We start from the raw sequence: 144,179 nt of genomic DNA on the forward strand, positions 1-144,179 counted from the left end.
GAGCCCCCGCTGAAGACCCCGAAGAATGGTTGGAGAAGCTGGAGCGCGTCCGCATCTTCAACAGGTGGGACGACGAAGAAACTTTCCGGCATGTCTTCTTTTACTTAAAAGATGCTGCTCGAACTTGGTTCGAGAACCATGACAGCTCTTTGACCGATGATTCAAAAGGGAGTTCCTTAAGACCTTCACTACCGTGGTGAGAAAAGAGCGAGCTGCGCTTTTGCTTGAAACTCGAACGCAGCACCCCAACGAAGGGGTCGTGATCTTCGTTGAGGTGATGAAGCGAATTTTTCGCCGTGCGGACCCCGAAATGTCCGAAGAAAAGAAGCTCGGATTTCTAATGCGAGAAGTGAAGCAAGAGCTTTTTGCTTGTCCAGTCCGTAACCCGCCGAAGACGGCGGCTGAATTGGCGTCTGAGGCGGCCGCGATGGAGAAGACGCTAGAAATTCGAACGAGGCAGTACGACCACCCTGTCAACGCGCTGTTCTCGGTGACCATTGGTGCCGCAACTGTAAGCTCCGATACATTACGCGAGACCATCCGAGCAGTGGTCAAGGAGGCGCTTCAGAAGCTTTTTCCAACGACGCCGCAACCTCAGTGGCTTCCCTGACTGACGTCATCCGAGAAGAGCTTCAACAGGTGCTGGGGACTTCTATGCCTTCAGAAGCACCCCGTCAGCCCCGAGCGATGACCTACTACGCAGCTCGTCGTCAACCCTACCCTGCTCCAACCTGTCGCCAAGAGGCCGAGCCATACCGCCGTCCAATGCCACCCGCCCGACGACCTGTAGAACAATACCAGACGCCAAGGAAGACCGACGTGTGGCGAACGCCCGATAATCGCCCGCTGTGCTACCACTGTGGAGAGGCCGACCACATCTACCGTCGCTGTTCGTAAAAGAGGCTTGGTTTGGGAAGGTTCTCCATCGACGGCCCACGCCCCCGATACGGCCAGCGCCCTGCTGAGGGGAGGTTCCCGTTTGAACCCATTCCCATTTCACCCTTCCCGCTTGTTCCCTCCCGTTTCAACCCGGCGCAAAACGACCTTCCCGTTTCGCCCTTTCCCACTTGGCCCGCTCCCGTTTGAACCCGTTCCCATTTCAACTTTCCCGTTTGTTCCTTCCCATTTCAAACCGGGGCGAAAGAACCTTGCCGTTTCGTATTTTCCTATTTATTTAGCCCGTTCCCGGAATAACGTACCCAGTTTATGAAATGTTATAAAAAACATTTTCATATTATTTTTCATTTATTTCTGTTTGTCGCTGCGATAGCATGCTCAGTACATCCAGAGTCCTTGACTGCTTCTCAAACCTGGGCTTCACTTTTTGAATCTACAGACGACGAAATTTGGTTACAAATAAAGTCATACCAATTAACAGTTTTTTAAATTAACAAAGCCTAACAAACAAATTAACAAATAACAAATTAATAAACAAATATTTTAAATTAACAAACAAGTCTTTTAAATTAACAAACCAAAAAATGATAAAACCAAAAAGTCCAGAAAAGCGCCGCGGAAGCACAAATAAAAAATCGCAAAAACACCCTCACTTTGAAAGAAATCGTATTTGGCGGACTAACACATTTAATCGTTATATTAGCGCAAGTGTAGATCAATATCGAAAAGAAACAGATGAAAACTATAAAAGATAAAAAGGTGTATAAAAATAAAGTAACCCTATGTAGCTGGATACATATGCCACATCTGGCTATAAAAAATCAGTCATGAGAAGCGGCAAAAATTATAAACTTAGCTTTGCGTTTTATTGATTCTGTTTATCCCCGTCACTCTAGTGTACTCAATTTGCATAATAGAGCAAACCTTCAGAAACTTAAACAGCGCAGGGTCGTCTCTCGCCTACATTTTCTTTACTACAGAAACTTAAAATTGTCGCGGGAATACTACCTCCAAGGGCCTTTCAGACGTTCAGCCAGAAGACATCATAGTAAGACTTAGGCAGCCAATCAGCTGAATTAGTATTCGAAAGTTCTCTTCGGTTCCTCGTGCAACTTCTTACTGGAATACGTTAACTGAACGAACAGTGAACTCGGTATCGTTAGAAGAATTTTCCCCACGTATTGTAAATATGTGTTCTGGTTGAATCGTCGTATTTTAAAATTGGAATACATTACGAATGCATATTCTTGTTCGGACCCCTTTGCGTCTTTTGCATATTTATGTCTTTTACTTATTTGTGTGGGGCGTTTTTAAACTACGCCAACCAATACTGATGTGCTTTTATGTTCACTCCTGCATGAGCCCGACCAGGCCGTAAAGCATCAGTAAATAAAAATATCTGCCCATTACTCACGTAGGAAAGGCATTTGTAGCCAATTATCAGATTTCTGCACATCTTTTTGCCTTTTTTTAAAGTCTCTCCTACGGACATCTTTGATCTATAGATCTCTCGAACCCGAAGACAAAGCTACGCTCCAAACAATGAGCATAAGAGCGGCTGATAAATAAAGTTCAGCCGCACGTACGAACACCAACTGCAGAAAAATCCAATGCGTGCATTCCTCAAGATATTGGGTATGTTTATAGTACACTTTCGCCGCTACAAATTTTGTGTCAAGAGTGCAGTATCGACCTAAGGCATTCGGAAACTTTTATCGGCCGCCGCTACAAATTTTGTGTCAAGAGGGCAGTATCGACCTAAGGCATTCCGAAACTTTTATCGGCCGGAAATACCGGTCGATTCCGAAAAATTTGGTGCATAGAAGTTTTTAGTGCATGACCCGTTGCTTGTAAGCACATTTTGGGGAACAGTTTCGAAGACGGTAACGCATATTTTCAGAAATTCAAATGGTTTGCAACAATGCGGGTTCAAATGAGAAGGGCGCTTTGGGAGCGGGTTGTAACGGGAAGGGCGTTTTGGGAACGGGCTGAAACAGGAAGCGCCCAAACGGGATGGTCGTTTCGGGAACGAGCGCACACGGGACGGGTCGAGCGGGAAGGGCGTTTCGGGAATGGGTTCAAACGGGAAGGGGTCAAACGGGAATGGGTTCTTTCGGGCTACACCCCTGCTGAGATCGAAGAATACCTCTCCAACAGCAACCGAGGACCAGCCCGCTTCAACCGTTCACCGTCGCCCTACCCGTATCAGTCACGGAACTGCCGCAGCACTGCTGACTTCTCACGTGGAAGGTCCCCCAGCCCACGCGAGGGAATCTAAAAGCAGCAACTTCTGGAGGTAAAGTTGCACGACCGCGGAAAAATGAAAACCCTCCAACGACGCAGCGACTCGCTGAATACCATGATTCACGACATGCCCTCAGCCCGATGACCCAATCTAACACTGACGTGACTCCAGAACACGACGACAGCAAAACGGCGCGACGCGTACCCGACATGACCGAACCTGCCGCTGAGAATAGGACGAAGATTACGACGCGTAGTGCCCGACCTTCAAGACGTACAAGCCGAGATACGACGCATTGACGCATCCGAAACTCGAGGAAAGCGGCGTCCGACGTTTAGCTGTCCATCGACGGCTTTGATGTAGTCGCCCTCTAGACACGGGAGCCGACTGCTCAGTAATGAGCGGACCATTTACGTCTAAGCTGAAGAAAGTTATGACCAGACGGGACGGTCCGCACATTCGCACAGCAGGAGGCCACCTCGTGACGCCAAGTGGAATGTGCACATCGCGCGTCACCATAAACGGCACAACGTACTCTGCGGCGTTCGTCATTTTGCCTAACTGCTCCCGTGACGTAATTCTCGGAATGAACTTTTAAATGCAGAGCATTTCTTTAACTCACAAGCAGCGTCCGCCGTCCGTCCGCAACAGCTCAGCGCGCAGGTGCGCCCTCTCCCCCACTCCTCCTCTCCCGCATCACGCTACCCTCCTCGCTCTCAACAACAGGTCCGCACCCCTCCCCCTACACTATATAAAAAATAATACTTACCGGCGCCTGGTTTCGATCTCACGACCCTGCGGGCGGAACGCAAGGTACATGGTGCTCTACCCACTGCGCCACAAAGCCGACACCGAATGAAAGGCTACGAACGCGCCTTATATCCTTGACTCATTCAAACTACGTCAAGAAGCTGCTGATACAACGCATTCACTACCTGTGGGCGGAACGCGAGGCACATGGTGCTCTTCCCACTGCGCCACAAAACCGACACAGAATCAAAGGCTACGAACGCGCCTTATATCCTTGACTCATTCAAACTACGTCAAGAAGCTGCTGATACAACGCATTCACTACCACCAACTCCCCAAACACTAAACGTTAACGCAATACACCCATATATGCGACGCATTTACTCGAGTCCCCCTCGCGGGGAGATGGGCCTTTTTTGACGGACAACGGAGCAATAATTGGTCTACAGACCAAGTCGATAACATTTGCCTCCGATCACTCCACGACGCCGCAGCAGAACCCCGAACACCGTGCTACTGCAAGGATCGCCGACGATCACGTCACCCCGCCACCCCGCGCAAGCTTAATGATCACCGTCTACTATGAAGGTGCTGCTCGTGAAGTCGACGCTATCAAATCAAATCAAATCAAATCAAGTCAAGTTTTATTTTTCAACATTGGTACAGTGGACAATGTTTACAGTCACTCTGGCAAGAAGCTGTAGAGACAGCTTGACGGGGCCAGAGTGGCGGTGCAGCTGCGGCAACTTTGGAGAGTGATCGAGAGTGGAGAGTGGAGAGTGATCGAAGGTTGCTTCTCGACCGCGGTATGTCTGTCGCAAGAGGCATTTCGCGGTTTAAGCAACGCAAATCCCACGTTTTGGTCACCAATTTCACCGAGGAGTGCCAGCATTTAAACAAGGGCGCTGCAATCGCGTTCCTCGAAGAAACGCAATAAGCAAGTGACGTCATCGCATTCGCTGACTTTGAACATGCACCCAAAGATACCTTCAAGCTTCCGCATCCCTTCGACGTGAATCCGGCGCTACCGCAAGAAGAAAGGAATAAGTTATCGGCTTTGCTGCGTCGCTATAGTGAGTGTTTTTCGTCGAATTCAAAATTACGTCCGACACCTCTGGCGAAGCACCGGATAATAACCGAAGATGGAGCCCGACCTACCCGACAGTCACCGTACCGTATCTCTCTACACGAGTGCGAAGCGATCCGGAGTCAAGGCTACGACATGCTCATCGACGACATTATACAGCCACCGAAGAGTCAGTGGGCTGCGCGGGTCGTACTTGTGAAGAAAAAAGACGGCACTGTAAGGTTCTTCGTTGACTACTGGCGACTCAACAAAATCACCAAAAAGGACGTGTACCCCCTGCCACGAAACGACTATGCCCTCGACCACCTCTGCCATGCGAAGTACTTCTCATCGATGTATCTGAAGACCGGCTACTGGAAAATTGAAGTGGACGAGAGAGACCGGGAGAAGACTGCATTTATAACCCCGGACGGCCTATATGAGCTCAAGGTGATGCCGTTTGGGGTGTGCACGGTGCCAGCAACGTTTCAAAGAGTCATGGACACTGTGCTAGCCGGCCTGAAGTGAAGTGGCCTGCAAGAGTTCGACGTTACAATCGTCTACAAATCCGGCAGGAAACACTCCGACGCCGACTGCCTGTCTCGCGCCCCCGTCGACCCGCCACCACAACACTCCGATGAAGATAGCGCGTTCTTCGGAGTCGTTACGGAGAGCGACCTAGCCGCCCAGCAGCGTGCCGATCCCGACTTGCGCGTCATGATCGACTACCTCGAAGCACGCAATGTCGCCGTTCCTAGGGCGTTCAAGCGGGTTACTAGCATTCAGCCTCAAAAACTCAGTCCTGGTGAAGAAGAATTTCAGCCCCGGAGCGAGAACGCATTATCTACTTGTCATCCCCGCAGAGCTCCGTGACGAAATTTTGAAAGCGTGTCACGACGACCCGTCTTCCGTACATCTCGACACAGATCGCGCTATAGCAAAAATCAAGGCGAAGTACTTCCTAAGGCGAAGTACCCCGCCTTACATCCGACTTCACCCACTACGTTCGGAGTTGCCGTGACTGCAAGCGACGAAAAACGCCGACAATACCCGCCAGCTTTCTGCAACCGATCGCCGTCCCGTCGAGGCCCTTTCAACAGATTGGAATGGACCTTCTAGGACCGTTCCCTACGTCACAATCACAAAACAATTGGGTTGTTGTAGCGACAGACTACATGATGCGCTACGCAGAGACCGCCGCTCTTCCGAGGGGGACTGCACAAGAAGTCGCAAAGTTCTTCGTAAACCAAGTTGTGATGCGACATGGACCCCCTGAAGTCCTAATCACGGACCGCGGAACGGCCTTCACTGCGGAGCTTATGCAAGGAATCTTACGATACAGCAACACGGATCACCGAAGAACAACGGCGTACCACCCCCAAACGAACGGACTAACAGAACGTCTGAACAAGACGATCGCAGATATGCTGTCAATGTACGTCGACGTTGAACGTAAGACTTGGGACGAACTCCTACCGTATGTCACGTTTGCGTACAACACGGCTATCCAGGAAACTACGCAAATGACGCCGTTCGAGCTGGTCTACGGAAGACTGCCGACTACGATGCTTGACGCCATGCTTCCACATGTAGAAGACGACGACCTCAACCCCGACGCCTAAGGATACCTTCAGCGTGCGGAGGAGGCCCGCCAGCTCGCTCGACTTCGTACAACGGACCAGCAGCTGGTGTATGCCGGGCGCTACAACCTCCGACGCCGAGACGTCGAGTAACACCCAGGGGACCGTGTTTGGGTTTGGACTCCCATCTGACGACGCGGACTCAGTGAGAAACTGCTGCGAAGGTATTTCGGACCCTACCAGATTCTACGACGTGTCGGCCAACTTACTTACGAGGTGATCCCCGAGGGTGATTCCGGAACATCACAACGACGCACGCTGCCCGAAGTCGTCCACGTGGTTCGCTTGAAACCTTACAATGCAAGATGACTTGTTAGGACTGTCTTTTATTTTAGCCTCGGGTCGATGCACTATTAGAGGGGGGGGTAATGCCGCGAACCATGTATGGGTTTGTTTATTTATTGTTTGTTTTTACCGCCGTGTTATCTGCGTTCCAAGCAAAGCGCGTCTTCCATTCTTTATTTTTATGGAGCACGGGCTATCACGTTCAGATAAGAAGACTGTTTCGCCCTAACGTCGCTAGCTCAGAATAATCTTCTGTGATGTACGATGTTCTGGATGTGAATCGACGGTTCCAGAAACACTCGCGCCGAAAGATAAAAGCCTGCAGAGCAGACGCCGCGGCATTCGATTCGACGATACTCACCTGCGCAAGTCACTTTGTTGACCGCTGCTTCGCCGCCTCTGTATTCTTTTGAGTTGTTAGGGGAGCACAAGGTCGCTCCAATAAACTTGTTTCTCCTTCAAGACAACTGCGTCGTCCTTCGCTTCGTGGATGACACCGGCTGTATTCGCCGCTGATATTTTGCAGATGATGTATGTGTGTTGACACCAATCTATCTTCGAAGTTATCTCGCCTTCGAAATGTTGTGTCAGTACCCCATTAACCTAGCCTAATCTAACCCAACCGGACCCAACCTCATCTAACCTGACCTAACCTAGCCTCCCCTAACACCAAGGGGGTAAAGCGAGCTCTTGAGACCGTACAAATCGTGGGTGCTGATACGCTGAGATGATACAATTCCCAAGGTTGCCAGAGCTATTGTATTCCGCCTTCTATAAAGTTGTTCAGTAACTATTTAACTAAAACAAAGAACTGAAGCAAAATAGTTACATATAATTGCCTCAGTAATTAATACTACCTCTTCAAAAAGCTTTCAGTGCAATTAAGGTGTAATTAGCGACCAAAGAGTAAATGTGTAGTTCAGCTTCAGTTTCGATTTCCTTTTAAAGGGACGGACAACCGATTTTTGTCGCGTATATTTTCTCTAACTAATATACAAGCCAGCGTTTTATGTAGCCCGGTAACCACAAGAAATTTATCAACAAACTGGCAGAAATAATTTTAATTTGGCTGCAAACGTTTTGTAATTGGAAGGTTGGCGGTTCGTAGTGTCGAAACTTGACACTACAATGTGTTCTGGTCACGTGACCTGCAAAACTAGCGCGTAGTGCAACTGCTGAAACGTTTATTCAATTCTCGAAAACCTTTTAACAGAATTATTTGTATAAGTTTAAATTGTATATGTATTTTTAAACATTATTTTGAAAATATTTAAGGCACTCCTGTAATTTCCTCGTTGAGGAATTACAGGAATGGAATTGAACATCCCGGCCATTTCAGGAGTAGAAATGGGCAAATTTTATCATTCACCGGAGTTGCAAGAGAAGTGTAACCGCGAAATGTTTTAACGCCCCGGAATGAAATTTGAATGGAATGGGGCCCATTCCGCACGACTGGACTGTGCGTGTGCATTTGCGTGCGTGTGTGCGCGTGTGTAGGCGTGTGGGTGTTTGATGATACCAAATGTGGCCACATTTGATGATACCAAAAAAAAAAACGGCTGACGGGCAGGCTAAAGTTGCCCTCCCGCAAAAGCCCAATAAGGATGCTGTAAGGTCTACTTATGAGATCAGCGGCCAGGCGCCCGGGCTGCGCGTGAGAACCCGCCACTCTCTCTGGCGGCTCAGCACTGCGGACTCTACGCCGCAGCCGTCGCCGCGCACAGGAGACGGATTGTCTGGTCTACCGAATACCACGAGGATAATCCCCCATTGTGAAAGCAGACGGCGCCGCCGGATTCCGAGTATCGTCGACGTGACACGCGGAGGTGGTGGGATTACCGGCGTCGAAGCGCGCGCCGTGCGAGACACCATTGTTAACGCGCCCCGGCCGGCACAGTGCACTGTCGCCGCCCTTCGCTCTCACCCCGCGGGGTCGCGCGCACCTGCTCGTCCGCGAGCGTGCCGTTGACCCAAAGATGGCGGCGCCTAATTGAATATTCCGTAGCGCGCTGAGTGACAGCTGTCTACGTGAATTTGGGCACTCCCTTACGCGTGTACGAACGCTACAGGGGCGTTCCCGAGAGAGTCAGATCTCGAGGTGTTATAAGGCCGAACTTGGCCGTTAGATAATCGTTCTTGTCTGAGCGCTGAGCTGGGCAGTTCCCGGCGGGACAAGGAGTCTCGACCGTTAAATCTGGGTTGGGATTTGTGAGCCCCCTAGGCTAGAGGTTGAGATCGCGTCGGAAGTTTAGGGTACAGCGCCGTACCGGGAAACTAAACGGATCTTGCGGCGAGACAGAGTCTCGGCCGTGGCTTCTCGAGCGGTTTGTGTACGCTCCGAGAATAGGAGAGTTAGACGAAGTTGGGGAGCTCGAGTTATTTGTGCGCACTCGGAGCTAGCGTCTAGCTGAAGTTTGAAGTTTTTCCTTTGACTACTCATGTACCCAGTTATCCTACTGTAAATAGCTGTATATAAACCTTCGTTTCACTCAATAAACCCCAACGCCTCGAGTTCGCCAATTCGACCGCCATCTCCAAGAACTTCAACACCATCGCCCTGCCAGCCTCCTGCCAAATGAACCGGAGCCCAGGCGATTGGGTTCCTGATCGACACCGGACTTCTGGGAAACGAACCACAACCATCTTTACTGATGCATTATTCGGATACAAGGTGCAGCCCGTCGCTGGGCGGCGATGGAATTGGCGCTCAAGGCGGCACCACGGCGATTACGTAGAGCCAGTGTTGCATTTTTCTCAAGAAAGCAACTGCCGCCCATGAAACTGCGGGCCTAGTGCCACAAACAAAATTAAACCTAATTATATTAGTGAAGTAAAATAAATTAATAAATATGAACTTGCGTTCCCAAAGAGTAATTCTTTCACACTCACACACGTAAGCAGCCTGAAGTGTCCCTGCGAACCTTTTATTTTCCATTCGTTAGTGTTATAATCGTTGGCCTCACACGGAAAACATTTTGCAGTGGATTGACAGGTACAGCTAATTTGTCCAAGTCAGTATCTGCAAAAAAAAAAACACATTATGAATTTTTTTATATACCAACTAGACACGGAAGCGAAGAAACAAAAACGCAACACTAAAACAGTAAAACAAGGTTTCTTTTTCTCTCTCCGAAACGGTTTGAACCCATTTGAACGAAATGCTGCTCGGGCGGAATCGAACTCGAAAGGCGTGAACGCAAACCCAAATCGATCCCGAAAAAATTCAGGTGCGGCACCCTACTTATGGAGTTAAACATCAATGTATGCACGTAGCAGATGGCCGTTCAGATAAAAACGGGAATATTTGGCAGACGATTATTGGATGTTTTAGAGCGAACATCCAACCCGGCGGCGTGATTATGAAAGGAAAGATTTACGATAGTGCAGCAGGGCACATATATTTGTCAGCTTAGAATTTCGATTATTTGTGCACACCTTGTTGCACTTTTTGTCGCGCGGAGCTCTCCTTAAATACTTTGGGGGTGACGTCGATGGGGCCAATTGTCCAACTTTATTTCGTGCGTATTGGCCTCGAGCATAGAGTTTCATACTAATGAAACTAGAGGGGACACTGGCGCTGCAATTGTTCAACCCCCATGGAGCTGATTGTGTGACGTAGACTCGTGATTTTCGAACTTGGCTTAACTTGAGGCTTGACGATTGTTATATGTACTAGGCTTCGTACTTTTCCGCTCCGTCAGTTTCGGTTTCGGCGTCGAAAGCGTCGGTGGGTCATTCCGGGGCAAAAGTGCTGTTGGCGTTCGATTCCAGCGGCTGCAGTGCGCAAATACTGCACGGCTGGAATGAATGGATACGGGAAGGACTCCGCGCCGAGTAGTGCGTTCCATCCTAGTCACGTTCATGACTACGCTTGCGATTATAACACGAGCACACTAGCGCCGAAGACAAATAAAAATCTTTTATCAGCAATAAGTTTGTGTGCACAGCCTGTGATTTTTTTTTTTAATGTTGCGGGAGTGTCCACCAGCGGGTGGGTCGGCACCTTATCATGGGAGAAAGCGGCGAAACCAGTGAGGGTAGGACGCTTGCATAGGACGATCCCGCCAGTGCAATCGTCGTCTGCTAGGCTGTTCCCGCAAGCACAACACAGCCGACACAGTCCCTTTCCGTTGCTAATCAGCTGCGTGGATTCACGGCGTAACCAAGGCTCACGCGCAATCGCTGTGACCGCCCGTAAACAATGGACGCATATGGGGTGAAAGTTATCGGCGATAGCAACGTTGTCGTTGTCACAAAGGTGAGAAAATGCATGTAAACACTGCATGTGCTTACAATTTAGGCTAATTAAAAGCTCGAGAATAACTAGGCATGCCGCTCCTCTCTTTCTTTTTCTTCTTTTACACCCAGGTCCGGCATTCACAGTCGTTCCGTGAAAAGTTGCTGACGGCTTGACTGTTGCAAAAGCCGGACGGCGATGTCGTCTACGCGCACTGCACTTGCATGGCTGGATGTGGAGAAGTCTGCTCTCATGTTGGGGCAGCGTTGCTTTACTTGGAGGCCGTCGTGACCCGTAGAGACAATCGCTCCTGCACGGACGGGGAAAATGCGTGGCTGCCACCTCACCTAGTCAGTTTAGACTGCCGCACGATAGCCGAGATGGATATCGCATCATCGGCGATGAAAAAACGTCGCCTCGACGGTCACCCCCGGGCCTCGGCAAAAAAAAGGACTTCCCTGCAATGTTCACGGCCAACAACCGATGAAATGGCAGCCTTCCATTTAAGTCTAAGCAAGTCTGGCAGTCGGCCTGCACTTCTATCTTTGACCCCAAATTTTAGTGATGCATATATTCCTTTGGGCACTAGATTCCCACAGGCAGCTCTGACCAACCTGCAAAAGGATAGCTGCCCAGACTCCTGGGAGGAAGTTGTCGAGAGCTGCCGCGCGACGTTCAATGAACTCTCGATTGATCCAGAGGTAAAAGTTTTTTTTTCAGCTGTGAGAATTACCTGAGTATTTGCAAGCTGGCATAATTAACTGTCTTGGTCTCAAATGCAAATTTTGATTTCAATCTTCATTTATTCTTGCAGGTGTGCACCCTCATCAAAGCGCAAACAAAGTCGCAAGCTGCATCAGAGAAGTGGCACCGCTTCCGCACTGGTCGGGGGACAGCGTCGAATGCAGGAGCCATATGTGCAACCTCACTGAACAAGCCTTCCAAGAGCCTGCTTAAACGCATCTGCTACCCAGACAAGATTCACACACTGGCAATGGACTGGGGGAAGAAGAAAGAAGCATCTGCTAGGGTGGCGTACGTTGAAGCGACTGCTAGCCATCATGTAAAGTTTCAGTGCCAGCTATCGGGCTTACACATAAGATCCGATTACCCCTTTGTGGCAGCGACACCAGATGGCATAATTAGCTGCGAGTGCTGTGGGGATGGCCTGTTAGAAGTTAAGTGTCCATTCTCGGTCAAGCACGACACAATAGCCGAATTCGACTCGAATAAGCAGTCGTGCCTTGTCGTTCAGGGGGAGGATGCTCGACTCAGCAGGAAGCAACACTACCACTACCAGGTGCAAATGCAGATGATGATCTGCAAAAAAAACATACTGTGATTTAGTAGTATGGACTGAAAAAGACTTGTCTGTAGAAATATTTTTTTTTGACGAGGAATTCTGCAACAACATGATGGAGAAGTGCACAGCTTACTTCAAGAGTGTCCTGCTTCCAGAGCTGTGCTTTAAATACTGGAGCAATGTTTTGGAGCCGGCAGATGTGCCTTGTGTAAGCATCAGTGATGAACAAGATGAGAGGTACTGTTACTGTGATGGGCCGGAACATGGAGACATGGTGTAGTGCGATGGAAAGCAGTGCACGCGCAAGTGGTTTCATTTCAAATGTGCTAACCTTAAGCGGGCACCAAAAGCACGCAAATGGTTCTGTGAAGAGTGCAAGCAGCCAGGCACTAAATAAAAATTAAGGCTCTGCCCTTCTGGTGTAGTGCTTGAGCTTGGATATGCTTTCTTGTAGCTACGTATGTACCAAGTTCACCTTTACGCAGCTTGTTACCACTTGCAAATAAAGTTGCAACGTTTCCTGGCAATTTTTTCCTCGACTAATTCAGCCTTCATGGCAAGGAGAACGTCGTGCACATTGTAGTTCCAAAACTTAATTCGACAATTAACGTTCCTACAGTCGTGTTGGGTTACAAAAAACATGCCTTTTCTTGCTTTAGTGTTGCTATCAGATGTTGCAAGGCTAAATACAAAACCACCAGTAGAAATTCAAAACACTGCTCCCCCTATTTTTGTTGAAGTTTGGTGTCTTTAAGGCCTTAGGTTTGCTGTTGGAGAAAAAAAAACACCACCAATGCAGACTAATCCCCCTGCCCCCTTCCTTGTTCGTAGTGAAGCTTGGTGTATTTAGGCATTAGCAGTCAGAACCATAAAAGTTTCACCATGGTGTTTTAGTAAAAGCAACTGCAACATTTCCATTTTACGCCAACAGCGTTGAAAATTTTATTTACAGACAGGATAGGTCAGTCAAGAGACGTACAAGTTTGTTAACGTGACACAGACATACAGTCAGTCAAAGGGGACAACAGAGTCGCACATATTCGTTAGTGCAGCACAGACAAATACAATCCTGTCAAGCGTTGTAACCTCCCTTCCTTCGACCTCCTTCGCTTCTAAGAGATCGAGAGGGACTGTGCTCTTCAGCATGGTGTATTTATTTATCACCAAGCCGATTACCCGCTCAACATGGATTCTGACGTTGGCAAGCCTTCGCGTAGCCTCGACATCGAATGCAGATAGTTGAGGCTTCCCTCTCGTAAAAGCGGGGAGCTCCAACTTAGCACGACACATGCCAACAGCATCTGCTACGGTGAAGCCACGATCGGCTAACACAGAATCCCCAGGCAGCAGATTGTCGAGGATGCCACAGGACTCGGTGAGTAGTTTGTCGCTAGTGCGACCTCCCCAACCTCTGGATATAAATGTGATGCTACCCTGCGGGGCAACACCAATGAGGAACTTTGCAGTATTATGGTGCTTATATGCAGACCACGTTAATGAGCGCTCCTCCATTGACGTCGGCCTCTCTGTAAAAAATTTCAAAACAGTCTATGATGACTGCAACTTTTTTCCCGAAGCTCTCCCGGAAAGCCATGGGCATGGTTTTTTGAAGCTCCTCCCTCTCTGGCCACTTCACGAGATGGTATAACCTCGCGTAGGCTGCGTCGAGCCATTTTTCCGTTATTCTTGATGCTGTTGATTGTGATATGCCATACCTAAAAGAAAAACGCGCTACACAGTTACGTAACCTAATTTTCCTGCAAGATGTCTAGGATGGTCTTTATCCATGCAATAACAGGAATTCTAGGCAACATGCGTGCTATCAAATGCCTAAAAAAACATTTACACTTGGCAATAAAGTTGTAGGATTCTTGGTCTACCAAGCTGACAAAATAACTTACAACCTTTAATGCATGGGCCCATACAAGAGTGAGCCAAGTGCATTTCACAGAAGTGTTTAGATAGGGTTGCAACGGATATTGCAGAACACTGCAAGTAGCTAATGAAAAATAATGTGCATGCCACAAATGTTACCTGTACGCAAGGTCTTTCAAGTTCCGGTTAAAGGAGCCATGAAGAGAAAACACAAGTTTGGTTCATTCAAAAGATTGTCTCGTTAGAATCATACTGACACCACTTTTAACGTAAACTTCGCTCAAATAAGCTACATAATTAGGAAAAACGGGAATGGTCATGCGACCCACCAGCTCATTTCCCGCAACAGAACCTATGATATCACATGAGCTAAGCTCTGCGATTGGCGGAGGCTGGCAGAAGCAGACGCAAATTAGGTAGAGCTTACAAACTAGACGAACGAGCGATTTGCGCTTAAATTTAGGGCACTTTCTTTACAAAGCAATCAGAATGATGGGACAAACAGTAGAAGTTACGAAAGCACATGTAAACATGCGTTCTGCTGTTCGTACTGCGCACAGCATGCTTGGTTTAGCTGCACATCACTAGGGGGTTGGGGTTGTCTCAGACGACACTGGCCGATTGACGCAAGCAACGGTGTCTTACGTGACCCCATTTGTCGAGCGAGCACTGTTTCAGGGAACGAATATTTTCTCCCAGAACAAAAACAAGCCAGGTTTAAATGCGGGCAAAAAAAACCAAACGCTTGCCACGGTATGGTGTCGCCATCTAGGTTACGGAACGTAAAGAAACGCGGGAACAAACCAACACCGCTGTACAGGGTGGAGACAACCTTTGAACGGTCCCGTGCCGCCGCTATGGTCCCTAGAAATATGTGCTAGTCTGCCGTCCGCCGGCCGCGAAGGGGGCTCCTCCGTGATGCATGCAGCGGCGGCGCTGCAGTCAATCGGAGCGCGGTGGCCGGCCGGCGCGATGGGCAGCGGCGGACGGCGCTCTGCCGTGCCGCTGGTGCCTTCGTAGTTCTGCCCTATTTCTGGGCGGGTTCAGCCCATTTTAACTGCCCCTTTTCGAACCCTATCCGTTTCTGTCGACGAACCAGATTATCCAAATAAGTTGGTTCTTATCAGTACGAAGAGTTTTAACCGAAGCGTGGAGTGACAGAAGTACGTTTTCGCGTATTATGAAGGATCGAGCCTTGTGAAAACCGCGGAATCGTGTCGCTACGCTATTTCTTTTTCGACACATACTCGGGAGCTTCGGGAACACTGCCGGCACGGCATCGTTTTCCAGCTTAGAAACATCATGCGGGACTTCAGCTAGCAAACAACCGTTCCCCCCCCCCCCCCCCCCCCCCAAGTTGTTAACTGATGGATTAGTCAGCGCGTGAAAATGTGTGTGTGGTGTGTCGGCGCTCCGCTTTTATGTATGGCTCTTTGGAACCGTCTTCTTTTTTTGCAAGTTTCCCAAGATGTTGTCCCCTGTACTTAAGCGCACGTCTTCGCGGCCCCCTCAGTTACGTCCAGTCAACTGGGAATCTGTTAAATGTAAATGCCGAATAAAAAAAACAAGACGTGTGCACATGCATACGAAGTTTCATCACCTTCAGTCATCAGACACAGTGATTTCTCCATAACTCGAACTCGGATATCTCGAAATATCGGTTAAGTCGAAACCTTTTTTTGCCGTGCGTATACCTGCCCTAGGCGACATTTTCCACCCTTTGTCTCGAAACGTCTTTTCGGGGATCACGGATATCTCGAAATGTTGACAAAGAGGACGCAATGCAACATCCGCTGCAGGCAGCTGATAAGCCCTCGGTTAAAGCTTAGCTCCCATTACGCGCCGAAAACCGTCGCGAACTGCAAATTTGCGCGGGGTACGTACGCACTGCGCACGGCCGATGTCCCGTTAGCGGAGTGCTGTCCGACGTCTACATTGTTGATATACCTGGGGAAGACGCATCTGATCATCTGGACGATGACGTGTCTCAAGAAGTGTCAAAAACGGCAGGAACAACAACAACAAAAAAAAAGCCGCCCGCATCTTCCCACGGGGGGAACTCGAGTAAATGCGTCGCATCTACTCGAGTCAAGCAAAGCGTCACGTCAAGCGAAAGCCAAGCAAAGACGCCCTTGACTGAATTCCGAACGCGCGCTCCGCCGCTTATATACGTTGAGGGGACTGCGTAAGCGGGTCCCAGTCGACGACGTTGGCGTACTTGTAAAGCGGCGTGGACTCTAGGCATTTGAGCTAAACGCGGATGTTGCTTCGCCGGAGAACGGCACACCGGTTATATGCGCAGCGCGCCCGACGGAGAGGGAACCGCGGAAGAGAGAGTACTGCACATGCGCCGGCCCCAGCGCGTCTGCCGCGGCTATGACGCAACGTGCCGCAGCTATGACAAAACACAATCCAACACAATCCACTTTAATCCAATCCAATCCAATCCAATCCAAATCCAATCTAATCCAAGCCAAGCCAAGCCAAGCCAAGCCAATCCAATCCAAATCCAATCTAATCCAAGCCAAGCCAAGCCAATCCAATCCAAGCCAATCCAATCGAATCCAATCCAATGCCTTTCGCGAGAGAGTGTTCGAATCCAATCCAATGTCCCTCGCGAGAGAGTGTTCGCTATCGCCTCGACTCGACGCGCATGCGCAGTGAGCGTGCGGACTACGGACGCCAACGCGGGTGACATCGTGAGTTACTGAAATGCTTTGCATTTAACATATGCTTTGCCTGCTTCACAGCAAGATAGAATATAGCGTTAGCGACCAACGGTTGATGCGGCATTGAGAAGCTCGAGGACACTTTTTTGGGACCAGATGCGAAGGCGAAACAGGCGAGCATCACGCCGTTCTTTTTCCGCAATACCTAAATTTTTTTTTCTGCAAATTAATTTGCCTGTATTCTGGAAGCGTCCCTGTGCATTGGAGCGTTTGTTACCAGCACTACCTCTTATTCCAGTGATCTGGCCATACATTTTTCGCATTTCGCATAACCCAACACTCCGCTTTCCTCGAAATTTTCAAAAATTTGGGTACTATCAAACCTCTTTTGCGTGCCTGTAATTTTCGTGAATACCACGATTTGAAACATTCGTCAGCATTGGGTACGTGAAACTGATTTTTAATAACACCCGGCTGCAAATCAGTAACTTCGCTTGCATTCCTCATTGCACAGGTTCTTTTTGATCACCCACGCACTCGGAGGGAATTGCGAGACGCACGCGGGGAAAGCAAAACGGGATAATATTTGTGTTGTGGCCAAACATTATAATCGCGGCTGTTTGAAACCAAGGAGTAAAAATATCGAGGTTTATTTATACTGTCATGACCATATATGCCTTGCTTTCTTGTGAGCGATTCCTTGTCGTCTGAGTTTTGACTTTGACTCATTGAGCTTTCACTTTGACTCGCACGCATTTTGGACTTATGATCGCGCCGGATTTGACATCGACCCTTTGCCGTTTGATTTCACGCGAAGAAAGCTTCGTGTTCAACCATCGTTCTGGAGTGCAGGAGTGGATAATTTTTCTGACTGCACTCCTCTCCAAATCCAAACTGCTTTGACCATGTTGGAATTGCGCATTGAGATAGACGTCGGCTTCAAAACGCGATGGAGCCAGCTTCGATTCTGACCACGGGAAGCGTTTTTTTTTTCGCTCTCACTTTACTCACAAACATCACCGTCGTCAGAGACAGTTGGCTTTCCTGCAGTGCTTTTTCGAGGCGACATAGGTCATCAGTGAGACCTAGAAAGCTTCACTTTAATAATGGTTCAAGCGGTGGTAGTGAAACGGCTACGCTGGTTGCTGCGGTTTTATCGTTTTATCGTTCGGCCTCACTCGCGAAATTCAGCGGCCGCAAAGAGGCTCCGTAGCCCAATTCGTGAAAAACTCGGGGCGTGAAACTAAAAGGTCTTATAGTACTATCGTACCTTCAATTGTGAGCTGATGTACCTCGTACCATTCGATTTCGCCGCTCTAAGTGGCCGACAAACTCCGATGCGCGCTCGCGCTCCGCGGCAGTAGCCCGCGGCACAGGCCGGCCTGCGGCCGCTCTCGCTCCGACCGCTCGGGCGCTCCGATTGCTCGCAGCGCCCTCTGCGCAGCGCTGTGCGTGCATCACCGGCGCGGACACGCCTTCCCATAGAGAAAGCGCGCGGACGGCAGACTAGCACAATTTCTAGGGACCATACCGCCGCAATGGGGAAGCACTTGATCCAGCGGCGCAATCAATGGGCGGAGCCACGAAGACCCGTGACGACCCGTGACGTCATAAATAAAAAATAAAATCCGCTTTTACTGGGCGGAGCCACAAAAGCCCGTGACGTCATAACAAAAATAAAGAAAACAGACCGGGTGAACGCCACAAAATTTTGCTTTTTGTTCTTTTATTATATTTATTTTTACGAAAAGCAGCGTGAGCCGATGTTGTGGCTGGGAGTTCGGTGGCATGCTCGGCGTTTGTTTTACGAGAAGCGGCGGCGCGGAATCGTGGAGGAATCTCGAGATGATGGCTCGATGCACTGCGGGCACCACCAAGTTCCAAAGTGTGTTTGTGTGTCCGCCTTGTTTCAGCTGATCAGTTGGGGATTTCCGTCGATGTCAACATACGTGCGTGAGGTGGGTGGTGCGTTAGGGCCCGGTGGACAGCACTTGTGTTCGATGATGCGTTTGTGTGCGTGTCCGTTTTGTTATTTGATCAGTTGGTGCGTGCTTGTAGTGCACGTGGGGGATGCGCCAGGGCATTGCAACCGCTTTGAACGTTTTAAAGCAAAGCTTTTTACCTCTACCCCCGAAGGGTTCTTTCGCGACCGTTGGTGTCAACAGAAAATTCCCGCGAACCATAAAAGAATTCACTGGCACCGCCAGGAATCGAAAGCCATAGCCGGTTGTCCCACGCGCAGACGGGGAGAACAAGTGGTGCACTCACCAAGCACATCTACGGGTTTAACCCCTGCGTTCTCGCTGAATGCCACGCGGTAGCGGTTAAAGGTAGCTCACACCAACCCGTGGCACCTCTCTTCTAGTACACCAATGTGCTAAATCCTGTGGCTTCCAGTGTTCACGTTAAAACTGAAGCAAAATGGAGAGACGAGCTAGTTGGTTCGCAATTTCCATGAGTGAAACTTAAGCGCAAAAAATTTCCCTTTCTCGTCCCTGTGAAAAATTTTTTGCGCTTAAGTTTCACTCATGGAAATTCACGTTAAAAATCTCAGCTCCTTGTCGTCTGCCCTCACGTGAAACGACACCTCAAGGAACACATTCAAATACTCCTTGATGGCCAGGCCATCACTCCAAGCCCCAGCATCAAGATCCTGGACCTACATCTTCAGGGCAACACCAAGAGTGACGTATCCTTGCAGCACCTCAAACTGAGCATGAATAAAATCATGCACATGGTCAGGCGAGTTGCCACCAAGATGCGAGGCCTCAAGGAATCCGATAACTTTCGATTAGTTCAAGCTTTTGTCCTCACGAGAATCACTTATGTGAACCCCCCTGTCTTCTTCTCGGCAAGGAGGACATAAAGATGCATTATATAATGATTAGAAAAGCGGTTGAGCAAGCCATTGGTATTCCAATGAGTGTGTCCACAGAGAGGCTACTTAGCACAGGGCTCTACAACATGCTGGAAAAGCTGATAGGGACCATCGTTCTATCCATAAGCTCCAATTGAGCAGAACTGCGGCGGGTCGCCGCATCCTTCACCAGATTGGCTGGTGGGCAGCATGTCATTTCGCTTGATGTACTCCTGGACTTTTGGCGACAAGAACTAAAAATGCTCCCTTTGCTTAGAAATATGAACCCCTCACACGACGAGGGTCCCCGACAAGCACTGGCGCTCAACACCACCCTCGGTGGGGATCATGCAGTTACCTACACAGACGCCTCCCAACATCGAGGGCAGCAGTACACCATCATCGTGGCCACCTCCTTGCTTGCGCCTCACTCAAGACCGAAGACATGACGGATGCTGAAGAGGCAGCCATCGCCTTGGCTTTCACTGAACCATGGGTTCTTAGGTAGTCACTGATTCCCAACAAGCCTACCAGAATTACCAGTTGGGTGTCCCGATGTGCACTGCGTGTGCTAAAAACCCACTCCCCAAATGGTTCCATTCAGCTCATCTGGACACCTGCTCACGCTTCCATGGAGGGCCACGAACACGCCCACCAAGCCTGCACTTTCACCCCCGGTTTAATGGAGCTGCACGAGGACAGTCACCCGCTTGTCTCAAACAGGGACATCACCCAGAATTATCGCCTTACCCTGACCTTTCCATAGAACAACAAACTACCCTACGGCTCATAAAATCCGGCTCCTTCCCACACCCGACGCGTCTTCACTTAATGCACCCGAATCGCTACGACGTTGAATATAAATTTTGCTCAGAAGCAGGAATACTCTGCCATATAATCGGGGTGTGTGAATTTAGCCCTTAGCACCCCTCTCTTTCCATCAACTACCCAACAAGAGCAATGGGAGATGCTGCTGTCCAGCCCCACTCTGCCTACCCAACTTCAGCTGGTGGGCAGAGCACAGGCGGCGCGGACTGAATACGGGCTGCAGTGAAGAAGGAACCACTCCCCTGTGCCGCACTCTGGTCATTCAGAAATCTGAATAGAAGTATTTCCTCCTGCTCCTCCTCCAGCTCCGCCTGCGTCTCTGCCGTCACCTCGTCGCCTCCGTTCAAGACGGCAGAGACGGAGAAGTGAGATCGTCTAACACCGGGTTTGAGCTTTACTTTTATTAAAAAAGAGTTTCCACTCATGTGCTACACCAATACAACTCAACCAACCACCGTTCATGCATCATGCATTAATTTAACTTCACCAAGAATACCCCTTTGAAGTAATAGAGGTGTGGTTAAGTGGATTTCACTTCTCTGGTTTCACTATTTGTAGAGTGGCGTGAGTGAATTTAAGTGATGTCGCATGGGTAATCGTCGTGGGTGCCATTTACAGCTTTGCTTTCCCATCACAATCACAGGGTGGATTGGCGCAAATTTTTTTTGGCATGCTGCTCATAATTTTGTTGATTTCTGAAGCAACCAATAACGACACCCCCACATCTATCTCAGCTAATAGTATACCCCTACAACTGCCACTCTTGTACCACCTCGTGTAGGAACGCCTAACGTTACTGGGAATGCCCATACCACCCGCCCTTCCCCATTCGCGAAGCAATGTGAGTGCGAGCTGATCAGCTCGCGGCCTGAAATTCAAGAAAATTTGGCTGCACGAGCCGAGCAGCGACAACTCACGGCTTTCTGAAAAAGAAAAATGCCACACACGGTTTTTTCATTTTATTTTGCTCAACTACGTTTTTTTTTCTCTCTCACTCAAATACACTACCTAATAATTATGGATCCCGATGTGGATAACGATCCACAGGAGACCAAATTTACAAGATTTTATGAAAGATGGCGATAACCTAATTTCTAGCTTTCGATAAGGATCTCCAGAAGTCGTTCAAGACTGGAAAGTGCACACAGTTTGATACCGAGTTGTGAAAAAATCACAAATCTGGACAACTTTACCAAACGCCACAGCACTGATTATTTATACAACAGAGATGGAATCACGCGAAATTAAATTCTGACCACAGCCAATTATCAGGTGGAGTACATAAGCATTCAAGAATTTCCAAAGTTCTCGCCAATTAAACTCCGTCGTTACTTTTGAGGCACGGTTCCCTGTATTTTTTCCTGCTAATAAATGAAATAAATGGACAAACCAAATTAAATCAAGAATATTTTCCATGAGGAATACCAAATACTAAAACCAGCTTCATGCCTCAAGGGCTACTAATATGTTACACATTGCCGCTTCTTTTGTTCATTGTAAACACGTCGCTTGGATACTTGACCTTTGGTGTTTTTGTCACAGTTCGAGACAAGAACCTGCGAACCTAAAGCCCTTAAAGTGTTCGGGAAATAGAATACTGACTTCTGTGCTGAATATTCGATGGTGACTACACTCAAGCTGAAACAAATGCTTTGAACGAGCACTTTCCGGAACGCAAAGTTGTCCTATGCGACTTCCACCGGGAGCAAGCTTCGCACCAATGGCTGAAAAAGACAGACTGCTATGTGCAGTTAAAGGATGCTGTACTTATTTGTCTGAGAACTGAAATCGCAAATTTATCTTTCAGAGACCTTCAATGATTGCAACATTGCTGGAACAGCAAGCTGAGGTTGTAGATAGAATGCGAATGGCTGTTTGTCAGACATGTAGGTAAGAGCATATATACAGGCTTGACTTCAATGTAGTCATTACCACAAATAATGGTACAGAGGGCCAAAACAAAGTTTTGAAGAATATATATCAGAACACCAACCGGGGGAAACAGAAATCGTTGACTACTTTTATCTCTGCTCGTGCAAAGAAATTACCAGACAGGCCATGAGATTACAGCAGGTATGTGATGCGGTCACCATACCCTTAGAGGGCGTATAGTGGCAATACCCAAGTCTGCTTTCATGACAGGCCAGCTGACGATGCCGAGAATGAACACTGCACTGCAGTATGAGGAGGGTGATGTGTATGCTGCAGGTACAGCTAGACAGTACCAAGTGTGCTTACAAGCATCTAGCTTGCACACAGTGGACATGTTGCCGCAAGAATGCACCAACACGGACTCCAATGTAATGAAAATTTTCTGTAAACATTTTTGCACTGTCTTTTAGGCATGGTGACACTTCATTCCTACAGCGCCCTGTAAGTTAGCTCAATGGACCTTTTGTATCTATGACATGCGTGCCCGACACTTATGCAGGAGAAATCAGACTAGGGCCCACTGAAGCACAGCCAGAACCTCACGATGCCACAACTACAATAAGCATATCTCAAAGCTCATCAGCTTTAACCGCAGCCCCACAGAAAAAGTTTAGAGTTTTGTCTACTACTGCACAGGCCCTTTGGCTCTGGATTGTGCTATCAAGCGGCTTGAGGCATGTGTCATTTTAAATGAGCTGATTACTTTGTGCAGTAGATTGCTGCAAAGAAATTCCCTTACAACAGCTGCTCAAGCCAAAGGCCCTGGCCATTGGTAAGAAAAGCCATTAGGTCATCAGGAATCACCTTGCTTCTGACTGTGAACAAACAGCACTGCATTTTGAACAGTGCTAAGAAGACGAGGCACAATACAGGCACGTCTTTCTGCTGCTCAAGATGCAACCTGACCGATTAGCGCAGCTTCCTTTACAAAGGAGCACTGGTGTACTAGAAGGCGTGCTGGGAAACTTTTGGGGGACATGCACAAATGTTAAACCCTCTTTGTCAAGCCACGTGGCAAATGAGAGTGCAGAAACTGTGACAATGCACTTGAAAGATGGCATCACGGTTGGCACGAGTGGTGATTCAAGAATAATGAGATTTTTTTCGTTTTACTTCACAATAAATGCTGTGTTCATTAGCCAACTTGCTTATTTTGTTCAAAGCCTGCATATAAACATCCACACTGTCTCTGTATACGTACCCCTCCCCCATTTTCTGCTGAAATGTTTCAGAACTGCCTGTAGTTCCTTTCAATGTCAAGAGCCCTATGGCACTTTAAATGTCACACACTAATTTGCCAACTCACTTTTGTTAAAGTATGCCTAGGCTCACGGTATTCCTCATAACATGGCGATTCTGTCATTATATAAATGCCTCATCCCGTTCACTTTTTCATCCCTTCATAGTAACACACAATGATATTAAATACGGAGTTAAATGAACCCTTGTTTCAAATGTGTCACGCGTTTTAAAGCTAACCTCCCGACATCGTCATGATTTCAGGCATGGTACACACGTTAAACATTGCTGAAAGTGACACTTCTAAAATGCACATAATTTGTTTCCGTTAACGTGCGGAACGGGTCAGTATTTAAGTGCTATCCATATCCACATGAATGCCGCGTTCACATTGCTACTTTCTCTTAACGGTTTTCTGTGTGCATTGCAGTCACCCTTTTAATGACCACTAGGCTAATTTCTAACAAAAGAGAAACGCTGATTGTTTTAATTCTGGAGATTAGCTGAATATGCGCATTGTACTTGTGTTACGTTAACATTTAGGTTATTGATTGCTTCAGAAATCAAGAAAATTATGAGCAGCATGCCAACAATGCTATCTAAGGGCTATGCAATTGTACTTATTACCCTTCGACGTTCCACGTATAGGTGAAGTGGATCTGACGGATTTGAATTGTGATCTGTACCCAAGAGTAAATATCAGCTGGTACGATCTCGTTGATGGTTAAATTCGCTGCTGTTCCCAGCGAACCGTACCAGCGGAGAACAGCTGAGCTCAGCTGTGAATTTAACCATAAAGCAGCTGGTGCTAGCACACATTTTCTCTCGGGTATGCATTTCTGAACGATGTCATTACTGCACCAAATGAACCTAAAGTTGTAGATCGAACTAGTGCTAGGTCATAAGGGAGTGTTTCCTTTTAGCATATTGTTCAACATAGTCGCATCCTCGCCGGTTGCTAACAGCGGATATGACGACATTTACCGCACAAAGGAAACTCTAGTGTAACGATTTTGTCATTGACTTCAGTCTACTGACGATATTGTACGTAAACAAACCACCGCGTACAGTTTTTATCAAACCAGCAGCGCACGTACGTAGTCCTTCACGGGACAAAGGGTAGTAATCATAATTGCACACTGCTGGAGCAAGCTTCGCATCACTTCGCAAGGGAGTTTAAAAAATTGAAGCGGTGCCGTAGCGCATCACACAGTTTGAAAGCACCAATTTGATGAGTTGAAACGGGGCAGACGTAGAAACACACGTCATAGCTGCGGCACAACACCGCAGAACTTTCACAGAAAAAAAAAAAAAAAAGCAAAACGTTCAAAGCAGTTGCCCTGGCGCATCACCTGTGCACTCCAAGCACGCACCAACTGATCAAATAACAAAACGGACACGCACACAAACGCATCATCGAACACAAGTGCTGTCCACCGGGCCCTAACGCACCACCCACCTCACGCACGTATGTTGACATCGACGGAAATCCCCAACTGATCAGCTGAAACAAGGCGGACACACAAACACACTTTGGAACTTGGTGGTGCCCGCAGTGCATCGAGCCATCATCTCGAGATTCCTCCACGATTCCGCGCCGCCGCTTCTCGTAAAACAAACGCCGAGCATGCCACCGAACTCCCAGCCACAACATCGGCTCACGCTGCTTTTCGTAAAAATAAATATAATAAAAGAACAAAAAGCAAAATTTTGTGGCGTTCACCCGGTCTGTTTTCTTTATTTTTGTTATGACGTCACAGGCTTTTGTAGCTCCGCCCAGTAAAAGCGGATTTTATTTTTTATTTATGACGTCACGGGTCTTCGTGGCTCCGCCCATTGATTGCGCCGCTGGATCAAGTGCTTCCCGCCGCAATGGGCCTTATGCAAAAGTGCTGCCCTCTGTCGCAGCCGAATCGAACCCTCGCTTCGACGCCATGTTTGAGGATAGCGCCGGTCGGGAATACGTGTGCTACAAGGTGCTGCGCGTGCGTGTTATCGCTTCTTGGTGACTCGCTGCACGTCTCGTGCTGTGTTGTCGCACGTAATGACTGATGAATGGTGTGTGGACTTGTCTGCGTTGCCCCGGTTCCCGTCCGGCTTCGCGGAGACATATTACGCGTTCCAAAACGCAATCGCAACGGCACCAGGAGCGCAGTTACAAGTTCGCCACCGAATCGTACGTTTGCCTGCCGACGATGAAGACGAAACGGTGCGCCGGGTAAGTACTCTTGGTTTGTTGTTATTTGTATGTGCTTTTGAGTTTGCGCAGAAGTTATTTAATGGTGCCTAGAATGAATTGCATTCTAAAGCCTACCGAGCCATCAATGCTGCCGCACGCAAATCGAAGTTTTGAAAAATAAGTCGCTCGGGCAGCCGCAACACGCGTGTTCCGTTTCACTCAAGCTTGTGCGTTTCTTATTTTATGCAATAAATATTTGGCTCACGGCTCTTGTTTGTTCAAGTAGCGCTGGGGTATCGTGTTTTGCAACAAAAAGTGCGGTAAATCGTCCTTATGAAAGCGAAAAAACATTGACGAATGCTCGCTCTTCCGCGATTCAACTTTGCGCTTGTTTTTGTAACAGCAATCCTGGTTCGCTCGCAAAAAAAAATGCTGTTTTTAAGAGATCAAATAGCGCTGCAATGCTGCAGCCCGGTGCAGAGTAAATTTTCGATTGATGGAAGCGTTTTGAATGAAAAATAAATACTAAGGAATTCTTGCCACGATAATGAATGTGCAGATTACAAACGATCGAACACAGTTGGTGATTAATTTTTATAGGACTAACGCTATGGACTGCGGGTTGCACTTTCTGTCGCGTGAAAGCACACCTGAACGCATCATGCGCAAGCGCATTGTTTGTGCGAGGGTCATTAAAAGGCTGTCATATTTTCGTCACCTTTGCTTGTGGCGCTCGTTTCATTTATTTTGTCTGTGTGAAGACTCTGTTAATTTATTTTACCCACGCTTGTTAGCGTGTATACTACTTATGGAGTGTTTAAGGACTCTTTTGTTATGCAGAGCAGGTACTGTAGTCTCTAACATGGTCAAAGACCATGGTGCTCTAGTTGCACACTACGTAAATCATCTTGGATTATTTTTATAATCGTCATAAATGCTTCAACTACCAGCCGTCATGTTTATTCCCAAGGGTCTGCATTAAAGGCCACGTCACACCGTATTCAAATTTAGGTCTAAATGACGGCTTTCTCCCCTTCTCTTATTTGTAAGCACTAGTCTAGTTCTTGAACAGGTAATGTTTCTGTGCCTGTATTGAATTTCACGGGTCTGTTGTTTGGTTTCAATGTCGCTGGTCCTGCTGTTGCTGTGCGTTGTGCCTGCTACCGGAGCTTCTTCACCATCAGGAATGCAGTGGAATGACACCTGCAAAAATGAGATGATGTGATAATTGCCACGGAGGGAAAAAACAACCTCTTTAGCTTGTTTTCCGTACTGAGAGTGTGTGCTAGCTTGTAATCGCAAGTACGATACGATAGGTTCACCTAAGGAAGGTAGCAAAGAAATACTTGATAAAATGAGAGGGTACAACGGTGGTACACCCCAGAGAACAATGTCTACGAAACAGCTACCCCCTCCTCCCCTTCGTTCTACCTCCTCAATTATGCACTGAAAATGCTCAATAATCATTTATTGCGCTAATTGCAGAACTAAGGCATACAATAAATGTACCTAAACTGCGTCTTTTTCCATGTATCTTTTTTCGTTAGAAGGGCATCTTTTTTTGCGCAGCGTTTTTTTTTTTTTTGCGTGTGCTTTTGGCCAGATAATCGTCATTCATGGCAAGAAAAATCGCGGATCAAGCGATGGTTCGTGTTCGGCACGGAGTTCGTTCACGCGACCGCTCGAACTCATTTTGCCCTGCATTTGGTGTGAACACGGAATGCTTACATCGCGTGCAAACTTCTCTTCGTTGTGAGAATGTAAAAAACGGAATCTTTCAAACAGTACATAAAGTACGTCCGGACATGAACTGTAGCAGCGACGTTCGCCTTGAACTCGCAAAGCATGTAAACACAGCGGTTGCACCCTCTATGTTCAAGCCAGTTGACACTCCTGCCTTCCGAGGGATCAAATAATTTTAAACACCGTACCAGCAAGCACGAACGCTAATTTATCAGTATTACACGCACGAGCGCTGGCCGTTCCATTCAGCATTCGCTATAATTCATTTTATAGATTCGATCGCGTTCGCGCCGATCTCCGAAGTAATAGTCCGCAATCGCCGCTGCGTTAGCGCGAGGTAATTCTGGCATATTGAGACAAGCAGGCAGTTCTTTGGTAACCCCTTTCATATCACACGGACATAATTTGTTGTTGTCATTGTTACATGAACGAATTTTACACGGATACGATTCGCTGCGCGCGCGACACGCACGCACGGCACGCACACGCGCGCGCGCGACACGCAATAAACATTAATACTTTGACTTCTAGCATTATTGCCTTTGCCCCTTGAGTATCCTTGTTCCCACTTTGTGTGCAACATGGCACACAACAGTATGTAGGCATCCTGGACGACAGGAAACGATAGATCGCCAGGAACTCGCTGCAGTTCGATGCTCCGCTTTCCAGTTGAGCCCTTGAACATGGCGCTCGCGGTGGCCGCGAGAGGGCAGCAGATTTTGCATAAGGCCTATCGGGCCAACGGGCTCAACGCGTTATTCTTTTCGTTTCCCACGAGACCTAGCAACGCGAAACGGACAATATGATTCAAAATTCTTCAGTAAACCGCATTGCGGCGATAATTTTAGCGCGGTTTTGACACAATGACTAGCTTCGGCGGCGAGCGAGCAACCGAAAATGGCGGCGCCAGCGTATACGTGTCTCTACCCTGTACGGCGGATGCGTGAATGAAGGTACTCTAGGCTGCAGAGCGGTTGGTCACTGTGATGTCATTTGGGACCCCGAAAACGCACGACTGAGCGGGAAAATCAAAATTTTAACCTAAATGGTTTAATTTCTCAGTGAATAAAGCACCGTTTGTATCCGAACAAGCGCTGGGGGCACTTTATAGTGCCCCCATGAAAGATTTCGTGTTTTATAACACGAAATATTTCGAATAAAGCCAACTTGCATTTTCTGTTCATGGCTCCTTTAAGGCGTAACCTCATGAGAAAGAGCACCATCTCGTCGAACTTCTGCAGCCGATTCCGTGCAGTATGCCTCACGGCAGGCTGTATCAGCTCATATGCTGCTCTTAAGACTGTATAATTAGGCAGCCCTGTGTAAAACGTAATCAAGTTTTCGTCATTCCTGAACGACTCTTCACTTGGCCGTGCTGTGCGAGCTGACAGCGCACAGCAGCTAATTCATCTTTCAGTCTGCTATTCCCCTCTTCAAGGGCGCAGATGTTGTGTGCCTTCAGGTCCGTTTCTGCCGCTTGATGCTTTAGACCTGCGTAGTGAAACTCGCAATGTGGTTTCTATGTGCAGTAATAAATCTAGGTTTCTGTCGGAACGAACAACTTGGCATGGCCGGCAAAATACTTCGCACAGTGGCCTCAGTACAAGTTGCATGCATGTTTTCAGAAGTGCGTTTAAAAACAATGCCAAAATGGAGCGATTCCATAACAGCTACGGCAATTTTCTTGAAAACTCAAAAGCAAGAAACGGCACTTTTCAAGATGCTGCATATCAGACAGATTACCTTTCCTGTGTGTCTGCAGATCGGTCTGCGTTTCCACCGAGTTAAGGCAGCCAGACTGGGAAACTGAGAGAGAGTAAGTGCTTAGTAGGATGTCTACTGCGGTCTTCTGTCAATGAATGCACGATTCCTGTCAAGTTGATTACTTACCATGTTCTGTGTCGGAGTGAGCTTGGGCTCCAGGTGGCTGTGACTCACTGGCAGCTAGAAAGAAAAATAAAGCATTTGGGTACTCTCAGTCTGCTGCACTGCTCTTAATACGTACCAATCGGGGTCGCATCATCCTCCAATCTCTCGGCTGCTGCTGCAGCGAGCGGCACCACGTTTGTGTTTTGTGTTACCAAGACTCGAGACTGCTCGGACGGTCTAACTGCTGATTTTGCGCGTGCTCGGTCTTGGCGCCGCTTGTACCTAGACAAAAAAAAAAAAAGAAAAAAGTACGGTTTGTTTAGTTCATAGTGTGTACACTGCTTCGTGATTCTTGTGTTTCACTTTGTGATTGTGAACAATGAACAAGACTTTTCCGCACCTGTCACTCGCGGTTTCTACCGCAACTGTCGACGATCTGTGGCCCAAGTTCACGCCCAGTCAGGATTAGTTTCGTCCATGATGTAGGACGGTCGCCCTAAAATTAAATTTCAAACTTGACATGAAGGGCCTTGCGAAGGTGTCACACCTGTCCACTGAAAAGTTCTACGACGCTTCTCTCACCTGTTAAAAAGTGGTCACCGCAGATACGGTAGTGGTTCGCTGTATCGTCGAGGTCAGCCCTGTGAATGCGCTGCAGCCACAGGGCTCTGCGCTTCAATGAAAGTTCCGCAGTTTTCGGCCACTCGTTAAGCTTAGGCTTCGGAATTGAAAAAAAACCCAATTTGGCGCACATTCTCGTCGTTCCGACCATTTTTCGAATGGTTAGAGCAACCGTACACGGCGCAGTTGACCATCGTGAATGCGCGCCATGGAGGAAAAAAAAGCTTAGGAGAGGCCCCCAGCTATCCCCGCGCATTGGCAAAAGTGTGGAGGAAGTCACGTGTTTTTGGCGGCCATTGGAAGTCGCGTTAGCAACGGCGTCCTAGCAACGGCCCGCCCGCCGTCCGCCAGTCATGGAGGAAAGGCAGCGCCTGCCTTGTCGTCCGATTGCGAAGATTGCTGCTTCGCTTTGCTGCGCTGTGGTCTTGCAGAACTCGAAAAGGATGCTGGGAGTTGCGACAGCTGCGCCGATGGGAATATGTCATTTAATTTCTACTTGCAAGTGCACCTCGTACCCCGTCAAGCTTTTGCTCCGGTCGCGATCACGACGCGCCTATTGAAGTGCAGATATCGTCGTACGGGACGGCGCGTTCGGGAAGTGATACACGGTGAAGTGATACACGGTGTGCAGTAGGCGACTTACAACCGAATGATTCGCAACTCAATTTTTTGATTATCGCCACTGCATGTAGTTTGCTGGGCCGGCAATGCGCGGCAGTGCCTTTGCAATTGTTACAAGGTAGATTCCCAGTTGATATAATTTCATCGTCCTATTACCTTAGTAGGTGTCCGTCTGTTGACTGGAAGAGTGCTGGATCTGGAATCTGGATCTTTTTGTGGTCTCGCTCTGGATTTCGCTTTTCAAAGCTTCAGACTGCGAGGTTAGTGTATGAACGTTTTCAACTGATATCACCTTGAATTTATTGACACTGAGACAAGTTGAAACTTGGCGAAAAAAAAAGTTTATTGACGCCACCCACCCTCTCCTTTTTTTTTGCTCAATGAAACGTTTTGCCTCCTCCTCCTCCTACTACTCCTCCGCAAAAAATTATATCTAAGGCACGCGAACAACAGTAAAAACATTCCACAATTTTTTTAGCTTGAAATCTGCATGAAGTGCTGCTTACCTATATATGTAAACACGAGAGAGACCGGGGAACCATCTGAATCCTTTCTTTAATGGCTGCCAGAATTCCGATCGCGCGCTCGCGCCACGAGGAGCAGATCTTCTTGCTCTTCGTCTTCAGTGTTCATGATGGTGATATTTTACAGAGTCCCGCCCGCCGGAAGTGCGCTTGAAGGATCAGTGGCGTGCTTATTTGAAACCGTCCTCGAGCGGGTAAACGTGCTTGGTAGACCGCCGTATAAGCTCCTTGTTGCTTCTCCGCAGAAGACACGCCCTTGTCACACCGTCACGTCCTGTATACGTCTTCTCTATTCTACACATTTTCCAGAATGTCCTCGGGCCGGTTCCTCCCAGAAGAACTACGTCGCCTTCCTCCAACGCTTTACTGGCCGTTGCTTTTGTACGTGCTGTTGCTCCGATTTCTTTGAGATATTCTCGATGCCATCTTGCCCACCAAGTCCGCACGATCCGACACCTACTTCTCCAGGCCTCTTCGATATTCCCGATGATGAGACGTTGTGAATCGTTAAGCTGCTGTCTCCCTCCGATGATGTCCGCAGGGGTTATTGGCATAGGCTCGCCAGGCTCGCCGTACACGTAGGTCAACGGTCGGTTATTTAAAGCTCCTTCCACTCCTGTTATGACGGTTCGCAGCTCTTCTACTGTAATAGTCATCCTCGCTATGATTTTCCTCAGGGAGGTTTTAAGGCTGCGTATAAGACGCTCATAAAACCCTCCCCACCACGGTGCGCCCTCCGCTATCAGCTTCCACTTGATATTACGTGAGCTGCAGTAATCATCCAAGTTCTCTCGTTGAATGGTGCCCAGTACATCATTGATGTATTTCGCCGCCTTCTTGAAGGTTTTCGCATTATCTGAATACACTATTGCTGGCATTCCTCGCCGCGCTGTGAATCTGCGGAATGCTTGCAAGAAGTTGAGTGTTGACATGTTGTTGACCACTTCCAGATGAACTGCTCTTGAGACAGCGCAGGTGAAAATCACGACATACTGTTTCAGGCACTGGCCCTTGTCGGCTGCGTAGAGCGGTCCTGTAAAGTCTACTCCGCTCACTTGAAATGGCATGGCTTGCGTGACTCGGTCCGCTGGTAAGGGAGGTGTCACTTGGCTCAGTGGTCTTGCATTGTGTCTTTTACAAAAGATGCATTTGTTTATTACTCGTTTGACCGTCTGACGGCCTTGCAAGACCCAAAATCGAGTTCGCAGCTGAGCAAGCGTTGCTTGAACTCCACCATGCATCGTCAGACGGTGAACTTGATTCACAAGCAACTCCGTGAAATGTCCTTGCTTCGGTAACACGATGACGTGCTTGTTTATCGCATTGCTGTATTGAACGCGTCCTTTTTGCCGTATAATCCCCTCATCGTCAATAAATACGTCTTGTCCTTGTATTTGAAACACGTTTTTTCCTTTTTGGTGCGAATGGCTGTGCCCTGTAAATGCTTCTTGAGCTTTCTTAATCCAGTAATTTTCCGCTGAGGTTATTTCTTGCGTTCCCAATGGGCCCTTCCAATGTTCTTTTTTAAGGTTCTTGACGAATCTAAATACCCAAGCAGTTGTTCTCAGAAGGCGATTGTATGATCCATAGTTCTCGATGTTCAATATCGATGATGCCGGTCTCTCTGTTCCGTCTGTGCACTTGTTGCATTCGATCCTCTGTTCTTCAATCATTAACTGGTCGTCTCTTCCGCAGTTTTTGTAGCGATCAATTTCTTGTGACGCTAGCCAACTGGGTCCGCGCCACCACAGTTGTGACTCAATCAAGGCACGTGCTTTGATTCCTCGCGTTAGTAGGTCTGCTGGGTTATCTTCTCCTTGTACAAATGACCAGCTCCCCGCTTTCGTTTTCGCCCGTATTTCTGCGACTCTATTCTCTACGAATGCTTCTCTCTTGCTGCTTCCGTTGATTCAGTGCAACACTATGATAGAGTCAGTCCAAAAGTGACTGCTTCCCAGGTTTCCCACGTAGTGTTTTTGTACGTAATCTTTTAATCTTGCGGCTAGCACTGCTGCCATCAGCTCCAATCGAGCCAACGTGAGTTCTTTGATCGGAGCCACACGACTTTTCGCCACCATCAATGTTGCCGCCGTTGTTCCATCGCTGTTTGATGTCACGAGGTACGCTGCTGCTCCATATGCTAGTGGGCTTGCGTCGGCAAAGACGTGCAGCGTTGAGTCTTGTATCATACCTTGATTTTCAGCATAGCACCTGGGCACTTGTAGATGTTTCATCGCTAATGCCTCTTCAATTAAAACTCTCCACCTTTTGTCTTCTTCAGCAGGTAAAGGATCATCCCATGTTGTGTCCAGTTTCCATAGGCTCTGGAAACCTATTTTCGCTCGTCTGGTGAATGGCGACAATAGTCCAAGTGGATCAAATATTTTAGCAGTTGCCTGCAGCACTGTTCTTTTAGTCAGTGGGAGCATTGTTAGGTCTGACACCCATTTCTCCACTGGAAAGCACAGAACGTCCTCGTGGTGTTTCCATATCATTCCTAACAACTTCGTTCGGCCGCAAGACCGAAGCTCCTTGTGCGCACCCTCGTCCTTTTCGGTTGCGTCGAACACTTCATTTACTCGCTTGTCGTTTGACGTCCATTTTCTCACGTTCATCGAGGCTCTGTCGAACACCATTTTCGTCTCGTTGTACAGTTTGATGGCTTCATCGACTGTGTCCGCTCCGAGCATCACGTCGTCGACGTAAATTGCCCTCTGTAGTCTTTTTGTTGTTTCTGGAAATTCAGGAGTCATTTCTTTTAGATGGTGCTTAATTGTGGCTGCCAGTAGAAATGTGCTCGGTGTAGTGCCGAATGTCACTCTTGTCATCCTCCACGCCTGAATTTCGTCAGTTAGTCTTCCCTGGTCGTCGTGTTTCCACCACAGAAACCGCAAAGAGTCTCGGTCTTCCTCGTGGATGCTGATTTGCAAAAATGCCTTTTCCACGTCTCCGATCAGTGCAATCTTTTCTTTTCTGAAGTTTATAAGCATGGGCAGTATGTCCTCGTTAAAGTTCGGAACGGCTTCTAAATTGTCGTTTAGCGATCTGTTTTCCATCGTGCTTGACGACGCGTCGAAAACGACTCTGACTTTCGTGGTTGCTCGGTCCTCTCGTATGACTGCGTGGTGGGGCATATAGTAGCAAAGGGTATTTGGTTTTTCTGCTCCTTCCTGCACCTCTTCCGCTACCCCAGAGGTGAAATATTCTGAGATTGCCTCGTCATACCTTCTGAGAGCACCACTCTTCTTCAGCGTCGTTGTTAATTGCCGTAGCCTTTTCAATGCGATTTCTCTGTTCGTGTCCAGGTTTACGTTCTCTTTCCATGGCAGACCTACTGCGTAGCGGCCATTTTCCATCGTTATTTTCTCCTCGAACCCTTCGAACACCTTATCTTCGTTACTTGGTGGACCATGTTTCATTGTGATGCCGATTGACTCCAAATTCCAGAATTTCTGCAATTCGTCCTGTATTCCTTTATCAGTAGCTTCGACATGAAGTACCATGACTGTCTGGTCTTTTGTCACTTTCAGTTTGTTTTGAGTGTATGGTCCTTGCACTACCCATCCGAGCGTTGTTTCCGCAGCCATTAATTTGTCACCTATTCGTTTTATCTTTCCTGTGAAGAATTCCCAATAAAAATCTGAGCCAATTAGCAAACCTATCGACTTTTGCGTTCTTGTTTTATTGGTGTCGTCGGCAATTGCCAAATCTAGTTTCTTCATCTCTTCGCTGATGTCTTTGCTGGGTGCTGGCAGACAATTACGGGATATCACGTCTACTTTCAGTGCTTCGATTGTGATGGTCGAGCTCTTGGTTTGCAGCCCTACTGTTACTTGCACCACATCCATGGTCTTCACCGTTTCATTACCGCCAAACGAGCCAATCGTCAACTTTTCTTGTTTGATGATCTTTGCACCAATTGCTTCTGCTAATCCAGCTGCGATGAATGACCTTTGGCTGCCGCTGTCAAGTAAGATTCGTGCGTAGTCGCCTGAGGAGTCTCCTTCAATCCAAGCTACCGCAGTTTGAAGCAGTACGCACTGCCTTTCCTGCCGTTCAATGGCATGCATGGTGCAGGCCGTCGATTCTTGTGGCTGGACCATCGCGGCATGTTGTTCTGCTTTCTTTTCTCGTTTTGTCCTGCACATTGATGTCGCGTGCCTTCCTTTACACTGTTTGCATCGCACGCTGGCTCTGCAGACACGCGCAGTGTGATTTGGCCGCGTGCACCTGAAACATGCCCGGTTAGCTGTTAGTGCTGCCTTTTTCTCTTCCATTTGCATATTGCGCCGACAATCCTCAGTCGTGTGGTTGTTCTGTTTGCAAAATACGCACACTCTTTCGGATGAGCTGTAAAAATTTGTTGTCGTTCGAAACTGTCTCGTGCTTTCTTTTGACTGTTTTTGAGGGACCGTTGTTTGCTCCTTTTCTGTCTCCTCTCGTAAGTTTACTTGATGCCGAAGGAATTCAAGCAACCGGGTTAGTTCTTCTGCGCTTTTTTTTCCTGTTGACTCGTTTTGCTGTCTTTCTTCCCTGTTCCGTGTGTTCTGCGACAATTCCTTCAACTTGAACTCTACTGACAGTTCTGCTGGAATAGCCCTCTTCAACACTGGCATTAGCATTGGTGCATAGCACTCGGGTTTTACATCTAGGGATTCAAGGGCGAGCATGTTCACTTGTACCGCCTGGACCAGCCGTCGAAGATCTTCAATATCCTTTATTGATTTCACTTTTCGAATGTTTAGCAGCTCGTTCATGTGAATATCCACCGATTTGTCGTGTCTTCCATAAGCTTCCAATAGCAATTGGACTGCATGATCGTAGTTCTTTTCCGCGCAAAACTGTAAGCCTTCTATTTCAGCAGCTGCCTTTCCGTCTAATGACGCCATCAAATAGTTGAACTTCTGAGCTTTGCTCATGTTAGGCCTGTCGTGAACTGATGACTTGTATTGTGTCCAAAATCTGTTCCACTCAAGCATATTCCCGTCGAATTTTATAAGCTCTAGCTTTGGCAATTTGACCAACTCCGATTCATCTGTCCTTGCTCTGCACTGTGGGATTGGTGCTATCGGCGGGCTATTTATGTTGCTTGGGATGGACTCCACAATGCTCATTTCAAGCTTCGAGAGTATAGCCAATATTTTCATGTCGTATTCAAGGATTCTTTCAAATTCACTGTCCGCCACTTCGTCTGTTAAATATTGCTCCATTTGGTTATTTGCTTCTTTAAGTCGCGCTTCCATTCCCTTGATCTGTGCTTGCGTGGAGCATAACGTTGTCCTTTCGGCTCTCTCTGCTATTTGCTGTTCGGCTGCGTTGATTAGCTGCGTAATTTGCGCGCGTATCGCCCTCCTCTTCTTTGTTACTATCTCTTTGCTCATCTTGGAAGAGGGTTGTCGGAAGTCCTCTTACGTTTCAGTCAGCTCGGCGGATCCCGTTGATTCCGCGGGGGTCTCCTCGTTGTCTGGACCAGGTCGATCAGCTGCTCCGACGCCTCCGTCTTCTACGCTGCTCCAAGGCAGGCTGCTTGCTTTCGTGGCGTGGAGGTAGAAATCCTGGTCACGGCACCACTTGTAAACACGAGAGAGACCGGGGAACCATCTGAATCCTTTCTTTAATGGCTGCCAGAATTCCGATCGCGCGCTCGCGCCACGAGGAGCAGATCTTCTTGCTCTTCGTCTTCAGTGTTCATGATGGTGATATTTTACAATATATATAGAACGGCCGTTTAATTGACTAGCCATCTCTGGGATTTCCAGGGAAACTGCTACGCAAACTTGGGCACTTTCCAGTCCGGTAGCCGCACGACGTTCGCCCACTGTTTGCGGCGTTCTCCATCGCTTGGGAAGCTATAACGGCGGCGATTGCAAACAAAGGATGAATGCACACCAATGTATAGCAATACTAGTCAGCGGAATGATGCACTAACCGGTGGAAAGTGACGCCCAATTCCTTGGGTACCGATCGCGACTTGCAGCCTGGCACCGAGCATTGCGGCATTGTTAGAGCGAGCCGCTTCGCAAAACTGCTGCGGTCTCACTGAAGGCCGTGTAACGGTGTAACCTCGCGTTTAGGTTCACGGTCACTCGCTGCAGAACGGCCTTCTACCTGCCTATCAGCTGATTTCCGCCGGCCCGGCGCTGGCAGATGCAGACAAGAGAGGCGATACAGGACGGAGGAGGCGGAGAAGGTGCACCGAGAGAGAGGGAAAAAGAGTCCGCCATTCGACTTACAGAAATGGCGTTTCCGGCTGCGAAACACCACACACATGGAGGTCGGCCTCGCAGCACCGCAGCGGCCCCGTGCGGCCAAACGGCAGTGCATACTATGTATACTACAGGCTGTTTTTTCTCTTTGTTTCGAAGACGCCTTCATCCACGTTGGTGGTGTTGGTGAACGTTGTGCGAGACGCTGTCCTTCGCCCATCATAAACTCGCCTACGAACACGCCACGTCACGCTGAACAGCTTTAGCAAAGCGGCTAGCGCCCGCTAACGCTACGGCGGCGGGTTGCGGGACCCGACTGCGCGTGAGCGCGCGGACACGGCCAGGAGGGCCACCCCTCACCGTAACGAACGCGCGGGCTCAGCGAATCTGGATCGAACCCGCGGAACGATTGCGCATGTACCGAGTCGGGTCCCCGTACCCGCCGATCGTAGTATGGAGCAGGCTATGCTGGAACTCGATCATAACGCTGCGATTGTGCGGTTGCACCCGGTGCGCTCGTGTTCTTAAAGACGATAGTCTTTCTTGGGCTACTTAAACCCAGAAATTTTGGCCTGTCTCTCTGTCTGTCTGTCTGTCTGTCTGTGACTCGATTCAACCACCCGGCCAAAGCAAAGTAATGCCTGCGCAATAGTCTTATATAGTCACAGCTAAATCTACCCGTCTATGTCCGGTGTAAGGTTCATACTTGTCAACATTGTTGAAGAAGAACAAGACAATACGCAAATATGAGACAACAAATCAATACAGAGGTGATATTTGCAGTGTTCCTTTATAAAGAAATCAAACATGCTTGACTTTTGCGAAATTAAATACTTCATCAACTGCAGAAAAAGAATTCACTCCGCCGTCCCCTGCTGTCGCCCGCCCCACTATAGCTTCTGGCACCATTTTAAGAAATCAACCGGCAACAGTTACGCAAGGTTCCACTAGATAGGTTCCACGTTCTGCTTGCAACGCACGTGGAGTAGGGAAACGTGGTTCTATAAACGTTGAATTAGGGCGCCTCGATTAACGCGCGTCTTCGCCGTACGGCAGCGTTCGCATCGAAACACCCTGTTCGGAGCAGTGGAACGCGGGAAATTTAAAATGATAAAAGAGGAACAACATGAGAGGTGAGCGTGAAAGGGAAGGGAGGCATTTACTTCGCAAAAGCCGATAAAGACTATCGTCTTTTGACGACATTTGCAACGAAAGGAGCAGATACGCGGCCAATTTTTTTCCTTCCTGTGTTCCGTCTGTTCGGGCGCCGTTGCACATCTGCACCAACTGGCCCGATTCTCGACTCTCTTGAGCGCCATAATATAAGCCCCAGTGCACCAATTCCGAACGCTTCCTTGAAGAGATGTGAGTGGGTTTCACGTTATTGAACACTGCTCAATGCTAGAGGAAGACTACCGGAAATCCCCCCCCCCCCCCCCCCCCCCCCCCCCCCCCAACACAGACGAGATCTGTGTTACCATTGTGGCTCATCGTCATCAGCCTGTCTACGCCCACTGCAGGCCTCTCCCATAGATCTACAATTATCCCGGTCCCGTGCAAACAGCGACCAATTTATCCCCCCAAACGTGTTTATCTCATCTGCCCATCTAACTTTCTGCCGCACCCTGACTGATTCACTGTTACCCTTAATGACCAACTTTTAACTTGCGTTAGCATTTCCTGCCATGCCCACGCCATTTCTTCTTCATTTCTACGAATATGTCCTTAACACGCGTTTGTTCACAGATCCATTCCGCTGCCATCTGGTCCCTTAATGTTACACCTATCATCTTCCGTTCCATTGCTCGTTGAGTCGTCCTCAATTTTAGTTGAACCCTTCCAGTGAGCCTCCAAGTTTCTGCCCCATACGTGAGTACCGGTAAGACGAAGCTGTCATGCAGTTTCTTCTTCAGGGCTGCCATTCATTAACTGACAATGCAGTCCGCCCCCTTCTTATTATTCTGATAAACTCTGCCTTGTGGTTGGGATCCGGGGTCACTACTCAAGCTAAGTAGATATATTCGCTTACCACTTCTAAAGCCTCGCCACATATCTGAAAACGCTGTACTCTCCCGAGGCTAAATTTTTAGCGTTACTTTTGTTTTCTGCATATAAATTTTCGGGCCCACGATTCTAATCTGCTTGTACAGTGCAGTAATCATGTGGCTTATATTAAGACGGAATTAGGAAGTACTTTAGTTTGGGAGATCGTAAAGGTGTAATGGCTGGGAGAGCTATGCCACACTGGGTATGTAGTTTCAGGATTGAAGTGAGAGCACTGGAGAAAATGTTCCGTCGCGGTGCGCGATCGTAAGTTTACGCACCACGGGAGAGAGAGGGGGAATTGAACCACATACAATGACCTTGGGACGGCTGGGGGCGCCTTGTGATGGCAGGTGAGTTTTGTACGTGTTCACGAACGTTTTCTGCGCTTGTTGCGGGCGCATTTGCGGTGGTGTCGTGCGCTCCGGAGTCGTCTTGCCGGCTGGTTGCTGATATACACTCCTTTCTCTTGTTCCTCGGCACGAGAGAATGCTAGCCAAATGGGCTAGAGAAACGAGCCAGTGTGTAGCGGAAACCGCGCTGTTGTTCCTCCCACTAAAAGACGCGAATGCGGCGCAGAACAGCGGCTGGACGCCGCACAGCCGCAGCCGTGCCGTTTCCATTGCGTTTAACGGTGCCCCAGTCGGCGTCCCAGGCGCGTGTGTACTACTACGGACGCGGCCGGAGCTGCTGGCGATAGCGAAGGCGCCCCAACGAGGAAAGAGCCCTCAACGAGCGATCCTCCTTTCCGCTCGTCTCTCTCGGGCTGCCGTTTTTCCCCGTCGTGCGACCAGCGGCAGCCGGTTGTTGTGTGTGCCGCCGCCCAAGCGCAAGGTCGCGTCCGACTGCCGTGCATCGCAGCACTTCTTCCGTCCAAGGTGAGCTGGTGGTGTTGGACTCGTGCTTGTCGTGTGCACCGCATGCACACCGGTTGTCGGAGACGCAGAATATATTGCCGGGGCCTATTACACTATTACACACCTGTGAGCGGCATCATGGGTTTGAGTCAACGCATTCGTTCGTGACGAAGTGAACGCGACCGGAAAGCTTTCATTCTCTTGCACACATGTGGTGAGATTGTCGGCGAAAGCAAGCGCCCCGTTAGTGTGCTTCTGGCGTGTGTGCACTGTAAAATTATTTGTACCCTTTCTGTCTATAGCGTAAAACCTTATGCTCTTACAAAAACACAAAAAACACCTCTTCAAAGGATGTTATAAACTGCAAAACACCCTGTAAAATGGTGCTTGTATTTTTTTTTTGCTAGGGTAGAGTGTGGTTGTACTATATAGACCCCGTAAAAGGGCGTTTTGTTGTGTTTTCAAGAGGGTGTAAGGCTGTTGTTTAGAGACAGTAAAAATTCCCTTTAAGTGTCTAAAAGATTTTACAGCTTTAGCTGAACTTCTTGGGCGAGTTGGTGCGTGTTTGGGGAACAAACACAGGCTTTGCGCGAAGACAACACACGTGTCCCGTCCTTCCTGTCTGTGTTGTCGCTTTCGTGCAAAGACCGTGTTTGTGCACCATTTTACAGCGTAGCGGAAATTTTCGAGAAATACTACACTGGCTGATTGATTGTAGGCTTTAACACGACGACGCAACGCAGGCGATGAGACGTGCCGTAGTGGAGGGCTCCTGATTAATTTTGACCACTTGGGGATCTTCTTTAACGTGCGCCGAAATCCCGAACACATGGGCGTTTTTGCTTTTCGGTTCCTTCAGAAAAGCGGCCGCCGCGGCCAGGAATCGAACCCGCGGCCTCGTGCAATACTACACTGGCAACCCGTTCCATGTGATCATTGCAGCGTCGGTTCGAATCGACTTTCCCGCTCGTCACGACGTCAACGCAACGGGAAAGGTTTGGTGCTCTTGCGCACATGTGGTCAGGTTGTCGGTGAAGGGAAGTGCCTGATAATGAGCTTCTGGCGCTCGTGAAGATCAAAAGAGAACACGAACATATGAAGTAAAACACGAAAAATCGATGAATATGGTTCGTGGAGGTCATGCAATGACTCGGTTCTGGTATATTGTGAGAGTCACATTTCGAATGTTTGTGACTGTGACGGAGCCATGCGACAACTTCGCTTGCATCGAAAGACATTGCGTAATTTGTGTACTCCAGCTTACATTTTCGCCTTCGTATTCCAATTGCGCATGACTGCGCAGTAAGCGATATGCGACTGGCTTCACAACAGGAGCTGTTTTCGTAAAATGCAGAAATGACCATGGGAGCGATCTGCCGGTCTTGGCGAGGCAGGCTCTTTCACGGACGCCATGGGATCTAACAAATCAGGCACAACAAACGTGCCACCGCACATCGCTGTTACAATTAGTAACTCATGTGCAGCGCCCCTACGTGGCGCTGGTAGTTTTGTGTTCAGCCGTGCATGCCTGGCCATAGCCGCCTGTGTGACGCCGTTGTGTCTACTCTCCGCCGTCCTCTGTGGTGGCGCCCTAATCCCAGGTTCTCCTGTGTTGGCGAGGGCATGGTCAACAATAATGGGTGGTTTTTTAAAAAAAGTTTTAAATGCCCTTTGGAAACAAAAATATGTGTTGTATTAAGGATACTTTGGCTCTAGCACTGACGGGGAACTCCTTATTGAACAAAAAGAGTATAAAAGTTGAGGAGGCCTGTCACGAAGCAGACAAATAAAACGTGACTGCGGTAGTTACAAAATAGATAGTCTTTCTTGGGCAACCTTGTTCGTTCGCGAATAATTTAACGCAAAAGTTTTTTTTGCGTTTCACTTGATTCAGACAGAAATGTTACGGGTGAGTTCGCTAGTGGGTTTGGGACCCACTGGGAATTGATCGCTTATTCGGTATCTGATTGGTGATGGAAGTGAGTGAATTGATTGAGTGTGGCGAGCTTAGTGCATGCTGAACGCTTATTCTAAGCTTATACAGGGGCTCAAACACTGAGCTAAAGCCTTGAGCTAAATCTTGAAGTCGTCATTCTTTTTGAGCAGCCCGGCATTGGCGATTGCCGCGTCGTCAGTATGTCTACTACATGCGCGATGGCACCATTGAAGAAATGAAGGGAGGAGCAGAGTGGGCGCGCACCATTTGGGATTATCGGCAGAAGGAGACTGAATGGACTCGTCAGTGAAGAGGGTTTGGACTTTAATTTAATTCGTATGACTCAATTACCACTAAACACCGAATCAAGCGTGATTATTTTTCACATCAACTCCTATAGAGCGCGAGAAAGGTTAACTGTCTCTTATCGCAATGAAAACCATGAGGACATGGATACATTTTGTTGGGAAACGCTCGTAGCGAACCCAAAAGGGCGAGCGTGCCGGCGGGAACAGCACACTGAACGTTGTTTAGTAGTTCTGCGACGTCACGCATAAAGCTTCGGTCTTTAATATTGGCTACTGAAGTTCAAGCTCGACGTTTGCGGACTTTTGTAGCTGGAAGACGCCTTCGCGTAGCAGACGACGCCGAGGTGCGTTTCAGTTCACCTCCGCCTGAAACAGCAGTTCGCATCGGCATGGCCATAGAAAAACCTTGGAACTTGGCGCCCCACAGTGAACGGGCTGCTGTATAGGATTTAGGGGCGATAGAGCGGACACGGCACACCGCTAGTGGCCGGTTTGGCAAAAATAAGGATAGTTCGTTGTGGGTAAACGGCTCGGAATGTTCTCATGTCTTTCGTGGGCCTGATGGCCTACTTCTGTTCGCGGTAGTCACCGCCTACCGCCCGGCCATCCGTACTTCTGCACATCTAACAATTGCCGTGCAATCAGAACATTGTTTTCGTAATGTGGGCCGACGAGGCGATCGCACATGGTTGGAGGCGCCCATGGATGTCTTGCATTCGATTTAATAGTTTTAAAGCAAAATTTTAGTTTCCTCACTGATGCGTTGTACGCTAATACGCTCTGCAGGAAAGCCATCTTTCCCTCAAGATGATGAAATATAGTGGGCCCGGTGAAGTGAAAAAAAAAAAAAAAACCGCTTCCCTTGGCCGGAATTTGGCTTGTCGCGTTATGAAGCCGGCGTCTGTCCGATTGCGCCCTGGTCGAAGAGAACGCCACGCAGCTGGTTCCGATTTGCGCCGTACACCCTGAACCCAGCCGTTAGTCCTACGGAGAGCTCACCCGAGAGTTGCTGTGCTGTGGGTATTCTAGAAAAGTGGTGCGTACTTGCAGAGTAGCACGTACTCGCAGTGTGGGACCGGCTAACCGAAGAGTCCACCACGGGAAAGCTTCGCGTTCAACTATCGTCGTCGTTCGACGGAGGGGTGCACGCTTCTTTTATTACGGGGAAAGTATTACACCGCGTGCAGTCTCTGACCGCAACCACCACTGATCAACTACCACGATAACCAGAAAAAAAAAAGCATCACTGCCCTTATACCATCTGAAGCAAGATCACAGTCCAAGGAGCACATGAAACAAAACGCGCTTGTTTGCAATTGGCGGTTGAGCAGATACTTTCTATCTAATTACCTGAATGAAACTTGAAATGAAAGAGTTTAATTCCAGCGAACAAACGCGGGGTTTTCCGTTTCTCTCCCGCAGAAGTCCATGTATTGACAGCAGACGGGAATTGTGTGACGTTTACATCTCCCCTGTGAACTGCGTAGTTATGACAAGTAGATGCAATCCGGCGGAATGGACGTCTGAGGGACTAATTGTCGTGCCATTTGTTGTTGAGGGGTGGTGTGGATAAAACGGGAGTTGCAGCCGCTTTCCGCAACCGTACTCTCTCCGTAGACGGCCACATATTGACAGCAGAACGGAATGTTGTAACATTTACATGGCGAGTAAAAGTAACTCGGCTTAGTGATAACCTTCTTCACTGCATGCCACTACCAGCATGCTTATTACCCAAGATACTTGCATTGCATTGGGAGATGCAGAGCATTCACCAGAAAGTTGACTTTGCCACAAGATTCAACTTTGTCGTAGGGACTGTTTTCTGCCCACACTCTTGACGAACACAGTTTTGGTCAGAACCTAGCCTTTAACAGCTCTGCTGTAACAAATATGTGTACCAGCTGTTCAAGTAGCTTCCAAGACAATCCAGCATTGGAAGGTGCGATCCTCTCAGTCGAACATCCAACGCCCGTGTGTACGAGATTTCGGCGCACGTTAAAGATCCCCAGGTGGTCAAAATTAATCCGGAGCCCTCCACTACGGCGCGCCTCATCGCCTACGTTGCGTCGGCGCGTTAAACCCTACAATCAATCAATCAATCAGTCGAACATCCGGACACCTTTTAACATTATCCGTTCAGGTTATTGTGCTTATCGAAGAACTTGAAGTTGCCAGATTTGGACAACGCCGAAGAACGCTTGCTCAAGGGCTGAGGCACCGCGCAGACGGGGGCTGATTACAGAACAATACTTTTGTTATCTCTATCCTCTTAAACAAAAGCGCGCTGGCGAAGACACGATCAGCAGCGCACGCTGCCGGTGATAGCGATGATAGCGCTGCCGCTGATAGCGGACGAGAAGAGCGCTGTTTTTTGCCTCGAAAATCGCCCTGGACCCCCAAATGTTGTTGCAAGCATATCAAAGCGAACCTTGCTGTGCCTCGCTGATAGTGACTGCCCCGTCACCGCAACGCACTGCAGGGAAGCAAACTTTGCACATTGGTTTCGCGAAACGACGATGAAAATGATGATGATAAGCGAACGCACATCAAGAGCCTCAAGAAAAAGAAAAAGCACTTCCCGCCGTAGGGATCGATTTCATTGATTGTGGGGTTTAACGCGCCCACGCAACGCAGGCGATGAGGCGCGCCGTAGTGGACGGCTGTAGATTAATTTTGACCACCGGGGGATCTTTAACGTGCACCGAACTCTCGTGCACACGGGCGCTTTTGCTTGTCGCCTCCATCAGAAAAACGGCCGCCGCGGCCGGGAATCGAACCTGCGTCCTCGTGCTCAGCAGCACAAGGCCTTAGCCACTGAGCCAACGCGGCGGGTTGGTAGGAATCTTCTTTTTATTGCGGAAGTTTGCTATTCAGCATAAGGGAAATTAAATGTACAGATACACCCCGAATTCGCAAAGGAATCGGAGCAGGGGGCCATGATGTGGTCCTTGTATCCAGGCCATGAAATCTGGCGGACGTCCGGGGTGCGGGCCGCAGGTGGCGATGTGCACAGCGCGTAGGCTTCGCAGAGCAGGGAAACTCCACACCAGGTGCTCTGCTGTAGCCTGTTCAACTGGAGCGGGGCAAAAGGGGCAGGTGAAGTTGAACGGGGCATGGTATTGACGTGGCCAAAACCTCGTCACAGCGGGCGTGAGGGCGACTCCCAGGCGAAGACGTCTGAGCAGGACCTCATCTTGGTGAGACAACCCGCCAGGGAGATCCGTACCGCGTGGGGGTATGAGAGCGCGCGCGGTGTGCCGTAGACGTTCATTTCCACTGGCAAGGCGAACACCGTTTGACGAAGGTGCAAGAGGAGCTGGATATTGCACACGCACGTGGTGTATTCCGGCATCTGCAGCCTGCATTGCGGGGTGGCTATTCCGTTGGAGCCATGACACGCGGACACGACATGGATAAGTGTCCCCTATGTCCTGGATTTCTAGCAGAAGTTCGTTGGACGTGAGAGTATTACGAAGCTCTCGTACAGCTGCCGACGAATCAGTCTAAATTGTACACAGTGGTGAAGCATGGTTGATTATCAACGATGTATGTAGCAGAGCATCCCGCACTGCAAGGAGTTCTGCCTGTGTTGACGGCCACTTCTCCATTGTTATGTAAGTGCAGGTCACTGGATCGGGAGCCACAGTAGGGCAGCGTAGAGCGGTATGAAGTAAGGTATCGGAAGCACTGGCGTCAAGAAACATCAGCGTAGAGGAAGGGCTAGCAATGTCCATAGAACGTGGAATCGGAGCACCAACTGTCCGGGGATGAATACGGACAACGGGTCGTGTATCCGTTAATTGGTGGAACTTCCATGGGGGCCGCATATTGGTGTTTTATAGTGGTGGGGCTGGTGAACCGGTCATGTACGCTGCAAGAGCGGCAGAATCAGGGTCAAGGGCTTGTTTTTGGAGGCGGGCTTGTCGACGCTGATGCACTAGCTTATCAAACGTGTTGAGCTGCGCTTCCTGTTGCAGAACAGGGACGGGGGTGAAGGCTGGAAGACCAGTTATAGCTCGCATAGCCGAATTGTTTATTGATTCGAGTAGTGCCCAGTCTGACTTTCTAAGAAAGTGGAATTGCGCTTGATAAACTATGCGAGGCTGAAGAATGGCTCGGACAAGCATGCGGGCCATCTTGGAGGCCGCACCGCCGGATTTTTGAGACATGCGACGGAACAGATGCAGCGATTGTGAAGCTTGATGCTTTGTAGAGCGAATCCAAGGTTTTGCACAACCAGTGGCCGTAATATCTAAGCCCAACACCCGTAGGGTAGATGCTGTTGGTATAGGCGTGCCTTGAACCGAAAGACGGATAGGGGAGGCTGCCTGGCGCCGACGGCCCCATCCGTTGGCCACGGTGAGAAGGGTTGTTTTGTTAGGAGAGAGCGTGAGGCCAAGATACCTGCACCAAGAATTGGTTTCATCTAGAGCTTGTTGCAGGCGGACACTTTGGACGTGAAGGTCCTGGTGAACAGACCATACCGGGATGTCGTCTGCATAGATGATACTATAAATGTGTGGAACAGCATCAAGTCGCCAGGCAAGAGGTATCATTGCCATGTTAAAAAGCAAGGGGGCCAGGACAGATCCCTGAGGCACACCACGGCAGGGCTGGAAGGAACCTATGGGAGATCCGTTGAGGCGTATGGAGAATGTGCGGTTTCGTAGGTAGAAGGAAATGAAATCACATAGGCGGGATGGCAGGTGACGGAGATGAAGTACCGCAATGACGGTGGCGTGGCCAAGGGGATCGTACGCTTTGTGAACGTCCATGCCCAGCACAGAGCGAGCACGGTGGGATCGGCCGCCAATAAGGATCATCTCGGAGAGGTGGCCCAGACCATCCTTTGCACCAAGGTGGGGACGAAATCCAATTTGGCACGGGTGGTATAGATGGTGCTCGTCGAGCCACCACTGAAGGCGTGTGGCAATCATACGTTCCAACAGCTTCCAAATGGTCGCCGTAAGCGCTTTTGGTCGGAGGTTGCGGATGTCTGTTCTCGGTTTACCGGGTTTCGGGATAGTGATAACATACGCTTGAAGCCAGGCCGGGGGGATCGTACACGTGAGGCAAACCCGGTTGTACGCCTCTAGGAGTCCCTGCAGCGAAGAATCGTCGAGGTTCTTGAAAGATTCAAATGTTACTCCGTCAGGTCCGGGATCTTTGAGGAGTGCAGCCGTGTCAATGGCCGCGGTTAGTTCCGCAATAGTAAATGGTTGCTGCTTCCGTTGGTGGCGTACCAGCACCGGACGCAAGTGTGAACGGAGGGGGCATGATGGCAGGGTCCAAGTCAAAATCGGGGTATAAAGTATGGGCCAGCGTATCTGCAATTGCAACGAACTCTGGTTGGACGTCAGGAACGCTAACGCAGCAGGATCTGGGGATCGTGTTGATCGCTCCAAAGAATGAAAAATTGCGCCCACCTCCCCGCGAGGGGAACCCTGTGTAGATGCGACGCATCGTGGGGTTCACTTGGTGTTTCCGTTGGATTGATTCCGAAATCGCGTGAAACGTGTCGGGAACGCGTATGATTATTATGTTTTATGGTTATTATTGTTTTATTGGCCAATCTCTCTAAGTGGTATGCTTGGGGCTTCGCTGTCGCGACGACCTTTACTCCATCATTGTTGTTGTAAGTGGGAGCTTCTTTTCTTTTATTGCAAGGGTTAATCATTGCCCGATCATGCGTTGTATCAGTAGCATCTTGACGTAGTTTGAATGAGTCAAGGATATAAGGCGCTTTCGTAGCATTAGATTCTGTCTCGGTTTTGTGGCGCAGTGGGAAGAGCACCATGTACCTCGCGTTCCGCCCACAGGGTCGTGGGATCGAAACCGGGCGCCGCTAACTATTATTTTTTTTATAGTGTAGGGGGAGGGGTGTGGACGGACAACAACGCCGTATGGAGGGACGAGGCGAGTGAATGAGATGCAGTCGCATCTAAAATGCGCCACATGGAGCGTTGTCCAGACGGAGGCCCTAACGAAGCCCAGATGTCAAGCCAGCGCTGGCGGGACAGCCGGCATTCATGGTGACGAGCCGTGGCTGTGAGCTGTTTAAGGCGGATTTGGCAAGTCGGAGAGTTGGGATTGCGACAAGCAAACACTTCCGCCTGGCAGCGCTGCGTCCACAGCTGAAGGAGGCGCAAATCAGGGTTAGGGCGGCTCCCGTCAACCCAGTTTACAGTTGTAGAATCTTCAAGAGCCCTTTCTATGGATAATAAAGGGTCCTCTTTGAATGCTGATATCTGCCTAATCGACTTCCGAAACTCGCCCCACTTGATAATATGGCATTTACGACGTAGGCGACGAGAGGGCGATATCGAGGTAAATGGGATGATGGTCGCTTCTTCAGCAGTCTGGCTCCCGCCGTCAAGTAACGGCCGATGGACCAAGCCACCAAGCTAGGTCTGGGGAACGTGGAGGCATATGAGTAGACGTGGAGCGGTGAGTTGACTGGGTCGTGGCATTAAGTAGAGTGAAGGGAGCATGCTCCATGATCTTGAGGAGATCTGAACCTCGCGCACTCGCCATGTCATAGCCCCAGGCTGGGTGCGGAGCATTAAAGTCACCGGCGATGAGGATGGGGCAACCGGGATGTTGTGCTCGTATATGCGAAATCTACCCAAACCGAACACGCGGGGCATGACCACTGCGAGGACGCACATAGCAGGATACGAGGATCACTGCACAGTGACTTAGTTGAACTTTCACCGCAGCAGTTTCTTGCCACGGGGAGCACCAACCTTGAAGGTCAATGGCTTGCTGGGGAAGGCGCGTGAGGACATATACCACCGCTTTACCCCGTGGCGTTGGTGGGGCGTTGCAGTGGTCAATGATTGTTGAAGACGCATAGCCGGTAAAAAAGGGGATACGGGGTAGGGCATTCGCTCCCTGAAGCAGTAGCGCCCATGCGCGAAGTGAGCCTAGGCGAAGGCGTTCCTTAAGTTCACCAACTTAAGTTCACCAACCAACCGACAGGTCCATTGTAGTATAGTGTCTTTGCGTGTAGTTGCAGGTACGGCAGGTGCATAATCTAGCGGAGGCATGCTGCAAGAGTCGTGGTTAATATGTGTAGCTGCTGCACCACGTAGTTAAGAATAGAGCGAGCGTCGGATGCTGACGAGATCGAGGCTGCTGCTGGTAATAATGCCGGAGGAGGTGGAGGCAAGGGAGAAGTTGACAGAGGAGGTATAGGTTCACATGAGCTCTCCTTTGCAGCAGCACGCCTTAAGCGTCTCGGTTCCAGCAACTGGGCACGACGAGCGGTCAAATTCGCAAGCTCCGTTTGTAATGCTTGGAGGCGAAGAAGATTTACCGCGTTTCATCATCATCATCATCATCATCATCATCATCATCATCATCATCATCATCATCATCATCATCCTATCTACGCCCACTGCAGGGCAAAGGCCTCTCCCATTATTCTCCAATTACCTCGGTCTTGTGCCAACTGTGACCAATTTATCCCCGCAAACTTCTTGATCTCATCTGCCCATCTAACTTTCTAATGTTACACCTATCATTTTCCGCTCCATTGCCCGCTGAGTCGTTCTGAATTTAAGTTGAACCCTCTTAGTGATCCTCCAAGTTTCTGCCCCGTAGGTGAGTACCGGTAAGATGCAGCTGTCATACACTTTCTTCTTCAGCGACAATGGTAGGCTGCTATTCATTATCTGAGAATGTCTGCCATATGCACCCCACCCCATTCTGATCCTTCTAATTATCTCTGCCTCATGGTTGGGATCTGGGGTCACAACTTGGCCTAAGTAGATATATTCGCTTACCACTTCCACTGCCTCGCCACCTATCTCAAACTGCTGTGCTGTCCCGAGGTTATTGATCATTACTTTAGTTTTCTGCATATTAATTTTCATGCCCACGGTTCTACTCTGTTCGCCCAGTGCGGAAAGCATGCTTTGCAATTCGTCTCCCGAGTTACTTAGCAAGGCAACGTCATCAGCGATGGCGTAGAGGTAGAACACCCGCCTCGCGGGCAGAAGGGCCGTGGCTCGAATCCCGGCGCCGGACAATTCCCACCGGATTAAAAAAAAAATCCGCGTATTGATGGAATTGCACAAAGGGGCTTGGGGTGCGGCCTGACCCCGGCGACCATCGCCGGTAATGCACTCCCTCACCAGAGCAGGATTGGCCACCCTGGTGTAGTAACGGCCACAACCTCCCATGAATACGCCAATTACCGCCTTCAGGGCCGGGGAATTCTGGTCGGCATTTTGAAGACGGGATCGCTGACGATGTCGACGCAGTAGCACCAACTGGCTGTATGAAACCGAGTTCATAGGTGGTGTGGCAGAGTCCGGTTCTGGTACGTGATCTGCAATATCGTCGTCGTCATTCGAAGCTAGGAGTTCGTACCGGTTTGAAAGCGGCAGCCGTTGATCAATCTGGGACCTCGGGGAGCTCTTCACACGCGCACGTGGCTTGGCGTTAAGCTTCGTCGGGCACGTCCTGTCTGTGAAATCGTGATCATCAGACTTGCGCAGGCCACAACGAAATTAAGGGACATTTTCATTTTCAGTAGTCGCGTTCGGAGTCGCCGAGGTTTGAGCAGGCGGTGGATTTGGGCAAGAGGTGCGCATGTGACCCTGTAGCAAGTATTGGTAACAAAATACTGGCCTCGTCTTGTAAGGCCGAGGGCGAAGGATGCATCCATTGTATATGAATCGCACCGGTGGTTCCGGAGGACCAAGAACAGTCACGAGGCATATACTACGACTGCCAAGATTCCGGGCTAGGAGCACTTGGTGCGTCTCGCATCGGATGTTGTCCCGGAGCACGTCGGAGGGCTCACCGACATCGACGCCCGAGACAACATAACGGCGTACATGAGCACCACCTGAGTACCACCTAGGAGGTAAGCCTGTACCGGCAGGTGAACTCCGGGGGAGACGGGTATATGAGTGAGACTGTAAAGCTTGTGAACTGCCTCTAATCACGCTACCCACACAGAAATTGAGTTGGTGTCTCGGTGGAAAGTGTAGCCATTGTGACTTTGAGGATGCAGACATGCTGATAGCGTCTGTAGGAGAGCTTGCGTGGTGATTGGGCGGATGCTGAAATTCTGCTTCGGCTTGATGGCTACCTTGAAGGAAGCTGGTTGACATCTTTAGTGCTTGATGGGAGGCTAGCGCGATTCAGGCGGCAGGGCGCCTTACCGTCAGAGTGAATACGGTTGCCTGCTGGAAGGTCCATCGGGGCATTAGCATCCTCAGACTGACGCGGCACTAAGCTTGAAGGCTCGGTGCAAAGGCGTTTGTCGGGGGGGTTCAGCAGACTCGCCAGTGACATTACTGGGCTCTTGCGGCACAGGAGGGTCGCTGCTAGCATCCATGGGGCAGCTGTCGTCGCCCTGGGGCGTCAGAGGCGTCGATGTTGGAAGGGCGACGTTGGACACCACTTGAGACGCCGGCTCCATTTGCTTAAGCAGCTGGTCTTGAAGTAGCGCCTGCTTGCGGGACCCAAGAAGGCCTTGCGCGGAACGGCACCCACCGCCCGAAGAGGAGGTTAGGCCAAGCCGCTGCTTAGAGGCGATGCGGTTGTGATGCTTGCTTTCGGGGAGATTCCCGGGGCAGGTAGTAGCCCTTGACGGCGCCAGGAACGGGAGGTTATCGCTGGCACTACGGAAAATAGCTCGGAACGTAGAAACTGCAGGAAATCGCGTCGAAACACGGAGCCGAGGAAAAGACACGTCGGAACGGCGGGAATCTGAATCCCTCGCGTTTCAGCCGGCGCCCATACAATTGCAGCATTCCGAAAAATCGAACCAGCTTGGATTGTGGACTTTGACTCCGGTTGCATGGGAGGAAGCTTCGCGTTTGAACTATCTCCTTCTTAAGAATGGGGCTTTGATGTTCTTTGTCACCACTGTACAGGGATAATGAAGACACATTCTAGTTTGTATGGGAATAGAGTACTGGCCTTGAAAGCCGGGCCCGAGGGCGTTACCCAGCACTTAGTCAGTGTCCGGGGCTGACTTCATATCGTGTGGCAGGTGCAAGTGACGGCGCGTGAGTAGAACAGGTACACACTGGCCATGGAGAGCGCTGATTCTGCGGAATCTCTGGCCCGAGGTGTTGTCAAGTCTGCCCGTGAAATTAATGCGCGTTAGGATACGAAAAAACCCATAGTGAAGAAAGATATCCAAAAGCAATGTAGTAGGAAGAAGTATTTTATAAGTATCGCCACGCACGCGATAACACATTTGTTTTCAAAGCAATGTACATCTGAAATGAAGATTTGGCGAGATCCACTTTTGGATACTGTTGGGTGTCTAGGTGGAATTGGAGAGAAACATGTTGAGCAACACTTTGCCGGCTCGTGGCAACGGAGGGATGCCTGTTAAGAATCCCTGAAGGATTCTTAACCGGCATCCATCGACAAAGCGTCTCTTGTCGCTCTTATGGCGAAGTAACCGCTGGGAAGGAGCAGGAGGGGTGGGGTAGTGGAAGGTGCGATGAGTGTGTACTCTCCTGTGGCGCGGAATGTGGGTCTGGTTAGCTGTGCAACTTGTCTCATGGCCCGCAACCAACGAATCCATACATATCCCTTGCAGCGGCGAAATAGATCAACATCGGAGAGGATTTGCTGCCTAAGGGCATTTTGAGATGATGGGCGTCTGAGCTCCTCAATTACGCCGGAGTCAGGCCCCTATACAAAATATGCAATACCATCAATCTGATATATATATATATATATATATATATATATATATATATTACCCTCAAGGCTAAGGGCATTACAGAGGGGAGTGGGGGTTCATGTAGGGGGAGCAATACAACAAAGAAATAAATAAGTGCAGCAGCAACAACTAAACATGTCCACTTAACATCTGTTACATTGTTAATAATGCAGTGCGGAAGCGTTCGTTATCTTGAATGCCAGCAGTTGGTCCGGGAAGGGGGTTCCATTCGTTTGATGTACGAGGAATGAATGACTGAAAACAAGTGTTAGTGAGGCATGTCATAATGCCTACTTTGTGTGGGTGGTCAGTGCGGGACGAAACATACGAGGGTGGGGAAATGAGAGCTGTGCGTAAAGAGGAGTTGTGGTAATAAATTTTCTGGAACAAGCAAAGTCTACTGTATTTGCGACGAGTAGCCAGATGAGGTAACTGCAAGGAATTTTTCATGGGTGTAACACTAGCTGTTCTCCTGTAATTGTGAAGAATGAAACGCGTGGCGTTGTTCTGGACTAGTTCTAATGATTTAATGAGAGTTTAAGAGCTGGGGTCACGAATAGAAGCTGCGTATTCAAGTTTTGACCTAACTAATGTTTTGTATAACAGTGTTTTTAATGAGACCGGTGCGGAACGAATGTTGCGGCGTAAGTAGCCTAACATGCGATTAGCGCAGTTAATTAAATTCTCAACATGCAAAGACCAGGTTAGATTATCACAAATATGAACACCTAAGTAGCGATATGATATAACGGTTTCGAGTGAGTGAGTGAGTGAGTGAGTGAAAACTTTATTGCATAACAGCCAGTAATCTTAGACGTCGGCCAAGAAATAGCCCTTGGGCTCTAGCAGCGTCTTCGGCCAGCTGAATGGCCCAGACTTGATCCGCTGGGTCGGAGCTGGGCAATACGGTCCGCCATTGCTCTACAGTAACGATGTTGCCACCTAACGTTGTTGCCTGTGGACAGGCCCACAGCATGTGGGCTGTCTGCCCTGTCCTTACACCGGTGGCACTTGTCAGAATATTGCCCAGGGGAACAGTGACTGTACGCAACGGGGTTGGGGTACGAGTTGGTCCGCAAAAATCAAATACGTGGTGAGCGACTCAAAACCTGTTATTATTAATTACGCAAGGGGGCGCATCTCCCCAGAGGCATCTGCATTCTAAGGACTGGGCTCAACAACAGTCAGCGTTCGGGCAAGATATGTCTAATATGGGCACCTGAACACTCTGGCCTGGAAGGGAATGAATGCGCGCACGACGCCGATCGAGGATTTTCTGACCGAGCTGGTGACGACAACAACACTCATTCACTTCGCTGTCCGGGTAGGGATCGCCTTGTGTCCTACATGGACATCACTAATCATTACAGGCTAGAGCGGGCCCGCTTCCCCACGGCTCATCGTATACCCTCAGTAAATGGCAATTTGTGGCTTGGCGACTTCTACAGACCAACGGTTTCGAGTGGCGTATTATTGAGGTAGTAAGCAGGGGAATAATGCGTCTACCGTGAAACATGCAAAACTTTGCATTTAGTAGTATTAAGTTCCATTTGCCACTTTAAGCACCAATCTGATATGGCAGCGATACCATTTTTTAATACATTAGTATCGTTAACATCTTTTCTCTCACGGAAAATAACAGTCATCAGCAAAAAGGTGGATGATAGATGAAACACGGTCTGGCAAATCATTAATATATATAAGAAAAAGAAGTGGACCGAAAACGGAACCTTGAGGTACACCTGAGAAAACGGGACTAAGTGAAGATTCATGGTCATTGCACGTTACAAACTATGAACGGTTAAGTAGAAACTGCTCGAACCAGGCCAAAAGATTGCGATCGAGGTTTAGTTTGCTAAGCTTGAAAAGTAGTAGTTTATGGTTTACCTTATCGAAAGCTTTAGCGAAGTCTAGAAAAATACAATCGGCACGTGAACGACGGTCCAAAAAGACATGAAGTTGATGGGTGAAGGATAGCAACTGTGCCTCACACGAAAATGTTTTGCGAAAACCGTGTTGTGCGCAAGAAAAAAATGAGCTAGAATAAAAAAACCTTACAAGATGAGAAAAGAAAACATGCCCTGGGATTTTACATGGGACATTTGTCAATGGGATGGGGCGGTAATTGTAAGGAGACTCTTTACTTCCAGATTTGTGCAGAGCGACCACCTTCCCGACCTTCCAGTCAGACGGTAATTCGCGAGTATCCAGTGACTGTTTGTAAAGTTTAGACAATATCATTGATCAGCACATAAGAGTGCTTTTCAAAAACTTTGTGGTGATTAGATCGCTTCCGGGACTACATGAAGGTTTTAATGATTGAATTATTTTAGCAATGCCGGTTGAATCAATCATAATAGGATCCATTAGTAAATAGTTATAGGATACTTCGATGGGCAATGAAAAATCAAAAGGCGTGACAAAGTTCCACTTGAAAGCAGCGTTTAACATATGAGGACACTCTTAATCAGGTACAGTACAACCATTACAATCAACTAGGCGAATAGAAGCATCTTTGTTAGGTCTGACGACGCGGCAAAATTTCTTTGGGTCAGTTATAAGCATGGAAGGTAAGGTGTGCTGAATGAAAATAAATTTAGCGCTTTTTAGTGCACTTACGTAGAGGGAGTTAGCAAGATTATATTAAATAATACGGTTTTCGGACGGAAACGGCTTCATCGCGCGGTAGAGTCGTTTTTTGCGATTGGACAGTCTTTTAAGGTTAATGTTAAACCATGGCGCGTTAAGGTTTGAAGACAGCTTGCGTAAAGGGATATATTTGTTTATCAGATCACGAATTTTCGATTTGAACAAATTCCAATTTACATCCACCGTGCGATTATCGAATTTATTCAAGAAAAGGCTAAGAAATCTGCACATTTTATTATTTATGGCGTTTAAGTTAGCTTTATTGTAATCGCGAATAAGGTTAGTGGTATTAGCTGATTTTGATACTGTAATGTTAATATCAAAAGAAAGTAGCAAATGGTCGCTTATGCCAGGTAAGTAAGAAACCTCTGACACAAGCTCTGGATGAGTAGTTAGAAAAAGGTCAAGAGTATTAGCACTATCATTAGTAATTCTTGTTGGTTCAGTTACCATCTGCGACAAAGAAAAGATTGAACAAAGATCGAGAAATTCCTTGCCCTCAGAAGAATAAGCTAGAGATACAGGAGGGTCATGAGACCAGCATATACTCGGGAAATTAAAATCGCCTGATAGCAAAATACGTGCGCAAGGGTGTCGCATAGAAACATGTTGAAGTGCATCATGTAGCTGGGATACAAAGCTAGAAGGATAAGAGGGCGGGCGGTAACAAACACCAACTACAAATTTGCGGTAGCCAATCTCTACGCCTGAACACACGGCTTCTAGTTGACTCTGAAAATGAATAGGGATATATATGTATGTATATATATATATATATATATATATATATATATATATATGTATATATATATATATATATATTGTAGCAAGTATGTAGCGCAAATGTACGAGCAATTGTGAACAGCATAAGACATCACGGGCAATTCTCCGTATGTGGCTATGCTCCGGATCACGACGAAGAAGAGGACGCTCTCGTTGAAGCTCAGCCTCGCGATAAGCTGGTTGTCTCGGCTCGCCCCTGCTGCGCTGACGCCTCGTTCACGAATAAACGGGCCCATCCTTCTATAGGAACGTCGAGTATCTCCTTTACAATATATATATATATATATATATATATATATATATATATATATATATTTATATATATATATGTATATATATATATATATATATATATATATATATATATATATAGGGAGAAATAAAACTTTGAAGATGGTAGAGAACAAAAGAAAACAAAACTTCGAACAAGGTAGAAACCACGATTGTTATTTGCTGAAATGTTGGCAACAATCGTGGTTGCTACCTTGTTCGAAGTTTTCTTTTCTTATATATATATATATATATATATATAAAATCCAGGGTGAAGTAGAACTTTTGAAGATGGTAGAGAACACAAGAAAAGAAAACTTGAACAAGGTAAAAGCACGATTGTTGCCAACGTTTCAGCAAAGAGACTTTTGCTGAAACGTTGGCAACAATCGTGCTTTTACCTTGTTCAAAGTTTTCTTTTATATAGATATTTTTATATATATACACCTGTTATGAAACTTGGAGGCTCACTAAGAGGGTTCAACTTAAATTGAGAACGACTCAGCGGGCAATGGAGCGGAAAATGATAGGTGTAATATTAAGGGACAAGAAGAGAGCGGAGTGGGTCAGGGAGCAAACTGGTGTTAAAGACATATTAGTAGAAATGGACGTGGGCAGGGCATGTAATGCGAAGGCAAGATAACCGCTGGTCATTAAGGGTAACAGAGTGGATCCCTAGAGGAGGCAAGCGCTGCAGGGGGCGGCAGAAAATTAGATGGGGAGATGAGATCAAGAAGTTTGCGGGGATAAATTGGTCACAGTTGGCACAGGACCGAGGTAATTGGAGAATAATGGGAGAGGCCTTTGCCCTGCAGTGGGCGTAGATAGGCTGGTGATGATGATGATATATATATATTGTCACGAAGCCAGAGACGACGCAGTTGTCTCGAAGGAAAACACGTTTATTGGAGTGAACTTGTGCTCCCCTAACAACTCAAATATTACACGGGCGGCGAAGCAGCAGTCAGCAAAGTGACGTACTCAAGCGAGCGTCGGAGATCGAATGCATGGCGTCTGCTCTGCAGGCTTTTATCTTTCGGCGCAAGTGTTCTGGAACTGTCGATTCACATCCAGAACATTGTAGATCACAGAAGATTATTCTGGGCTAGCGACGTTAGGACTAAACAGTCTGCTTATCTAAATGTGATAGCCCGTGCGGCATAAAAGTAAAGAATGAAAGACGCGCTTCGTTTGGAACGCAGATAACACAGCTGGGCGTGGCCGGGCAGTAAAAACAAACAATAAATAAACAAACCCATACATGGTTCGCGGCATTACCCCCCCCCCCCTCTAAGAGTGCATCGACCCGATGCTAAAATAAAAGACAGTCCGAACAAACAACAAATAAAGTCCGTCATCTTGCATAGTAAGGTTTCAAGCGAACCACGCGGACGACTTCGGGCCGCGTGCGTCGTCGTGATGTTCCGGAATCACCATCGGGGATCACCTCGTAGGTAAGTTGGCGGACACGTCGTAGAATCTGGTAGGGTCCGAAATACCGTCGCAGAAGCTTCTCACTTAGTCCGCGTCTACGGATGGGAGTCCAAACCCACACACGATCCCCAGTGTGGTACTCGGCGTCTCGGCGTCGGAGGTTGTAGCGCCCGGCATCCACCAGCTGCTGGTCCGTTGTACAAACTCGAGCCAGCTGGCGGGCCTCCTCCGCACGCTGAAGGTATCCTTGGACGTCGGCGTTGAGTTCGTCGTCTTCTACGTGCGGAAGCATGGCGTCGAGCATCGTAGTCGGCCGTCTTCCGTAGACACACTCGAACGGCGTCATCTGCGTAGTTTCCTGGATAGCCGTATTGTACACAAAGGCGACATACAGGAGCACTTCGTCCCAAGTCTTATGTTCAACGTCTACGTACATTGACAGCATATCCGCGATTCTCTTGTTGAGGCGTTCCGTTAGTCCGTTAGTTTGGGGGTGGTACGCCGTCGTTCTTCGGTGATCCGTGTTACTGTAGCGTAATATCCCTTGCATCAGCTCCGCCGTAAAGGCCGTTCCGCGGTCCATGATTAGGACTTCCGGGGCTCCATGTCGCAGCAAAACTTGGCTTATAAAGAACTTTGCGACTTCTTGTGCAGTCCCCTTCGGAAGAGCGGCGGTCTCTGCGTAGCCCGTCATGTAGTCTGTCGCTACAACAGTCCACTTGTTCTCGGATCGGGATGTAGGAAACGGGCCCAGAAGGTCCATTCCAATCTGTTGAAAGGGCCTAGATGGGACGGCGATTGGGGGCAGAAGTCCGGCGGGTCTCGTCGATGGTGTTTTTCGTCGTTGGCAGTCACGGCAGCTTCGGACGTAGTGGGTGACGTCGGATGCAAGGCGGGGCCAGTAGTACTTCATCTTGATTTTCCCAATTCTGCGAGCTGTGCCGAGATGTCCGGAAGACGGGTCGTCGTGGCACGCTTCCAAAATTTCGTCAAGAAGATATGCCGGGATGACAAGAAGATAATGCGCTCTCGTTCCGGGGCTGAAATTCTTCTTCAAGAGGACGGAGTTTTTCAGGCTGAATGCAGGTAAGTTGCGTTTGAAGGCCCTGGGCACGGCGACGTTGCATCCTTGGAGGTAGTCGATCATGACGCGTAGATCGGGGTCGGCACGCTGCTGGGCGGCCAGGTCGCTCTCAGTCACGACTCCGAAGAACGCGCTGTCTTCATCGGAGTCTTGAGGTGGTGGGTCGACGGGGGCACGGGACAGGCAGTCGGCGTCGGAGTGTTTCCTCCCGGATTTATAGACTACTGAACGTCGAATTCTTGCAGGCGCAAGCTCCACCTACCAAGACGGCCAGAGGGGTCCTTCAAATTGGCGAGGCAACACAGCGGATGGTGGTCGGTCACAACCTTGAATGGTCTTGCATACACGTATGGGCGAAATTTTGAAATGGCCCATATAATCGCCAGGCACTCTTTCTCAGAGGCTGAGTAGTTTCTTTCTTCCTTGGACAGACCACGGCTGGCATAGGCGATTACTTTCTCGCACCCGCTTTGCTTTTGTACGAGGACGGCACCCAAGCCTATATCACTGGCGTCCGTGTGCATTTCGGTTTCGGCGTTTTCGTCGAAATGCGCGAGCACAGGCGGGCTTTGCAGGCATTGTTGCAGCTCGCAGAAGGCTGTTTCTTGGGCATTTTCCCAGCTGAAAGGGGTGCTATCTTTGGTCAAGCGGGTGAGTGGCTCTGCAATGCGGGCGAAGTTTGCGACGAAGCGCCTGTAGTATGCGCATAGTCCGAGAAATCTCCGCACGCCCTTCTTATCTTTCGGTCTTGGGAAGTTCGCTATGGAGGAAGTTTTCGCCCGATCAGGCCGGACTCCCGCGCCGTTGACGACATGGCCCAAAAACTTGAGTTCCTCGTACGCGAAGCGGCACTTTTCAGGCTTCAGCGTTAACCCCGACGTACGGATGGCCTCGAGTACAGACTATAACCTTGCAAGGTGTTCGCCGAAAGTCTGGGAGAATACCACAACATCGTCGAGGTATACGAGGCAGGTGTGCCACTTCAGGCCAGCTAGCACCGTGTCCATGACTCGTTGAAACGTTGCTGGCGCCGTGCACAACCCGAACGGCAGCACCTTGAGCTCGTATAGGCCGTCCGGGGTTATAAATGCAGTCTTCTCTCGGTCTCTCTCGTCCACTTCAATTTGCCAGTAGCCGGTCTTCAGATCCATCGATGAGAAGTACTTCGCGTGGCAGAGGTGGTCGAGGGCGTCGTCGATTCGGGGTATGGGGTAGACGTCCTTTTTAGTGATTTTGTTCAGTCGCCGGTAGTCAACGCAAAACCTTAATGTGCCGTCTTTTTTCTTCAGGAGTACGGTCGGCGCAGCCCAGGGGCTTTTCGATGGCTGTGTGGTAAGGTGAACGGAAAGCGTGTGTGGCCAACCCCTAGGACGGTCAGATGGCTGGATCAGGCTGTGGGAAGAGGAGGAAGACGAGGAAAAAAGAGGGGACGGGCTAACCGAAGCTCCAGGCCGGCGAGACGACACGGCGTACCTCTCGTCCTTGTTCCGGAGGAGCGCTCAAACAGCCCTGGTGCCCGCTTGCCTCGCGGCGTAGGCCCGAGGAACACAACTTCTCAGCAGTGTCGGCCAGTCACCGACGCTGACATCCGAGCCAGGACTGGGGTTTGGTGAGACGCCGCGAAGACATTCTCCAGAGACTTGTGTTTTGCGTAACTGCCCGTCTGTGTGTGTTGGGTCCTGGGAACTATTCGCCAGTCTTTCATTTCGTGGTCTTGTCTTTGTGTTGGAAATACGAGTGCTGGCAACGTGCAACGGAGCGAGTCGTAGGTCTGGTGCGAGATACTAGTTGGACTCCTGATCATTACAAAAGTGGCGAGCCTGCCAGGATCCAGCTAGCATACTGACCGATACGCCTTCCGTACCGTACAGAAAGACCACCATGGACCTCGAGAAGCTTACAGCGCGAGGCGTCCGGTACGGCCTATCTGGGCATGAGCTCCGCGAGTGGGTTGAGAAAGAACGCGCCAACCAGCGCACTGAACGAGTCGCTCAGCGGGAAGCAAATCGCGAGGAGGACGAACGGCAGAAGGCCGCGGACGAACGGCTGAAGGCCGCGGACGAAAGGCGCAAAGAGCTTCTGTTGCTGGAGCTCAGACTTCGGGAAACGCCGGCAACTGCAGGGAACTACGAGAACGGCGTTAGACCGGTCGGCACGACACCCCCTGGGGCCGTGGTCAATCCTCAGAAGCTTCTCCCCATCTTTGACGAGCGCCGCGATGACCTATATGCATATCTACAGCGCTTTGAGCGGGTAGCTACTTCACAAGAATGGCCACCAGAGAAATGGGCCACGGCCATCAGCATGTGCCTCTCTGGGGAAGCTTTGACCGTCACAAGCCGTCTTACAGCAGAAGAATCGCTGGATTACCCCGCAGTCAAAAAGGCTCTATTGCAGCGCTTCCGCTTCACTGCCCAGGGCTACCAGGAGAAGTTCAGGGGAGCGCAAGCCATGGACGGCGAGACTGGACGACAGCTGGCTTCCCGGCTCTCAGAATATTTTGACCTTTGGATCGAGATGTCAGGTGTGCCGAAAACATTCGAAGGACTCAGGGACCTTATCGTCTCCGAGCAGTTTCTTCGATGTTGCCACGCCAAGCTCATTGTATTCCTGAAGGAGCGAGACTGCAAGACGCTGAGTTCTCTCGCGGACCATACCGACCGCTTCCTGGAGGCCCAAAATATCACTAACCTTGGGAATGACAGTGAAGAAACACCCAGAGATGGAAGTGATGCCCGAAACAAGTCGCTAAAATGCTACTTATGCAACCGCATCGGCCACACTGCCCCTAACTGTCACGTCCCTCTTAGGAACCCACCAAAATTCAAGAATTGCGGCAAGTCAGGGCACAGCGCTTAAGAGTGCAAAAACAAACCAACCCACCCGGAACATTATTTTGTCTCGTGCGCCTTCACACGGTTTTCTCAGGGTCATCCAAACCGGGTCTCCACTGCTTCCTCTAGGAACGCAGACGAAACCTCAGGCTTCCATAGCCGACGGGACTACAAGGCACCTCGATTTCTAGCGGACGGCCTACCCGTTGTTGAAGGGCGTGTACTCGAGGAACCTGTATGCGTTCTAAGGGACACGGGCAGCAACACCGTTATTGTTCGGCGCAGCCTCATTCCCGACAAGAGGTTTTCCGGAAAAACAAAGGAAGTCTTCTTTCTGGACGGGTCGGCGATGCAGTTACCAGAGGCGAAGATTCACGTTGACACGCCCTACTTCACAGGGGAAGTCGACGCCATTTGCATGGCAAACCCCACGTACCATCTTGTCCTTGGTATAACGTGCCTCGTGTGCGAGCAGCACTGAACCCAGATCCGTGCTGCGAGAGCACAAGCAGCCGGGACGAAAAACAGATTGGGCCTTTGAAAGAGGAAAGGCCACCAGCCGTTCCAGTGCTGATGTCTGCCATTGTCAAGGCGCAGACCAACAGCCGTTTTTTCAAGAAGCTAGGAGTTATGAGCTCTCTTTCGAAGGACGAGATAGCTCAACAACAGAGCAGCGATCCTTCATTGAAATGGTGCCAGCGGAAAGTCGGCAAGCGAGTTTATTACCGCCAGGGCCACTACAGCAACTTCCTACAGGAAGACAATATTCTGTACCGGCAGTACCACCGAGTGATGGGTGAAACGTACAGCCAGATTCTTGTGCCTAAGCCGCTCCGAGAATCGGTCATTCGAAGCTTACGCGAAGGTACCCCGGCCGGTCATCTCGGGGTACGGCAAACGCTTAACCGAGTGCTAAAAGAGTTTTACTGGCCTGGCGTCAACGTTGACGTGCGGCGGTTCGTCGCATCGTGTACCACCTGTCAGCGAACATACTCACCGGAAGAATCACCGCATGGAGGTGGTGCAGGTGTCATGGAAACTGGCTGGACCCATATTCAACGAACCCTTTAAGAGGTTTTTTGGTGGAACTGAGAATAGTTATAACAACTTCCTTAAAAGGGGGGTAATTGTGGTAAGGTGAACGGAAAGCGCGTGTGGCCAACCCCTAGGACGGTCAGATGGCTGGATCAGGCTGTGGGAAGAGGAGGAAGACGAGGAAAAAAGAGGGGACGGGCTAACCGAAGCTCCATGCCGGCGAGAAGACACGGCGTACCTCTCGTCCTTGTTCCGGAGGAGCGCTCAAACAGCCCTGGTGCCCGCTTGCCTCGCGGCGTAGGCCCGAGGAACACAACTTCTCAGCAGTGTCGGCCAGTCACCGACGCTGACATCCGAGCCGGGACTGGGGTTTGGTGAGACGCCGCGAGGACATTCTCCAGAGACTTGTGTTTTGCGTAACTGCCCGTCTGTGTGTGTTGGGTTCTGGGAACTATTCGCCAGTCTTTCATTTCGTGGTCTTGTCTTTGTGTTGGAAATACAAGTGCTGGCAACGTGCAACGGAGCGAGTCGTAGGTCTGGTGCGAGATACTAGTTGGACTCCTGATCATTACAGGCTGTATAATGTCGTCGCTGAGCATGTCGTCGACCTGAGTACGGACGGCTTCCCGCTCGTGTGAAGAGACGTGGTACGGTGACTGTCGGGTAGCTCGGGCTCCATCTTCGGTTATTATTCGGTGCTTCGTTAGAGGTGACTGGCGTAGTTTTGAGTTCGACGAAAAACACTCTCTGTAGCGATGCAGCAAATCCAATAATTTCTTCCGTTCTTCTTGCTGTAACGCCGGATTCACGTCGAAGGGATTCGGAAGCTTGAAGGTATCTTAGGGTGCGCGTTCAAAGTCGGCAACCGCGATCACGTCACTTGCTTCTTGCGTTTCTTTGAGGAACGCAATTGCAGCGCCCCTGTTTAAATGCTGGTATTCTTCGCTGAAATTAGTGACCAAAACTTGGGATTGGCGTTGCGTAAAGCGCGCAATGCCTCTTCCAACGGAGACACCGCGGTGGAGGAGCAACCTTTCGTCACTCTCTACAATACGTCGACGTCAGGAACAGCATCTTCACAGTAGACGGTGATCATCAAGCTTGCGTGCGGTGGCAGTGTGACGTGATAATCAGCAATCCTTAAAGCAGCACGGTGTTCGGGGTTCGGTTCCGGTGTCAGAGTGATCGGAGGAAAAAGTTATGGACTTGGTCTGTAGATCAATTATTGCGCCGTTGTCCGTCAAAAAGTCCATTCCAAGAATTACTTCGCGGGAGCAGTTAGGCAAAATGACGAACGCCGCAGGGTACGTTGTGCCGTCTATGGTGACGCGCGATGTGCACGTTCCACTTGGCGTCACGAAGTGGCCTCCTGCTGTGCGAATGTGCGGACCGTCCCATGTGGTCATAACTTTCTTCAGCTTAGACGCAAAAGGTCCGCTCATGTCTGAGTAGTCGGCTCCCGTGTCTATGAGGGCGATCGGTGGCCGAATTCGCCTCGGACGCGAATTCGGCCACCGATTTGGGGGGGTTGCGGACAAGGCAAGCAAAAAGTTCTTGCTTTACTCCTCGCATCAGAAACCTCAGTTTCTTTTCTTCCGTCATATCCGGGTCCGCGCGACGAAATAGTCGCTTCATTTCCTCAACGAATATTACGACTCCTTCGCTCGGGTGTTGCGTTCGAGTTTGCAGTAAAAGCGCAGCTCGTTCTTTTCTCACCACGGTCGTGAAGGTCTTAAGGAACTCGCTTTTGAATTGCGTCCAGTCGGTCAAGGCGCTCTCGTGGTTCTCAAACCAAGTTCGAGCTGCATCCTCCAAGTAAAAGAAAACATGCCGGAAGGTTTCTTCATCGTCCCACCTGTTGAAGATCCGCACGCGCTCCAGATTCTCCAACCATTCCTCCGCGTCTTAAGCCGGGGCTCCTCGGAATGCTGGCGGTTCCCGGGGCTGCTGCAGCAGTATTGGCGACGTTGGTTCTTGCACCATGGTTGTGGTTGCAGCAGTCGTTGTCTTGGGTCTTTCTGGCAGGAGGCCGAACTCGGGAGGCAATCCTTGCAGTCGGAGGCTGGCTCTAGTTGGACTGGGCTGGCGGCTTGCAGAGAGAGAGAGATAAACTTTATTTTGAAGCCTGTGTCCAAAGGACTGCTCGGCTTCTTGGTTAGGTTGCAGGGACTATAGTCCTGGCTATCTATAGTCCTGGCGTGGCTTGCAGAGGTCGTCATAAAGGGTGCGTACCCATCACCTCCACCAGATGTCACGAAGCCAGAGACGACGCAGTTCTCTCGAAGGAAAACACGTTTATTGGAGCGAACTTGTGCTCCCCTAACAACTGAAATATTACATGGGCGGCGAAGCAGCAGTCAGCAAAGTGACGTACTCAAGCGAGCGTCGGAGATCGAATGCCATGGCGTCTGCTCTGCAGGCTTTTATCTTTCGGCGCAAGTGTTTCTGGAACCGTCGATTCACATCCAGAACATTTTAGATCACAGAAGATTATTCTGGGCTAGCGACGTTAGGACTAAACAGTCTGCTTATCTGAATATGATAGCCCGTGCGGCATGGAAGTAAAGAATGAAAGACCCGCTTCGTTTGGAACGCAGATAACACAGCTGGGCGTAGCCGGGCAGTAAAAACAAACAGCAAATAAACAAACCCATACATGGTTCGCGGCATTATGTATATATATATATATATTGTTACGTGACGCACCAACTACAGGCAAACGACGAAGACGACGAAATACACTGGACGGTGCTCGGTTGGAGAAAGAAGAGGAAGAGGTTGATCGGCGAGCTTGCGAACTGTTCATTGATGCGCTTCTGCATGCAACCATCGCAGACTGTGTGAATACCGAAAATACGCCTTATTTTCATCCTAACATAGTGGTGGAGGTTGCGGAGTTGGTATCACCACCTCATCCCGTACCGCTCGCCCGGGCGTACTCCACCCACCACGGAGCTTCGGAGTGGACGCTCCGTTCTTCGCGTAACAATGCCTGGTGATGGAGCGACCGCGTCGACGACCCCCCTCGTCATCGTGTCTCATCCCCGAGAGTCTGGCATATTCACCGGTATGGGCGACAGTGATGTGGACGACTGGCTCAGCCTCTTCGAACGTGTTAGCGCTCACAACAGGTGGGGTCCCACCATCATGCTTGCGAATGTCGTCGTTTATCTGAAAGAGGAGAGTCCTGCACGCAAGTGGTTTGAGACGAACGAGACTGAGCTGACCAGCTGGGAAGTCTTCAAAACGAAGCTGCGAGAAGTGTTCGGAAAGCCTCTTGGTCGCCAGGTTGCTGCCCGCAAGCAGCTGGCATCGCGCGCCCAGACGTCGACTGAATAGTACGTCTCATACATTCAGGACGTTTTGGCCCTGTGCTCGAATGCTGACAGCACAATGCCGGAGGCCGACAAAGTGGGCCACATACTGAAGGGCATTGCGGACGACGCATTCCACCTTCTTATATGCAAAGACTGTGCCACTGTAGAGTCCATCATTAAGGAATGTCGGCGCTTCGAGGAGGCCAAAGGACGCCGTATAACCCACAACTTCACACAACTTCCACACACAGCATCGACCTCTTCGTGTGAAGATGGCAACCTACAAGCCCGCCTTCCCCGCCTGCAAGATCCCGTTCCATCGCCGTCGGATATCACCAAAATTGTGCGCCGAGAACTGGACCAGAGAACCCCTACTACAGCGGTGACATACCTGCCCGATCGGAACGACCTCAACACCGTTGCCCTTATCCAGGCCGTTGTCCGGGACCAAATAGCCAACATGGGCCTTCACTCTGTGTGCTCGATTAGCTCTCCGTTCGGACAAGGGTTCAGGTCGCCCGGTCCCCACAACGAACATCCTCCTCCACGCTACCCACGCCGTAACCCCGCTGAGTGGCGTACCCCGGACGATAAACCAATTTGTTTCCATTGCTCCAGAGTTGACCACAATGCCCGGTACTGTCGCAGCCGCCGGGTCTCGTTCTTCCGCAACAGTTACTCCGACTATAGTCCTCGACCACCCTTTGGCTACTCCGATGACCGGCAGAACTGCTTCTCGTCCCGTCCTGAGCTGAACATGACCAACTTTAACAGTCCCCCCACCAGATTCAACCGTTCGCCGTCGCCCCAACGCCGCCAGTCCCGCTCACCACAGCCCCGCCGTCCATCCCCGACGTCCGACTACGCTCGACCTTCTTCGGAAAACTAGGTAATACAGCTCCCGGAGGTGACGCTGCATTCCCGACCACGCCCGAAAATCCTCTCTTGACCTCGGCTACCCGGAACAATTTACTGGACGTTGAAGTCGACGGTGTTCCTTTCAGTGCCCTCATCGATACAGGAGCGCATTTATCTGTTATGAGTGGTAATCTTCGCCGCCGTTTACGCAAAGTTATGACGCCACCAACATCACATCTTGTTAGAGTCGCTGATGGAGGGACACCTGTTGTTATCGGAATGTGCTCTGCTCGTGTGACTGTAGCTGGTCATCGAACGACTGTTTTGTTCACGGTGCTTGGACGTTGCTCGCATGACCTCATCCTTGGCCTTGACTTTTTATCTGAGCACGCCGCCCTCATTGACTGTTCTACCAATGTCCTTCGCCTCGAGATGCCGATTTTACCAGCTCCCGACGATGCTCCCGACGAGTGGCTTTCCTCCAAAAAGCACATTCGCTTGGCACCGAGAGCAATAACTTATGTTCCCCTGTCGTGCAGATCCCAAGTTCTCAACGGTGATTACGTGGTGTCACCAATCATTGATGTGCTGCTTGCGCACAGCGTGAGCCTACCTCATACCGTAGTTAGTGTTACCAACAACGAAGTCACGTTGCCCTTCCTGAATTTCAGCTTCTGTCCGCAGGTTCTTCCGCACGGTATGACACTCGCCACGTTGGCGCCGGTTTGTGATTACGACGTTTCCGCAGCAACCTTTGGCGAACCTTCAATCGATGCTGAAACAGCCCGCCCGACTCCTCCGCGGGAGGATGCCGAACTTTCGAAGATGATTGCAGCTGATCTAACGCCAACGCAAGCTCAAGACCTGCGTTGCGTTTTGGAGTCATACAGCGACATCTTCGATTTCGGTGATCGTCCTTTGGGCCAGACATACATCGTCCGTCATCGTATTAACACCGGATACGCCAGCCCTGTGCACAAACGGCCGTATCGTGTGTCCCACGCGTAGCGGCTTGTTATCCAAAAAGAGGTGGACAAAATGCTTAATAGAGACATCATTGAGCCATCCTCAAGTCCTTGGGCGTCTCCGGTTGTCCTGGTTAAAAAGAAAGATGGAACCTGGCGATTCTGCGTGAACTACCGGCACCTGAACAAAATCACAAAAAAGGACGTCTATCCACTTCCAAGAATCGACGATGCGCTCGATTGCCTTCATGGTGCCGCGTACTTTTCTTTCATTGATCTCCGCTCCGGCTACTGGCACGTCACTGTCGATGACGAGGACCGTGAAAAGACGACTTTTATTACACCGGACGGACTCTACCAATTCAAAGTAATGCCATTCGGACTTTGTAATGCCCCAGCTACGTCGAGCGAACGATGGACTCTCTCCTCCACGCCTTTAAATGGTCGACTTGCCTTTGCTATCTTGATGACGTTATCGTCTTTTCTCCAACGTTTGCGACCCACCTCCAGCGACTGTCAGACGTTGTGGCCGTTTTTCGCCGAGCCGGACTTCAACTTAACTCTTCCAAATGCAAGTTTGGACGACGGCAAATCACCATCCTCGACCACCTGGTCGATGCTAAAGGCGTGCAACCTGACCCCGACAAGATTGAAGCTGTGCGAAAATTTCCCGTTCCTCGCTCAGCAACAGATGTACGTAGTTTTGTCGGTTTGTGCTCCTATTTCCGCCGCTTCGTCCGAAATTTTGCCGAAATCGCCAAACCCCTTACCGAACTTCTCAAGAACGATACTCCATTTGCTTGGGGCCCTGCACAAGCCTCGTCGACACTCTGACCAGCTCACCAATCTTGGGCCACTTCGACCCTTCTGCTCCGGTGATAGCAACCACAGAAACACCGGTGATAGCGACTTGCTGATGGTACTCCAGCGAAAGGTGACAGCGATTGGATTCTAGGAAAGCTACAGTGAAGACACAAGCAACGGTGGTGGTCGCTGGTTGACCAAGGCTGCAGAACGGTGGCACAAAGGAAGAGAAGGTGTTGAAGAATGCTATCGGATGTTCTTCGCATATTTTTTTCTTTCAGTTTAGTTGCTTGAATGTATACTTGTTTTGCAAAGGCTCGGATGAATATAAAATATGCATTTATTACCTTCACTACGCAAGGAGCAACCTAATACGTGCATAAAGAAAGACATTTTGTAGTGTTTTGTAGGTCGTCACATAAAAATTTCCCGGCTATTTTGTGCGCAACTAAATCTCCCGATTGGTCGAGAGGGAGAGCGCCGCAAAATTTCGAAATGCCAAGGGCCCCAAAAATATCGAGGTTGGCCAACCCACTAATCCACCTCACTCAGCCCGCTAATTCCTCTAATCCAAATTAATCAACATACCGAATCCCCCTACGTCACATATAGCTCATCCACTCATCTCACGAAATGCACCTTAGTCTATAGGCTAATCCGCATTATTGACTTTAATCCATGCGCCCCTTAAATTTAAAGGTTGAGCAGATTCAAGATTAAATAAAAATTGATTGATTGTAGGGCTTAACACGCCGACGCAACGCAGGCGATGAGGCCGCCTTAGTGGAGGGCTCCAGATTAATTTTGACCACCTGGGGAGAAATCTCGTACACACGGGCGTTTTCGCTTTTCGCCTCCATCAGAAAAGCGGCGTCCGCGGCCGGGAATCGAACCCGCGACCTCGTGCCTAGCAGCACAACGCCTTCGCCACTGAGCCGCAGCGGCTGGTGATTACATAGAAATGCTGTCGCATCTATTTTAAAAGGGGAGTTGAGAAGGCCCCAAAGGTTTTTTTTAATTGCAATGCTCTCTTAGGGAAGTTAACAAGGGACACAACGTCACTGTACGAGAAGTGCCAGTGACGTGGAGGACTGCGAGTGCTTGTGTCTCACCGCTATTTGTACGTATTGCATATTCAAGCTATAAGAAGTGCAACGTTTGGATTTATTGTTGATGACGTCCCTGAAGTCGTTCAGAAGGGTCAGGGATTCATTCGAATTACAACACATTGAAAACTTTGCGAATATCAAACACATAGGAACCATGAATAATAATAAGCCATGATATGTCGCCTCGGAAAATGCGTTCGAGCTAAACTTATTCTAAATGCAAAAGAGTATTGGGGGCGATGGACAGTATCTAACGCAATGTGATACTTTGTACGGACACGTTTACAATAAATTGAGGGTAATTATGGGACGAGAAAGTGACGGGTTGCGTGGCCACAGACTGTACGTGCTACTGTCGGGCGAGCGGTAAAATTATCCTCAGACAGAAAGTAAAGCATTCTATTCAAAAACTGGAAATTACAATCTTGAAGCAGCCGAACCGGTTCGGAACAATTCCTTCAGTTCGTTCCGGTTCGTGTTCAGTTCCAAAATGGCGGGGGAATGGGGGTTCGGTTCGGTTTCGGTTCCTTGCAAAATTCGGCTGTGGTTCCGGTTTTAGGTTCGGTTCCGGTTTGACACCCTGGTCAAAATTCCCTTTCTCTTGACCAGTGGGAGTGCAAGCTGGCCAGCTCACGGTGCCAGTTACGCGTCATAGCTCGCGCCCAGGCTTTTGTGCTCAATAAACGTTCTCCAATCCAGAGCCCAATGAGCCCACCAGTAAACACTCGCTAACTTTCCAGGCTTGTGACCAGCAGTGCGGCGTCATGAACAACGGGCCCGTGGTCCTGGGCCTGATCCTCAGGGCGCTGTTCTCCGTCGCGTACGACGCGGAGCGGCCCACCGAGCGCGGCCCCGTGGGCGGGCGTAGCGTCGAGGTCCTGGGCCGGAGCGTGGAAGAGTACCGGGGCATCCCTTACGCAAAGCCTCCCGTCGGAGAGCTGCGGTTCAAGCCCCCGGTGCAAGCCGAGCGCTGGGACGAGGTCCTCGATGCCACCAACGGACGAACCGCCTGCGCGCAGGTGCGTGCAAACGGAGAAGTGCTGTCGGGCGACATCGCGTACACCGAGGACTGTCTCTACCTGAACGTGTGGACGACCAGAAAGGCCAGCGAGCGGGCTCCCGTTCTGGTCTGGATCTACGGGGGCGGATTCACGTACGGATCGGCCTCGTACGACAACTACACGGGCGCCGTGCTCGCAGCAAAGACAGACTGCGTCGTGGTGTCGATGAACTACCGTGTCGGGATACTGGGCTTCCTGAACGCCGACAGCCCGGAGGCGCCCGGGAACGTGGGACTGCTGGATCAGCACATGGCGCTCGTGTGAGTGACTTCCGCTGCGGCTGGTTTGTGCTTGGGCCAATAGGTGTCCTCATCAAGAGCTCAAGTTATTTTTTCTTTTTAATTTTGGAAGGCTTTTAGTCGCCGAAGTTACACTGGATATGAAGCGCCGCTTAGTAGGGGGATTCCGATTAATTTTGACCAGCTGAGGATTGTTACGTTCGCCGAAAGCGTCACACACGGGCGTTTTCGCTTTTTGCACCACCAGAAAAGTGGCTGCCGCGGCTGGAAATCGAACCCGCGTGCTTGGGATTAGCAGACGAATGCATTAGCCTCTAAGTTACCGCGGCAGGCCCGCGGTAGACTATTTGTACAGTTTATCATGCATTCAGTGTTTGAACGTGCTGTCCAGTTTATTTAGCGTGTTCTATCCGCTGGCCAAAGCCGCTTTGTGAACAAGAAGCATCTGAAATTGTTAGAACCTCGTGCACTCGATCGTATAAAATAAGGAACGCAGCTAAAATTTTGGGACATTTCTAAGACAACTGGAAAATTAAGGTCATTACTGCATAAAGACAGGTAGCTTTCATAAAACTACATGACGTCCAAATTCAAAAATCTTGTAATAACCGAAACGAAGCATCCTGGTTGCCTAAATTAATCCGCAGTCCACTGCCACGGCGTGGCCCATAGCCCGGGTGTAGGTTAGGCGGGTAAATTATGGTCGTCAAAAACAACGATCGAAAACATAGCCACACATAAAGGACAAAAAGAAGTCCTAAAAATGTTATGGAAATGGGATGACCCTTTCTGAATGAGACCAGACACAGAGTAGAAAGAAAAAAAGCGCCCGTCCTCGCCTGTCGCATTCTTTGAACATATTTGTGTTCAACAGCGGAAGTTCATGGAAACCCAAGTAGTTCGAATTCATATGTTATTAACAACGAAAAAGGTCAGGAAAATATAGAATGAAAGGCCGCAATAGAGAGGCCGCTTGGGAAAGGCAGGTCGTGAGCAGTGACGTGGAGATGACGAGTCGTCTATTGACCCTCCAGCTGGAAGTGTTCTTACCGTTTCGCAGCAAAACTTCTCTCTGACCGTATTTTTGTAGAAAAAAAATACGGAGCTGCTTTTGTGTATCCCCGAACAGTCCAAAATAACAGACTCAGGGCGCCTTTGTTTTCTCCGGTTTGTAGTGTGATACTGCAATGGCTAAAGCCAGGGCGGATATTACAGCTGCACCCTTGAGGCTATTGTCAATCGAAAGTATCTGTTCAGGACTTTAAACCAAAATGTAAGCTATTTCATGCCCAGAAAAGTATTGAGGGACTTCTGCTATATCATTGACGTGTGCACGCAGAGCCTTGACGAACAGCCGTGCAACTTGGCGCCTAGCTTGGAGAAATCCCACCGATGGTTTCACACGGCGCACAGAAGGTGTGAAAAGAGCCCCCACGTGTTCTGAATGTAAAATTTTGACAATGCAAATTAACAAATGTTTGTAATGAAAATTAACTTTTGGGACAGAATACGGCTTAGTTACATTACAAGGTACACTAACACGTGCGAAAGCACCGGTAAAATCTTCCGGAATACCAAAGTTATCGACATGCATCGAAAATTTTGTCAGAGTTAGGACAACAGCTTTCGCCGGGCTTGAATTGCAGCTTTTTAAAGCGAAGCTTTATTTACAATACTGCCTTTGGTCCATTCATTCCTCTCCCGACATTTCGTGCGCTGCCGCTGTGGTCTTGTAGGAAGCGTCACTGGGTTTCTTACAACAGCTCCAGATGGCGCTCGCCCCCGCGCACGGAAATATAGAGAAAGAAGTGGAGAATCAAAGAGAGCCAAGGTAAGCAAAAATTCAGGGAAGATGATTGCACTCACGGGCAAAACTTGAATGGCGAAGCTGTTGCAGGGCAGCATTGCCGTACACATAGTTAAGTTTCGGTATCACTGTTTGCGGTATCACAGCGTCGTAGTTGCGGTGCTAGCAATCGTCGTCATATGCATTGGAGACGTCGTCGCCTCCTTTGCGGCGAGCGATGGATGCAAAGTCATCCTCACCTTTGAAGACTTCCACTAGCTCGATTGGCGAAGCTTGAACTAAGTCACGCAAGGCTTGAACCATAGCGAACTGCCGGATTACTTTACACGACGCATTTGTGCAATTTTGAAACTGTTTACGTGTTCAGTCGTTTCTTTTCACTGTGATAGTAGTAGTAATCGTCATATGCATTGATATCGCAGTGTTCCTCATGCCAAGCATTACATGCGCGGTTGCGCTTGGCGACAGCGCTGGAGTTTTTTTGTCTTCGCTAAAGCCATTGCGCGAGCCGGGTACTCGGCGCTCGCTGGAAGGCACGCGCTCACGAGCGCCCGGCATTTTCTCGCTACTTGTGCTTTCTGCCAGTTTTCTTTATAAAGCCACTGCGCTTGGCGGGAACGCTCGGCTGTCGCCACGAGGCACGCGCTCGCGAGCGCTCCGCACTTTCTTGGTATTTTTTTCTGCAACACCAGTCTTACAGCTTGTGCATCGGTTCCGCTGTTTAAAAGAAGCAAGGCAGATAGAAACAAATAAATGGAGAGAAAAAAAGGAAGCCAAAACGTCGTTAGGGATGCCACGGCAGAGAAAATCGACATCAGAAAGGAAAATTTCTACAATAATTATAAGGGCAGTGCCTTGCAATTTCAGTCTAGAGCAGGTTGCTTTAGAATTAAGAGCTTTGTGGGTAAGCATACACAAAATGATGGACTATGCGTGCTCGGCGGAAAAGAAACATAGACTATGCGGCACATGAGCTATATGAGCAAAATATTCGGCTTCCCGAAGCGGCTTCCCGATTTAAGGGTACCATAGAGATGAGAGTAACTTCAAGGCTATCGAGGCGTCTAAAAGAAGATTAAAGCGCCGGCGGAAGAAAAGCGGAGAGGGGAATATTTTCTAGGGCAGGTAACCCCTGTAATTGACCAAATTAATTTTGAGCCTGCCCTTAGAAGTAGAAGAGAAGTAGAAGAGTAGAAGTAGAAGTAGAAGTAGAAGTAGAAGAGCACAGTTAGATATATTAGATTATATGCTATGATGACATGTCATATCCAGCTACAAAGGGGATACCATTATCAATCATTAATCATCATCAAGCCACCCCTCGCCTGGCTACCAAGCATTTCGCAGTCGGCCCAGGCACCGCCCGCCAACAGAAGCCTAACTAATTCTTGCTGATGGTGTGGGGGCATGCGAGTTACGCGATCAGGCGTAACGTGGGCAGCAACGAGAACAAAAATTATACTCTTTGGCCCTGCTCTTTTTAGACTGTACCAGACCAACTGTTTTAAAAGTTTGTTGGAAAGGCTTTTGGGAAAAAGAGTCACAGCTATTTTCTGTGACCAGACACCTCCCGTAGATGCTAGTGGGTTGAAAGGGGACAGGCATACTACGACATTTACTTCTCTGTGAGCTAATCTTGACAAGCAAATGAAGGTCGGCGCAATGAGACACTCGTCTTAGTGGCGAATTTCATATAATTTTTTGCTGGGAGAGGCGAAACACGAGCCACAGCCGTTTTATGTAACCACACTCCTTCCATAGACGCCATGTAGACTAGAACTCTGTAACGTCTACAACTGAACCGTGAGAAGTGAAACTCGAAGTAGCAATAGAGCGGCGACTTTCATGTGATTGCTTTCGGTTCATACAAGAAAAGTCACAGCGTGTTCTCCTGAGAGAATTTGCGATAGAGTTTACTTTTACAAGGCTGGGAAGTTGGGCGAGCTGGTCCTACAGCATTGTGACGACGCGGGGCTCGTCCTGTCCAATTTCTCCTTCCTGTGTGTTTGTCAAGCCGCGCTGTATCGCCACCAAAGTTGGCTTTGGTGCAAGGCGCTTTTTTGCACTAGGAGAACAAAAAAATTCGCTCCCCGCAGGGGGAACTTGCGTACTAAAGGTGTTTTGGTGAGTAGCGCCACCACGGTCCCGAACTCCGCAGGGGTGCCTACTGCCATAGGCACTTGGTGTCTTGCAACACCACGGACCCGAGCACACGTGGGTTGGACCCACCCACGTCCCGGCTGTGCGTGGCTTTGCCGTGTACGGGGAAAAGGGGAACCTGGTGGCTGAGCCAAATTTGGGGTTGTTTTGGACCTTCACGGCCCCTAGCAGCGGCAACGCGCCACTTCGGCCCGCGTTTCTCGCAGACGGTACCCCCGGTCTGACCCGCCCGGGGGGAATCAGGCAGTCGCCTTTTCCTCTCTTCCTCTCTACTCTTTCACTTTCCTATCTCCTCTCCTACCCCTGCCCTATCATCTCTTTCCTTCCTCATTTCTACATTTTTCCTGGCGGCAAGGGTTAACCCTGTGCAAGGATATCAACCTTGGTACCAAGTATAGGGTTATAGAGGCAGGGTGACGGTTAGCGTGTACTTTAACGTCACGTTCCCTTGTTGGGCGAAGACGAAGAGTTAGCTGAGCTTAGTTCGATCATCTCTTTGTTATTTTCGTCTTTCTGGGCATTTGTTGAGCCTGTCATCAAGTTACGCAGTATTTCAAGTGTCGGATATGCTCCCTGCGACGGGTGCAGCTTGGTGTTTGGCGCCCTCAACGTCGCTCATGGAACAACCGCCGAGTGAACCGCCAGGCCCAAGCATGGAGCCGGGTTCCCCTGCCGCTTCGCTGTTCGCAGCCTCTTCAGAACCACCTGCAGTTACAACAAGCCCCTGCAGACCCCATCTTGGGTCGTCGATTCACCCGGGACAAATGAGTCCTGTGATGATTACCGCTGATCAGCCTCTGCCGGACGACACGGACGACATGTCAGAACTCACCGACTCTTCTTCCGAAACTGTCATTTGCGTTAATGACTCCACTCCGGTAGCAAAGGAAACTGAGCCATTTCAGCCTGTGCAACCCCTGAGGCACTGTCGTGCCTCGAAACACTCATACAGGCCTCTTGATCTCAACACGATCCCGAGCTTCTTGAGACATGGCGTCGTCGTTGTCATAAAGCCAGTTGATGCATCCAGAATCATTACGCGCTACAATCCCCTTGCTGTCAAAGACTGGCTCCAAATGAAAAGCTGCAACTGCGTCCAAACTACCGCCTCAACCTTCTCGCAATAGATACACGCACTGCCGACGCCACCGATCGTCTGTTGAAAATCTCTTCTATTGGTGGTGTTACCGCGAAGGCATATGAGCCACGGCCCAGCAACTGCGGCAAGGGTTGTAATCAGGGGTGTTGCCAAGGGCCTCTCCGATCCTGAAATCCTCGCCGCGTTGCGCCTCAGAGTGCCAGTTCAGTCGGCCCGAAGACTAGTCAAGGCTTTAAAGAGCGTCCAAACCGTTTTCTCTACAGAAACTATACCCGACCACGTCGTCATCGGTTACACGCGCTATCGTCTGTATGACTACGTGGAAACACCTCGGCAATGAAAAAAATGCCAGCGTTTCGGACACGTGGCGGAAGTTTGCAAATTCTCGCTTTGCTGTTCCAAGTGCGGTGGCAGTCATGATAGTGCGTCCTGTTCTGCTGACAAGCTAAAATGCCCTAACTGCATCAAAAGCCACGAATCTACATTTCTTCACAGCTCCGTCCGCCGTGATCAGAAGGCGATTTTGAAACTCAGGACCGCAAACCATGTTGAGTACAAGTCAGCAAAATCCGCCCTACTAGAGCGGCGTCACGCTGGGCGCAAAAACTCGGAAAAGTTAGAACAGCCACCTGCGGGTCTCATCTCCACCAACGTCGATGAGGACTTCCCGGCTCTACCGGTCCTGCGGCGCGAGCCGCAGCAGCAGCATTCTGCTGCAGAAGCTCTGCCAGAGCGGGATCCAAGAGAAACCCCCGCGTCTTCTTCAAAAGATGCGTCATCGTCTGCATCGACAGCAGCGCCTCATCCGCCACCAGTCAAGACTCCTACTCCAGCTGCACGGTCTTCAAAATCTACCCGTCGGACGTCTATGCCAGCGCAGCGTCCAGTTGACGGAAGTACCGAGGGCTGGTGTGCTGTGCTGTCCTCTCTTGCAGAGGCTGTTCGCGTCTTCCTCGCCCCTCCGACGTCTCCCGTAGCCGCGGCGCTCTTGACTCTCCTGAACTGTCTCTCCTTTCCTTGAACAATGGCGGTAGCTGCTATGACTCGTGTGGTGACAGCCCTCAGAGTTAACGGAATTCGTGACAAAGCGACAGTTTTCCAGTGGAATGCCTGCCGACTCAAACAACGCCTCTCTGATCTACATAAACTCGCTCTAAAGCACCAATTTCCCGTGATTGCTATTTCGGAATCAAGAATGCCGTACGATATACGCCTTTTCGGGTACACAGTTGTGCAGTCGAAAACTGGTGTAGAAATATCAAGAGTTTTAGTGGCCCTGAGAAACGACCTCACCTCACTGGTGCATAGCTTACCACCAGACGTATCGAATGAATACGTGGCAGCAACTGTGCGGGGCGCAGGTCTATTATTCACAATAATTGCTGCTTACATTCCGCCTGGCGTGGCATTAAATACAAACCGCCTAGAAGGCATCGTCAGCGCCACACCAGTCCCGCACATTTTGACTGGAGATTTTAACTCTGACCACCCCTCCTGGGGCAGTATAAAATGACTGTCGAAGGGCGGCGCCTCCTTGACACTGCTCAAAGGAATGGCATGTATGTTGTCAACAGTGAAGAGCCGACTTTCTTCCGGGCAAGGTATCAAGCGCCCTTGACGTCACGGTCGTCTCATCGCAACCTATTGCTAGGACGAGCTGGACAGCGGATATTGAAGGACATGGTAGTGATCACGTGCCGACCTAAATTTCAGTGGATGGTCTTACGGGTATCCGCGAACAGCGTGTAATTCGCTGTTCAAATTGGGAAGCATTTACAACTGCGATGGAGGAGTGTGCATACTCAGTGAGTTCATATGACTCCTTCGTGGATACAATGTCAAGAGCTCATAAGTCCAGCACCGAAGTGATGAGATTGCCCCCCAAATACAGCACTGCTGACGCAGAGTTTGAAAGGCTTCGAGCAGTGCGTCGACGAGCCGAAAGACAAGCCCGTCGGACGCTAGCGTCTGAGGATATCCGAGCTTCCAGGCGTGCTCAGAGGGCGGTCCAGAGGCATATGGCCAAGTTTTCCAAGCGCGAATGGGAGTCCTGTTCGAAGTTGGACCCGAGGAAGCCCCTCTCCAGAATATGGCGCCTGGTTCGAAGCCTGCGGGCCCCACCAAGTCAACTGCACCCCTTTAGCTCAATTGCTCTCAGCACAAACACGACTGACCTATCCGTCGCCAACGCCATCAGTAAGAAAATTACCACGGCGCCGACACCTGTACCACCATCATCTTCGCCCCCAGATCGAAGTTTCCCCTAGATGTCGTCAGCCATGGAGGTTCCATTCTCAATGGCAGAACTGCTGGCTGCACTGGCCTCCATCAAAAAATACACGTGCCCAGGTCCGGATGACGTCAGCTATACAACCCTTTCGCATTTAGGCGAAAAGGGGGAAAGGATGCCTTCTAAACGTTTTTAACCGCTCATGTGAGACCGGCCGACTAGAGCCGAAATGGAAACACGCCCGCATTGCGCCAGTTCTAAAGCCAGGGGAAATTGCAACGGCCATAGAGTCTTACCGTCTTATAGCCCTCCTGAACTGTGTCGACAAACTGATGGAGAAGATGGTGCTGTATCGCTTTGACTGGGATTTGACAGTCAGAAATGTATACCCGCCACAGATGTCTCGCTTGCGCAAGGGCCCTAGCAGCATCGATAATGCCATTGACCGTGCAACCAGCATAAAACAAGCTAAATAACGGCGGAACATCATCATTGCCGTGTTCCTGGACATCAAATCAGCCTATGACTGCGTAGCGCATGATGCTATTCGCTCGGCGATGAAGTCTTCAGGAATAGGAGGCCGCATGTATGCACGGCTATCAGACTATCTCTACTATAGGTATGTATACATGTCAACACACAGCGGCGACTCAGCACTGTACAGAGTGACTCGAGGTGTTCCCCAGGGCGGGGTGATAAGCCCCACGCTGTTCTTCATCTCTATTTTAGGCCTGGAAAAATGCTTGCTGCAGTCGGTTGAAATCTTCTTGTACGCGGACGACATCTGCATATGGCCGTAATAGACGGGTGCTACGGTCGAGGCTTCAGCGAGCAATCAACTCCATTGCATCGTTCTTTGAAGCACGAGGAATGGAAATTTCGGCAAGCAAATGTGCTGCGTTGGATTTTACGAAGCGGGACCTCACGCACTACCGGCTCACTGTTAGCGGCACTGACATCCCATACTTTTCCAGCTATAGGTTTCTGGGGGTGACATTCAACAGTTCACTCACCTGGTCAGCTCATGTCCGCCATCTCAAGGAGAAGTTAACATCAATCGCCCGTATATTCAGTATGCTCTCCAGAAACTCCGGTGGTTGCTCCGTTAACTCTCTCCTTCGGCTCTACGAAGCGCTCTGCGTTGGCCATCGCTACAGCATCGCCATTTTGGCCCCTCTTTCTAAAGGAACTATCAAAGCTATAGAGTCCATGCAAGCACAGATCTTGAGGACTTGCATTGGTGTTCCGAAAACTACCTCTACTGTTGGAACATTGACAGAATACCGACGTCTGTCACCCGTGGCTCTCGGCACGCAGGAGCTTCTCCGCGTGCGACTGCGTATTGTGGCTAGGCAATGTGACCACCCTTTAGCGCCAAGTTCGGTCTCTGAAGTGTGCGACTTCCTGCCGCAGCATTACCAGCCGCCATCACTTCATCTCCACCCGCCCTGGATGTTCCCGCCCATGAAAATAATCACCACGGTGGCCGGAATTACACGCAAGGAGCATATTCCACCTGCCGCTCTACGGTTTTTTTGCTCTTGAATATGTCTACAACACACATGGAGGTCATACACATCTGTACACTGATGGATCGGTGTCATTCACATCATCCACTGTCGCATTCTGGATACCTTCGCCTCGCACCACCCTCAGTACCATGCTCAGCCAAAAAACATCATCTACGGCTGCCGAACTTGCAGCTCTGCGGATGGCCTTGGCTCACATCGTCGAGCAGCCGGCCCGCGTGTGGGCCATCTTCACGGACTCTCGGGCTGCACTGCAATGTCTGGCGTCTTTCCCCAAAGATCAGCTTGTGCTTGATGTACAAGCCTTACATCATCAAGCTCTGCAAGCGCACCTTCAAATAGTACTTCAGTGGCTCCCTGCCCATTGCGGTATAACTGGAAATGTGAAGGCGGACGTTGCAGCATCCACAGCGCGGATGAAAAATTCCGGTGCCATTTTCTCGCAAAGATGCTTCAGCCCTGGCATCCACTGTGGCATGGAGCATGCAGCGATCGCTTTTGGCAGACGCATCCCGCCATTACACACCCCTCTACTCTATCGTCCCGCATTGTAATTTTAAGATGCCACCTGGACTATCCAAGCATGATGAAGCAGTACTGCACCGCATGCGGTTGAACGTCGCCTACACGCGTTACTACTGCTACAAAATCAACCAGTCCTCCTCGCCTCTGTGCCCGCAGTGTGGTGTGCGTGAAGACCTCCAACACCTAATATGTGACTGTGTGCGCTTTACTACACAAGGAATGTCTCTCGCAATGTCCCTGGGCCGGCCGCTCTCCGCAAAACTAGAACTGAGGGACGTATTAGGTCCTTAGAATTCTTCCAAACGCGTCGCTCGTGCAACAAAAGCCTTATTGGCATACCTAAAAGACACGGGTCTTGATGAGACTTTGTAATTAGTTAAAATCATATGTATTCCTCTTCATCATTATAATCATCATCGTCATCGCATTAATCTGGCGTAGCAAGCCAGGCATCTTAGCTCAGCTGACATCGCCAGTTCTCATTAAAGATCGTTCTCTCTCTCTCTCCCTTGTGGTGGGCGACCGGCTCTGCCGCCGAATTGATTCCATGTTCATATGGCTTTTTCTATTCCCCCCCCGAAAAAAAACTGACCCGCCTTCTCGAAGGGGCCGCACCGAGGTAACACAACTGAAACCAGTCTCCCAAACTGAAACTTTCACAAAATACCTTGTTATCCACTCCGAAGACGAAAATGCACCACTTGCTAAAAAAATCTGTCTTCCTCATTGCAAAGTCCCTTGAAAGCGTTGTCAGCCGGGATTACCAAGCAAAGAAACTAGGCTCTGGTAATCTGCTGGTAGAAGTGCAACGAAAGAACCAAAGTAAGAACCTACTAAAACAGGACACCCTGGCTGAACTCAAAGTAATGGTCACACCACATCGTAGCCTGAATACAACGCAAGGCGGTGTCTCTGAGAGGGAACTGCTTCACGAGAGAGATGAGGATTTGCTTGAAGGACTAAAGAACCAGGGCGTCACGGCTCTGCGGCGGATCACCATGCGTCGCGCAAGGTGAGGAAATTCGAACTAAGCATGTTGTTCTGACTTTCAACGGTCCAACGCTTCGTGAATCCGTCCATGCTGTCTTCATATCCTGTCCAGTACGCCCTTACATACCTAGTCCTCGAACGTTTTTCAAGTGCCCAAAGTATGGCAACGAAACTCAGTCTTGTCGTGGCAGCCCCGCCTGTGCACACTGCGCACGTGCTGACCACACCAGTGATGACTGCAAAAAAGAACAAGTCAAATGTCCAAACTGTGTTAACCACACGCTGCGTACTCACGTGCACGTCCCGCATTCAAAAAGAAAAAGAAATAATTCAACTGAAAACCGAACCTTTGCACAAGCACGCCTGAAGCGTGTCCTGCTTTCAGGCAGAAGTTACGCAGACGCTGCTCGCCGGGGGTGGAGCGTCGTCTGGTGGATGCGGGCACCCAGTGCAACCTGGTCCCGCCACAGCCCCCCGTTCAGCAGCAGAAAGTTGCTCCCGTGGCTTCTGCTGCTACACCCTCCTCCAGTGCTGTGCCTAAGGCCCCCAGCGCAATCACCTGTGCTGCGCCAAAGGCCCCCAGTGCGAGCTCCAGTGCTGCGCCTAAGGCCCCCAGTGCGAGCTCCAGTGCTGCGCCTAAGGCCTGCAGCACGAACTCAAGCACGAGCGCAGTCCAGATGAGTGATCTGGCTCCATCCCGGGCATCTGCAAAACAGCAGAAGGCTGCTCCTGTGGTCACTGCTGTTGCAGCAATGTCCAGTCTGTGACTGCGGCCTCTAGCACAAACAGTGTCTCCTCTGACACTTCTCCTTCGGAAACCTTGGATGAGGCCATGGATGTCTCTCCGAGTACACCTGCTCCTGAAACACAACAAAAGCGCCGCAGTTCCGCTGGTCGTGGTAAATCAAACAAATCTTACTCGGCGACCTAGGTAAACTATTCAAAGGGCGCCAGAAACACAACTCCTTCTGTAATGGCTTTTTTAATGGAAAAAGAACATCTCATGATCTGTATTTCTCTTCTCTTGGTATTTATAGCTGCTGAAAGTATTATCCAGTGGAATTGTAGGGGGCTTTAAAACGGCCTTGACGATATATATGATATACTCTCAAATCACAAACCAAAAATACTGTGCCTCCAAGAAACACACCTACGCCCATCTCAGACAAACTTTAACACAATACACTATATTCCGTAAAGACATACTGAACTATCACCAGCCGTCTGGTGGCGTGGCAATGTGGCAATGATAGTACAAAAATCTGTTGCTTGTCAACACCTGCACCTACAAACTTCACTTGAAGCAGTTGCCGTTACAGCCATAATTTTTGATAGACTAATAAGTGTGTTCTCTTTATAGTCCACTGGACTATCGCCTATCCAGCGTCGAATTCGAAAACTTCACCAATGAGCTACCTGAACCCTACCTAATAATTGGGGATTTTAATGCTGTTAACCTTATCTGGGGATCTGCGCGAGCTGACGCACGTGGGGGGCTTATTTAAAAGTTCATCACATCATCCGGAAGTTGCATCTTTAATAAGAAAAATCCAACATACTAGAACACAGCCCACAACACCTATTCTGCAATAGACCTGGCAATTGGCTCCGCAGTTTTACTGCCCACCTCTGAGTGGAAAGTAATTAACAACCCCTATGGAAGCGACCATTTTCTCGTGAAACTACTAGCTATAAGCAATAACTCCCAAGTCACCGACTCACTTCGAACTTTTAAACAACATGCAGCTGACTGGAAAATATTCAAAGAGCTTTCCAGAGTAACGCCTTCGCTAATAAGTCATTTAGATGTTGAAGCAGCAAGTACACTTATTACAGCCCATATTCTTGACTGTGTTCAAAAAAGCATTCCAGAGACTTCTCTTAAAACCCTCCCCAAACCTAGACCATGGTGGAATGAGGAGTGCAAGCGTGCCCGTTCCGAACACAAGAAAGCATGGGCGCTCTTACGCCGCTATCCTACGGCAGACAACCTGCTCAAGGTTAAACGGGCAAAAGCCAAAGAAAAGTGGACACGGCCCTTAGCAAAACGAAAGTTCGACAAGGTTTATATCGTCTATCCACTCTTACACAGACTCTTGCAAAGTATGGAGTAGAATAAAGAAACTAAAAGGCTACAAGACCAACCCTATTCCCCTTGTAAGTAGTGTGGGTAACACAATAAAAGACCAAGCAGACGCTCTCGGCAAACATTTTGAACACGTATTCAGTTCCACCCATTACACACAAACATTTTTACACCACAAGAAAGTAGCTGAGCGCCAGACCCTTTGTGCGAACATACGCTCAAATGAGGGATACAATGCCCCATTTACGATGCCCGAACTTATTACTGCACTGTCCACATGTGGTAAGTCAGCCCCTGGAGTTTACAGAATGAGGTATGAGATGATCAGGCACTTACACAATGACACACTTTAGACAATACTCTCTCTCTTTAACAAAATATTGTAGGAAGGCCGCTTTCTAAGAGCATGGAAAGAGGCAATCGTTGTACCTATTCTAAAAGAAGGGAAAAAACCCTGTTTTGCTGCTAGTTACAGGCCTATTGCCCTGACCAGCTGTTTATGTAAGCTCTTGGAATAAATGATAAACCGGATACTTTTTTTTTTACTTTCTGAAGTTTCACGGTGTTCTAGACAAAAATCAGGCAGGGTGTAGGTCTAGGAGTTCAACTACAGATAATCTGGCTGCGCTTGAATTATATGTTAAAGACGCTTTTGTCCATAAACAGCACTGCTTCTCTGTGTTCTTTGACATGGAGAAAGCGTACGATGGAACGTGGCGATGTGGTATTATATTCGACTTGCAGTCGTTTGGCCTTAGTGGCAATTTACTCAATGTTATTAAAGATAATTTGTCTGATCGCACATTTCGTGTCCGTGTGGGGACTGCCCTGTCTAGAACATTTGTTCAAGAAAATTGGGTATCCCAGGGAGGAGTGCTGAGCTGTGCGCTGTTCATTGTTAAAATGAGTTCTCCTAAAACTCTGCTCTCTCGAACTGTTTCATACTCTGCCTACGTTGACGATATCCAAGTCAGCTTTAAATCGTGTAGAATATCGATATGTGAACGTCGAATCCAATTAAGTGTCAACGGGCTGGTTACATGGGCTGAAAAAAAAATGGGTTTCAGTTTAACGCTGACAAAAGTGCTGTTGTGGTCTTCTCTAGGATGCGCGGTGTTCAACCTCTTCCTTGTATCACGTTAGAAGGTCAGCCCATACCAGTGAAAAAGAAACACAGGTTTCTAGGTATTTGCTCGACCACAAGCTCACATTCATACTACACATTAAATACGAAAAGTAAAATTCCTGAAAACAATGACCATTTTAAAGGTACTATCTCATGAGTCCTGGGGAACGTACACAAAATGTCTGCTGGCACTTCTTAATAGTGTTGTTAGGTCAAGAATAGACTGCGCCAGTATTTTATACCAGTCTGCAACCGAAACAGCATTCAAAATGTTGGACCCAGTATACAACTTTGGGCTTCGCTTGGCCACAGGTGCATATCGAACAAGTCCTGATCCATCCCTTCATGTCGAATCACATCAGTGGTCTCTAGGGTACCAGCGTGCCTACACTGCTCTGATGTATGCTGCAAAGATCACTTCTTCGAAGGAACACCCTCTGAATACCATAATGAAAAATAACACAACTGATGATCTCTATGAAAAACGACCATCCATAGCTCCACCTTTTTCACTGGCAGTGTCACACCTCGTCAGAGAGTTCCAATTTCCTCTTACTGATGTCTACGGTACCTGAATTTATGGTCCGTGGTCGCTCCGTGGGACACCTTCCCAATTCACTGGGACATGTCCTTTAGAGAAATGCAAAAGAAAAATGTACCAAACTTTGTCATCACTCAACATTTTCTGCTCATCCGTGACAAATACAGGCAGCTGAATTTTACACAGATGCTTCAAAAACTACCACAGCCGTATCCTGTGATGCAAATGGCCCCCTACTTAATATGTCCAAAACAATGAACAGGAACACAAGTATATTCACTGCAGAGGCATATGGTATGGTATGGTATGGTATGGTATGGCTTTGAACCACATTCTTCAAAACAAAATTAAGAACTCAGTTATGTACACAGACTCTCTGAGTGTCATCTCAAATCTTTCATCTCGGAAGATCAGTAGACACCCCACTTTTAATTGTGCTTTAATAGCTCTCTACTCGGCTTATGGCCTGAAACTCGTTGTCACAGTCTGCTGGGTTTCTGGCCACTGCGGCATTGCTGGAAATGAAGCTGCTGACTGTAGTGCTGCACCTGCCGCCCTTCGAAGCAGCATAGACATAAATGAGGTCCTATATCGAGATCTGAAACCTTTTGTGAAAAGGAAGCTGCGGGACCACTAGCATCAACAATGGGACAGAGAAGTACTACATGGGGGTATGGGGAAACACTTGCATTCAATTCATCGGCTCTACCTCGCGCCATATCCCATTGGAATGAACTTCCGAACGCTATCGCTTCTATAACAAACCATGACAAATTTCGGGAACAACTAAATGCGCATTTTTCCTAATCTTTTTACTTCACATGTGTGCTTCCCACATACTCGATAACCATGCTTTCTATCTCTGTTTACACATTCCTTGAATTTTTCTTTTGATTTGAGTATTTATGAATTTTTGAGGGTACCTTTTCATTAAAAATGTATAATGATGTCCTGTTAATCTTGTTTATATTTTCCTTTTAGAATGTGTTGGCTATATGCCCCAAGTTCCGCTTTTCTGTATGCCCCCCTTACCCTATGCTCCACCTGGAGCCTGTAAGGTTTTTATAAATATAGTTAAACCCAAAATAGAAAAGCCTCCTGCTGAAAAACATGACAGATTTGTAGAGGTAGCATTATGCAGATACACTCATCACAGACTCACACCTTTTACAGACGGAAACAAGCCGCACTGTCATCAGTGGCGGGGCAGCTCTCCTTTCTTCATATACTTATTGAATGCGAGATGTGTGACATAGAAAACGTCACTTTAATGAAATATACGCTCATTACATACTCTTGCACCCTTCATTATTTTTATCAGATAGTCCCATGTTTTCTTACAGAAGAGTCTTTAATTACCTTGCGGATGTTGACTTCTTAAAGTACATATCATACTCCCCATGACCTCACTTGTCCTCATGTTCCGTCACGAAACAATGGCGGTATCGTGGGGTTTTTAACACCTTGCATGCCAATATTTCTTACTTTTTAATTATGGCCCTATACACCAACTTCCATAGTTTAATTTTAATGTAGTGGATTTTTACAGATCCCATTTTAATATCACCTCATAGCATTCCATCATTGTTATGGCGCTCTTTGCCCTGGTCTGCCTCGCGCCATAAAACCCTAAATAATTATCATCATCATCATCATAAAAATTGTGTGGATTCCGATGCTAACTAATGCGAAATTTGAGCGCAGCTGTTAAGGTGTTTCGACTTTGCAAAACGTGTTGAGGCTAAGGATTTCAGACAGACATACATGTACAGTTACAGACAACTTTTATTCTTTTATCCTATGTTTTGTTCCCATACATGGCATAGGTGGACGCGCGCGCTACTCTAGCGCCATCTCGCACTGGGTCGCCGCGCAGCTAGAGCACGTCTCTCGCGCGGCCCCCGCGGCACTCGGCTTCTCTGCTCACCCTTTCGCCGTGCTCTCCTCCCTCGCTTTCCCCCTCGCTCTGTCCTGAGTGTCTTCCTCATTGTCTTGGTGACACCGAGGGACGACGGGGAGGGGCGGCGTGAAACCGTAGGAGCGGCCGCAAAACAGCTGCACGCTAAATGCAGGAAACCCTGGCCATAAAAAACCTTCGCTCGATAACCAAGACCGCGCTTTTACAGGGACAACCTTGCAAGACAGCCTCGCCTTTTCTCTCCCTCGCAGGTGGATCAAGGAGAACATCCACAACTTCGGCGGGGACCCGTCCAGGGTTACGTTGTTCGGGGAGAGCGCGGGCGGCATGAGCGTCCACGCACACGTCCTGTCGCCCATGAGCCGAGGCCTGTTCCGCAGGGCGGTCATGCTAAGCGGCAACATGAAGGCGCTGGACCTGGTGGACGCTGTGCACGAGAGCGTCTCCATGGGCGACGCCGTGGCCGCCATCGTCGGCTGCTCGGACGGGAAGCAGAAGACACTCGTCTCGCATCCGGAGGACGTCGTCAACTGCCTGCGAACGAAGTGAGCCATTCTTCTTATGCTTGTCACCATGCCGTCATTGACAGGGCCGTGAAGACAAAGTGCAACTTTGTACGAGCTCTATTTCAGCCGTGAAAAAAGTTATGAATTACGAAAATTGCACCAACTAGCCCAACAGCACATTTTACTGATGGAAAAAGTTGCCTGAACAAAAACGCAATGTATCAAAACTTGCACATTTTGTGCTGCAGTGACGTTCAGCAGTGACGTATTATGGGCCAGCGACATCGTTATCAGTGTAACAGCAAGTTCGTACTGGAGCGGTAGGTCTAAAGGAACTGGCGGCCCCACTACCGTCGCCAAGTAATGTTTCCACGGCAGCGGCTTAGGTGGGCTTCCGCCAATCGCACAAACATGATCCTGTGACGTCATAAAGACGTCGCCAGAAAGTGGCTGGGAAGTTGCCACTCTCTCATCTGTTCTCCTCAATATCTCTATTATCTGATTCGAAGTTTGCGATAAAATTGGTGTCGTTGTCATGCGGGAGAAAGCAGCCCATGAACCAGACGTGCATGTTGTTTTTACGGCCCATTCAAAGGCTGACACGGGCTCGCTCTTCTTGCGCGTAGCCGATCAACAGATTTCAAACTCTCTTTTGCAAAAAAAAAAAATTGAAGAGGAACAGAGTGATTCCCCCGCGTTATCTTAAACAAGGGCGGCGCTGCTTCTATTCTAGACGGTATGTAATGAGGACGCAGCTGATCTTGCTTCGCGAGAAAGCGCCACTCCGCAGTCAGGGTAGCTTAGCTGGAACGAAACATATACAGAACCTTATCGGGGGAGAAATGGCGCAAGGACGCGCAAGAAAGGAAGGAAAATTGTGGTTGATCCCTCTTTCACAGAAATCGGTAAAACACGAAAGTGAAAGGGGCCTTCACAGGAGCAGCTGCATGTTAAAGGAATCCTTCATGTGGGAAGAGTTCGCGAGCCTGACCCCGCCATACAAAGTGAGGCCGACACGCAAGAAACAAACAAAAAAAACGAACCGGTTTAACCCGGGACAACAAAACAAAAAATGAGATGCACAGTAACAGCAGCTCGGAACACGTAACGGTTAGGGAACAACGCAACAGCGGAGGATGCCTCAATTCACGCGCGTTCGCAGTACACGAAGTAGTAGTAGTAGTAGAACTTAGATTGTGAGAAGAAAGGGGAAGGGGACGGGGGTGAAAAGTTGAGAGGGAGTTCATGGGTGGGGCCCGACGTCCAGGGCTCCAGATGCAACGGCTCCCACCTTGGCTCTCTGGATCAGACGTAGCTGATCTTCGAGAGATGAGCTGGTCAGGGCTGCCTCCCATGTCTTGATAGGATTAATCTGTATACTATTGTTTTCCTGGTGCCAGATGCGCGGGCACGCCCAGGTTGCGTGAAATAGCGCGAGGGAATTGGGGAACATTTTTGCCAGTCGTGATTTATGTGGGTACGTGTTTGTTTGTATTTGCCTCAGGATTTGAGCTTCTGTAGCATTAATGCGGTGGCACCGAGGCCCCAACTGTCGGCGCTCATCAGCGTCATGATGCGCTACTTCGCTTCGGCGCTCCTAGATTGCAGCACCGTCTTTTTGAGTCATAGCGAAGGACATATGACGCTTCCATAGAGCAGCTCACGTCGTTGTTCATATACGCAGTCAGCAGTGCGCCACGTACCTCCCATTGTAGAGAGAGGCCTGAAGTTCGTGGGCTTGAATCCAGGAGCCGCCACGTCAGTGGCCCTTTTTGTGGTGAAGTCACTTTCGTGACGGATATGACGTCAGTGAGATCGTTGTGTACCCGGGCATAAAACACTTTTGTGCTAAAAGGCTTAACGGGCGCTGACTAACGACTGGACGTACTTTATTGCGTTTAGCAATATATACAAAGACACAAGTGGCGTCACAACTCTACAATAAAGAAAAGGAAAAGAAAACAGGCAAATAATGAACTATGTACACAAGGCTAAGTTGTGTACACAAATACACAAGTGCACAAAGGGTCGCATGGACTCAAGAAGATCGGCCAGAAGGCGGGAGTAAGGACCGTGTTTTGCGCACCCAACAAGAGTGGGAGAGTGTGCAAAGCTGAGAACGACGTGACGCCACCGAAGGCGGCATGCGGGATAAAACGTGCCACTCACTTCCTTCCCTGTCGCGACAGCATAGTCTACGAGATCCCCCTCAGGTGCGGGGCAGTGTACGTTGGACAAACGGGGACATGTGTTAACGAACGCTTAACGGAGCACGCGTATGCCCTTCATGTGTCGGCACCGGCAGCCACCTTGCAAGACTCGTGGGTGCACCGCACCTCTTTTTGAAAGCACAAAGGTTCTTAAAGGCCAACTGCGCTCAGAATTCCGACAACGCAGAAATAATGTCATTAATTGTACACATGAAAAGACTGCGAAATGCACAATACTGCATTTCAAACATGAACGCGCGCGACGCAAACGGCTCGTGAAGATGGGAGTTTTTTGGGAACCGAAACTGAAAAAAAGGCTGCTGTTACCGGCCGCAGTACGTGACGTTAGGGGATGGAACGGAAGCGAAAGCGGCTGCGCCAGGACCGACGGCAACTCACGGCAGCCTCCATAGCGTCGCGTGATAGCGTCGCTTTTCGAATTGTTTTAGATGCTACTGCATCTCATTCACTCACCTTGTCCTTCCATACGGCGTTGTTGTTGTCCGTCCACACCCCTCCCCCATTCTCCTCGCCGCGCGAGCTGCGCTCTCCGCCGCTCATTGAATGTACCCTACCGGATCTCGGGCTTTCCTTAGCCCCTAACAAAACCGAATTTCTGTTAGTTTTTGGCCGCAACCCAGCTCCTGACTTTATTCCGCCTTGCATCATCGTTGGCACCACACCTGTCACCGCCAAACTCGACCACATTCGCCTACTAGGCATCCCCGTCGGTTACAAAAGTAGCCCGACTATATGGCTGAACCAATTAAAACAGAAATGGAATTCGACTCAACATGCCATACGAAGACTATCTAATAAGCATGGAGGAGCAAAGCAAAAAGCAGTGCAGACACTTGCCCGCGCCGTTGCAGTGGGTATTCTTACATATGGAGCCCAATCTTACACATTGAATTGTGCCCAACGACGCGCTCTTAATGTCCTTCACAATGCGACTCTTCGTACAATCACTGGCTTACCACGCCATACCAAAATCTCTAACCTCCAATCTGCGGCTGCCCTTCCACCAATTGAAAAAATTATTCAAGAGCAAACCGACCAATACAACTTCAAACGGAAACTTACCCATCAAGGTGCCATACTCACGGCCTGGGATAAGCAAGATCACATCCCCTTACCTGATTTCCCGATACCTATTCCTCCGTGGCAACGAACTCTCCTGACCGAACCAACAACAACTCACCCCATCACCCGCGCAACGGCCATTCCTAGACAAAAACGTTGTCAGAGGCTATTCAGCGCAAAACAACCCGACGAAATCGACATTTATACAGATGCCAGCCTGACACCACCAAATGTTGGAACTGCCTGGGTTTCCCCAGATGACCGAACCATTATAGGAACCCGACACTCCAAAATTCCTGTAACACCCACGGAAGCGGAAGTACTCGCCATTACCCATGCTCTTGACTACCTGATGTACGACTACCATCAACCTATACCAAAAAGATCCGAATATTAACCGATTGCTACGAAGCATTTCAAGAACTTCGACGACCATTTTCAACGCACCCTTCCGTAAACCAAATTATTCGGCAAACAATGACCGTACAACTGCATGACATTCAAGTCCGCATAGACTGGACTCCTGGCCATGATTTGGCGGCACCGGGGAATCAGGCAGCCCACGAAGCTGCGCAGGAGGCTTGCTCTTTCCTATCCTCCGCTGACCTCGCCGTCGCCCAGCCTTCAGACCTTCCGGAATGCTTGGACACGACCGAAAATATCAGCGTACCCCCCACCATTCGCATACACCGGTACAAACACGAAAAGAAACTCCGACTCAAGCAACTTACGCCGAAGGATCACGTTTCCAACAGCCCTTCCCTTACAAGAACCCAAGAAATATTTATTAACAAATTCTATACAGATGCATCATTTTCACCGGAAACAATTCGCAAAATGTACTACCCCCACATCAACCCAAAATGTCCATACTGTCAGCAAGCCGTCACAGCTGATTTGCACCACCTGGTCTGGATATGCCCCAAATTCTCTCGATACCGGAATTTCACTTCCCCAAACCCAGATCCCTCAACCCGTATCGATCCCCTCACATTAGATGAACACACCCTTAACCTTATAATACGGTTCGCCACTAAGAGCGGTCTAGCGCGAGTTATATAGCGATGGCCTACACCAGTGAATGGACCATTCAATGCTGAACAATTGTCCTGTGAAAAACTGATGCCGCCTCCCGAAGACCACGAACTCATACGAGCCCCCTTCAACCATGAATCCTCCCCTCCCAACTCCCCCACAGGGCCTCCGGCCTTCCCTTTTTGAATAAAAGATTTAACAACAACAACACCCCCTCTCCTCTCCGATAGCGAACACTCTCTCGCGAGGGGCATTGGATTGGATTCGAATGGGTTGGCTTGGCTTGGCTTGGCTTGGATTTGGATTGGATTGGATTAAAGTGGATTGTGTTGGATTGTGTTGCGTCATAGCCGCGCCACGTTGCGTCATAGCCGCGGTCGTTCCAGCACCGGCCAAAGAAATAAAGAATACATCATACGCGTTCCTCGCACGTTTCACGCAACTAGAGAATCAACCCAACGGAAACAACAAGTGAACCCCCAAGATGCGTAGCATCTCCGCAGGGTTCCCCTCGTGGGAAGGTGGGGTAATTTTTTGTACAGAATAACTTCCACTAACGTTTACATATGCTAATGGAGTCGAGCGCAATTTCGACGTCGCATTGCTATCAATCGAGATGAAGTAGACCGTCTGACAGTTATACTTGCATCAGAATAACTGGCCGAATAGCAACTCTTGGCATTGCGGAGTAAAAAAGCGGGTCCACATTTACGAAGCTACTTGCTCGTACGATATCGAAAAGCAGCTTTGATTGGCTGCCGCCTCGTATATCATATCGCTCTGTTTGAATGAAACAAACCGTGCACGGGCGCAGATCAATCACTACTTATTTTTACAGTGTCATTACATGCAAACAGCTTTGTGAATATCGGTCAGTATTTTTCACCTCGCTTCACATTGAGGATAGAATTGGGAAGTTGCTGTGAAACTATACGTCAACTTCCACAGCTGACGCAGCAAAACACGTAGAAAGTTACTTATCTAGTGCTGTTTTCTACAAGAATAGCAAAAACAGCGCAAAGGACGGGACAAAGGACGAACAACTGGACGAAGCGCTCCCTAACAACCAAATGCTTTATTTCCGTGAACGATTTATACAGGCAGAGACATCAGCAGTTGATGGCATTTATAAAAACGTAGTTTATCGTTTATCAGAGGAGCAGTTTCGTTACCTTTCGCTCTTCCCGAGGACGCCGGCCGAACTTTGTGCGAAGGTATTTGTTACCACGAACAAAGATGGTTTTATTTCCATATCGAGTGAGGCAAAAGTCGCACAAATGTTTATACGCGCGCATAGAACAACTATAGTTAGGTCGTCCAACTTTTGAAGCAGTCTAGGGGTGGAGGTGGGTTGGGGCTAGAACAAATACGGCAAATATTGGACCGGGAAGGGCAACTGGTCAAGGATGTTTTAAAAAAAGTTTTGTCTTTTCTGTGCCAGTTGCAATAGAAACGAAAAACGTACAGACAAGTGCGCGGTTCGCGGTGTATTCTGGAGCTTTTACTGCTTGTTAGCAATTAAACCGCCTTTCAAGTGGTGGAGGAGCTGGGTACGAGGTGAACCAACCTGGAGCTTCGCAACCGCACCGTACCAATGCCCGTCAACCCCGTCGACGCAGGCCAACAGCCACCATCACCGGTGCCACCGGTCATCTGTGCCGGCACCATCCGTCAGCGTGACCCGCCCTTTTTCACCGGCAAAGGTAATTATGATGCCGAGGATTGGTTGTCCACATTCGAGCGAGTGAGCGTCTACAACAAGTGGGATGACAAAGCTAAGCTGAGCAATGTCGAGTTTTACCTTAGGGAAGTGGCTGAGGTCTGGTTTCGGAACAACGGCAGGACCATCAAAACGTGGGGCGAATTCAAAACCCTCTTCGCAGAGGCGTTCGACAGGCCAGAGGTGCGGAAACTGCACGCTGAACGGTGTCTTCGCGTCCGCGCGCAGCAGCCCGGCGAGAATTTTACAAGTTATATCGAAGACGTTGTGGATCTCTGCAGGCGTATCAACATGGATATGTCTGAGCAAGAAAAGATTCGGCACATACTGAAAGGAATTGAAGACGACGCATTTCAGATGTTGATGTCCAAAGACCCAAAGACCGTGGCTGAGATAATTAAGCTCTGCCAAAGCTATGATGAGCTGCGGCGGCAGAGGAGTTTTGTTCGACACTCGATCGGGACGGGCGCAGAACTGTCAAGTTTATCGTTCAGTTCTGAACAAGCATCGCTTGAGATGAGGATTAAGGACTTCGTCCGGGAAGAGGTCGCTCGGCAACTTTCGCTGGTACCCTTTGTAGAGCAGCCTGCACCAAGTTTGCCTCAAGCTGTTCAGCGCACCGTCAGGGAGCAGGTCGCCGAAGCCCTATCACCTGCACACCAGTCAACTACACCCGCTGCCCCGCTGACTGTTCCAACCATGGCTACCATGGCACCGCCAGTGACCGCTCCGTTGACGTACGCCTTATGCGCTGCAAGGGCTGCCCCGCCACTTGTCCACTCCTTTGTCCCCTCGTTTGGACCCTACATACCAGCGCCTGTGACGTTCACTCCTCAGCCAGTCTCCCAGTTCCGCCGTCCCGCGCCATTGGCTGTACAGCAGACGAATCCGTGGCGCACTCAGGACAACCGACCTATATGCGTTTCCTGTCGTCTCCCAGGACATGTAGCACGTTACTGTCACCGTGCAATGCAGCAGGTTGAAGCATCTCATAGTCCAGTGTATGTTTCCCGCCAAGCTCCCCGTCGCGCACCTGCGGGACCGCCGTCACCATCCTTTTAATCCGACCATCAGACGTTCGCGAGTCACCGATCGCCTTCTCCTCGTCGCCGCTCCATCTCTCCTATGCGCCGTCAGTCAGCGCCTCATGACGCGGGAAACTAATTCCCGCAGTTCCGGAGGCACGAACTGCGTACGTAGCAAAATGTCAAAGTCCTCGTGTATCTCCGAAAAATGTCGTCGACGTAGTTGTTGAAGGAGTTCCTATTCTTGCTCTTGTCGATACTGGTGCCGCGATTTCTGTTATGAGTGTGAAACTATGCCGCTATCTGAAGAAGGTTATGACGCCACTGTCGGGACTTTCGCTTCGAACTGCAAGTGCTGAACATGTGTCACCACTGGCTGCATGCCCTGCTCGAGTAGTGATCCAAGACACTGTCTACACCATCGAATTCGTTGTTTTGTCTTCATGTTCCCATGACGTTATTTTTGGATGGGACTTCTTGTCAAGCCATAACGCAGTAATTGACTGTGCCAAGGCTGAGATTGAACTTATTTCCCAGAACGATCCGCCGCTGTCTGAGCATTTGTTTGGTGAATGGAAGATTACCGTGGACAAAGACGTCGATATCCCGCCGCTAAGTTCCGTAATGGTTGACCTTGCTAGTGCGCCCGTACCCGATAGACCTGTCCTATTCACACCAGGCGACCTTTTTGTTCGCCGAAAGGAGTTGCCACTCGCATTCGCCGTTCTTACAGTGCAAGGTGGGCATACGAGAATGTTTATCTCCAACCAAACCCACTGTTCTGTCAGCCTGCTCCATGGAGAGTCAATTGGCCATGTTGAAGCTATGCGCTCCATCAGCCGCTTCGACGTTTGCGATGATCCCGCTGCGCTTTCGCTCACTGCCCTGGACTCGTCCATTTCTACTGACGTTTCACTGTCTGCCGACGTGTTCAAGCAGTCCCTGGACGCCGATTTGGATCCCACACAGCGCACGCAGCTTCTCGCCCTTCTTAACAAGTTCCGTTCTTCCTTTGACTGTGCAAAAGCTCCGTTGGGTAAAACGTCAACAGTCACCCATCACATCGACACAGGCGATCATGCTCCCTTGCGACAACGACCCTACCGTGTGTCGGGGCCGGAACGTGGTGTTATTAGTGAGCACGTGGATGACATGCTACAGCGCGGCGTCATTCGGCCGTCCCAAAGCCCATGGTCGTCGCCCGTGGTCCTCGTAACAAAAAAAGATGGGTCTTTGCGCTTCTGTGTTGACTACCGCCGCCTAAACAAAATTACCCGCAAGGACGTTTATCCGTTCCCTCGCATCGACGACGCTCTCGATTGTTTACACGGTGCGGAATTCTTCTAGTCCCTTGATTTGCGCTCGGGCTACTTGCAAGTGCCGGTTGCGGAATCGGACCGCCCCAAGACCGCCTGGACACATGTACGATTGGTACACGCGATTCGCATGCGACTGATCGTTACGACTGTCACCACGACTAGTCGTACGCGTGAATTTGAGACACATTACCCGATGCGCGCCTGCGATGCGTCGTCGGCGTCGCTCCGCCCGCCGTTTTTGCTCCATGGTCAACTACGACTATCGCTGAGCTGAATTTGTAGATTCCGCGCGTTCAATCGCAAAAAATGGATAAAGCAGGCAATCGTGAAGCGTTTCCTGCCTTCGGAAACAGTTCGCGCACACGCCGGCCGCGCCTGCCAGCTCGGACACTCAGCGGCTCGAACCGGCGCAGACCACGGTAGCAACCGCTTGTCGCTGCTCTTCTGAATCAATCTGATCGTTAAAATGAAGTTCCACATGCGAGAAAGTAGGTGTTAGTGTGGTGAAAAATTGTGCTGGGGATTGTTATCAGGGCTTATTTTGAAAGCGGCGATCAGATGTCTGCCGCGATGCAAGCCTACGCTGACCGGCCGCTGCGGCGCGCGGCGGGCGGTGCGCCGACCGGTCGTGAGATGGCAATACCTGCGCGGAAGCATCGAAACAGGCTACGCAGATGTTCAACTACGACGATCGCTGAGCTGAATTTGTAGATTCCGCGCGTTTGTTCGCAAGAAATTGATAAAGCAGGCAATCGCGAAGCGTTTTCTGCCTTCGGAAACAGTCCGCGCACACGTCGGTCGCGCCTGCCAGCTCGGCACACTCAGCGGCTCGAACCGGCGCAGACCACGGTAGCAACCACGCTTGTCGCTGCTCTTCTGAATCAATCTGATCGCTAAAAAAAGTAGCTTATGCGAGAAAAGGGATGATAGTGTGGTGAAAAGTTGTGTTACGGATTGTCATTCGCAGTTACACAGACAGCGGCGATCAAATATCCGCCAGGATGCTCAGCCTAAAGTTTCCAACACCCGAGCCGACCAGAGCAACGCACGCCGTTTGCGGGGGGTTGGGGCTCAGCGGGCTCTCATTGGCTATGGCCTCACGACGATTGCAACGATGGCACGACTGCATCTGGCTTGCCAGACGCATGTCGTGAGCCTCCTTCGACCAGCGATCGACGCCAAAACAGGTCCGAACGATCAATCGTAACGATCAGTCGCATGCGAATCGCGTGTACCAGTCGTACATGTGTCCAGCGCTTTACCCAGGACGGTTTATATGAATTTAACGTCATGCCATTTGGCTTATGTAACGCACCTGCCACATTCGAGAGAATGATGGATAACATCTTGCGTGGTCTCAAGTGGCATATATGCCTTTGTTACTTAGATGACGTCGTCGTATTCTCTCCCGATTTTGACACACACCTAACTCGTCTCCACCAGATCCTGGCGTGTCTCACCGCTGCCGGCCTCCAACTAAACTTAAAGAAGTGTCGTTTTGGTGCGCGCAAGTTGACTATTCTGGGCCACGTTGTTTCAAAAGATGGTGTGTCGCCTGATCCCGATAAGCCACGTGCTGTCGCCGACTTTCCGAAGCCGACTTCCTTGAAAACCCTCCGGAGCTTCATCGGGCTCTGCTCCTATTTCCGACGCTTCGTCAGAAATTTCGCTACCATCGTTTCCCCCCTAACAAGACTGCTGAACGGCGATAACGCTCTTTCTGCGTGGTCCCCGGATTGTAATGAAGCATTTTCTTCCTTGCGACGTCTGTTAATCTCACCACCTATCCTCCGGCATTACGACCCAGCAGCTCCTACGGAGGTGCACACTGACGCCAGTGGCGTCGGTCTCGGTGCAGTGCTTGCCCAACGGAAGCCCAACTACGACGAATACGTTGTAGCGTATGCAAGTCGAACTCTCACCAAGGCCGAGCGAAATTATTCCGTGACCGGAAAGGAATGCTTGGCCATAGTTTGGGCGCTCACCAAATTCCGCCCCTATATTTATGGCCGCCCCTTTGATGTTGTCACCGACCACCACGCATTGTGCTGGCTGTCGTCTCTCAAAGACCCCATGGGACGACTTGCTCGTTGGGCCCTCCGTCTCCAAGAATTCGACATTCGTGTTATGTATCGATCCGGCCGCAAGCATTCTGACGCCGACGCCCCCTCTCGCTCCCCGGTGTCCGCTGATACGGCACACCTCAGCACAACGGACTCTACCTTGTCGTCGCTGACTCTCCCAGACATGGCTTCCCAGCAGAAAGAAGATCCATGGATCGCTACTATCGTCAACTTCCTGTCTTCACCGTCGACCCTTCCTCAGCCTAGGGCCCTGCGTCGCCAGGCTGCTCACTTTGCCATTCGCGACAACCTCCTCTACCGCCGCAACTACATGCCGGACGGCCGCAAGTGGCTCCTTGTGGTTCCACGGAGTCTCCGCGCGGAGGTGTGTGCCGCTTACCACGATGATCCGCAGAGTGCTCACTCGGGACTCTTGAAGACCTATACCCGACTTCGTCAAAGAAAAATTCCCCCGCATTTCCCCGAGGGGGAGAATGTGAAAGTGCGAATGCACGGTTGTCGGCCCGCTTGCGGCGCTTGCGCTCGGCCCCCGCAGCCCACCGCCTCGCCGCCTTCTCTTCCATCTCTTCCATCGGGTTTGTAGTATCACGTGTACACCACGCAGTTATCAAGCCGCTATAACGCCGCTGAGTCGCCAACGCACGCCGCTGACGACGTAGTTTGAATGCGTTAAAGTTATAAGGCGCGTCACTAACACTGATATCACCGTCGCGTCCATGGCTTGATCGGTAGAGCGTCGCGCTGCGGCCGCAAAGTCCTCGGATCGAAACCTGGCGCCGGATGCTGTTTCTTTTTTAAATATAGAGGAGCACTGCGGACGCCGCCGCCGCCGCCGCCGGCGGTGGATGGTTTGGGGTCGCTTATAAAGTGCATTCGCACTTGATACTACTGGCGTGGTATGTACAGCTTTGTGCGAAGATTTGTTCGTGCCTGTACTGATTGTCAACGACGTAAGTCGCCTGTCCCCAAGCCAGCCGGCCCGCTGCAGCCCCTGCCGTCCATATGAGCGCGTTGGCATTGATCTTTACGGCCCACTGCCATACTCTTCTTCTGGTAACCGGCGGATAATTGTGGCAGTAGATTACCTAACCCGCTATGCCGAAACAGCAGCGCTTCCCGCTTCCACGGCACGTGAGGTTGGTGCATTCATTCTGCACTCCCTCGTCCTACGCCACGGGGCACCACGGGAACTCCTAAGCGATAGGGGGCGTGTGTTCCTCTCTCAGGCCATCGAAGCGCTCCTCGCAGAATGCAAAATTGTGCACCGCACCACATCCGCCTACCATCCCCAAACCAATGGACTGGCAGAAAGATTCAACCGCACGCTTGGGGACATGATCGCAAAGTATGTCGCGCCCGACCATTCGAACTGGGACTCTGTGCTACCGTTCGTAACGTTCGCTTACAACACGGCCGTGCAGACCACTACAGGCTTTTCACCTTTCTTTTTGTTATACGGACGGGAGCCATCGTGTACAATGGATAGCATCCTTCCCTACAGCCCTGATCCGTCCGAATGCCATCTCCTTTCCGACGCAACGCGCCATGCAGAAGAGTGACGCCTGCTCGCACGTTCGTTTACGTCAAACGACCAAGCTCAACAGAAGCACCGTCATGACCAGGAGCACTCATCGACTTCTTACAGTGCTGGCGATCTCGTTTGGCTGTGGATACCATCTGCCACTCCTGGTCTCTCCTCAAAGCTGCTTTCTAAATATCACGGCCCCTACCGTGTCATCGATTCTTCCTCCCCCGTTAACTACGTTGTAGAACCACTGAAGCCAACGGAAGACCTTCGCCGTCGCGGCCGCGAAACTGTCCACGTCTCTCGCCTAAAGCCCTATTACGATCCCCTTGTGCTGCACTCACCGTAGGTCGCCAGGGTGGCTCTCTCTTCGGCGGAGGGTGATTGTAATGAAGAGAAGTGAAAGGACTAACGGACCTCGATCGTCCAATCTCTGTTCGGGTATGTGCCGAAAGCATCAAGCAGGCATCATCTCTATGCGTCCTTGTGGTCAGATCAGCGATCCCCTATCCGGTTCACCTGGACCAGACTGCGCTGCTTCCCGCCTCTCGCTTTTACTGCTTGTTAGCAATTAAACCGCCTTTCAGTATTTTTAATTAAAAAGCTCTTTCTAACTCCAGAATCATCGCAAGCGCGCGTGTAGTTTGTAGGCTTCTAAGCTCTTTTTTAATGAATTGAAAAAAAATGCGGATACTGCTACCTATGCGGTTAGTTTGAAGCATGTGATGCTGAGAGCGGTATAGCACGGTGATGTAGCATAGAAAACCCCGGCGAACGCATACCTGCGCCTGGCAGAGCGCCATGCATGTAGACGGAAAAGCGCGAGCTCCACGGGACAGATTCCTCTTCTCCGTCAGATGCCGCTTGGAGCTTGTTTCGGCGAGTCTCCGCCAGGTGCACACGTCGTCTGCAAAGAGCTGTTAAAGATACCCAGGTGTTCAAAGCTAATCCGGAGCCCTCCACTACGGCGCGTTAAACCCTACAATCACTGAATCAATGACCTTGAACGACGTGCTAGTGTACTCGGTGCTTACGAGGCTTAGGATATTCGCCAGGGTGATTTAAAGTGTTCACGTTTTAGTAGGTGATAACCTTTACTAATTAAGACATGAGAGTAGGGTACAGGATACATGTGACAGCCGGCTCCATGGCGGGCGGGCACCGACCCCCTGGGGCTGTCCCTGAACGTCCACTTAACACAGGGTAGGGGGCGCTGGCAGACGGCCACAACATCTCCCCCTTTAAGTATAGCCATAACGGCGCGGTGGACGGATCAGTCTCCCAGATCGTGACCTTGTCCCAGGTCCAGCTGCTTGCGGAGATGGTGGTGCCAAGGGAGCCGCGTTGCTGGGTGTGTCGGTGAGTGTGTCACGCGGGGGAGGCAAGCTGTCAACGGAGACTTGATCTTCCTCGGCACTCTCACGACGATCGACAACCAAGAACTTAGCGTTTCGGCGAACGGTGCCCTGGTCCGTGACAATGATGTAGGAGCGGGGCGCATCCGCCTTCGCAAGCACTGTTCCAGTGCTTTTCAGGTCCTTGATCCAAACCTTCTGGGCAGGTTGAAACTCCGGTCGCTCTCTGGCAGCATGCCTTCTGTTGTAGTTTAACTCTTGACGACTTCTGGCTTTGTGCTCTGAAGCCTTGAGGGCTGCTGCGTCTGCAACTGAAGGCTTCAGCAGTTCTGGTGCCAAAGGGATGTGCGTTCGCAGCCGACGGCTGAACAACAGCTCGGCCGGGCTGTACCCGTTGTCCAGTGGTGTTGCTCGATACGCCAAGAGAGCCCTGTACGGATCCGATGCCTTCGTTATCTTTTTGGCGATCTTGACCGCAGCTTCAGCACAGCCATTGCTTTGTGCATACTTAGGGCTTGAAGTGATGTGTCGAAAGCCCCAGTCTTTGGCAAAAGCCAGAAACTCCGAACGGAACTGCGGCCCGTTGTCCGTGACCACTTCCTCAGGAATGCCATGCCTTGCAAAGATAGACTTTGTCTTCTGGATGACAGTTTCGGGTCTCTGGTTTTCCAGTAGTGCTATCTCAATGTAGCGCGAGTAATAGTCCGTCACACACAGGTACCACTTCCCGTTGGCATAGAACAAGTCCATGGCTAACCTTTGCCACGGTCTGTCTGGGAAGGGGGTGGTCATGAGCGGCTGGACTGGAGTTAGTCTTTGCTCCATGCAGCTGACACACTTCTCCACGGTGTCAGCAATGTCTCTCGCTATACCTGGCCACCAGCAGGACAGTTTGGCTCGCCTTTTGCACTTCGTGATGCCTTCATGCCCGTCGTGGAGAGAACCGAGCACAGAAGCTCTTAGGGCAGCAGGTATGAAGTAGCGCTGGCCTCTCATGATGATTCCGTCATGTAGTGTAAGTTCATCCTTGAACTGCCAGTATGGCAAACACTCCTGCCGCACTTGGGACTTCACCTTCGGCCAGGCTGTTTGAAGGTAGTCCACGATGGCTTTGGAAACGAGGTCTCCACCTTGTGCCTTCGCAAGAGTCTGTAAGCTCACGTCGGGGACGTGCACATGACAGATGAGGGCTTGCTCGAACTCTCTAACCTCGTCAGCAAGGTCTGTGCTTCCATGTGCTGCAAGTGGCTGCCGGGATAATGCATCAGCAACAACCAGGTCCTTGCCTGGTACGTGCTGCATCGTATAGTCGTATCGCATCATCCTAAGACGCAGGCGTTGCAGTCTTGGTGTGAGGTCATCCACTGGCTTCCGAGTGAACAGAGGGATGAGAGGCTTGTGATCAGTTTCAATATGAAACTTCAAACCAAGAAGATAGTCCTTGAACTTGTCCGATGCCCATGTGATGGCGAGGGCCTCCTTTTCGATCTGGGAGTAGCCCTTCTCTGCCTCTGTCAACGATTTTGAAGCGTAGGCAACGGCTCGCAGGCTCTTGTCTTCCTGACGCTGCAGAAGAACAGCACCCAGCCCGTAGCTGGACGCGTCTGCAGACAAGACCGTCTCCTTTGTAGGGTGGTAGAGAGCAAGCAGTGGTTGCGATGTGAGAGAAGCTTTAAGATCTTCGAATGCACGTTGCTGAGCGCTGTCCCAGCTGAATGGGACGTCCCTGTGCAGTAGGTCTCTCAGAGGAGCTGCCTTGACAGCTAGATTTGGTATGAACCGTGCGACAAAGTTCACCATGCCCAAGAATCTCTTTAGTTCGGTCACGTCTGTTGGAGGAGGCATGTTAACGATGGTCGCAATCTTGTCTGAGTCTGGAGTCACGCCATCTTTGTTGATCACATGGCCCAAGAACTGGACGGTTTCCTGAGCGAACACACACTTGTCACGGTTCAGTGTAAGTCCCTTCTGTTTTAGTCTGTCCAGGACTTCAAGGAGACGACTGTCATGCTCGGTTTTCGTCCTGCCCCACACGAGAATGTCGTCGATGAGGCACGCCACTCCCTCCTGGCCTTCTAAAAGCTGATGAACCATTCTCTGAAAATGTTCAGGAGCCGAAGAAATGCCAAAGGGAAGGCGGTTGAACTTGAACCGACCAAATGGAGTGATGAATGTTGTGAGCAGCGTTGATTCGGGATGCAGTTCCACTTGGTAGAACCCCGAGTATGCATCGAGACGAGAGAAGTACTTGGCTTGTCCCAAGGTAGCCAAAATCGGCTCTACGCTAGGGATTGGGTGATACTCTCGTTGTATGCTCTTGTTCAGCGCTGTGTAGTCTACACATATGCGCACTTCACCGTTCTTCTTTGGCACGACCACAATTGGCGAGCACCAGTCTGTTGGCTCACTCACTCTGGTGATGACTCCTTCCTTTTCCATCTTCTGGAGTTGGCACTCAACTGGCTTTAGCAGGGGAACTGGTACGCGTCTTGGGGATGCAACTGCCACGGGCTCTGCCTCTGGCTTCAGCTTGATTTTGCACGCGCAAGGCACTTTCCCCAAGCCCTGAAATAGTTCTGGGTACTCGCTGACTGGGTCTAGACACTGCGTAGAACAGGCTCCGTTTACTCGTTGCAAGATGCCAAAGCTCTCTATCAGGTCTAGCCCAAGGAGTGGTTCGTCCAGGCCCCTTGTGACGTGCAGGTCTGCTGTGACACTCGTTCCCTTGTATGAGACTGTCGCATTCAGGACTCCAACGATGTCTAGACGCTGCTTTGCTGGTCCAAGAATGAGCTTGTCGGGTTTGAGAAGAGTGATCTGCTTTTCCAGCCTTGATAGCAGACCTGTTGGCACAACCGTGACGTCTGCCCCTGTATCCAGACGAAAGTCAACACTGTGACCGTTGACGGCAACTGAAACTTTCCACGGTTTCTTTTTCATCGTAGCGTTGACTGTTCCGGCAAAGAACTGTTCATCATTTGTTTGCGTGCTCTCACGTTGCTGGATGATCTGTCGTAGTCGCTTGGCTTTGCAGACCGATGCAAAATGACCCTGCTTGCCGCACTTGTGACACTGGGCTTTCGAAGCAGGGCACTGTTGCCTGGGATGCTGTACTGCGTTGCCACACCAGTAGCGGGGTTGTTTCAGCGCTGGCTCAGTCCCCTGTTTTGGCGGACCTCCCTGCTTGGGTTTTCTTCCCTTGTGTGACTTCACTTTCAGGCTATCCACGTAGGCCGCTTCGGCAGATGAAGGGTCGACCGGCTGCTTCAGGTTCTCTTGCTGCCGACCGACGGTTTCTGTTTGCTTAGTCAACAATACTGCCCTCTCGAGCGTGAGATCACCTTCCATCTGGAGTTTCGTAGACAGCTTCTTGTCCCGGACCCCGACTACGATCCGATCCCTGAGCAGCTCTTCTTTGAGGTTCCCATAGTCACAGGTTTCAACTAGCGCGTACAGCGCAGTTATGAATTCCGCCGCCGATTCTCCCTCACGCTGTGAGCGTCTGTTGAATACAGCGCGCTCGTAAACGACGTTTCTTTTTACGATGAAAAACGCCTCGAACGCAGCCAACACGTCGGCGTAGGACTCTTGCTTGTCGGCCGGGATGGGGAGAGTGGGGAAAATTTCCTCAGCCTTTGGACCCATTAAGTAGACGAGAGAGTTTACTTGCGCATCTTCCGGCTTGCCGTTCAGTCCCGATGCGGTGCGGAACCGTTCCCAACGCCTCTTCCATGTCGTCCAATGCTCCGGTAGGAACGTGAAAGGCTCCGGCGGTGAAATCTGGTACGGTGACGGCGTTGGCGGCACTGGGCGAGTAGCTGGGGAAGCCCCGTCCATTGTTTCGATGCGCGGGCGGCGTAGGCCTAGCGATGACGCTTGACGAAGACGCCGAACTTCTGATGAGTCCGGGTTTCCAGCGGCTGGCCTGGCGAAGTTTGCGTGCGGGTACTAGTCCTCAACTTCTGACACCATGTTCACGTTTTAGTAGGTGATAACCTTTACTAATTAAGACATGAGAGTAGGGTACAGGATACATGTGACAGCCGGCTCCATGGCGGGCGGGCACCGACCCCCTGGGGCTGTCCCTGAACGTCCACTTAACACAGGGTAGGGGGCGCTGGCAGACGGCCACAACATAAAGAGCATAAACAGCTTATTTGGGACAAATTTTGGTAAAGAAAAATGAGTGTGCAGTTGGCATTTGGGCGCTGCTTGAGATCGTGCACGCGCGAGATTTTTCAGGGATACACGATAGTGAAAAGGGGTGACACTTGCGTTAGTCAGCCCTCCGTTGCATTGCCACTACATAGATGGCGCATGTCAGTGATAGCAGTATAGGAATGTTGCCAAATATAGGAATGTTGCCGAATGTTCATTCGCCTGTTTTCTTGTTCTTTTATCGTAGATGTGTGATTTCTTTCGCCCGCGTCCCTGCGCTGTTTTTCCGCCGATAAGTACAACCAACTAGTCCAAACCCAACCCCTAGTAGAGAGGCTGCAGACCGTTGGCGGGAAGGTCACACCATGATCCGCAGACAAACTGTTGATGCTTGTCCTTAGCTTGTGATGCTTGTCCTTAGCTTGACAAACTGCTTGTGATGCTTAGCGCTTGTCCTTGTGTCATTGTTCTTTTGTCTAAATTTGTTGCGCTTTAAATTTGCACTATGGAGTACCAACTAGCTCGAACCCTCACGTTGTGATGCTGCCTCGTACGCCTGGCCAATATATTGCCTTAGCCTTTATGGACCCAAGTACGTATCACATAACTTACACACGTCTGGGTGTCCGGCAACGACAAGCATGAAATACGAGAGTGCTATAAGGAAGTTAAAAAAAACCATATCACATTACCCTACTTTCAAAATGCCTGCGTCAGCGGCAGCTCAGTGTCGTTTCAAGTTTTGCCTCCTAATGCCCTCGGACACTTTTTAAATTGCGATAGTATGCCTCCCGGCATAAAGCCTAAATTACAAGTACATTTGGCTCCCATTTCGCAAAAGAACGCGTTGGTGGGGCTTCCATTCTACCGATCGACTTCAGGTGGTCATCCATGGTGGGGGCCCGTGCCTCGAAGGTGTCGCGTTCTCGCGTCTTCCAGTAAAAGGCACGTTCACGGCAGATGTTCTCCGCCAGCATCTTCGGCAGGAGCTGAGCAGAACAGGGCATGATAGCTTGGTGGCCACGGCCGGGTCACAGCTGGGAGAAGTGACAGTCCAATGAGTCTCCGCAGCAGGATCTCCTCTGCAGCGAGCGAGTCTTCTGGGGAGTTCGGTTCCACATGGTGGGAGGCGAGCATGTGTGGTGCGGCGGAGATCTTCTGTACGAATTTCAAGTGCGAAAATTCAGACAGGGAACGAGAGACAAGCGCGTGTCTCTGTCCCGTTCGTGTACTGTCTGACTTTTCGTGCTTGGAATTCGTACACTGGATTACCAACTAGTTCGAACCCACACGTTGAGGAATCTTCTTTCTGCTGCAGAAATTGTTCTGGAGGATCAATTGTCAGCAATGCTACTGTTGTGGAACGAATGTATATGTTAGAAGGCACTATCCGACGCAATGTGAGCAGGGAGCGTATACTGCTCCGAATCCATGACAGCCGGAGGGGGCAGAGGTACATATCAAGTGTGTCGTCAATGTCCGTCGAGACAGCCGAGTTTTCATTTACGCGGCGTAAATCACGTAAGAGCGCTTAGAGTCTGCATAAAATTGTAAAGTAGAATATCGACGGGCTTGAAAAAAATTAGCGCAACTGGCACAAGTGGACAGAGCTGGAGAAACAGCAGAGCCTGCTTCCCCACCTTGGTTATTCTTGTTTAGGCTACGTTTATGCGTGGTTGTGCTTGGAGACTCGGTCAAGTGATTTGCGGGGCTATGCTTCGAGACTCGGTCAAGTTTTCCTCTTGGTGCGTCATTAGCGCCCAAAAGATCAATGAACACTGGGCAATTGAAGCACGTGCAATGCACGCGACCTCGTAACTCCGGATCTTCTGCAGCTCGCTGGCGTTTCGTCGCGGCTTCACCAGCGCGATTAGGGATTCGGCCGAAAACGTCGCGCCCGTTCTTGAGTAGCGGCGGTGCAGCTTTCGCGCCACTCTCCCCCTTCCTCGGGAGTCTTCGTCTGTAGCTCCATCTCTCCCTTCGTCGGAGACCTGGCTGTTGCACCTCGCATGGTTTTCCGGACTTCCTGCTGAACGCTCTCCATGAATGCCAGGCTCGGATCGTTTTATCCGCAGGCTTCCACGTCTCTACCAAAGTGACCCGCGTTAGCACGTGCCATAACCGGCGGCAACTGGATTCGCGAACTCGGCGTCGGTAGCGCCAGCTTTTTTTGCGCTTCCCACTTCTGGCACGAATGCACGTGAGCTGGCGAGGATACGAGAATGCGAGAGATCACGCCACGAACGCTCCACAGAGGGTTCTTGGAGGTCGAGCGGTGCCGGCGCTCGTGATGATGTCACAGCTAGGCGAGGCTTGGCTCTGCCTACGCAGCTACGCGAAGGTAGTGCCGGGCGCCTCGCGCCGGAGAAACTTCTCTTGGTTTTTTTGTAGCGTAAGCTACACTGGCCGAGGTTGAGCAGTTTCGCGTGGGCCCTCAAGGGCCGTTCTGCGCAAGCGCGAGGAGCAATGGATTGGTTCGGATCGGATTGGACTGGCTAGGATTGGATTCGATTGGCTTGGATTAAATTGGATTGTGTTGGATTGAAATCCAATCCAATTGGAGTACGGGTGTGTAGAGAATTGGGTCTGCACATTCGCCGGTCTGCGCATTCCAGAGGAGTGACGTCATAGCCGCGGCAGACGCACTGGCGCCGGCGGATGCCTAGCTGTGCGCCTCTGTTGCGCAGTAGCCAAGTCTGACGCTGCGCCGGGGCCGCTTGATAGCCGTTTCGCGTGGCTCCTGGAGAGCCGTGCTGCGCATGCGCGAGGAGCAGTAACTGCACTGGACTGGATTGGATTGGATTAGACTGGATTGGAAATCGTTATAGCAGTAGTAGATAACCAGCTAATCCTAGACAACCAGGAAACCTAAGAATAACCAGCTGAACCTTAGCTCACGCTACGTATATCCTGGTATAGCCGAGCTAAGCCACTGCTAATTTTTTTTACGAACGCCAATGGACTAAGCTGAAGCTTAAAAAGCTGTGCTGTTAAAAATACAGAGTGCGCGTAAGCAAGTGCCTCGTGAGGAGTGCCCGACGTCGTCCAGGCTGGCGTTGTGGGCATGCGCCGCGTGAGGAGATCGTGTAGCGACCGGCGCGCCACGGGTCCGCCGCGCCGAAGACGACGACGACAACGGCGAATCTGTCAAGCCATCTCCAAACTATCGACACGTAGAGACGGCCACCGGAGCAGCTGACGAAGAAGGGGAGGTCAACCGAGGGGAGAACGCGCGTCAAGAGGATTTGCCATACGAGGCGGTTCCGTCGGACCACGACGGCGAAAGGGATGGCGACGATTGCTACTGAATAAAACACTGCACCGGTCGCTCTCTCTCTCCTGGGGTCCGCTGTCAACGGAGGGAGAAGCTATTGCTCTGCTCTGCTGTTTCTCCAGCCCTGTACCACTAATGCAGACAGGGCAATTTTTTTGTCGCCCTCCCTTATTACGTGCCTGGGTTAATACAACATTTACATTGCGCTTCGAATTCTGTAGGGAATAACATGTGCGCTGCTTTAAGTATGCTGCTGGCGTTATTCGCGTCATAAGAGGCAGAAAAAGAACACGCACACTCAGATTAGCAGGGAAGAAGCCAGTCGAAGCAATCCGCGCCAAGGGACAAAGAAAGAAAATCGAAGAAAGATACGCATTTACATACACCAATAAAGAGGTTAATAAGTATCGCCAAGCTTTTGCCGTAAAAGTACTTGAGCAAACTTAATTAAGTGCACCGAAGAATTTTTTGGGCACCCTTTGGTGTATCTCTGGCGCCTTCAAAGTACGCTATCATCATCAAGCGTCTGGTCTTGAACGTGGTGCATTCTGCAACCTGTTCGTAACATCGCGTCCAATAACGTGTTTTCGCAGTGTGGTGCCATGCACTTATAATTGTGTGGTTGAAATCTTGAAGACGGTAGTATTTTTCGGCTACTTAAACCCAGAAATTTTGGTCTGTCTGTAGGTCTGTATGTATGTCTGTCTGTCTGTACGTTTGTCTGTCTGTAACTCAATTCAGCCACCCGGCCAAAGCAAAGTAGATATTGCGCAATTGTGTTATATACTCACAGCCAAAGGTACTAAACGTCTGAGCCCGGTTTATATGTTCATACTTGTCAACTTTGTTGAACAAGAACAAGACATTCGCAAATATAAGACAGGAAATTAGTGCACAAGGGATATTTACAGTGTTCTTTTATTAAAATATTCATGAATGCTTGGTTTTTCGATAACAAATGATATTCTACATCTACTGCAGAAAACCACCGCCTCCTGGCGGCATATGAAAAATCACGTGGCAACAACAAAGAAAGGTTCCACTAGCTAGGTTCCACGTTCTGCTTGGAACGCACGTGGAGGACGGCCACGTGGTTCTATAAACCTTGTAGTCGTCCGCCTTCATTCACGCGCGTCTCCGCCGTACTGCAGCGCTGGCATCGAGGAACCCGGCCTGTAGCAGTGGAACGCGGTAAATTCAAATCGCATTGAGCAAACCTTTAGTGTGTTTACTTTGGGATGACCACGACGGTACAGGAACAGCATAAGAGGTGAGCGGGAAAGCAAAGGCGGGCATTTCCTTGGCAAATATCTACAAAGGCTATCGTATTTTGACGACATTTGCAACGAAAGGAGCAGATACACGGCCAATTTTTTTGTTGAGATTCATAGGCTGTTCTCCAAATAGAGGCTCTGTGACAACTGCTCGGTTTTCTGCATTGCCCAGAGTACCCGTGCTGCCTGTCCGCGTGTGCAGCCTCGCCGTTGCTTCTGCCTGCCTGCAGGTCGGCCGACGAGCTGGTGACGGCGGCGTCCGAGGCCGCTGCGGGAAAGCTGTTTCCCTTCCTTCCCACGTACCACGACCAGTTCCTGCCCAAGGTGCCCGCCGTGGCCGTCGAGAAGGGCTTCTTCCAAGACGTGGACGTCCTCATGGGAGTGACGTCGGACGAAGGGCTCAGCACGCTCTTTTGGCCCAAGATGAGGACCGAGCTGCTGGCGGAACGGCTTGACCACGTGGACGACGACGCGCTCAGGCGTTCCCTGCAGGAGGTGAGGCCTGGCGCACACGTTTCCCAACAAAGAGAGAACGGGGCAACCGCGGGAGAATTGAATTGGATAAAAATTCCTTGCTGCTTCTGTCACGGCTGAAGCCAGAGAGGAGGGGAAGAGCGAAAAGGGTGGAGGGGAGACATCTTTGTAAGAAAGGGGCAGCGCAACAAACGGGAGGGAGCGGAAAGGAGACAAATACTATCAGCGAATGATTTCATTGGGTCGGTGCGCCAGCTTTATACTCGCATTCCGAACCCGAAACAACGCGGAAAAAAGTGGGAGGGAGGGAGAGGAGGAACGAAGGAAAACCTGCGGTGGAATGCGAATTTGTTCGTTATAGCGGGAAATTTGTAAGATCGAGTTTCGTTAGATCGAATTTCGACTACAGTAATCGGCAGTGCATTTTTCACTAGGTGTGGTTCACATGTGGTCAAAAGGGAGCATGCTGAACCTTTCAAACGAAGCTTCTTTCAGCCTCTCACTGATGGTACTCCCCTAAACGTACTGCGGAAAAGCCGCATCTCACCGACGATGATGAGTGACCGTGGGTGAAGCGGAAGAAAAAAGAAACGCTTCCCGTGGTCGGAATCGAGCCTGGGTCCCTCGAGCTGTGAAGTCCACGTCTGTCTGAACCCGCCATTGCGGCACGGTCGAAGCAGCTTGGATTTGGAGAGGGGACGACGCCTTACCATGCACGTAAGGTCGTTACCACCAGGCCAATCATTAAAGGCCGTATTTCTAGCTATTAAAAGCGCGTTTTAGCGGCCAAAAATAGGCAAGCCTAGTCCTCTAGGCTAGGCCTCTACGTCTAGGCCTCCAACGTCGTAAATATAGGCACCATAATGTTTTACATAAGAGCAAATAAATTCAAACAAGGACGTGCGCGACCTGTATCTGCGAGAGGAAAACCAAATACCATGACGCAAAGGCGCTAACAGCCATTCCATTGACCGAGAAAACTGCTGGACTAATGTTGACCGGTTGGCTCGGTTCAACAAGCGCACTACTCACACACATGTTCAGTTGCCATCGCCGCTTGCTCGAGCGTCGCATGTGGCGACAGGCAATACTTGAGAGCGCGGAATACTGGTTGGAAGATGAACTACTTTATGTCTGCCTGACGCAATGTAATTGCGACACAACAAAGACAGACGCAAACAGTAAATGCAAGAACAATGTAATTGCGACACAACAAAGACAGACGCAAACAGTAAATGCAAGAACGACGACGATTTCAAAAATGCTCTTACATGATGACTGTTAGGTACAACTCTAGCAGTTTATGATACAAAAATGATATTATTCTAATTGCTCAGGTAAGACGTCGCAACACTGCAAAATACACTTCCACACATTTGAAGAACGTTTTTCAAGAGGGGTTTAGCAACCGAATAGATTTTCGACGGAAAAGCGTGTTTTAGACACCTTTTAGCCGTGTGAATATCAAATCGTTAAGAAATGCGGCGCGCAGTAATTCGTTGGCTCTTCAATGTAGGAATGATGTGCTACCAAAGGCTTGTTCGATGCTCAACCGTTGCGTCGAAAATGGACTTGGTCTGCTTCTAGAAACGAGGATGCACGTTGCAGAAATCTCTTTCGAGACCACGCGAAACGTATTTTAAGATTCACTGCGAAAATTTTGGAAATAATAAAAAAAACACACTTTCCAATTTTCAGGATTCAGCATTATGCCTCCTGTCACTGAGAGTGTGCGTGTCCATACACTGCAGCTGACGGTTTTTTGTAGGAGTTGTTTGAACTTTAGTGCTATGTTTAAGCCCGTAGAGTTCAGAACAGGCAGTGCTTTCCCGTAACATGATTAGCGATCTCGAACTGAATTCGAAAGCAAAACTTGGGCCTAAATAGTGCTTAAATAGGCGCGGGTTTTGAAAATACGCTTTTATAGTCATTTCGGCACAAACACCCAAATACGCATTTATAGGCGCTATAAACACCACCAGAGCCATTCCTGGCGTCTAATTTATGCTCATATATCAAGGTAAGGTGATAGGGGCGCAAGGAACAAAATAAGCATTTGCCTAAAATTCGGTTTCTACTCATCATGACAAACAGATAGTGTCCGCTCGCTTCTGCGTTGGTTCGTTCAATTTTGGACTCGATTTTGGAAACTTTCGCGTTCTCCTACTGTAAGGTTTGACCACTGAAGTCGTTGTGGCGCCTGCGCCCCCCCCCCCCCCCCCCTACCCACAACGCAAGCGTAGAGACGTCGTCACTCGCCATAGGGTCCTCTAGCAATTGAGCCTCTAAGCCTACTGGACGCGAGGCGCCACGAGAAACGATCAGCGCCTTATCCGGCGGGTGGCAAATGATGCGACCTTGTGGGTGGCGAGCACCACGTACGTTTCCCGAATGCGTCACGCTCGGTCGGCGCGTACTGTATACTGCCTGGATTCTTCTTGTACGTTTCCCCTAACCTCACCGAGGGCGCATATGCCTGACCCGGCGAGAGGAAGGGGGTCTTTTGCTGCCATCTTCTGTAGGCCGCGGGAAGAATCCCGCGCAGCCAGTTGGACTCGGTAAGCATTTTCTAAGCCCGACAGTGGGCTGCTGCAGTTGGGTTGTATGTATAATTTTGCTCATCAACTGTACATAGTTTCGAGTTTTCCGCGTCTCTCACGGCGACACGAGAAAGGGCGGCGCGTTCCTAAACGATAACTCCTCGACAGAGGGGTAGTTGATTTTGCTTTCGTACAAAAGCATCAAATATGGCAGGTTGTAGAATCCTGTTATTCCTTCCAGTAAACTTTACTTCCGCTTTTTTTTTACCATTTACTGCCAAGGTGGTTCACATGTGGACCAAGAAGGAGCACCCGGAGGTTCTCGAAAAGTATACAGCGCAGGCTGCGGACAAGACATCGCTGAGACGTCAATTCCTGGACTACGTTTCGGACATCCTCTTTGTGTGTCCGATGCATGCGGTCGCACGAAAGCACGCCTCCAGGGGCAATGCCGTGTACACGTACGTGTTCGCGCACTGGCCGGTCAAGCAAGCATCTATGCCTTGGGCCGGCGCGGGCCACGGCCTGGAGCTCAGCTACCTCTTCGGCATGCCACTGCTCCAAGAAATGCGGGAACACTTCGGCGATGAAGACGTCGCCATGTCCGAGAAACTGATCAACATGATCGCCACCTTTGCTGAGAAGGGGTGAGTCAAACAGCATTGTGCACGGTACTTCAGTGAGACGTGCTGTTGGGCGATTTGGTTTGCGATAACGAAAATAAGATACATCTCAGCCAAAAAAAGGACGGCGACCGGACAGGACGTCCTGGCCGTTCGCCGTCTCCGTATGACTCCGTAGGCACTGCAGTGTCTACGAAGTCATAAAAAACGGAGAAATAGCAAAAAACAGGCGTGGAACATCGGCGCAGTTCCGAGTCCTGACAAGCTATTCTGGTGTTCCCGCCGCACTGTCACCCTCCCCCATAGTTATATTTCATACGGGTAAACCTCTGTGACGAACATCACGAACAGAAATTTCTTCAAATACAAGCAAAATGAAAATGCTCAGTAGTCAGCGCATTTGCTTAATAGCATGGACCTTTTTTAATGCGTCTATCATGTGAAGCAGCTTGTTATTTCATGAGTCAGGAATAATAAAATAACCATGACCGATCACATTTATGTAACATTTGTTCAAAATCTCCATGTTCCTACGGTCCTCAAAATTCGGATGTTCGACTCGCGAACACGTGAAGGAAGTAACAAACAACGAGAACAATACGCTGTGACAAGTTGAACAGCTGTCTCCTCGCGGTCGAAATACGACAGCTGACCAACAACACGTTCCATTTAGCAATATCGACAGTCGCACGGCGCGTTGCTGATGACCCGTCGCTAGCAGACGACAAGACAAGGGCCAGCAAATATCAGCTCAGTAGCTACTTTACGTGCTAACCGAACTAGCTACTCACGTGCTCACGCGTCTGCTTTTACAAGTCGTGCCCCAGTCCTAATCTTAGCACGAGAAACGCAGCACGCACGCGGCTAAAACATAACGCGCCAGAGCGCCGGCAACTTCCGCGTACGCTGTTACGATTCTGCGCGCCGCTACCGTTTTGCGGAGCCTCCCGGTGTGTAATAAAGCTGCCTCGGACAAGCCGTAACGTGCCTAGGTACGGCCGGATCGCGGGCGCCTCGCTGTCGGCGTGATTAAAACTTCATCACCAGCCTGTCTACGCCCACTGCAGGGCAAAGGCCTCTCCCATTATTCTTCAACTACCTCGGTCCTGTGCCAACTGTGACCAATTTATCCCCGCAAACTTCTTGATATCATCTGCCCATCTAACTTTCTGCCGCCCCCTGCAGCGCTTGCCTTCTCTAGGGATCCACTCTGTTACCCTTAATGACCAGCGGTTATCTTGCCTTCGCATTACATGCCCTGCCCAAGTCCATTTCTTCTTCTTAATTTCTACTAATATGTCTTTAACACCAGTTTGCTCCCTGACCCACTCGGCTCTTAAAACTTCGGCGACTGCAAACTCTACAAGTTGAGACTTTCCCGAAGGACGCGGACGCTGCAGCGGAGAGCTCCTGTCCCCTTTCTCTCAAACTCAACATGCACCGCTACTACCGACTCCTCACGAACTCTGGAAAGAGCGTTGTGTGTGTCTGTACTATGTTAGCGCAGTGTGCGAAAGCAGGAGGCGCGTTGTTTGACCGTTAGCGCTTTGGACATAAATACGGGGCCCCGAGCGCAAAGTCCATTCTTCTTTGAGAAGCGAATCAATGTTGTCACTCTCGTCGAGCCTCGTACTGTAACCTCGCCCGGAAGGGTATTGTTGTTATACTGCTTCGCCTCATCCCTCGCCATGGAGTAAACCAGTTAAGTTTGCCTTCGGCTCGTTGTCGTAGTCACCAAGGCAGCAACTTTTCCTGGCCGCTCCATTACCACGCTACCTCGCATGACGGAGGCGATTGAGCCAGCTTTGGGGACGCCTTCTCCCATGGAACAAAGTCTGGAGAGGGTGGCAAGGGGAGGCTGCAGCGCCCCCCGGCGAACTTGCAGTAGCCGCCCGCAGAAGCCACAAAAACACGGCAACCTGGTGCAGCTTCTCGCCAGGAAGCTGCGACACATGAAAGAAGGCCGTGATATTTTCTTGCTCTGGGTGCCCTTGCATGTCGGCCTCGACAGCAACGAACAGTTCGACAGCTTGGCCAAATAGCTTGCTTTCTTCTGTTTAAAACTGTCCTGGATCGACCTGGATCGATGGTCCATCATGACAAGAGCAGAAATTATGTCACACCCAGATCACTTCCTTACTTTTACTTTTGGCAGCTGTCTCTCTCTAAATTCTTTCACTACAACGTATTTTTTCGTTTTTTCTCGTTCCCTTTGGCCTGTTAAAGCATTGGCTTCACGCAGGGCAATAACGGGCCACTATCTCCTCTTCCTCGTGTACCCGACAACCACTTCCTTCTTCCCCTCTGATGTGTAACCTGCAGTCAACCACCGAAGAACAGCATTCTTAGCTTTCAGCAAGAGGGCCCGATGCACCAATTTCTTGCTACATATTTTTATCGATTAAACGTAAAGAAGCGCATACCTTGACCTCGGTAATGTCTGGAGACCAAACGACCCTTATGTTCGGCGCTCTTTGGTGAAGCTGCCCTTGCGCCAACAAACAACACTCACAACAAGACCAATTTATTTGCTTTGCTTGTTAATGACAGAGGCAGCGAGCGGTACCACCAGTTGATGCCAATGCGTGGTTGCCCTTCAGTGAAATGTGCCGTTGGACATTCTTTGTGTCCCTTACTGCGTGTGTTCAGTTTGAGCGCTACACTCTGTGAGCAGCGTGGTCACCCTCTTGTGACGTATTCTTGTGCGCAGTGTTCCGGAGTCGCCATCAGGCGTTACCTGGCCAAAATACACTTCGGCCTCTCCCGTTTCCCTCCTCCTCAGCAACGGCAACGACACAGAAATAGAAGCCTTCGGTTCCGAAAGGTGTCAGTTCTGGAGCCAGCACATCTGACAACATTTGCAGCAACGTGTGGGCGCCGCTGATTTGCAGCGAAGCTTACAAATGAGACCTCTTGCAAAGCACTTTAACAGCGAAAGCATACGAGGATGGGTTTGTGGGCCCCACAGTAGTGACAATTGACCGACATGCTCTTATGAGAGCCTTGATAATAGACAATGGCCAAAATTTTCTTCCCTTCAGTTTTGTTGATTCATTCAGCTTATTATGAATTACTGATGAATCAGCATTTTGACATCTGTCGACTTGGCAGACTACAGCTGGCGTAATACATTTCAGACGTTTCAGACGTTCATACGCCAGTTCGAAACCTTCGCAAACTCGGAGATCTGAGAAGTATAGCGGAGTGACGTTATGAGCATAGGGTAAAAAACGTGTTAGATTATCTAGCATTAAATCGCATACCACGGAGTAGTTTTATAAGTTGATGCCACCAAGTGCATTTCCTGATGCCTAAGCCCCTCTGTGCATAAAATATGCTTCCATTTGCGTGGCATTTCAAAAATTCAATTGATTGTTACCGGCGCATGGAACATAATGGCATTTCTCAGTCGTTTTCCCGATAGCCGGTACAGTTTCCAGGTAACCGCGAAGAGAGGTACTGTGAAGTATTCGTGATTGGGGCATAGCCTTTTGAAAGTATGCCGGATAAATTATGTCCTCCCTTTTGCTCTGCACATCTTATCAAGCTGCGTTCTCTGGAGTGCTATCGAACATTAAAAAAGCTGTGCATAATGGATCGGTGCCCTCGTCATTAGAGGTCACTCAACTTGTCAGATTAAGTCCACTGCTTCTTTTCAAACTTCTTCAATGGAGCTTTTATTTGAATTTAGGCACCGAATTTTTTTTCACCCTTCAGGCTGAATTCCATTTTTTTGTGCAGCAGGACATACCACACTAGTTCTAAGCCTTGACCACCACAAAAGTACATGAATAAATTTCGCTGTGCTAGGATGTGACGGCAAGCCATGTTGCAGGATATCAATGCCGTTTGAGCATTCATATTTCGCGGTGATAGCGCTGTAACTGTGATATAATGGCACACTCCAGATGACAGCGGAGTATGGTGTAAACAGATCTATGTTGGCTGGCGTTGTGTAATATGCAGTGATACACGACAAATAAAGTGACTTCAGAAACGTGATGCAGGCGTTGTTTTGATCTGCTGTTCTTTCACTTAAAAATATGTGAAGTTCCTCAAGCCAATGTTGTGATCCCGAATTTAAAAATATTATTAGGGTCACATTAATTTCCATTTTCCTCATCACAAGTAGAGTTCACAGTCAGGTGAGTATTACCTGGAAGAAAGTACAACACACGCGCATTCACAAAAATTCAATGAAGAACGCCTATGAGAAGGTTGAAGGATGGCAATAAAGGCAGGTCTTTAAATCAAAATCCCGAGTAGTCCTTGTGCTATTGTGTGCGCTTCGTGAGAATGCACACACCGTATCGTATAGCAAGCTTGCAACATTGTGCTCGGCACGACTCCAGAAAAAGCACATCGCCGGCAATACAGGGGAAGTAGATGTCGAGACACAAACGGACGCTTCCTGGTACAAAGTTTGTACCTGAGCTTACCTCAAGGGTGGCTTAGGGGACTGCTTGTTACAGTCAGGGAGTAAGGTTCGTGCCACCGTCCACCGACCGCGCGACTGGCGTCTTCCGGTGGCAGCGGCCCTGGTTACAAAGAGCTATGATTGATTGATTGATTGATTGATTGTGGGGTTTAACGCGCCGACGCAACGTAGGCGATGAGGCGCGCCGTAGTGGAGGGCTCCGGATTAATTTTGACCACCTGGGGATCTTTAACGTGCGCCGAAATCTCGTACACACGGGCGTTTTTGCTTTTCGCCTCCATCAGAAAAGCGGCCGCCGCGGCCGGGAATCGAACCCGCGACCTCGTGCTCAGCAGCGCAACGCCTTAGCCACTGAGCCACCGCGGCGGGTGAGCTATGATGGCAAAACACGACAGTGAGGTACCTATCTACCTACGCCCTGCCTTCAAAGAACTGTTGGGAATGGGCGTAAAAATGGACGCCATCCCGCCCTGTGCAAGTTGATGTCCATCGACGCTGTTGTAAACCACTACACATGCTGACGGGTATGGAATGTTCCTCGTTGTCCTGGCGGGCTTGTCGCTTGCACTCGGCTTCTCTGGCGGAAAATGCTGGGTCCTGACGCATGCGCTCAGCGTTTTGGGTAAGAACTGCTGGGTCCTGCCTAGCCTGACGCATGCGCTACACTCGAACGATATCAACCCCCAACCCTTTTGGGAGCATTACCAGAACACATTGGGAGGGGAAACGGTGGTTTCATTGTTATTCAGCGCCTTATCATACATCATGCTAGTTCGATGCTTGTTCTACCTTCCCCGCGCCGCAGGCACGGTCGCGCGCTGCTCAACTAAAGACATTGCGACCGCACTCGTTGCAGCTAGCAAGCTTCCTCCAGAACAGTTCTACGCGTCCATAACACTGCAAATACAACCCGCACAAAATCTGCTGGTGGCCTCAACTGCAAATGAAGATCACGCCCTTCTGCTGAGCACTGTCGATCCACTTGCTCTCACGACCGGCATTCTGGAACTGTCGCCCTACCTGAAACCCCCGCCTGGCACGGTTCGCGGCGTCATACACGGCCTCGATGAAGGCCTTTCCAACGAAGACCTAAACGACCTCCTGGCAGCCAATGGACCCAGTCTACTTCACGCCAGACTACTGGGACGAACATCATCAGCCCTTTTGACGTTCCAGGGACCCCACGTGCCCTTTTACGTAAAGGTGGGCTGTCTGCTGACCAGGTGCCGCCCGTACCGACGAGCAGTGCAGTTTTGCCGCATTTGCGGCGACGTAGGCCACAGACAGGACATTTGCCCGCGGCCGGACGAGCCGAAGTGTATCGCCTGCGGCACCCCGAGCCCCTCCTCCGACCACAACTGCCAGCCCAGCTGCAAGCTGTGCTCCCTTCCACACATCACAGCGAGTAAAGACTGCCCCAAGCGTTTTCTTCCCCGAACAACAACGAAACCCAAGACTTCGGCCGACCTCGTCGCACAGAAGTTCAACATTCCACCAGCCAAGCCTTCCCACCACGTCACCCAGGTAAGCTGGTCGCAAGTGGCTGCGCCTTTTCCCACTGCTCAACATGCCTACTTCCCCCCTCTACCTACTCCTGTCAACACACCCCTTTCCCCACCTTCTTCCCCCTCTGAACTGACACTCTCCCAAGCACAAGCTCAACTTCAACGACAACTCAATCTCTTGATGGAACGAGTTGACAAGCTTGAACGTCAAACGCAGGAACGCCTAATTTAGATAGAGACTCAGAATGCGCTACTAATAGAACAGATCAACACACTCCCAGTCTTCCAATCGCCCGAGGAAACAACCGTCCTCATCGATCGAAAAATCACAGAGGCCCAAACCACAACGACCAACCTCATCCTCCGAATAGAAGACGCCCTCACCACACGAACAAAGGCAATCGAACAACAAATCACGGCCATGAACTCAGCGCTCGTGAACCTTACGAAACAAGTCTCGGACCTCTCAAGTCGAGAACATACACCATATCCAAAGAAACAGAAGACCTACCCTCAACGAGACGTGGAAATGGCAGCAACTCTTGATGCACTCCAACATGAATAATAATCCGCAAGCCATACAACGTCCCTTAACCATATGGCAATGGAATTGTCGTTCATTTCAAAGCAAGCGTATCTCCCTCTTACATCTCAGTCAGGACAAAAAACCAGATGTCATTGCCCTCCAAGAAGTTGATACCGCCCCTGTCACCCTACGGAATTACGAAACACACGTCTCACCAGCCTCCCCTCGCACGGCAATCCTGGTGGCACGCCATCTCACCCCGCAGATTATCGACATTCACTCCCGAATTGGCCATACATTTATAGAAATTCTTCCTACTTCGCCTACCACGCCTAGTATATTCCTGCTTAACGTGTATAGCCCCCCACGAGAATCACTCGCTTCGCTCGACCACCTCGTCCAACGTGCCCTCTGTCATTCTCATAGGCACCCTTTACTATTATTGGGGGACTTCAATGCCCCCCACACCTCATGGGGTTACTCTTCGGACAGACGGAAAGGCCAGGATTTGTTCACAACCGCGAATCACCACCAACTATCTCTGTGGAATGACTTGACCACTCCCACTCGAATTGGCAACAGCGTCACCCGTGATACAAACCCTGACCTCACCTTCTCACGCAACATCTCCCACCTCATCTGGGAACGCCTCGACGAAACCCTCGGAAGCGATCACCACATCATCCAAGTGACTCTCCCTCAACATAAAGCAAAAACGCGCATTGGACAAGCTACCCTTACTGACTGGAAAGCCTTTCGCGAAGATCCTAACCCACTCCCCACCACCATCACGGACCTTGATCAATGGGTCTCTCAAATTCAAGAAACCGTATCCCGGCACAGCAAAACTCTCCCTCTTACCTCCGAAAACCCAGTCATGGATGCTCATCTTCTCCACTTATTACACGCCCGCAAGGGCCTACTTCGCCGATGGAAAAAACAAAAACATAACAAGAAACTCCGCCGCCGGATCAACGAGATCACCCAAGAGGCAGCCCAATGCGCCCTCACGCTACATCAGCAAAACTGGGCTACCTTTTGTAACAGCTTGCAAGGAACGCTTGGAACTACAAAGACATGGCACATACTCCGATCGCTTCTCGGGGACAAACCCTCCAAATCTGCTACGGCACATCACCTCAAACGTTTGCTTCACAACTACCCCGGACCCCAAGACCAGCTACTCTCCGATATCAAAACCACCCTATTTGGGCCTCCTCCTTCTTCTACAATAGGTCATCCAGACTACTCAGGGGCCCCAAATCCCACCCTAGATGCCCCTTTTACAATTCAAGAACTTCAAGACGTCCTGGCCAAGCTCACCCGCAACACCACTCCCGGCCACGACCGCATCAATAACAAAACCCTGCGTAACCTCGACAACGACTCTCTCCAAGCACTACTCGACTTTTTCAACTCGCAATGGACCCAAGACACTGTTCCAGCCCAGTGGCGACATGCGGATATAACACTTGTCCCGAAACCTCACAAACCGCTCTCCATTAATAATCTCCGCCCGATCTCCCTGACATCATGTCTAGGCAAGCTTTACGAACACCTAATTCATACTCGCCTTACAGCCTATCTTGAAGACAACAACCTAGTCCCGCATACGATGATTGGTTTTCGAGCTCACCTTTCAACGCAAGACGTCCTGCTCCAAATCAAAGAAGAGGTTCTGGACCATCTCAGCACATCCACACCACGAGCCATCCTGGCTCTAGACGTCAAAGGAGCCTTTGACAATGTCTCCCATGCTGCCATCTTAAAGAACCTACAAAGAACCAATTGCGGCCTCCACACGTACAACTACGTACGTCAGTTTTTAACTGGCCGGACAGCTACGATTGGAATCGGTGACCTCCGTAGCTCTGATTTCCACCCACCACCCAAGGGCACGCCACAAGGCTCAGTAATATCCCCACTCCTCTTCAACGTCGCACTTCTAGGGTTACCACCAGCTCTTGACTCTCTTTCTCACATTCACTACGCACTCTACGCCGACGACCTCACCATCTGGACTATTGGTGGATCAGTAGGCGACCAGGAAGACTCACTCCAGCAAGCTATCAATGCCACTCTCACCTATTTGACAACCTGCGGACTTACTTGCGCCCCGGAAAAATCGTCTCTACTCGTTCTCCGCGCCCGCTCTCGTGGCAGACGCCCACCTCCACCGCCTGAGCCCTCACTCACCATACAGGGTAAACCCGTTCCCAAGGTGACCGTTCTTCGGGTACTAGGACTTCAAATTCAACAAGATGGGGCTGGCCACGCAACTCTCACCCAACTGCAAACCACCGTAATGCAACTAGTCGGCCTCATTCGACGAATCACCCACCGCCGCCAAGGCCTTAAGGAGCGCGACACTGTAAGCCTTGTACAGGCTCTCCTAATAAGTCGCATAACATACGGCACGCCGTATCTCACACTAAAACCTGCTGAAAGTAATAAATTAAACGCCCTCATACTGAGAAGTTACAAAATGGCACTTGGGCTACCTATCACCACGTCAACAATCCGTTTCCAACAACTCGCGGTTCACAACACCCTTGAGGAGCTCATCGAGGCGCATCTCACCAGCCAAAAAGAACGCCTCCTCCTGACAACCACCGGTCGCTCAATATTAAGTCGTCTCGGCTATCCGCTCCCCCCACCGAAACATACTCTTCAACGCATTCCACCAGCTATCCGTCGTCACATCACTGTCTCCCCTATACCCCGCCATATGCACCCAACGTATAACCAAGGCCGCCGCAAGGCGCGGGCTGCCCACCTCTACGTCAAGTACGGATCTCGGGACGACACTCGATACGTGGATGTCTCTCCATACTCCTTTCACTCAGCCCACACGTCAGCCGTTGTCGACTCCACAGGAAGTCTTGTGAACTCAGCTACCACCCCTACCAACAACATAACAACAGCAGAAGAAATTGCAATTGCCTTGGCCGCCCACACCGATCTAGAGTACGTGACGATCCTGACAGACTCCCAGACCGCTTGCCGCCACTACCAAGCTGGACGAATCTCGGCCCTTGCCCTCCGCATTCTTGCCCAACGATCAGCGCCAATTCCTGATATCCGCATCGTGTGGACACCGGGTCACACGGCTCTCCCTGGGAATGAGGCGGCCCACGCCTCTGCCCGCGCCCTCATACCCCGGGCACCCACGGGAGCCGACGACCCAAGTGCTTCTCCGCCCATACCCCTCCGCTACGCTGACATCCTTGCCCATTTACGCCGACAACGACAGCACTTCTCTCCACCCCATCCGAACCTTCCCAAGACCGACGAGTGCATCTTACGACGGCTGCAAACCAACACCTTTCCTCATGGCACACGCCTTCATGCTATGTATCCTGCACAGTACTCTCCAAAGTGCAAACACTGCCCATCCCCATGCACCCTATACCACATGGTGTGGGAGTGCCACCTAACCCCAACTCTACTCCCCCTTCCCAACCCAACCCCTGAGCAGTGGGAGGGCCAGCTGGCTAGCGGCGACCTGGGTGACCAGCAACAGCTGATATCCCGGGCGCAACTGGCCGCACGTGCCCAGGGCCTCCTGGACTGAGGACGCCCCCCACAAGAGAGGAACGGCTCAACTAACTCCATTCCAGCTCAATAAAACGTTTTCACCACCACCACCTTTTCTTTACACGAATACTGAACTCTGTGCTGCACGCCTGATTAGCCTGACGCATGCGCTAGGCGCCTTTGGCGAGAACTGCTGGGTCCTGCCTGGGTTTTTCCTTTACGCCACAAAATTTTCTTACCATCGAGAGGCTAACAGCTTCGCTGTAAAAAGCACGAGTGTAAGTGGAAACCGGTGTGGTCGTTAGACAGGAAGACTTTCGCCAAGCAAGTTGAAGATGGGCCAGTTGTGGGGATAAAGACTGAACTTGAGTGAGACAAAATATGCTGAGGAAAAAGTGACGTGCGTGGTTATTCCGCATGACGTGTAACTAAACAATGGATAATACGCAGTTTGCTCTGCCACATTGTATTTCAAGTCAGCATTCTTACTACGAATCTCTTCTACGAAATAACTCTCGGTTCTTCGTGTAACAAGCAAGATATCATTCAGATAATACTTAACGCCTTTGCTTTGTAATACGACATCGTAATGCTGTGTGAAACATGGTGTCACAGTGGATGTTATATGTTAAAATTACAGGGCTATCACAACTTTTTTCTGAACCGTTGCAACGCTCGTGGCGGCCGCGTGGCAGGCTATGTTACTATTAAGAAAAAACTGTGGGTTACAGTTTTACAGTTTTGCTCTGATTACAGTCACGAGTGATTACGAAGTCCCGACATTAAGAAATGAAAACCAGTTAATTTGTGTTCTATACCGTCCCCAACATAGGAATGTTACGACATTTTTGGATTTTTTCGAAACACTCTTGTATTATGTCTGTGCTAAAAACTGTGTTCTCATCTGGCGGAGGACGACGGTTCGATCCCGCTGACCGAAAACACGCGCCTGTGGCCGCTGGAGCCTCCAAGGCGCGGGATGGCGGAGCGTCGGGAGACCGGAGCCGATGCGTCGTCGGCCCGCTCCCGTCCAGGCTTGTGTACCGACGTGCGTGCCTGGGGTCGCGTCACACCAGGCTTCGCTCTTCGGGAACCCGCTGTGGTGGTCTGGGGCCAGAAGATATGGCTCATACCCACTCAGGGGGATTGGCCCGGAAAGGGGCGTTCACCGAGAGGAACTATATACTCAGTACGTAAGGATATACATTTAACGAATGAAATTAAAATAAGTGCTTAGAAAAGAAGCTGCCCCAACATAAAATGTAGCACCGGAAAGAGTTGAAACCGCTATTGTCACGAAGTCAAAGACGACGCAGTTGTCTTCAAGGAAAACAAGTTTATTGGAGCGAACAACTCAAAGAATACCGAAGCGGCGAAGCAGCAGTCAACAAAGTGACGTGCGCTAACGAGCGTCGGCGACAGTAATACCGCGGCGTCTGCTCTGCACGCTTTTTATCTTTCGGCGCGCGTGTTCTAGAACCGTTGATTTCCAGCCAGAACATTGTAATTTAGTCGAGGGTTTGACGGCATACCGTCTGGTCAGGAAACATGCTTGAAAAGGTTTACTGGTCACTGACCAAAGTCAAAATACACAAACGACGTTTCGGGAGCACCACGGCTCCCTTGTTTACACCGAAGCAACGGGCTGGACGTCCCCGGGTTATGCAGCAGTCAGCGTGTTTTCAGTGACTTTGCATAGATAGGATGCAAAGTTCCATCGTCCTCCGTCACCTTTAAACCCAGGAAATTATCCTGCAGAAGATGCAATGGGCCAAGCCAAGCGCCACACTCCGAAAGCCTGGACCTGAAAGGGGCTTTCGATAACGTCGCTCACCAAGCGATTCTGACCAACCCGAACAGCCTTGACTGCGGGACACGGACTTGTAATTACGTCTGAGATGTGCTATCAAATAGAAAGGCCATAGTCACGCTTGGCGACTTATCCTCCGGTCCCATTGACGTGGGTGGCAGAGGCACACCACAAGGAGCGGTTTTATCTCCCCTACTTTTTAACGTAGCCCTTATAGGCCTACCTACCATCCTGGGGGCCATCCCGGATCTGCACCACGGCTTACATGCTGATAATATTACAGTGTGGACAGGTAAGGGCTCGGTAGACGAGATTCAGGACCGTCTCCAGCTGGCCGCTGGTGGTGTGAGTGACTACGCAAGGAGGTGCGGGCTTTCCTGCTCACCAGACAATCAGAACTTCTCATGATGGGAAAGACAAGAAGAAAAATGTCCAAGATCCGGGCATCCAGATCACCCTGGCTGGTCTGCCGTCACCTTACATCAAAGTCCTCGGTATGACTTTTCAAGAGGACTGTTCAAACACCATTCTTCTCAACCGGCTCAGCCACACAACGGGAAAAATTACCCACATGCTCCGAAGAATAACCCCTAAAGCAAGGGAAATGAAGGAAGCGGACACCCTACGTCTGGTAGAGTCCTTCGTCATCTCACGAATTACCTACACCATTCCCTAGGCTATATTAAGCAAGGGTGACTTGGCCAAGATTGACACCATAAATCGGAACGCCTATAAGCATGCTCTGAGGCTCCCTATTAGTACCTCGACCGACAGGCTTCTGAAATTGGGCCTACATAACACGGCGGCTGAACTAGTCGAGGCCCACCTCGCCAGCCAGCGTCTGCGGCTAAGCACGACACCCTGCGGGAGGAGTCTCCTCCCCAGACTGGGAATGGCATCCGCCGAAGAAAAATTGCAGCAATTACGCTACGTACCTCCAAAAATAGGAATAAACATTGACGTTGCCCCTATACCCCGTAAGATGGACCCTAGTCACCTCGCAGGGAGAAGAGAAGAGCGCGCACTCTCGACAAACGACACAGGGACCGAGACCGCATGGTTTACATCGACGCCGCCGACTATGCCAGAAGGGGAGCCATGACCGCCGTGGTTACTTCAACGGTGAACCACCTCACCAGCATCACCTTGCCCTTCACAACGACTACCCAGGCAGAGGAAGCAGCCATTGCTCTGGCCATCTCCCAGACAAATGCGGATACCGTTATTACGGCCTCGCAGCAGCCTTGCGAAAGCTTCCTTCGTGGAAATACTGGAAATACTGCTGCAAAAGCCACCCGAAAGAAAAGTGAAGATTGTTTGAACGCCAGCCCACTCCACCCTCTAGGGCAAGACGACCGCCCACGACATCGCCCGAGATATATCCCGCCAGGTGACACGAGGGTGTAGCTAGGTTAGAGACTGCGTGTCCTTTGGTTGCATATCAAGACATAACAGGGTACTATAAGGGCCAAAGAATTATCTATCCCCCCGCTCATTAAACTCTAACCAAAGGGCAGGAGCACTGCCTCCGGCTCCTCCAAACAAATATATTTCCTCATCCGACAAAACTTCACTTACTTCATCGAACGCAGTACTTTCCGCTGTGCAAACTTTGCACTGCCCCGGGCACCTTTACCATATTGTATGGGAGTGTTCCGCAAACCCCAAAGTTCAAAGAATAGCGCACCCTTCCCGTGAGCAGTGGGACAAGGAGCTGTCCAGCTTCGGTCTCGATTCCCAGCTTAGGCTGGTGGAAAGGGCCGTTGCAGCAGGGTTCTCCAATGGAGTCCTGGACTGAGGGCCCCACACCACATTACGATGCTGCTAATAAAGTTTGCCCTCCTCCATCGTTCCTGTTAAGCGTGTTGGACGTTGTCTGGATGATTAGTGATTCAAAGTTTCCGCGGGTTGATACATTTTTCTGTTCTCATGATATTTGTTTTTCGACGGGTTTGATATTTGTTTGACGGATTTGTTTTTCGACGGGTTCATGATATTTCGACGGGTTTGAAACCCGTCGAAACCTTGAGTCGCTAATCATCCAGACAACGTCCAACACGCTTCACCGGAACGATGGAACTTTGGATCCTATCTATGCAAAGGCACTGAAAACACTGCTGTGTGCTACATCAACCGGGCACGTCCAGCAGGTTGCTTCGGTATGCACAAAGGAGTCGTAGTGCTCCCGAAACGACATTTGTATATTTTGACTTTGGTCAGTGACCAGTAAACCATTACAACATTGTAGATAAAAGGAAATTATTCTAGGCTTAGCCCGTGTGGCGTAAAAATAAAGAATGGAACACGCGCTTCGCTTGGGACACAGATAACAGAGCCGGGCGCGGTCGGGCAGAAAAAACAAGCAATAAACAAACAAACCCATACGTGGTTCGCGGCATTACCTCTGCTCTAAGAGTGAATTGACCCGATGCTAAAATAAAACGACAGTCCGAACAAACAGCAACAATAAAACAAGAACAACAATGTCCGTCATTTTGCGCAGTAAGGTTTGAGGCGAGCCACGTGGACGACTTCGGGTCGCGTGCTTCGTCGTAATGAGCCGGATTCACCATCGGGGAGCACTTCGTAGGTAAGTTGGCCAACACGTCATGGAATCTGGTAGAGTCCGAAATACCGTCGCAGAAGCTTCTCACTGAGTCCGCGTAGTCGGATGGTAGTCCAAACCCACACACGATCCCCTTGGCTGTACTCATCGTCTCGGCGTCGGAGGTTGTAGCGTCCGGCGTCCACCAGCTGCTGGTTCGTTGCACTAACTCGAGTGAACTGGTGGACCTTCTCCGCACGCTGAAGGTATCCTTGGACGTCGGCGTTGAGGTCGTCGTCTTCTACGTGCGGAAACGCATCGTCGTCAGCCGTCTTCCGTAGACAAGCTCGAACGGTGTCACCTTCGACAGACCACCGCTGGCATAGGCGATTACTTTCTCGCAACTGCTTTGCTTTTGGACAAGGACGGCACCCAAGCCTATATCACTGACGTGGGTGTGCATTTCCGTTTCGGCGTTTTCGTCGAAATGAACGAGCAGGGGCGGGCGGGTTGCAGCTCACAGAGTGCTTTTTCGTGGGCGTTTTCCCAGCTGAAAAATTGCTCTTTCTTCCAGCGCCTCAGTGGCTCTGCAATGCGTGCGAAGTCTGCGACGAAGCGCCGGTACTATGCGCACAGTCCGAGAAATCTTCGTACGCCCTTCTTGTCCTTGGGCCTTGGGAAGTTTGCTATGCCTAAAGTTTGTTCCGGGTCAGGCAGGACTCCTGCGGCGTTGACGACGTGGCCCAAAAACTTGAGTTCCTCGTACGCGAAACGGCACTTTTCGGGCTTCAGCGTTAACCCTGATGTAAGAATGGCCTCGAGTACAGACTACACCTTCCAAGGAGTTCGTCAAAAGTACGGGCGATCACCACAACGTCGTCGAGGTATACGAGGCAGGTGTGCCACTTTAGGCTAGCTAGCACAGAGTGCATGACTATTTGAAACGTTGCTCGCGCCGTGCACAGTCCAAACGGCATCACCTAGCACTCGTATAGGCCGTCCGGGGTTATAAACGCAGTGTTCTCTCGGTCTCTCTCACCCACTTCAATTTTCCAGTAGCCAATCTTCAGATCCATCGATGAGAAGTACTTCGCGTGGCAGAGGTGGTGGAGGGCGTCGTCGATTCGGGGGAGGGGGTACACGTCCTTTTTGGTGATTTTGTTCAGTCGCCGGTAGTCAACGCAAAACCTTAAGGGCCGTCGTTTTTCTTCACGAGTACGACCGGTGCAGCCCAGTGGCTTTTTGATGGGTGTATAATGCCGTCGCTGAGCATGTCGCCGACTTGAGTCCGGATGGCTTCCCGCTCATGTATGAGAGGCAGTGTTGCGGAATGGGCATCTCCATTTTATTCCAATTCCATTCCGAAAAATTAAAACTTGTCGGGATTCTATTCCTTCCAATTCCTATGAATGACAGAATTTAGCCCATTCCCACTCCTGGAATGGACGGGCAGTTCAATTCCATTCCTTTAATTCCTCAACGTAAAAACTGCCTCAGGCGCTCTATCGAATTATCGAGGAACACAACATGATTGTGACGTTATAACATATGCGTTGAAAACTGCCAAAGTATGCAAAATGTGTCACTTGTCATCGATTTGAGAGGTGGTAGCAGCTTGTTTACCTATCTGATACCTCGTGCAGAACAACCACCAGCGTTGCCATCGCTGGGCGTCAGACATCCGCTAAAAAGCAAAAAGAAATCCGCCAGATTCTGCTAGATTCTAAAACATATCCGCTAAATTTCCCGCTAGGGCCTATTTTATTAGAAAAACAGTGCAATCTCGTATGATGAATACCTTTATCTTTCTTAGAATCTCCCCAAAACTACTAGAACTGAAATAACATATAAAAGAGTCTTCCAAGGAGTCTAACTGGAACACTTGAGGCTTCAGTGCGGCGGTGGTCGTCATTTGTCAACCTCATCACAGATGAGGCTTAAAGTTATAAATGTTCACACTGATGAAAAAAAAGAACTCACAGGTCAACAAAAAACACATCGAGGTCTTCGTCGCCGCTGTCGTCGTCTGATACCATCTCTACAGGAACGCTGGTACTTGTTCAGGGACCAGAAAGGTGACTTGGTTGCACATACGTTGCCGATGTCCCGATGGCACTAAGAACTGCCGCGGAAAGTTCGTAATCAAAACAACGCCTCTGGTGTCGCTTCAGCCCCGATCTTACGACGAGGATGGTCTTTGTAGCTTCAGGCTTCAGCTTGTTCCGCAGCTTGAATTTTACTATGTTAAGCTGACCAAACGTCCTCCCTACTTCGGAATTTGAATACGGCAGCACGAGCATCGACATGGCAAATCCGGCCAGCTTGGCGAACGGGTTTTCGCCGTAGGCGTCCTTATAGGAGTGAACTTCACACCAGAACGACTGCGTGGACGATATTTGCTTCCAGTCCAGGAGAGTGATTTTGCTCCACTGGTTTTGAATTTTTTCGATTGTCCCAGAGCCGTTTTGAAACCTCGCGGATACGTTTGTCGGAGATAGACGGAGCAAGTGAACAGGAATCCTCCTACCCTCCGAAGTTAAGCAATTTGTGCATTTTTAGAGGACAGGGAAATGGTTTCTTGCAGGGCGATTTTGAATCGGTGCACTGCGTGAGGTGTCCGCCAGAAATCCGCTATGTATGAAAATGGCCCGTCAAAAAATCAACTAGCCGCTAGACCAATTTTTTCCCCGTCAGAATAAAACGAAATCCGCCAGATTTAGCGGAAAATCCGCTAAATTAGCATCACTGATCAACCACCCTTTTGATGAAAAAATTTACTATCCTTTCCTAAGGAAAGTAGAGAAAAGCGCGAAAGCTAAAAGGGCGTCATCAAACCTTAGCTGAAAGTGCGTCCAACTGATCGCCAAACCTTCAAACACCCAAATCACAAATGAAGAACGAACCCATGCGAGGATTTTTTGCGCACTAAGTAAACGCATCTACGAACGATCTTAATGTACGCGGTTACGTGGTTTATGAGATGAAGGTATACTCTTGTACTCCTTCTTCATGATAGACGCGTGTGTTGTCTTATTTAGAACTGTTCTTGTTTTGTGATTTTCAAGTAGCCGTTTTGACACAATAGAAGCCCTGTTTCAGAGAGAGAGAGAGAGAGAAAGACTGTATTTGCGGTACCCTGTTTCACGCTTGCGCCGTGTGTCCAGAAATGTTATCAGGGCTTTTCGGTCGAGCAACCGGTCTATGGGAAATGAATTAGTTTTTTGACAGAACGCCATCGGTCCCACTAAAACAGCTTTCGCTTTAAAAAAATTGGGCCCATCTCGCCGCTAGGGGGACTCTAGTAAATGCGTCGCATAGGGAGTGGGTGTATTGCGTTAACGTTTAGTGTTTGGGGAGTTGGTGGTAGTGAATGCGTTGTATCAGCAGCTTCTTGACGTAGTTTGAATGAGTCAAGGATATAAGGCGCGTTCGTAGCCTCCCATTCTGTCTCGGCTTTGTGGCGCAGTGGGTAGAGCACCATGTACATTGCGTTCCGCCCGCAGGGTCGAGGGATCGAAACCAGGCGCCGGATAGTATTTTTTTTATATAGTGTAGGGGGAGGGGTGCGGACTACGACTACGGACGTCAACGGGAGTGATATTGTGAGTTACTGAAATGCTCTGCATTTAAAAGGGCAATGTTACACTGCCCCTTTTTGCATAATAAGTAGCGGGATCCCACCACATAATATAGTATTCGCCTGTTAGCATGTTCTAACGGTTTTAAAGACGATAGTCTTTCTTGGGCTACTTAAACCCAGAAATTTTGGTCTGTCTGTATGTCTGTATGTCTGTCTGTCTGTCCGTCTGTCTGTCTGTCTGTGACTCGATTCAGCCACCCGGCAAAAAGCAAAACAATGCCTGTCTTATATAGTCACAGCTAAATCTACCCGTATATATGTTCGGTGTAATGTTCATACTTGTCAACATTGTTGAAGAAGAACAAGACATTACGCAAATATGAGACAACAAATCAATACAGAGGTGATATTTGCAGTCTTCCTTTATATAAAAATCAAACATGCTTGACTTTTGCGAAATTAAATACTTCATCAACTGCGGAAAAAGAATTCACTCCGCCGTCGCCTGCTCTCGCCCGCGCCACTATAGCTTTTGGCGCCATTTTGAGAAATCAACCGGCAACAGTTACGCAAGGTTCCACTAGATAGGTCCCACGTTCTGCTTGCAACGCACGTGGAGTAGGGAAACGCGGTTCTATAAACGTTGAAGTAGGGCGCGTCGACTTACGCGCGTCTTCGCCGTACGGCAGCGTTCGCATCGAGACACCCGGTTTGGAGCTGTGGAACGCGGGAAATTTAAAATGATTTAAGCAAACCTTCGGTGTCTTTACCTTGGGAGGAGCGCGACGCAAGAGGAACAACATGAGAGGTGAGCGGGAAAGCGGAGGGAGGCATTTACTTCCCAAAAGCCGATAAAGACTATCGTCTTTTGACGGCATTTGCAACGAAAGGAGCAGATACCCGGCCAATTTTTTTCCGTTGCGTTGCACAGTCTGTCGCGTTCTATCTTGCTATCTGCTTTGCGTACCGTCATACCAGCGAATTAGTACATGTCGATAGCTCACAGGCATGTCGCGCGGAGCTTTCTGACATATGTACACGCATTCTATATGTTTACGTGAATCATTTCAAGTGAATTTGCAGCAGTGAGCACTAATGCTGCTGTACTAACGCGAGATATGGGAGGGCAGCGTCCCGGCACACCGTTAAGTTTTTAATTCACCGAAGGAAAATGGCCACCGCTTCCACGTTGACCTACATTTCGCTTGTTTATATTGCCCTGGCCTTACCTCAGCTCTATCCGTTCAGTACAAGAAATTAATTATGACCGTCTCGCCCTCATTTAATGTGACCGAACCATATCGTGACGGAAGCCCTGGAAAAATAAAAAAGTATGGTCAGGCAGTTTGTTTCCATGAACGCGCAACCAATATGCACGAGGACATGATCAAAATTTTGAAATAAGGCCTTCCTAGATGAATAGTTGGCGATTCTCCAACTGTCAAGCCGACGACTAAGGCTTCACTGATCAGATACGTTTGCACCCAGGCGAAAAGGCCTCCTGCACAGAAACAGAGCATCCAAATCACGAACCAGTTTGGCACAACTGGAGGAGAGGGCTGCACTTTCGGAACGAAGTAAATCACGGTGTCGCACTGCTCAGAGCTGTAAAGACACTCGCAAACAAGGACGCTGGAGCCGGAACTGTGGAAAACAAACTCCCTTTGGCAATTGTTACTTCTGCATTGTCGTATTGTCTGCATTATCGTATATCCCAGCCGCCGACTACCGTATCAGAGCGTGAAGGTCGAAAGCTCAGTAACACATCCGAAGCTCGCTTCTTACGCCTATGGCGGGTGCCGGGCACGCAGGCATTCGTTTTGCTGCCTTGGTTTTGATTTTTTGGGGCCCCTGGGCCCCGCTGCAACAGACGGACGGAGGGTCGAGAGGTTGGCGCCATATTCGTTGGAGATGCCTACCGGGTCGGCTTACAAAGTAACGGAGGGTGGAAGGAGAACGCCAGGCAGACTCGTTGTTTCATATTTTATGCGCAAAGCCTCCCGAAGCATGAAGAGCCGACCTTAGGTCGCCATCGGCCAGAAGTGCGTGCGCAGCTCGAAGCTCATTTTCCCACTCGCTGCCTCAGGCTGCGCGCATTTGGTTGCCCGAAATGCAGGGTACGCGTTCTTGTTGTCGTCGCCGGTGGTCGCTTTGAGATATACCGACACAGCCATATCCACAGTCTAATTAAGTAGCCGGAAGCCGCCAGCGATTGAACGCCGTCGTCTAAAAATCACCATTGCATTCACATTCCGTTCCGGTCAAAAGGCGCTTAATTCCATTCCCATTCCATTCCTCAAAGCGTTCTCCTCATTGCATTTCCATTCCATTCCGGCACCTCGAAAAGATGAAATGAGTCCGCAATGATTCCAATTCCGGAATGGTAAGTTTGCAACACAAGAGACGCGGTCTGTCAGGTTGGTCGGGCTCTATCTTCGGTTATTATCCGGTGCTTCGCCAGAGGTGTCTGAGGTAGTTTTGAGTTCGGCGAGAAACACTCCCTGTAGTGACGCAGCAAAGCCAATAATTTGCTCCGTTCTGCTTGGGGTAACGCCACATTCACGTGAAAGGGGTGCGGAAGCTTGAAGGTATCTTCGGGTGCGCGTTCAAAGTCGGCAACCGCGTTCACGTCACTTGCTTCTTGCGTTTCTTCGAGGAACGCAATTGCAACGCCCTTGTTTAAATGCTGGTACACCTCGGTGAAATTAGTGACCAAAATTGGTTACCTGGGATTGGTGCTGCTTAAAGCGCGCAATGCCTATTGCGACAGACACACTGTGGTCGAGAAGCAACCTTTGGTCACTCTCTACGATAGCGTCGACGTCAGGAGCAGCACCTTCACAGTAGACGGTGATCATCAAGCTTGCGTGCGGTGGCAGGGTGACATGATCATCGGTGGTTCTTACAGCATGGTGCTCGAGATTCGGTTCCGGCGTCATGGAGTGATCGGAGGAAAAACTTATAGACTTGGCCTGTGGATCAATTATTGTACCGTTGTCCGTCAAAAAGTCCAATCCGAGAATTATGTGGCGGGAGCAGTTAGGCAAAATGCCGAACGCCGCAGGGTACGTTGTGCCGTCTATGGTTACGCGCCATGTGCACGTTCCACTCGGACCCACCGCGATGGCTCAGTGGCTAAAGCGTTGCGCTCCTGAGCACGAGGTCGCGGGTTCGATTCCCGGCCGCGGCGGCCGCTTTTCTGATAGAGACGAAAAGCGAAAACGCTCGTGTGTACGAAATTTCGGCGCACGTTAAAGATCCTCAGGTGGTCCAAATTAATCCGGAGCCCTCCACTACGGCGCGCTTCATCGCCTGCGTTGCGTCGGCCCGTTAAACCCCACAATCAATCAATCAAACGTTCCACTTGGAGTCACGAGGTGGCTTCCTGCTGTGCGTACAGTCAGGATCAATTTGAAGGTTATCGCGGGAGTACCGACCGAGCAAGACGACAGAGCCGCTCCATGGCACTTTTTTTCATTTGAGAAGATGAGATTATGCAACCCTCCCTCACCCCCTGGCTCTTGCATAAAATTCGCTCACCCCCTTCTGCAAAGGCCGACTGCCGCAGCTTTTTTCTTGATATCTTATTGGGTGACGTATCCGCGTTTCGTTCCTTGGCAATTTGATAACAACAAAGATTCCTCGACATTGCGGCATTCCGGAAGCAAATTACAAGTTTTTTTTATACTGCAATGCCCCAGTATGCTGACATAGTTACCCTGAAAAGGCTGCGTATCAGTGTGTAGTATATCGATGACGGGAGAAAGAATAAAGAAAAAAAGAAACGAGCCTGGCATTTATCGTTTCTCACAGCAGTGCGCGCACTACATGGAACAGCCGAGGGAGAAGCAAACCTACCATAATCTCGCTGTGGCTATTGCTAAAACGTGTCACGCAAAGGCGCTGTCGTCGCGGTCGGTCGGCGCTCTCCGATAACCTTCAAATTGATCCCGACTGTATGTGTGGACCGCCCCATCTGGTCATACCTTTCTTCAGCTTCGACGCAGATGGTCCGCTCAACACTGAGTAGTCGGCTCCCGTGTCTATGAGGGCGACTATATACATCAAAGCCGTCGATGGACAGCTGAATGTCGAACCCGCGTTCTTCGAGTTCCAGGTCCGTCGTGGCGTCGTATGTCGGCTTGGGCGTGTTGACGGTCGGGCACTATGCATCGTCGTCTTCGTCGTGTTCTCAGCGGCAGGTTCGGTCATGTCGGGGTCGCGTTGCGCCGTTTTGCTGTCGTTGTGTTCGGGAGTCACGTCAGGGCTAGATCTCGTCGTCGGGCTGACGGCATGTCGTGAATCATGGTCCTCAGCTAGTCGCTGCGTCGTTGTAGGGTTTTCATTTTTCCGCCGTTGTGTAACTTTACCTCCCGAAGTTGCTGCTTTTAGTTTCCCCCGCGTGGGCTGGGGGACCTTCCACGTGAGAAGTCAGTATTGCTATGGTGGTTCGGTGACTGGTATAGGTAGGGCGACGGCGAACGGTTGAAACGGGCTGGGCCACGGTTGGTTTGCGATAGATTCTTGTCGATCTCACGTGGTCGTTGGCCAAGGAGAGGGCGAGGTGCGTCGACGGAGAAACCACGCAGTCTGAGGCGTCTGAGGCTCTTGTATGGGCAGCGACGATAGATGTGGTCGGCCTCTCCGCAGTGGTAGCACAGCGGACGATTATCGGGCGTTCGCCATACGTCCGTCTTCCGTGGCGTCTGGTTTTGGGCTGCAGGGGGTCGTGCGGGCGACACTGGACGGCGGTACGGTGTGGCTTCTTGACGACGGGTTGGAGCAGGGTGGGGTCGAGGAACAACCGCGGAGTAGGTCATCGCTTGTGGTTCGTGGGGTGCTTCCGGCGGCGTAGAAGTCCCCAGTGCGTGTTGGACTTCTTCTTGGATCATGTCGGTCAGGGAGGCGACTTGTGGTTGCGGCGTGGTTGGGTAAAGCTTCCCCAGTTCTTCGCGAACGATGGCGCTGATTGTTTCCCGTAACTCCGTCGCGAATCCAGGGTCGTTGATGGGATTCGCCAAAAACGAATTGAGTGGTCGATCGTGCTACCTCGAGCACGTTTCGAGGGTCCTCTCGATCATGAAATCCCCTGTCGTGAACTGAGCGACGGTTTTCGGGGTTTCCGAATGAGTCCAGCGAAGAGCTCTTGTTTATCTCTCCGTATCAGAAAGCGCACCTTCTTCTCTTCTGCCATTTGGGGGTCAGCTCGTCGGAGCAGCATCTCCATCTCCTCAGCGAACACTACACCACCTTCACTGGAGTGTTGGATTCGCGTCTGCAACAACAGCCCAGCTCGTTCTTTCCGCACGACAGCTGTGCACGTTTTCAAAAATTACGCTGTGAACATGCTCCATGATGTTAGCGAGCCCTTGTGATTTTCAAACCAGACTTGAGCCGAGTCTCCGAGGTAGAAAAAAATTAGCGCCAATCCACCCTGTGAATGTGGTTGGAAATCAAAGCTGTAAACGGCACCCACAACGATTACCCATGCGACGTCACTTAAATTTTGTCACGTCACTCTACAAATAGTGAAACCAGAGAGAAGTGAAATGCACTTAACCACACCCTCTATTACTTCTTGGGATGGTTAAAGTAATGCATGATGCATGAACGGTGGTTGGTTGAGTTTTATTGGTGTAGCACATGAGTGGAAACTGTTTTTTTTATAAAACTAAAGCTCAAACCCGGTGTTAGACTATCTCACTTCTCCGTCTGTGCCGTCGCGGGCGGAGGAGGAGAAGAAGGAAATACTTCTATTTAGATTTCTGAACGTTCCAGAGTGCGGCCCAGGGGAGTGGTTTCTTCTTCACTGTAGCCCATATTCATACCGCGCCGCCTGTGTACTGTCCACCAGCTGAAGCTGGGTAGGCAGACAGGGGCTGGACAGCATCATCTGCCATTTCTCTTGTTTGGTAGTACACGGAAAAAGAGAAGGGTGCTCAGTCGCAAACCGCGATTATGTGGCAGTGTGTTCCTACTTCTGAGCAAAATATACATGGAGCATCGTGGCAATTCGGGTGCATTAAGTGAGAGACGCGTCGGGTGTGGGAAGCAGCGGGATTGTATGAGCCATAGGGTAGTTTGTTGTTCTATGGAAAGGTCAGGGTAAGGCGAAAGTAGGGTTCGTCTCAGATGGCGATAATGCTGGGTTATGTCCCTGAACGAGACAAGCAGGTGACTGTCCTCGTGCAGCTCCATAGCAAAGGGGGGGGGGGGGTAAAAGTGCAAAATTGGTGGGCGTATATATTCGTTGCCCTCTGTGGAAGCGTGAGGGGATGTCCAGATGAGCTGAATGGAATCATTTGGGGAGTGGTCTTTTAGCACACGTAGTGTAGGTCGGGACATCAAACCCGACTGGTAATTCCTGTAGGCTAGTTAGGAATCGGTGACTACCCTCCGAACCCTGGTTGAGTGAGAGCCAAGGCGATGGCTGCCTCTTCTGCTGCCGCCATATCTTCGGTCTTGAGCGAGGCACAATCAAGGAGGTTGGTTCTGGAGGCAGCCACGATGATGGCGTACTGCTGCCCTCGATGTTGGGAGGCGTCAGTGTAGATAACTGCACGATCCCCACAGAGGGTGGTGTTGAGCGCTTGAGCCCGTGCTTTTCAGCGACCCTTCTCGTGTGAGGGGTTCATATTTCTAAGCAAAGGGAGCCTCTTTAGTTCTTGTCGCCAAGAGCTCGGCAGTACATCATGCGGAGTGACTTTCTGTGCTGCCCAGCTAATCTGGTGACGGATGCGGCGATCCGCTGTAGTTCTGCTCGTTCGGAGCTTCTGGATAGAAAGATGGCCCTCTATCAGTTGTTGCACTGTGTTGTAGAGCCCCGTTCTAAGCAGCCTCTCTGTGGACGCACTCTTGGGAAGACCAATGGCTTGCTCAACCGCCTTTCTATTCATTATATAAAGCATCATTATGTCCTCCTTGCCGAGAAGAAGACGGGGGGTTGACGTAAGTGATTCTCGAGAGGAAAAAAGCTTGAACTCATCGAAAGGTATCGTATTCTGTGAGGCCTCGCTTCTTGGTGGCCACTCGCCTGATCACGTGTATGGTTTTATTGATGCTGTATTTTAGGCGCTGCACGGATACGTCACTCTTGGTGTTGGCCTGAATATGTACGCCCAGGGTCTTGATGCTGGGGCTTGGAGTGATGGCCTGGCCGTCAAGGTGTATTTGAATTTGTTCCTTGAAGTGTCGTATGGCGTGAGGGCGGACGACAAGGAGCTATGATTTTTTACAAGAATACTGGAAGCCACAGTCTTTAGCATATTCGCGTACTAGAAGTGAGGTGTCATAGATTGATGCGAGCTTCCTTTAATCGCTATTGCATGGCATTCAGCGAGATGGAGGGGTTAAATTTGTAGATGTGCTTTGTGAGTCCAGCACCTATCTTCCCCGTCTCCGCGTGGGCTTGTAGCTAAATCGGTAAGACAACAGGGTCTGGCTTTGTTACTCTATTAGTTCCAGGTTCGATTCCTGGTGGTGCCAGTAAATTCTTTTATTTGTTCGCGGAAGTTTTCTGGTGATACCAACGGTCGCGATAGAACCCTTGGGGGTTAGAGGTAGAAAGCTTTGCTTTAAAACACTTGCCTCAAGGTTTCTTCATCATCCCATCGGTTGAAACTTCGGACGCGCTCCAGCTTCTCCAATCACTCTTCCGGGTCTTCACCAGGGGATCCTCGGAATGACAGGGGCTCCCGAGGTGGTTGCAGAACGACGGGAGGATTGGCTTGGTTACCATGGTGCTGAATCAAGGCGGAAATTTGGGCGAGAGGGAATACGTTCATCCTTCACAGCGTAAAACACACACGGGACGCGAGTAAGAAATAGACACCACAAACGCTGTCTCTCGACGGAAGTTTATTGTAAAGATACACACATATAAACATATTCGTGCAACGTTACACATGCGTAACTTAACACAATATCAAAAAAATATAAAAAATACAATCAAAACTGCGACCGCGCTTGACCCGTGCGCGGACAACACAACACCGCATGGTATATCTTCCGTCACTTATCGCGCACCAACAGCCTGGAGATAATCTACTTCTTTTTTACATAGTGAAATTGACGGATGGCTGACGCATCGATCGTCATTTTTGGCTATGTGAAATGCTTCAATTATTACTCTCGTGAGATGGTTTCTGTGTCTTACTATTACTGCAGTGTTCTTGAAACCCGGCGCGCACCCACATTACCTGCAGTGCAGAGAGAGGTGCGATCCCACATCTCTTCTCCGCGCCCGCTCGTGTTCTTTTGACCTCACGTTCAGGCAACGGCCCGTCTGGCCTATGTACTGACGGCCACATGAAAGGGGCAGGGTGTAGACGACACCCGTTGCACAGAAAACAAAAGGGGCGCCGTGTTTCACGCCGCATCCATTGGTTTTCTTACCCATCTGCGCCTTCTTTTCGATTGCTGGACAGATGCTACCCAATTTCGTGGGCCCAGAAAAGACCACGTCTACTTCATACCTTGATGCTACATGTTTCAGCTCATGTGACAACCGGTGCACGTAGGGTATAACGACTGGTCGTTTTTCCCGCGCTTTTTCACCGACTGTGTCAGCTTGCTCACCGCTTTTTACTTTGCGCAGGGATTTTTTCGCATGCCCTAGACACGACATGCTCAGGGTAGGCAGCCGCTCCCAGTCTGCGCATTTGTTCACATAGGCTGTTTTGAATGGCATGGTGGCACGACTTCGAGACAACGGCATTAATGCCTGACACAGCTATGCCGACTTTTATCAGTCGAGAGTGCCCTGAATGGTAGCCGAGCAAGGGTTTCTCTGACCTCGCTTTGTACCGCCAACACACATGGTTAGGCATCATTGTCAACCGAAGATCTAAAAACTGGAGACAATTCCCTTGAGGAACTTCCAGGGTGAAATTTAGTCCGCAGCCCTTCTCTTTGAAAGTGTTTAACGTGTCAACTATGTGTCTCTCGTAGTTCCCTTGTATAAAAACAAGAAAATCATCCACGTATCGGAACACTTTTTTGGCTATGCCTTCTAGGCTTCTTTGCTCTTCAGTGCTCACCATACCTAAGAAAATATTGCTCAGGACCGGGGCCACTGACGAACCAATGTTTCCTGTGCAACGGGTGTCGTCTACACCCTGCCCCTTTCATGTGGCCGTCAGTACATAGGCCAGACGGGCCGTTGCCTGAACGTGAGGTCAAAAGAACACGAGCGGGCGCGGAGAAGAGATGTGGGGTCGCACCTCTCTCTGCACTGCAGGTAATGTGGGTGCGCGCCGGGTTTCAAGAACACTGCAGTAATAGTAAGACACAGAAACCATCTCACGAGAGTAATAATTGAAGCATTTCACATAGCCAAAAATGACGATCGATGGGTCAGCTATCCGTCAATTTCACTATGTAAAAAAGAAGTAGATTATCTCGAGGCTGTTGGTGCGCGATAAGTGACGGAAGGTATACCATGCGGTGTTGTGTTGTGCGCGCACGGGTCAAGCGCGGTCGCAGTTTTGATTGTATTTTTTATATTTTTTTGATATTGTGTTAAGTTACGCATGCGTAACGTTGCACGAATCTGTTTATAAGTGTGTATCTTTACAATAAAATTCAGTCGAAAGACAGCGTTTGTGGTGTCTATTTCTTACTCGCGTCCCGTGTGTGTTTTACGTCTTCCTTCTTCACTTTCTCCGGTAGTAGACCGAGCTCGGGTGGGAGGCCTTGCTGTCGGCTGGTGGTACGAGTGGGGCTTGCTTGGCGACTTGCAAAGGGTTTTGGGTGCATGTACCCCGCAACTCCACCAGATGTCAAGATTAAGTTTATTGGAGCGAACTTGTGCTCCCCTAACAGCTCAAAGAATACACAGGCGGTGAAGCAGCAGTCAACAAAGTGACGTGCGCAGTCGAGCGTCAGCGAGTCGAATACCGCGACGTCTCCTCTGCAGGCTTTTTATTTTAGGCGTGCGTGGTTCTAGAACCGTCGATTTACATCCAGAACATTGTAGATCGGAGGATATTATTTTAGTGACGTTAGGGCGAAACAGTCTCCTTATCTGAATAAGATAACCCGTGCGGCATAGAAATAAAGAATGGAATAAAGCTTGGTACATAAATAAAGCTTGGTACACAGATAACAGAGCCGGGCCTGGCCGGGCAGTAAAATAAACAATAAATAAACAAACCCATGCATGGTTCGCGGCGATATAACTCAGAACTAAAAAAATAGACAGAAAAACATGAGAACTATGTGTCTTTCTGCGCACCTGCCTGGATCTCCCCTCTTCGTTTTTTTTTTTTTTTTGACCTCCTTCTCTGGGTCGTCGTGGCGGGGATTGCCCTTAATTCATGACGTCTCCCACTTCGAATAAACCACTTCACTTAATTACAGACTGCCGACAGGCATGCAGAAACTACGGCAACGGTCGCATCTCGATGTCTGCCCTCCGACTAGTAGAGAAGCACAAGTATAGCCTCAACCCTACTGTACTAATATGGACGCCAAAGGACGCAGGGCTCGACGGAAACGAGCGAGCACACGCTGCAGCCCGAGCATGCACCCTCCGGGTACCGCATCAGTCGCTCCGTGACCCAGATCCTATCCAGAAGCAGTACCGTGCTCTTCTGCTACACCAGCGCCTTGCCAGATGTGCATACCCACCGCCGCACCGGAACCTGACCCGACAGGAGGCTGTAGCCTGGCGGCAACTACAAGCCAACACATACCCCACCTTAGCTTCCTGGATATCATACACCCCACAATGTATCCACCAACATGCCCACACTGCAGGGAACATCCAACACTGTACATCCAACACTGCAAGCCCTCGTGGGCTTGCCAACACGCAACAGTAGCCCCCATTATTCGCACCTCGACCCTCGGGCAGTGAGAGGTCGCGCTCTGCAGTTCTAACCCTTAGGACCAGTGACGTCACTCCCAAAGGATAAAAGCATCGGCAAGAAGTGGGCTTGACATGGCCCGCGCTCACACGCAACGCTTGCTTGTGATGCAGGTAAATAATCTTTGCTCGCTATTTGCGAAACGTACCAAATACGTTGCCTTGCTTGTGCTGCCGAGCCCTGGCTGTTGCGTTATGATTGCTGCCAACTGCCTTGATATCATCCGAACGCTTTTGCTGTTGTCTGGGGCTATCGAGGAAAACCCCGGACCTGTGACTCGCTCGGCTGCTACTCAAACGTCTAGCGATGTTATGTCCGTGCTCAGTGCTATCCAGTCCGGTCAGCCGTCCCTACTTGGAGAAATTAAGTCAATTCTTTCTACACTATTGCAAAATGATCAAAGATTTGAAGAAATAACTAAAAGGCTTTCCAAAATCGAAGAAGACCGCTCAGCCAACGCCACCGTAAGAGAGTAAGTTGACGATTTACAGATGATGGCGGAACAGAACTGCGGCAATATTGGTAACCTAGTTGCTTGGATGGATGGCTCTGAGGACCGGAAACGACGCTGTAATCTTGTGTTTTAGGGCTTTGAAGATGCCGCTGATGAAACGTGGGCACAGTGCGAGAAACGCGTCATTGATTTGTGTAGTACACACCTCGAGATTTCACTCCAGCAGAGAGATGTTGAACGCGCCCATCAAGACAAACATAGAACCATCACTGTCCAGTTCAATCATTTTACAGGCCGTGAGCAAGTACGTATTGACGCCAAAAAATTAAATGGCACCAACTACAGCATAACAAGGTGTTGCCCCGAGTACCCGCAAGGCCCGCAAACAGCTTTTTGAATTTGGTAAAGCGTCGCGCAAAACATACAAGCTCCGCTACGAGAAACTAACCACTGGTAATACCACTTACGTTTTTGATCATGCTTTCGAAAAAGTAATTCCACGCACCCCATAGCTATCTCTTTCCGCCCGCGCGCAACCTAAAACAATGAACTACTGTCAATCGTATACACTAACATACGAAGCCTCTTACCAAAACGCGATTATTCATTTTGCATGCAGCCTTATCGACATGACCGAATGTAATTACGTTCTATTAACTGAAACTAGGCTTAGCCCTTCCATTTCTGATTCTGAATTAACTCCCTGTTTTGCCGGCTTCACCATCTTTCGGCGTGGTCGTCATGATAAACGGGGTGGTGGAATTCTCATTGTCGCTCACACTGAGGTAGCCGTTCACTCTCCCTTTAAAGTAATGTTCGTCAACTGCAA

The 144,179-nt window shown here is 49.9% G+C and overlaps 2 protein-coding genes and 1 pseudogene across 2 annotated transcripts; 2 read left to right on the top strand and 1 right to left on the bottom strand.

Moving 5' to 3' along the window:
• Positions 1-13,338: 13,338 nt before the first annotated feature.
• LOC144143464 (uncharacterized) lies at positions 13,339-52,166 on the bottom strand (annotated as a pseudogene).
• Positions 40,351-118,089, top strand: LOC144141338 (acetylcholinesterase-like). The gene is made up of 6 exons (XM_077672932.1): positions 40,351-40,507; positions 71,312-71,892; positions 88,134-88,427; positions 110,681-110,945; positions 113,747-114,111; positions 116,798-118,089. Exons 2-6 carry the CDS (start codon positions 71,336-71,338, stop codon positions 116,937-116,939), a joined length of 1,623 nt encoding a protein of 540 aa, XP_077529058.1. The 5' UTR covers positions 40,351-40,507; positions 71,312-71,335; the 3' UTR covers positions 116,940-118,089.
• Positions 94,311-99,870, top strand: LOC144141703 (uncharacterized). Its single transcript, XM_077673216.1, has 3 exons — positions 94,311-95,367; positions 99,026-99,228; positions 99,835-99,870. Exons 1-3 carry the CDS (start codon positions 94,311-94,313, stop codon positions 99,868-99,870), a joined length of 1,296 nt encoding a protein of 431 aa, XP_077529342.1.
• Positions 118,090-144,179: the final 26,090 nt, after the last annotated feature.

Source organism: Haemaphysalis longicornis, unplaced genomic scaffold, assembly GCF_048455015.1.
Source record: "Haemaphysalis longicornis isolate Haplotype H1 unplaced genomic scaffold, Haemaphysalis longicornis Haplotype H1 scaffold_6, whole genome shotgun sequence".
Classification (NCBI taxonomy): domain Eukaryota; kingdom Metazoa; phylum Arthropoda; class Arachnida; order Ixodida; family Ixodidae; genus Haemaphysalis; species Haemaphysalis longicornis.

Coding starts and splice junctions, on each gene's coding strand:
- LOC144141338 (XM_077672932.1), top strand. CDS start 71,336: ATGAACAACGGGCCCGTGGTCCTGGGCCTGATCCTCAGGGCGCTGTTC. Junction 88,428..110,680: donor GTCAACTGCCTGCGAACGAA/GTGAGCCATTCT, acceptor GCCTGCCTGCAG/GTCGGCCGACGAGCTGGTGA. Junction 114,112..116,797: donor GCCACCTTTGCTGAGAAGGG/GTGAGTCAAACA, acceptor TCTTGTGCGCAG/TGTTCCGGAGTCGCCATCAG.
- LOC144141703 (XM_077673216.1), top strand. CDS start 94,311: ATGCCCGTCAACCCCGTCGACGCAGGCCAACAGCCACCATCACCGGTG. Junction 95,368..99,025: donor ACCTATATGCGTTTCCTGTC/GTCTCCCAGGAC, acceptor TGACTCTCCCAG/ACATGGCTTCCCAGCAGAAA. Junction 99,229..99,834: donor CACGGAGTCTCCGCGCGGAG/GTGTGTGCCGCT, acceptor CCTGTCCCCAAG/CCAGCCGGCCCGCTGCAGCC.